The sequence below is a fragment of the Strix aluco genome, chromosome 4 (genome assembly GCF_031877795.1).
Source record: "Strix aluco isolate bStrAlu1 chromosome 4, bStrAlu1.hap1, whole genome shotgun sequence".
Classification (NCBI taxonomy): Eukaryota; Metazoa; Chordata; class Aves; order Strigiformes; family Strigidae; genus Strix; species Strix aluco.
This window is the reverse complement of record NC_133934.1, coordinates 61,410,001-61,554,179: the sequence shown is the minus strand read 5'-3', so window position 1 is coordinate 61,554,179 and position 144,179 is coordinate 61,410,001. Positions and strand designations below refer to the sequence as shown.

General features: G+C 40.8%; 1 protein-coding gene and 1 long non-coding RNA gene across 7 annotated transcripts; one reads left to right on the top strand and one right to left on the bottom strand.

Annotated features, from left to right (window-relative positions):
* Positions 1–40,475: 40,475 nt before the first annotated feature.
* On the bottom strand, positions 40,476–115,688 carry TECRL (trans-2,3-enoyl-CoA reductase like). 6 transcript variants are annotated; one of them, XM_074823317.1, is made up of 14 exons: positions 115,377–115,444; positions 100,803–100,854; positions 84,511–84,645; positions 78,962–79,006; positions 77,600–77,703; positions 65,389–65,504; positions 62,656–62,761; positions 60,863–60,935; positions 58,787–58,830; positions 54,274–54,331; positions 52,888–52,973; positions 52,458–52,503; positions 50,806–50,894; positions 40,476–50,127 (listed from the first exon to the last, which is right to left on the bottom strand). In XM_074823317.1, the coding sequence occupies exons 3-14, from the start codon at positions 84,560–84,562 to the stop codon at positions 49,852–49,854; spliced, it is 1,095 nt and encodes a 364-aa protein (XP_074679418.1). In that variant the 5' UTR covers positions 84,563–84,645; positions 100,803–100,854; positions 115,377–115,444; the 3' UTR covers positions 40,476–49,851. The 6 variants fall into 6 exon arrangements, with proteins under 6 accessions (XP_074679418.1, XP_074679415.1, XP_074679417.1 ...); XM_074823314.1 differs by lacking the exon at positions 84,511–84,645 and having other exon boundaries at positions 115,377–115,686; XM_074823316.1 differs by lacking the exons at positions 50,806–50,894; positions 84,511–84,645 and having other exon boundaries at positions 40,476–40,702; positions 115,377–115,688.
* Positions 115,298–127,962, top strand: LOC141923026 (uncharacterized). The gene is made up of 3 exons (XR_012623164.1): positions 115,298–115,433; positions 124,830–125,604; positions 127,508–127,962. It is a non-coding gene; the product is annotated as an uncharacterized LOC141923026 (long non-coding RNA).
* The last annotated feature ends 16,217 nt before the right edge of the window (positions 127,963–144,179 follow it).

Below are 144,179 nucleotides of genomic sequence, written 5' to 3'. Positions count from 1 at the left end.
ATGTGTGCATGTGTATTTCTCTTGGGTATTTCTTTAAGGTTTACATTTTCAAGCTTTCCTCTGCCAGCTGAAAGGCAAGTCACTTAGGAATAAAAGAAAAGCTGAGAATTTCCTTCATGTTTCAGGGCTTCAGGAGCCATAACTTGAGCATGAAATGTCACTGGATTTGTAATGAAATTGTAGGAGCTGGCAGGACTGCCAACTTCCTGTCGTTTGCCTACTCCTTAAAAACCAAAAAAATTGGACTAATGTTCCTGGAAAATGAAATATTACTGTCCTTTAATACATTTCTCCTGTTCTGTGGATTTGTGTTTAATTATTGTTCACTAAATGTATGATTAGCAACAGAATAGAGGTGTTTAATAATGATAAATAGTTGAGTATTTAATGTATATTATAGTCCCATTGATGTGAGTCCACCTCTTCTTTTGTTATTGTTTTTTAACTGCTGTTACACATCTGGTATAAAACTGTAGTAAATACTTTGAGGAAACTTTTACATTATTCCTTCTAAAAAGATTTTTCTCCACATTCCAAACTTTTGTAATTTAAAACTAAAAATACGCATTGTCCATACATTTCAAGAGGCAGCTGGATTAAAACCTTTTGGATGAGATTTTAATGAATGACTGTGTTCCCTCATTGAATCAGTGCAGGGAGTAAATTTTTAATGACTCATTAACAAAGTTAATAGTTTTGAAAATCATTACAGTACAATTCCATTATTTTGTTTCTTTTTGCAGTGCGACTAATGCTCCATGCATCATAGTAATGTTTTTCTTTTGGCGCTTCCAGCAGAAGTTGTTTTGACTCAGAGCTTCCTCTAGGAAATGCATTATGAAAATGCCAATTTAGAAATACTCTGAGATGTTCAGGAGTCCTTAATGGATTTAGGAGCACTATAGACCTACTTGAGGGCCAGACGCTGCAGCCCATATGGGTCCCTTGAGAAGCAGATATAATCCTAATCTGATTTTCAAAAGGATTTTAGTGGCCTAATATCTTGATTTCAGTATGAATTAGAGGTCAATTCTCTGTAGTCACTCTATATAACCCTATAAGCTGCCTAGCTTAGTTTTCCTTCCTTCGCTGTTTGAAATGTTTCACATGGTCCTGGGTCTGTGTTCATATAGCTGCTGACCAGCAGCCATTTGCCTGGCATAACAAGAGCCTTATACAATACTATGTATTCCCTTCTGTCTACAGGTAGCACTTTCTATTAACTATTTTTTATGTACAGACATATCTTTTATGGGAGCCTTTTTGCTACAGCTGTCACCATGAAAATCACTCTGTTGCATTCAATTCAGATTGACTACTTCTACTGGATAAAAAAATACCTAAAATTATTTGCTGCAATTTATCTCTTAGTCAAATGTCTGTATAGTCCATTGCCCGCTGAGTGAAGAGTATTTATAATAAATGTTAGCTAACAAGCTTCTTCCTTGTTAACTAGAGCATTAAATTCGTCGACAAATGTTGTTCTGAGTTGGTTTGTGAGCAAATAAATGAAGTTCACTGGTAAGGAGGAGAAATATGAGACCACAGAAATATATATACACCTGAAGAAATTTGAAATCTTAGCACTTGTAAGCCTTAGAGAAGACTTTTATCCTGATAAAAACATACAGGACAAAGTTTTAGAAAGTAATTAACAGAGGAGGTATTATGGTCCCCCAACCCATACTGAAAGGTATATAGGTGTTCGGAGACACCTAAAGAGGTGAATTTAAAACTAAAACAATTATTTCCATTGATCTGAGAGCAATTTATGGTACTAAATTAGATAAATACAACTGGTCTTATTTTTTATGAAGGTTGCCTCCCATGTGGGCTCATGGCCAGACTACTCAGGAAGTCTGTGAGTATCAGGAGCAGGTGTTTACTATTTTGCAGACACCACAAGTATTTAAGCCTGCGCCCAGGACACCTTACAGCTTGCGCCTAAATGTGAAATAACCATAAGCAACTGGCTTCTCCTCTTGGCCTACCTACCCCCTGTGAAGTATTGTGTAATTTTGCCTCTTTAGATTACAGGATCTTTGGGGTCAAGGAACCTCTTAGCTTGCAGCACATACCTCTGCTGGGACCTTGAGGTGCTGCTATGGTGTCATTATATTTCTGAAAGATGCTAAATTGTAATTTCTTGGCAAAGCACTTTGTCTCTGTTTTACATATTTCTTGCTGTTTGTAATAGTCTTACGGCAGTATTTCTCCTTGAACTGCATCATCATCTTCATATTCATCTGTGTCATGATGGGGACTGTCATCCAGGAGATCTTCATGGATGAGATTTCCTTTGTCTGCAGGAGAAAGACTCTGAAATAGTCTCAGTCTTGCTGTTTTGCAGGGACTAAAGCCTGCTGTCATAATAGTGAATTGGGTTACTCGCAGAAATGAATTTGAAGTGCTTTCATGGACAGGACTACAGGGAATCAAGGTTTTATGAAATGTGTAAATAGGAATTTGTAAGAAACACTCCATCCACTTGCTTTTACCTACTGATAATAAAAATGTGTTTCTTTTGCTGCAGGCATATTATCTTGCTTGTCAGTTATACGTGATACTCTATTAACCACTGTATTTAGGATTACCATTCATTCAGTACTTTTGTTCTCCTTTCAACAGAGGTATGGGGGCAGAGTATTTTCTCAGTGTGTATATGCATGTAAAGCTCTTTTGCACTAATGGAAGATACACATGGCTGCATTCATGCAAAAAGGAGCCAGCACCTGATGCTCTTTTATCTCTCTCCTCCTCACAGAAAAGGAGACCCCATTTATTTAACGAGGTGAGTCCACTTAGAATCTTTGTTTATGAACTGGGGGGAGGGAGTCTTGCAGTTTAATGCTGAGCAGGGCTCAGAGAGCCTGGTCCCAAGCCTGATCTGGACTGCAGACTGGGCTGGTCTCTGGGTATATGTTGTGCTTGCCCTGTCAGCCCCATGAGCTTCAGTGTGGTGGGAAGCTGCATCAGCAGCATTGCACCACAGCCTTGCTTTTGGCAGCCCCTTCCACTGCTCTTCATGCTTTTGGTTAGGCTTTTGGGGAGTGGATGATGTACAAAAATACAGAGCAATTGTTTAGAAGGCAGCTTTCAATGCATCAGGCTTGCATCAGAGAAGTTAGATGTGGACTTTGTAAAGGGTATGTAGTTTTCTCCAGACCTTCCTGAGCAGGGTCTGAGCACCATGATTCCTACCTACCCAAAAAGCACTTGCAGATCCCACAATTTCAGTCATAACTGGGGAGGTACTTATGTGTCATTTATCCAATGTCACTCCCACTCCTGATGCTCCCCAGGTTTGGTTCATTTTGACAGGGCACCAATTTCCGCATCAATTTGTTGGTGACAATACCTAAAACTCAGAGCTGGCCCTGCCTATGTCAGGAGCTGGGTGGTGCTTAGCACGACTGAATAGGTCTTCAGGTAGTTTAGTTTGAAAGGAACAAATTTATTTTTTACACTGGAAGTGTCCCCTGATGTTAAGAACTATAAACAGATCCATGGAAAGGGGGTAACCATCTTGAGGAGTTAGACATTGCTGGAGAACCTGGACAGAGAAGAAAGGGAACCCGTATTTTTGGGCACCAGCCTGCAACCATCAGGCCTGGCTGCTTCTGCAAGTGCATTGTAGTTTCTTAACAGGTTATTGCTGTATTATTGTAGTTGCTGATACAGGTTATGCTCAACATATGCAAACAATCCTAAAATTTGGACTCATGTGCATGCATGTTTAGGTCAATACAGAGTGAGAGCAAGAAGCGTTTGGAAGGGAGGTTATTTAGTATGTGCAGCCTGTTACCGGACATTTAATTCAAGGGGAAAGTCAGTGTGCTTTGTCCTCATAAGAAATCAGTGAACTATGCTGTATACTAAAAATTCTACGTAGAGCTTATAGAAATGGCACTGCTTGAAAAATGAAATGAACTGATAGTATTGGCACATTCAGCATTGTAGTATTTTTTAGAATACTTATTGCTAATATATATATTCTAATTGGTAGTTTCCACTTTTAATTATCTTACATTTAGTTACAGCAAATGGTACCCTTGTTCTTTAAATGTAAATAAATTTGTGTGAGCATGTGTTTAATGACCTCTTTCATATTTTCCTTTTCACCAACACTGGAGTTTATTCTACTCGAGCTGAGCATTTCCATATTTTGTGGCTGTTTATTTATCTGTCCTTCTTCTGAAAGTATCACAGTCAAGATATATGGATTGGCACCAATTTGGTACTTGGGTGATTAATGTGAACGCTATTTCTAAACCATTAGTTTGTTGTACGTGGCATTTTATCTTTGTTCAGGAAAAAAATGCATGAAGTGCAAATGCTAACTATAGATTAAGCAAACTTGATTTATTTTGAAATGTAATAAACTTTGGAGAGGGGATTGCTTCCAAAGGTAATACCCTCACTCATAAGTGATCAATATGTCAAATATCTTTATTTTAAACCCACTTTTACTTATTAGTTTGAGGTCTTTGTCTGTCCAAATAATAATGCACTCCAGAAACACTGATTTGTGTTTTGTTTTTTAAAAAAACCACCACCATCACTACTCAAAACACATCTTTCTGAAGTGTGCATTGTTACTCCTGCACATCCCCAGCAGCTGAGGGCACTGAATAATATGATATTCAAATTCCAGTATAAGATTTTGTATATGTCGCTTCTGAATAAAGATGTTTCATCCCCAGCAGTTTTTGTTAGTGCTTTCCATCTAACAAAAGCTGAAGGCTGTCCTTTCTTTTTTCACTGAATTAAGTTACATATGTGATTTTATGACTGTATACAGCCAGGGTAAAGACGTGAATTAGGGTCCCATAGGGCCTTCAGTTTTACCAGCTGCAATTCCTACTGAAAGCAGCAAAATTTCCAGCCAGTTCATGAGGAACAAACTTCAGTCCTGAGCGCGTAACTGATCAGTGGATGTCACAGTGCCCAGATAAGAACATCACACATTGGAAAACTTTTTGTAAGGAGTGATTCTGGGCGATAAATACTATAATACAGATACACAGTCACTATCTGCAGAATGTCACCTGAACTTGCAGAGTAATAAAGTAGGGAAATGGCTCTATGAATTACCGTGGACAGGGAAAGATGGTCAATAGTGTGATATTAATGAGATTCATGGTATAGATTTCCATTTGCAGCCACAGTGCTACTCATAGAGAAGTAACAACAGTGATATCTCTAATGAAGGTTATATCTCAGGTGCTGTCTATTTAAACCCTATTTTTGTACCACAAATCAGTTTTTGGTAGCTACAAAGTTATCCAACAGCCTGAAGAGAAAGTGGTGACTAGTCCTTGAGTAGATGGGAAATTGAATGTACTGAGATAGTTGCTTTGAGCAATGTTTATGGCAAACCAAGGCCATGGTTTGGGATAGCACAATGTATTCTGGATTCTATCCTTAACTATTACTTTTTTCCTTCATATTATGTCTACAAAATATTTTAAAACTTCCTCTATTTAAAGAAAATTCAAAATATTTTGTGCTTCTATAGGTACATTGGTGATAAAAGGAAGACTAGGGAAAATCTGGGCCCTCTGGAAGGAAAGAGGAGACCTGGTTACCTGGGATATGGAGAAGGCTGAGGTATTCAACAACTCAAATGGAGAGCAGTGACGAGTGGTGTTCCTCAGGGGTCGGTGTTGGGGCCGGCGCTGTTTAACATCTTTGTTGGTGACATGGACAGTGGGATTGAGTGCACCCTCAGCAAGTTTGCCAACGACACCAAGTTGTGTGGTGCGGTCAACACGCTGGAGGGCAGGGATGCCATCCAGAGGGACCTCAGTCTTGAGAGGTGGGCCCATGCAAACCTCATGAAGTTTAACAAGGACAATTGCAAGGTCCTGTGCATGGGTTGTGGCAATCCCAAGCACAAATACAGGCTGGGCGATGAGTGGATTGAGAGCAGCCGGCAATGTCCGCTCACAGCTCAGAAAGCCAACTGTATCTTAGGCTGCATCAAGAAAAGGTGATTTTTTTCCCCTCTACTCTGCTCTTGTGAGAGCCCACCCACAGTACTGTGTCCAGTTCTGGGGCCCCCAGCATCAGAAGGACATGGACCTACTCAAGTGGGTCCAGATGAGGCCATGAAAATGATCAAGGGGATGGAGCACCTTCCCTATGAGGACAGACTGAGAGAGTTGGGGTTGTTCAGCCTGGAGAAGAGAAGTCTCCGGGGAGACCTTATGGTGGCCTTTCAGTACTTCAAGGGGGCCTACAGGAGAGATGGGCAAGGATTTTTTTACAGCAACATGTAGTGACAGGACAAGAAGCAATGGTTTTAAACTGAAAGAGGGTAGATTTAGATTAGATAGAAGGAAGAAATTCTTTACTGTGAAGGTAGTGAGGCACTGGAACAGGTTGCCCAGAGAAGTTGTGGATGCCCCCTCCCTGGAAGTGTTCAAGGCCAGGTTGGACAGGGCTTTGAGGAACCTGATCTAGTGGAATGTGCCCCTGCTGATGGCAGGGGGGTTGGAACTAGATGATTTTTAAGGTCCCTTCCAACCCAAATCATTATATGATTCTATGATTCACTCTTTGGGCATTAATGTGGCCTGATTCTTGAAAGTGTACATCTAGCAACAGCCAGGGTGATGGGAGAAGCGTGCCACATAACTGAAGATATATCACTAGCACTGTCAAGAACATTTCCCCAAGGACGGCCTCTTTAAAAGCCCTGATTTTCAGGAATCCCAATGAAGATCAACTTGAATGTCCCAAACATCTTTGCAAATCATGCTGCATAGATGTTGTCAGTGAGGTACGCTGGTGCAAATTTTAAATGTTCATAGTCATGTATATCAGGTTTCTGTAGAGTTTACATATACTGACCTCCTGGGGACCTTGGCCATTCAAAGAATGCACTGACTACAGAAATATTTCAGTGTGTCCTATGGTCTGTGTGTCATATGGCATCTCATGTCTTAGTAACCAATGAGATAATTCTTCGACTGAATAGAAAATAGTTTTGCAAAATGAGAGCTAGTGAGAATAAAAACACAGGAAGATAGAAAACAGCATGATAGAATTAATAGATTAATCTGTTCATCAGTTACTCTTTAAAGTATATGCCAAGTTCTTTTCTTTTGATTTGTATCATATGGATCAGGATTACTTCCAGGAATAAAGTCATCGTCTTTTTGTTCCTTTTGCTTTCTTTCCTTTCCTGCCTAGGACACATAATCAATATCTATAAATTTCTTCATTTTTATTGCTACAATGTAAAATCTTTTTTAAAAATACTTTTAGCTAAGGCTTAATAAGCAATTTTTTTGTGTGTGATGACTGCTTGAAGGCACGTTCTTCATTCCTGCTCAACCCTTGCAGTGAAAACTTCATCTGATAAGAAAGGAAAGAGGGATCAGTGACTAAGGCATACCTTTATATTATACCTCTACACAGGAGCCTCTTTATTCCTGAGTAGGAAATGCTGCAGGTTTGTTAACCACACAGGTATAGTATTCTGAAAATACCACAGTAGTTCAGATTTTGGTTCTGTCAAGAACTCATGCGCAAGTGTAGGGGGGAGCCTTTTCCTCTTCTTGTGTCTGGGTAGAAGTGATCTCATTCTTCCAGACTTTAGCTTTCTTTTCCTTACAAACTATAAGTCTTACATAGCTGGGATCACCTTTCTGCCTCTTTTGATGTGATATTAGCTAATGCTTGGAAATTTGCAAGTGGTTTCTAAGGGATGGAGAAACTGCTGATAGGTTTGACTCTGTATTGCAGGAGCAGCAAGACTGGCTGACCTTTCCATCTGATCCTTCCACTGTGACAGTGAAGGAGGAACAGTCACTGGGTTAAAATGTACAAGGAAAATAGTAGAGGTGAACAGCGAATGTGCATGGTGATGTGGGCCTATTATTTATTCCTAGATTCAAGATTTCAAAACCAAATAAGATGGTTCTTTTCTGACCTTCAGTATTACTCATAGATTAAAGCTCATAAATCCTTCATGGAGCCTGTAGTTTTGCCAGAGATACTGCCTCTGCTAAACAGAGACTCTGGATCCTCATTTAAATGCTTCAAATGGCAAAGAATCCCATGTCATCCCTTAATTAGGTTGTGATTGTTAATTATATTCTTTGCTAAATAATAGCATTCAGTTCTCTCCAGCTCACCTTTCAGCCAAGTAATCCCACTGTAATGCTGCTGGCTACATGGAGTAAACCCCAGCAATCAGCTATTTTCTCTATTGGTATGTGATTAGGGACAGCAGGGTAACTTGTTTCACTGAGCCTGAGATGAATTTTGCTGTTTCCATTATTCAGTAGTGGTTGGTGTCTACCTCAGCATATCAGTGTGGGATCTGAGGCAGGGGGACAGCACATGGTGTGGGCAAACCCCCTGGTGTGTGTTCAAGGAGTAAACTTGAGCAACAGTAGGCAGAGGTGGGCTCTTTCAGTGCTGTGATGTCTGGGCTGTGACTGAAGGATGGGAAATCCTTTGGTGAGAGGGGAAGACGCTTGAAAAAGTGACAACCAGTGGGCTGGACATCGTTCATTGGCATTAAACACTATGATAAAATAGGTCTTGAAATGCTACGGCAGATTGTATGTCCTAGGAAAGCATTTTAATAGTTGTCTGTTTAAATTAGTCTTTTCAATCTGACCTTACTGTCATATGGATGCAGTTAGAGTTGAAAAGATGGCTGGTCCAGAAGATTTATGCTTCTTGTGCCAGGCATTTAGTGACATCAGTGTTACTGGATTTTGCAGGTTCTAGATTAGTCATTTAGGTGAAGAATTGTTCTGTAAAAATTTTCCCAGAGAAAAAAAGAAAAGAAAAATAGCAGGAGGAGCTGCAACAAAGATTGGTGGTTGTGAGGAGCCTTGGTTGTAGGCAGAGCTGTCAGTTTGACTGTATTCAGTAAATAACACAAGTGTGTTCCTTTTTGGACCATTTTTTTTCCATCTTTAATACAGACTGCAGGAGTAATATACCAAGGCATAGACTTGTGATCATCTGCTACCTACTGGCAGAAAACTGAAGATGGCATCACCTGTTTCCTGTGGTATCAGAACTTTATTAACAGGTCACAGTGTTAGTAAACAGAAAACACATTTCTGAAGGATGTTTTCTTGTTTATTGAACTAATTTATTTTCTCTCTCTCTTTTTTTTTTTCTTTAGAGCTGTTTGTGAAGCCACATTCTCCTGTGCAGGAGAAGGAAAGGAGCTGTCAGACTCACGAAATCAGTTCTGTCTTGTAGTGAAAAGGAACATGCTTCACATACTAGTGACAGCGTGAAGGACTAAAAGGCCCGGTGAGTCGATGACTACATAGCAAGCAGTGCAATGGCAGGTCATCCACAGCATTTAAAGCACAGCTGTGGATAGTCAGATGCTTTCTTACAAACGCTATCAAGTAGATATGGAAATATTTTTTTGAATTAACATCTGGATTAGTAGAGGATATGTTACTAGTCATAAATATTGAAGTCTCTGTGTGAAAGAGCTGGAAATGTTTGCAGATCTTGAAAGTACAGCATATTTTAGCATGAATGGAATTACCTGCATCTTCAGTGTCCACTTGCTCCTTACTGTTTTTCTTTAAAATTGGGAGATTACTGCTCAAAGTGCTGAGCAGATACTTGTGAAAAGACAGACTGCATTCTGAAGGGCATAAGCTACGGAAAAAGAAACAAAGATGCCATGATCAGTATCAGGGAAGATCAGCAACAAAGCTAAGTATACAGCCAAGGTTTCTCTTCAGTATATCAAAAGGCATCTCCCAACAAGACCTTGTAAAGTGTCTTCATTGTTATATCCTGTTTAAAATGTGATAGTCACATAGTCTGTCACTAGCAATGCCCAGTAGTTTAGATAATCAACCACATGGACAGGCAGCAGCAAATATCTGATGGGAAATGCTAAGGATCAACGATTATAATAATGAAAACATTTCACATAATTTTTCAGAAACAAGAAAATGAGCAGAGGGATATCAGGTTTGCTAACCAACAGAGACAATATTTGTACTGATTAATATTTGTAATAAAGTTCCAGTAGTTATAATGGTAGATAACACTGGATAAGAACAGGCACTTTCAACATCCCAAACACCTTTTTTTACCTTTCTATATGGCTATATTTACTGAAATGACTGTGTGTCTCCAAAATATTTGAGTCACTTATCCCTCCAATGGTTGTGTAGGACAGGAAACTGTGTTACATGCTGTCTGGTGCACATGGGAGAGAAGCTCCAGTAACAAATCCACACATGAACATCAGCAGGAGAAAGGCTTCTTGGCTACCGTTTATGTGTTTTGGGCATGACGTTCTGTGTGTAGGCATGGAAAGAGGAATCTTATAGGAGATGTTTTATTATCATGTGCCACAAAGCACCCTTCTGACTTGGTTTTGATTTCTAGTATCATGGTTCTTTTGGCAGCTTACAATGGTTGAATCATGCTCGGGCATTCTGAGTCTGCTTTCATAGTATGTGATTTCAGTGCCTTCAGCTGAACTATGTTCTCCATGGTAGCTGAAATGTTATTGATTAACAACACGTTTACCCAAATTGTATATTCCACATCTATTGCAGGTCTTTTTTGACAGTGTTTTAAAGAGAAGTTGAATTTTTTTCTACATGATGGCAGATGTTACAGAAAAAAGATTATTACAGTAGATGTCTTCTCTTAGGCATGCTTCCTTTCTGAGATTATTTTGAAAGCTATGATTGTACTGATAGTTACTCCTATAAGCATATCTATTGACTTCAGGGCTTGAATTCTTCCTGCTAAGAGTGATGTTCATTACCTTTGGATTGGTATAGTTTTAACATTTTTATCAGAGGTGGTTAAGAAATTCAGTTCTCAAAATAATTTCCATTTTCGCCGATTTGTTTTTCTGTTAAACTTTAGTGTTTTCACTGACAAACTGACAACCAAAACACATTTGCCTCCCTGTATGTATTCCTGCATTTGGTAGGAATCATAAAATCATAGAAGGGTTTGGGTTGGAAGGGACCTTCCAAGTCCAACCCCCGTGGGCAGAGACATCTTTCACTAGATCAGGTTGCTCAAAGCCCTGTCCAACTTGACTTTGAACACTTCCAAAGATGGGGCATCTACAGTTCCTCTGGGCAACCTGTTCCAGTGTCTCTCCACCCTCATCATAAAAAATGTCTTCTTTATATCCAGTCTAAACCTACCGTCTTTCAGACCTGGAAGTTTTGAATCTTTGTATTAGTGTTGCAAACTTGGACACATTTAATTAAAATAAGAGCAAAACCATATTAGTATTTGCAGTTACTTGAGTGTCATTTCTTTCAATTTGGATTAATTTTCTTTGAGCAGCTCTAATTTCCATGAGATGTTATTGAACAGTGGTTGTCTGGACTGTTGCGCCTAACTAGGTAGCTGCTGCAGGAATGTGGTAGATGTGATTGGAGCACGGATGACTGTTTGGCTCAGTGAACAAAACCCGAGTCAAATGCTTGCCGTGTCTTGTCTGGCCAGCTTGTTGCCCTGTTGTTATTCCTCTCTTCAATTAGCACAAGGACAGGTACTTATGCAATTATCTCTCCTACCCAATGTCTCAAGAGCCCAATATAAACTCATTTCAGACACTTACATGATTAAAGTAATAAGAAGCAGTATGCATAGTTTGCTATGTCCCCAGGGGATAATCAACTGGCTAGCAACCTCCCACTTTACACATGTCCATTCCCAGGAAAAATATGTAAGACCAACTCCTGAAGAAGAGACTGATAAACACACTGTAGCTGAACCACATCTGGGCAGTGATTTTACGCACATATGCGAGCACTTTCCTAAATGAGTTAGAGCCTTAATGGATAAATCTGATCACTAACCAAGAGAAACTCTGCAGGTGGTTACTTGTAGCAAAATGGAGGGGATGGCACCATTGACGTAGGCTCCTGTTGGGGAGAGGAAATCAAATTGAAGAGCGTGCATTTATTGCATGGTGAAATAAAAAAGGGAAAATAAGAAATGAGAGAGCATGAGTATGTGCATGTGTGCATGTCTGCATGTGTACACTGACCCCTAACTCTAGAACTACTGCACTCTTTGTGGTTAGGGTTCGGGCATTCAGGGGATCTAGGAAACATCATCCCTGTCCCAGCTGTGAGTCAGCCTATGCTAATTGTCTCCCAACAGAACTCTTGACCTACCAACTTTTAAACTGAGTTGCTTTTTCCCTCATCCCTTTGATTGCATCTGTTCCACTTTGAATGCATCATATTGCTTGGAACAGAGGGAGCATGTTGCTCTCTAGCACATCAGGTCATTTCTAATTCATCTCACAAAAACAGCTGGGGAGAGTTTGCCTGAAAAGGGACTGCAAGCACATGAGAATTCTCTAGCCACGTTATTGTGTGATTCTTTGGTTTGCTGTCTTGTGTTGCATCATATTTGAAGTTTTCATTGGGCTCAGTTTCGGCTCAGTATTTTCCTCAGTATAAAAGAAACAGAAACTACTGCAAAGTTGTATCACTTCTGGTTGACATCTTGGAGGGGCAGTAGCTTAGGTGTGAATTACTTGGAAAAAATCAAGATTGTGTATGTATGCTCAGGGGTTGACTATCAGACTGGAGCGAATGAGTGCACATATGCATTTGCTGTGTGAAACACTGTAGGCCTAAAGTATATGCTTATAAGTTTGTACAAGATATACAGCAGGCTTGCCTAGATAAGGAATTTCTGAGATTTTGTACAGGGAGCTCTTACATGCACTGATAGCTGGCTCTGGAGGTGTACTGTGATCTCCTGACTTGCTCTCTGCAAGAAATTCCACATACTTCTTTATCCTGCATCAGACCTGTGATACCACTGAAGTTATAAATGCAAACATAAATGAAAGGAGGAGGTGGAGCAGCTCTGCACTGTCACTTGTTAGTCTGTTTGCTGTGATGACTGGTGTCAGGTCAGCGTGAGGGTAATTCTTTTCTCTTTCCACTACATATGTCCAAAGGCAGTCCTCATCAGTGGCCACATGATAGCCCTTCTTTTGTGGAAAATGAGTTCATTGTTATCAGTCCCACTACATGGGCTCTGAACGTGGCATTTCCTGGCAGTATCTTCTGGGATCTGTGGGGAGGTCAGATGCCACATATTAGAATATATCAAATTATCAAAGGCAGCCAATGGGTTTTTTTCTTTATTTTTATTTCATAATGTAACACTTAACTGCAAATACAGTACAGACTCTGCCAGTTAGGTTTGGGTCTGGAATATGGGCAGGCTCCTTTATGTGTCTGTGTGTATGTGCCTCTTACGGAGTCAGGCCAGCTGCATCTCAGGTAGAGTTGGTTTGGTTCCAGCTCTTGTTCCAGCAATCTTCAAAACAGACTCATATGCAGTTCTAGGTCAAGAAAAATGTGAGACTTGAACAGTTTTCATTTCAAATTTGATCTGACTTTTTGGTGCATGTGGGTATATGACATCATTTATATAATTCTGTGGGGGGGCTGGTCATAGAAGTGATACATCTCTTACTGTCTTTCATGGAGCACCATTTCAGGATGCAACACAAGATGTGATGGCTACTGGGAGTGAAGGTGGGTCTCTGCAGCAGATGGGAATCAAGCTGTCATTTTGATTTCCCCATCCTGTGGCATCACCCCAAAGAGAGAAGGGAGCTGATGCAGGCAAAGGCTGCAAAGCCATGTGGCTGCTGAAGTAAGAAGGGTTGTAAGAGGGATCAGCTGGGACAGAGTGACTCTGCATTACACCTCCACACACTTTTTGAGGGGATTGAGTAATTCTCTATGTGTGACTGAGGCCAGTATATAACCTTTTTCAGTTTTCAACTGTGATGTAGAGTATTTGCAGTGGATCCTGAGAAATATATTTTGGGGCCATATTATAAGAAATATGGTTTGGAAATCCATATAAATTGGCTGCAGTTCTAATATTCTACCAGAACACAGGTGCTCACAAGACACTTGTGCAAAGCGAAAAGATAAAAATATGGAACCTTTTTAGAAATACATGTTTTTGCTCAAGGAGAGTCTGAAATATACATTTAACAATGTTTTCTTTCTCAATTTGCAAAGGCTCATGAGATCATTTCAGTGTGAATGGCTTTCAAATAGGCAACAAAATGAAAACAAAAGTCAGGTTTACAAGAGATTTATGATTTCAGAGGTAATTATAAGGAGTGATAGTAAGACAGAGCACCTGAGATAATTCAGTTGCATTGCTTTAACAGATATGTATAGCAAATCCTGTCAAGAGTAATTAAGGTTACTAAACAGCTTATATTGAAAGATCTCACACAGGGTATAAAATAGGAAGGTTCTTTAGTCAATCCAATTTTAAAACTGAAATATCTTATAAAAATAAACCAAACGTGAGAGGAGGACAGAAAGAACAGGAATGAGTTACCCATAAGGCATAAAAGTTACAACATGGAGTTTGAAGTCTTCGGTTTGGGATCACTTTCATGATGGTCAGAATGAACCTTTTCTACTCTTAACACAGCAACAAACTCTTTACAAGAACTGAAAATTCAGATATTATTAGTGTCTTTAAAAAACCACCACTTTTGTGGGTGGAAATTCAGTGTAAAAAACCCTCTGAAAATAGTGATCAGTATTGGTAATCATGTTTATCTGCTGTCTTGACTGTCCTTTGCTCTCCTGGAGTCAGTCCATGTTAGCACCATGGGCTGTAGCATCCCCTCTCTCCTATCTCTTCTCCGTAAAACATGCCTGGAGATGTGGAAGCTCCTTTCTGCCATTCGGGTCAGAGCTGCATGTTGGCTAAGAGCTTGTGTCTCAGAAGGGGCAGCTGCCAGGATTGGTGAGTCAAGTTCCCAGCATCACGAGATTCCGAATCATCTTGGGCAAGCATGTGGCAGCAATTCCCCCGTACGCTTTGTTTTATTTCTTCTGTAAAATGAAAGTCATGCTATTTGCCATCTCCTGCGTGTAGGGTGTATACTCAAGTAGTGCACCATGTAGGTGCCAAATATCTTCACTCAGTTGCTTGGCTATAAATATTAATAGGCCAGAATACTTGACTCAGTGACCTAATATGGGCATTAACTCAACAAGTTCACTAGTGATAGCATTAAAATGTGCACTCCTTTAAAAGCTTGACCTTTTAATCACACAACATTTTGCAGGTTAAATAATAACCTTTAGATGAGCAGAACAGACTTGGGATGATCTAGGTTTTAAAATTCCAAGCGGTGTCTTCAATGGCAGTTTTTCTTTGCATTCATCTTAGCAGATCCTCACCTGCCTTAGCTGACGAAGAAATCCTTCTGCCAAATGAGAGGATGCTCTCATTTTGTGTGTCAAAGTAGCCGGAAGCTCTGTAGGAAAAAGCAGCCTGAGAACATCAGTGAGATACTTGAATTTATCAGTGGAGTGTCACTGGATAGCTGTAAAAAGCCTCACCTGAGTTGACAAGTTGGAAAAGGAAGAAGAAGGTTGTAAAAGAGCATTATAGTAGGCTGTGTTGTGCTTAATGATGTTATGTTTTGAATTTGGGAAGGTCACAATCTGATACAGACTTTTAGTGATATTTACTAGCTTTGCTGCTACTAAATCCCCATCAACATATCTGAGTCTGGTCCCATTAAACATGCTGTAGCTCTCAAAATTCAACTAAACAGAAATTTCCCAGGCATGATCTGAAGATTTCATGGAAAGCATTTATACTCTGAGCTAAACGGGACACCGTTTGCAAAAGAACTCACCATCTACTAGCTTCCACTGCTCAGGTAAGAGTTCCAAAATAAAGGGGCTCTTACTATCATAGCCAGTTTGCTTAACTGTGAACAGCGTAGTGGAGCCTTTTTTGCAGCAGACTCCATATTTTATATGTAGAAATAAGAGCAAAGAAAAATGTACCAAAATGAGGTTTTTCCACTGGAATAGTGCAGTCTCAGCAAAGCAGAAATTTCAAGGCCACATTTACATTTTGGTGCCATTTTCAATGGGGAGGGATGGAAGCAAATATCTTGCTCACATCATTTAAGTAATGCTGAATGGCTTGTCTCAGTGAATTAAAACATTTAATTTTCATGCTATTTCATTTAATTCCATTGAGACTTTTGTGCTAGAACAATAACTCTATGCTAAAACATTCTTTATTTTCTTTTATATTGTTTCAATGTTGATTTAAAACATCCTCTTCCCTTTTTAAACAAAAAGATTCAACATTATCAAAACACAGTCTTTTGGTATTTCCCAATTTTTAAGTTTCACAAGAAATCTCAACTCTTGTGCTATTTTACAATACAAATGCATTTCAAAATGTCAGAAGATCCTACTGAACAGAAGTATTTTCTTCCCAGTTCTAGTCAATAAATTGCTTTTGGACTGTTACAAGTACTGACAGGATGTATTATTACTTCTGCTGGGTGGTATTTCTTCATTATGTCTTCAGTCTGAGTCCTGCCTAGAATGTGTTTAAGTAGTCATCATATTGGTCTTATATCACAGGCTCTTTCTTTACATTTAAAGAAAAGAGGTGGTATGCATTATTCAGTGTTTCAGTGATCGTGACCTCACACCATATATGAAGGAGATGGTAGATGACTTTCCAAAAAGGTGATTTGTGCAATTCCCATTCAGGTTATCCTAGCATTGCTCTTTGGGGGTTTTTTTGTTTGTTTGTTGCTTTTTGGTTTTTTTTTCCTCTGGGTGGCATGTTATTTTTTCTAACCACAAACCAAACTGCTATTCCCATTAATCAGTCAGCTGAGCTTTCCATTTGTTTCTTATTGCTAAGGTTAGTCCCTTTCCTTGGAAAGTGCTTGGTTTTGTCATTCATCTGAATGATACCTTAGATAGGTAGATACGGTGAATGGCTAATTCAAAGCAACTTTAGGCAGCATAGCCAACACCTATGGAGCTCAGACTGAGCTAACATCCAGAAAATCTGGATGTGTCACTTTTTGGATGTGTGCCCTCTTTGAGCATGTTCTCCAGCCTACAGTCAGCTAGAAGCCTTCACAGACACACTGTTATCAGCAACACAAGTAGCTTCAGTACAGTGAGCTTGATAAGACTTACCCACAAAGTAATGGGTCATTTCAACATCAAAATGAACTATCGTTGATGCTGATCATAATTTTATTGTTTCTGGTCTGTAATTTATCTTACATGTATTTTTTGGAGTGGCACATGGCCTTTATTTGCAGGTGATGTTTGCCCTGTCCCTGAGGACATGACTCTTAATTCTAGTTTGGCTCTACTGCAAAACTCTTGCCTTTGTGAATCACACTTTTTTCTTGGATAAACCTAATCAAATGTCTTCAGTTTCTCACTATGAGGCAGGTGACCTACATCCTGACCAGTACTAGTAACTCTTTTGCAGTCTCTCAGATCAAAGATAATCAGAAAAACATTGAGACAGAGTGGAGATGCAGCGTTTTACTTGATGCAGCTGTACAAAAGCAACTGTAGGAGGCAGATGTGCACTGAGTCTGAGTTGGTAGGCTGTAAGGACTGGCATGACCAAGGCTAGAGCCATAAAAATAAAATTCATTGGGACTGCTTGTACACGACTTCCTGAGGGTGAGGACTATGTACTAACAGCTACAAAACAGCTTGATGTTAGTATTGCATTTTGAAGTGTAGCCTTCGCAGTATTTCTGACTGAAGATTTCTGGATTGATTTGGATTTGTGGTAAACAAGAACATAGACTTCCCCCTCCCGCCACCGCCCCAGTGGTTGGTGAGAACCAAACCTACATGATGTGTGCTACAAGTGTACTTTCTACCCTTGTTTTTACAATCTTTGTAATCCATAAACACATTTTGACTTTAGGTTAGGTACAGTACCACAGTTATCAAGAAAGGATGGATCTGCCCTCCTTTATGATTCCCAGAATGGGAAGAAATGTTACAGGTTTGTTTCCTCTAAAACTTACTCAGAGCTGTACAACCAACTAGGCTTTTCGTGAAATGTCTAGCTAAATGTCTAAGCTTCTTTAGATAGCCCTTCCCTGTATTCCTGTTGTGAACTCATCCCTAAGCCTGCACTGTTGAATGGTAGGACATGGAATAGGGAAGAAGAGTGACTGCAAGTGCAACTGTTATCCCTGCAAACAGAGAATTTGCAACCCCTCTCTCTGCTGTCAAAAAACAAGTACCAGGGATGTTACACTCCATGGTTATTGGGAAATTGTCTTCCCATTTATTTAATGCCCTAAGAGGTCTTAGGACTGTATCAGTCGTCTGCATTAACAAGGAAGACTAAATAAAGAAATAGTGTTTTCCTTGACTTGTCTCCCCTGCTGACAAAACAAGCAAACGAGAGGGCATAGCTTCTGTAAAGTCCATGGAATGTCATGTCTCTTACTCCTGACGTTCTGCATAGGAGCAAACCAAGTGTAAAAAAAAAAAAACCACAAACCTGGAATGATAAAATAAGCATTTCTAATGATGGTGTTAAGGAATCATTTGCTGTCACAATGACACTCCATCAGCAGGTCTGAAAAAGGTGAAGGATTCCTTGGCCATGCTGGTCCATATCTTTCATGGCACATTTTCCATTGCAGATGGTCATGTCAGAGCTGGGGACAGCCAGGACAAAGAAAAAAAATGTGCTATCCCCAAATTATAATTTCCAAGGCTACAAAACTGAGAAATAAAATCAAAGGCATGACTGTCACTTGGTGACACTGAAAATGTTTTGCTAAGTGTTCCAGTAAAGATGATACAGTAATGGTATCACATTGTACATTTATATGTCACAATACTTTTTACAGTAGCTATAGACTTGCAGATGCACTCCTTGATAATCCTGCAATTTTATCATCAGGGAGTGATAAGCTCTCAGATATGAAAGCTGATGTCAGCGTCTTCTGCCACTTTGATCTGCGTGAGCTGATGCCTTGAAAATTAATGAGAATGCTACATGTGAAATCAAAATCAATCTACTGTGGATTTTTTCCTCTCTCCTCCTTTCCAGGAGAGCTGGCAGGGGGCAGGGGTGGGTGGGAGACATGCGTTATCAAATCTGAAGCATGGCAGAGTATAAAGGCTGTAATCTCATCTCAGGATTCTTATGGCTTTAATAAACTCTTCATGCTTCATTCTTGCAGTTTACTGCATCATAGGGACCCCTCTGCAAAATTGCAGCCATAAATTTTCCCTTCTGCCAGGCAGATTTTACTCCCTTGCTTTGGTATATATGTCATCCTGCTTTCAACAGAGTCGAGACATGACAAAACTGATTAAATATTTGTATTACCTTTTCAAAATATAGAGAGAACTACAATTTTGTAGATGGAAGGAAAGAAGGCGAAAGTGTTGTTGAGTACAGTTCATGGGTACTTCTTAGTGCTTACAAACACACAAAGAAAAGTAAAATTCAACTCCTGTCACCTCTTGGGATGAAAATTTCTTGTCGCTTGATCTAAGATGGGCAAAACATCTTTATTACCACTGGCATTTGGCAAAAGGTAGTAGTCAATCATCCAAAAAAGCATTATTGTCCTGCCATCTGCTCCCACATCTGCTTAAGTCCTGATGGCCCCCAAGAAACTGTCTGCCATTAGCAATGATCCCTAAAAATAAAGTCCTTTTACTATGGGTAAGTGAGCTAAGTAGACCACATTGTCCCTTAAGATGGTCGTCTGGCTGCGATTGCACATTAATTATGTTTGGGGCTGGCAGCTGTAAATTGCAGTAATTGTTTGCCAGCTTCTGCTGGAGGAATCTGTGGGATGGAGCCTATTTCATCTCTATGTTTCCAAGGACCAGGCATGGTCTCAGCTCACTCTGCTCCTAGCAAAGCTTTCTCATGTGCTGTGTGTACAGCTCGCTTTGGCCAGCTTATATGGCACAAGGCTGGTGGTAGCAATTGCTGTTGAAATAAGCACAGTGATGGAGCTACCTGCAAAGTGTGACACCTTTGTGTCCCTGCTGCTGTCACCCACGCTAATCCAGTGATGTCACCACTGTTTGTAGGGCCTGTTCCCAGGAGGAGGCGAGCACCGAGGGCTGCAGTTTCCTCAGCCAGGAGTGCCAGAGCAGGGATGGTTTCTGTGTTCTGCAAGGATGAGATGTCTGTGCTGGGGAGAGAACTGTTTTGCAGCAGAGAAGGCATCCCCAGAGCTACCAAGGGAGGGAAACTGCAGAATGCAATTAGAGTCAATACAGTTGGCAAATATATCTATGCCATGACAGCAGTTTGGTACACACAAGTGAGCTAGCATCAAATTAACAGTCAGAACTGGAAGAGAGTATCTCTGGGCACTCTGCACATGCATTGGGGTCATGGTTTACACTACATGGAAACTGTACTTACAGCTAGAAGTAAAGTTTTATGTGTTTGGTCTTCATTGCAAACTGTTTTGAGCAAAGTGTCATAGCAGCATTGAAATGGGGTGACAGTGTGACATTAATAAAACCTTTGCTTTGTAACATTTTGATCACTAGGAAGCAAACTAATCAGAACCTAGCCTTTTGGTGATTGAGATGATCAGAGAAGCTTTTAAATGGACAAGGACATTAAGAGCTAAAATTCTCAAGCTGTAAAAAGGGAGGATATTTCCATTACAAAAAACTGCTTAGTAGTAAAACTGAGTTAGAAGCATTCTCCTTGCTTTTCTTTTGTTTCAGGGACTTGTGTTCAAATTAATCGTGACATAATATACTGAAGGCTCTTTTACCGATAATGAAAAATAAATTCTAATTACCCTGGTGCCTTCGTATAAATGTCACGAAGTTTGAAAATGCAAGTCTAGAGTATCAAAACTCAAAGGTCTTCAAATTAAGAACCAATTTTAAATTTGCAGCTATCATGCTGCTTTCAGCAGGGAGCAAGTCTAAAAGGATGCAGTGCATGAATTGAAAAAGCAGTTAAGATTTATGTGTCTGCATTACCATTGCCAAAAGAATATTTTGCTTGCTTTTTTTTTTTAAAAAAAGGGTCATATTAAGTTTGTAGATTCCTAAGGAAGGGAAGAAAAGGTACTAAGCCTTAAATATGAAAACAAGCATGGGACACAAACATTTCATAGTTAAGGAGGATTGTAAAATGGATGAGAAGGAAGATGGATAGACAATTACTGGCAGTTTCTTCTGGCCTTATTTCCTGTTGTCCTACAAATCTGAGAACTCATTCTGATCATCCACATCCGTGGTGGGACCCAGTGGTGTGTGGCAGTGGAGGTGCTTCTGTAGATTCCTGACCGGGTCTAGTTGTATTTGTGGATGGACATGACTTGAGTATTGCTGTCTTCTCTACTGTAAATGAAGACCAGTGATTAAGCCCTTCTGTTTTAGCGAAGTTGTTAAACCTAGTTGTGGGCTACCACATTGGAATAGGCATCTCAGCAGTTAGCTTTATATATTCATATGTATTCACAGTCTTCCTAGAACCTCTGTCCTTCCATAAAGAAAAGTGAATATTTCAATTGAGTTCTTTTTTTTTTTTTTTAAATTACTTTCCCAGTTCATTATTTTCTTGCCATTAGCCTGTAGGAGAGTTTGAGATGTACAATTTTCTACAATTACCCTGCTCAGCTCTTTACATATATACCTACGAGGAGCACTTCTTCAGTGTGTTGCACCTCTGGTCTGTAGAACTCTGCTTCTTGTAATCCAGAGTGCTGAACATGGATCATAAAGCCCTCCCACAGCTTGTGTGCTAGCTGTATTAAAGGCCCTGAGTTGTATACGCTGAAAAGACTTTGAGGACCTTTATAGTGTCTCACTGATGTTTTGCCTAACAGGTTATAGCAAAAAAGGTGATTGAAATGTGGAAAACCAGATTTTCATTCTCAGTGGGTAGGAAAAAAAAAAAAAAAAAAAAAACAAACAACAAAATGAGGCTTTCCAAAATAGTTATGGGATTTAGAAAGACTGGTTTCTTAGGAATTCATTAGGAATTCAAGAGTTGACCAGGAAATTGATATCCAAAAGATATTTCAGCAGAAAATATGATTCCTGCTAGATTGTTAAAGGCATTTTATTTCCAGTGGAAAAGCTGAAAAGTCCATTTCAGGTCACTTTCAATATTTGAAATTGTAGAGATTTATAGAGTTTCATTCCAAGCTAATTCAATAAGAGGTTAAGGTGTGAATTCTTCTGGTAATCTGTATTTCCAGCCCTTTTAATCTCATCTGTACAGGGTCTGCTGAAATACTGGTATTTCCAAAGAGATACTATGCTAAAATATATGTAGTCAAACTGTACAGCACAGCCTGCCACCAACATAGCTGCAGTGCTTTGGGGAAGATGTAGTTCATCGTAGGAGCATGGGCCACAAGCCGTCTTGGGGATCTCAAAGGAAGAAGCAGCCACTGTAACGTTTTTCTGCCAGTTTTAGCCAGACAAGGACTAGGCTCGTTAACCTTCACACCGCATTGCAAGATCTATTTGCTCAAGACATTCCTTGAAGGAGAGAGGTTATATGCTGAGCTGATTTGACAATAAAAGCATCAATGTCAGTTCTGCATTCCTTTATGAACTCATAACGTTTTAAACTGAAATACATTTGTTCAGAGACTGCCATGGGTATATATCCATCAGAGGGGAAAATAAAGTATCACACTATTTCTGATCCACGCGCAGCTGTACAGAGCATCAGAGGCTGCTGTTTAATGTCAAATGTGCTACTTAATCAGGTGGAACAGGGGAAACAAAAGTTTTCACAGCCGTATCCTCCTTCCATTGTTCTGCTGTGTTTGTTGCTGCATTTCCAAGGCACTGGATTACTAGACAAAACTTGCCTGAGCATTGGAAATTTTCAAAGACATCCAGAACAGCTCCAACACCAAACCCTACCACTTTCAGGATCCAGCTATGAGTCTACCCAGTCAGATAAGACGTTGTTTCTTGTAGGTTTATTCAGCCCCTGCAGTTGGACATACTGGAAGGTGGAGCAAAAGCAGAGCAGGGTGCCAGAAGGGTCAGTGTTAGGGCTAAGGGAGAAATGGACAGACATCTGCTAAGCAAGAGGATGTCCAAGGGAATGTATTGGCCCAGTTACTCCCCTGTTCTGGGATCAGACCTGTTTTAGTGAGATTTGTGACCTGTGCTGTGTCCTAGAGCCTCAGAGTATTCAGTCAGTGTAAAGCAATTTCTTGTTCACAGGAAAAATTGCAGTGGAGTTGCAACTTGGCTGTGCTCTTGAGCTGGATACCTCAAGAGCCAAAGGCAGACTAAAGGTTTGGTAGCAGTGTTTGGACTGTTTTCTTTCATTGTCACATCACGTGTTATCTCTGTCACTTGACATTTGCTAGTTTTCTGCCCATTATGGCTGCTCAGCTACTTAATCTGTTCTCATAACAAAGCTACAAGAAACAGGTTAAGCTACATATTAATGTTTCAGTGCAACACTGCAATTTGATAACAATAAACAGAAGCTTTTATGAGGCTGTAAATGTCTCCTCCATTTATAAATATTGTACTATAACTGCAAGCTCTGGGGTTATCAGGCAGTCAAACCTTTCATCAAAGCCAAATAGTTCCTAAAGTACCACTCTTAAAAATCTTTTGCAGGCATTAATGTTTCATTAGTTCTCTCAAACGAGTCTCCTTGGAAATCTGTATAGCAAGTAAAATCTAGCTTTAACCCATGGAAAAATTAACTGCATTTTTAATTCATTTTTTCAGAATTTACTCCACATGGCTTGTGGTGGTACATAGCTGATATTCCAAATGTACTCAACTTTAAAGGGTAGCAGTAAAATTAATAACATGTGTACAAACGCGCACTCACCCTCCAGACAAGTTTCTTTTTGTGTGCCCAACCAGCTCTCCACCTATCCCTTGCTCTTCCATGAAGGTGGACTGTGTCTACCTCAAGTATGTGAGTACTCAACAGAGCATATTGCAAAGCCTGCTGAAGCTCCAAGTATGCTTATACTACCATGCAGCTCCCTGCAGGGACAGTCTATTTCATCTTGAAAAGTGTGTCATTCAGCTAGTGCGATACAGCCCTGAAGTTTGAAAATCATAGTATCTATGCAGGATATAACTCTGCTGCTGCTAGTTCCAGATCGGTCTCAGTTTGCCCGAACTGGGGAATCTGCCTTGCATGGGGTCAGCATGTGCGCAGGCATGCGGGTCTGTATGCGCATCTCTCCAGACCTGGTGCTTCCTGTCTCTGCTTAGCCAAGCCAAATTTCCAGAAATTATACAGAAGTTGCACCCACAGTGCAACAACTAAAGAAGCACTGTCCAGGTATTTGTTCACTGATTCACAGATTTTCAGGTCAGCAGGGACCACTGTGACTGCCATAAATACCCATGTTACCTATCTAATGTACTACTTGAAACTAATTGTGCCAGCAATACACATAGCCTGTGTATTCACCATTCCTTTTTTTTTTTTTTTTTATCTCTAGCCTGGTAAAATACATATCCTCAGTTCCTGCTCAATGTTTAGACATGAATAATTGGCAACCTGTTGTTACTGCACATTGGCATGGAGCTTTATAATTGGTGTGAAAGAAACTGATTTTGGCATCTGTAGTGGCTTTATTTTTTCCAGTTCATATGTGGTCTTCCAAGCTCATCCAGTAGATATTTAACATAATCCAAGCTCATCCAGTAGATAGTTAATATAAAGTACAGCCAGAGTGCAAGTGGGTAAGATTCATTTCACAAGTGACTGACAGCTTATCCTTTCTGGGCAGGTTTTTTTTGGACAGTCAAGGCCTGAACTGATCAGTAGATGTGCTTTGTGAGCATTTGTGGTCTTGTAAGACCTCTTAGAGGTAGTAAAAAAAGGAAATTCTTGCATGCTGCCGATGTTGGGAGTTGGGATGACAGGCACTGGAGGGAGGAGAGAGGTAGGGGAAGACAGGAGCACACCAGGGAAGCGTGTCTCTGGGTGCCTGGGGGGCCGCAGGTGTGGAAGTGGGCATGAGCATGTGAAGTCGCATGGTTTACACTGCTGTTCACACTTTTTGTTTGAACAGGATTGTAGTTCATAGCACAGTGAGCTGAGCTGTTCCTTGCTTGGTCACATCCAGCTCGGTGTGACCTTGGCTCTCCCAGTTCAGAGAACTTTGGATTTGGGGCTGAAATGACATTGGGAAAAAGTGTGAGTCTGTCCTTGACAGTGAGCTTGAACATGGTTATACCTGATGTCAGCATGTGTGTAGATTCCTGAAAAATGCTGACTTTCATCTTATTCATCTCACATCTCTGTTATTGAACCAATTGCAAGTGTGTTCACTGATAGTTACCCAAAAGCATTAGCAACCAGGGAGTCAGCACAAAATGGTCGCATATCTGATGGGTCCCCCAGGAACCTGCTTGGACTGATTAGTCTACATTATTCTGTTCCTGTGGTCTGGAAGAAACTGTCCAGCCTTTGCTGGAAAAAAAAATGAAAATTATAGAATTGTTATAGTGAAAAATATCAATTAGGACAACCAAGTTGTATGGGGCAGTGGAATTGTATGGTGTCATTGCTTGATTTTAGCTCTTTAGCATAGTCAACACAAGATTATGCATCCAAGAATGCACACTATAGTTGCCACTGACTAGATGATTTGGAGTATCTCAGAAAATGGTGTCTGAGGAAAGGAGTTGAGCATTGCAAGAGAAGTCAACAGAATGTGAGTTGAGAAGTCCTCAAAACCTGCAAAAACTTACCTGTGCCAAATCTTTATAATAGGCCCACTGGGATGCTTTCCTGAGCCACATGCTGAAAGCATTTGTCCTGCAATATCACATGGTCATTTGCAGTGAGTACAGAAGCCCTATTTGTGAATTCACTCCCCAAGTTTTCCCTCTTTCTTTCTCTCACACTTTATAAAATTGCTGTCTGTGGCAGTAACAAGGGAACATGTAAATACCTTGCAGAAGAGTTATTCATCATTAATGCAGACAGTTTGAAGGCATAAGCAAACAGCATTTGGCAGAAAAAACTTTTTAATGAGAATGGCATTAAGGAATCAAATTTAAAAACTGTGAAGGGATTCTTTGCACATGCCTCCAGCTTCTCAGCCTTCCAGTTCTTTTCTTGTCCACTAAAGATTAAAAAAGAAAATTTTAAAAAAGGCAATTTGGGGTTAATTTTCTCAAATTCTGGGCTTCATTGATTTCACATGATGTCTTTGCCACTCAGCTTCTCACAAACAGGAACTGCAAAAAGACTAGAGTTAGGGGAAATTACAGCAGGGATTTTTGATACTAGAAATCTCTAGAAAAAAGGCATCATGAAAATAATTGGCTGGAAAATGAAGCTGGCCAAAATGAGTCTATAAATAAAGTGGAAACATTTAACAGGGAAGGAACGACTAACCTCAAGTTGGGGTGAATGATCCATCTTTTCCTGTGACATCTCTCTAAAGCAACTGCTAGTGCTCAGTCAGGAATTACAGGGTCGATGCAGAGATTATTTGGTATTGATCTTTGGCCTGGCTTTATGCAGAACATAAGTCTGTAAAATTACAATGGTTCTTGCAAATTTATTAAAATGGCTTAAATTTATTAATCACTTTGGAAATGCAGGTCATGGACTCTGAACTAGAATAATAAAGCTTTAAGCCACTACCAATTATCTAAGAAGTTTGTACAACGGGGTGGTTCAATTACCCTGTGTGCAGGTTTCCCAGCCAAACTGCAGCGAAGCCACACTTGCCATCTGTCCTTTTCCAAGCAAATGGGGTTGCCAGCACTCCCCAAATTAACACCATGTCCCACCATCAACAATTAATTCTCATTAGTGAGGTATGTCTGCAAATTAATTCAAAGATACTCAAATAAAATATTAATATCAGAACCAAAATATGCCAGACATAAGAAATGGGAGATATTAGAGAAAGCTATGGGCATGCATCACTGTTCAGGGGAGCGGTGGGGGGATGCTTTCTTATCTACACAGAAATAATGGCTGTGCTGTTGTATCCCATTGTTCCAGATAAAGGAAGAGGTCATCGTTGTACATATTTTCTGACAGAATGAGGTCGTTGACGTTATCCCTGATTAGTTGAATAATGTCTGTGACAGATTCTTCATTGTCTTACCTTAGAAATGACAGCCTGGTTTTCTATCCTGGCTGACCTTTTCTTCTTAAAGGGAACAATACTTGCAAAACAGCAGCAGAATCTAAGATCTGTGGGGGTTGGGTTTTTTTTCTCTCTCCTTGTGAAAGGATGGTGGGAAGAAAAGGAGAAGAAACTTTAGTGGGTACTGCAGCAATAAGCATGTCTGTTTATCTTGCAGTGCATGTGAAGGATATCGTCTCTGTGACAGTAGACACGGTAGAAGAAAGTCCTTCACCTCAGCCGTGGCAGATTGTTGCCCCTCAGATCAGGCAGGAATGTTCCTTGCAGCATTATTCTGTAAAAAGGGTCATGGAAACTGTCTGAGTTAAGAGCAGTGCCTTTTGGATGGAGGAGTGGGTGTTGGCGGAAAGGGGAAGGCATTTGTACCATCAGCCCTGCCATCAGAAGTGGATCTGTCCCCTCCACCCTGCAGAGTCTCACAGGCTCATGGTGGCTTGGGATGCTGCTCCTCCCACCTCTGCCAGAGATAATGTCCTTGTAACAAGGATTGCCACTTATCATCCCAGGGGAAGCGGGAAGGTAGTGGCAAAACCTCAGGGATTGTGACAACTCACAGGATTGTGGCAAGAAGCACCTCAGCTCATCTGACAAAATGCTCAGGTGGTTAAACTGGGTCTCATATAGCTGGGGCAGGTCCCTGCTGAAGACACCCTGAACAGCAAAGGGCTACTCTTTAAAGGAAAGATTTATCTGGTTTGCATGTGTGAGAAATTTCTTAAGTTTGTCTCAGTAAGATATGGTTAAAACATTGCAGAGCTGAAATTGGGGCCTTCTTATTTCAGATAAGTTTAGCAATATTTCCACACAACTTGACTCAAACTGGAGAAGGCACTTTTAAACCAAAATGAGAGTTTAAGTTCAGGCTTTATTCAATTTCATAAATTTTAAGGCCAGGAGGACACATTAGATCATTCGCTTTGCCCTCCATAGCATCTCAGCCCTATGCCCCAGTACCGAGCACAATAACGTGACTAAAGCTCCTCTTAACATTTAACGGCCCCATTAATTTTCCACTGATGCACCACTCAGGCTAAGGGATTTGCACCCTTGACCTTGGCCATCTAACACATAAACTATCAGATTATGTTTTTGCAACTCTCTGGTACGCATTCAGTCTTCCAGTGCTGAGTGCACAGACAGTTATAACCAGCTCAGTCAGCCAACATAAAAAACACTTAAACTTTTCTGGCATAGACAAGGCTAGAGATGCAGGAGAAATTCAATGTCCTTGTCTTCTTTAATAAGTCTGCAAGCTTGAAAGTATTATTAAACATTCAGAAAACAGAACATGACACACTTAGAGAAAGTTTGTAGGAATTACATTTTCTTTTTTTAAAATTGCTGTTGAAGTCTCCTTGAAAAATGAGAACTGAGAACAGAAATCTCTTTTTTTGTGCCTTACAGTAATTTGGATTGAATGTTGTCGTGGTTTAACCCCGGCCAGCGACTAAGAACCACTCAGCTGCTCTCTCACTCCTCCCCTCTCCTGGTGGGATGGGGGAGAAGAATCAAAAAAAAAGTAAAACTCATGAGTTGAGATAAGAACAGTTTAATATCTAAAATAAAATACAATAATAACAATAATAAAATAGTAATAATAAGAAGAATTGTAATGAAAAGGAATATAACAAAGAGAGATAAATAAAACCCAAGAAAAGACAAGTGATGCACAATGTAAACCAACTGATGCCTGAGCAGCCATCCGCCCCTCCCAGCCAATTCCCCCCCAGTTTATATAGTGAGCATGATGTTCTATGGTATGGAATAGCCCTCTGGCTAGGTCAGGTCAGCTCTCCTGGCCATGCTCCCTCCCAGCTTCTTGTGTACCTGCTCCATGGCAGAGCATGGGAAACTGAAAAATCCTTAACTTAGGATAAACGCTACTTAGCAACAACTAAACCATCAGGGTGTTATCAACATTGTTCTCACACTAAATCCAAAACACAGCACTGTACCAGGTACTAGGAAGAAAATTAACTCTATCGCAGCTGAAACCAGGACAAATGTGAACAGGTTTCTTTTCCTCTCCATTCATTTAGCCAGCAAATGGAAAATATATTTTGCTTGAAAAACCTTTAGGGAGTGCATGGGGATGAAGTTATTCTAACCAACCACTGCATTAGAGAAGTAATATAAAGGAGGTTCGGTTTTTCTGTGGAACTTCTCTTGAATTCGACCTGAAATGCAATGAACTAGATCAGAGACACACACTTACAGGAACGATTAAATCATAGGGAATAGGAAGGAATGTGAAAGTTAGAGCTAGAGCTGACCTGTGCCTGTTCTCTGGATCACCCTCCCTCCCTGCCTGCCAGACTTGGATAAATTTGGAGTTTGTAGTGGATGTTGTTAATTATTCACTTAAGCAGTTCATGGGAACTAGTAAAACACTAAGACTTCATGAGGACAAACTTCAGTGAGTTAAGCGGCTGCCTTCCTGGAAAACTCCTTCAGACACTTCTTACTCTGCAGCAGGAAGAAGGGCAAGATGTAGGTACAGGGTGGCTGTAAAGCATGAATAAGCTCTCAGGTGAAGCACGGTGCTGTATTTCTGAGACTGGTGTGCCACGTGCGGTGCATCTAGAGATTTGGCAGGCAAGCAGGGAGACTCTGAGACCCTCTGCAGTGTCTGTGCTGGGTGATGTTTATCCTAGCCACCTATGGGACACTTAGGGCTTTCTAGGTGCTGTGAACTTTCAAATGCAACTTTCAGTGCAGCAGCCTTGGCAGTGTACAGTGTATTCACATCACTTACAAAGCTATTGGAAACATGTTAATTTGAAAGAGGACTAAAGACAGTGAAATGTCTTCTTTAGGAGCAGGTTTGTTATCGACCTTTGAGGCAGAGTCAGGACTCATCTTTGGTGTGAGACACAGAGCACTGAGATTATAGGACTTGTGTGGAGGCCCCTGAGATGGAGATGCCATTAGTCACCCAGCAGGAGCACGCAGGCATTCTCTAGATTGTAGAGAACATTTCCTGGGGTGGCACCAGCCAGTGTCTTCTCTCCTGCAGCAGGGCTCAGTTTGCTAGCCCAGCCACTGGCCAGTCCAGGCCAAGCTCCTCTGGTACCCAAGGGGTGGAGTCCTGGAGAGGGAAGATGCTCCTGCTGTGCCATGGGCGCAGGGTGGACTCTGAGACAGCAGGTCTCACACTGCAGGTTTTTTGAGGCATGTTCTAAGCAACAACAATTCTGTTTCTCTGGATTAAATGACTTGTCTTTTTTGAAACCTGTTAGGAGGCTAACTCAAAGAGCTATAGTTCATGATCCAGTATCATCCACTACTTACAAAGAAAATAATGACCAAGGCTTTTGTAGAAAAACAGAGGGGCAGTCTGAGATGGAGCAAAATATAAACTGACAATCTAAAATTATAAACACACAGAAATACAAAATAATAATTTCCAAGGTTGTTATCAGGGAAAGTTAATAGAGCTCTAATGAATATTAATTTATATCCATATAGATTGCTAACTTCTGTGCTTTTGCTGACATGGCGAGCAATCAGTATTTAAATGTCTAGTATTTCTTTTGATTTGCCACAATTAATGTTTCATGGCATGTATGTGAGTTTATAAATTAAAAAATTTAATTAGAAGTTGTCGTTCTTGGTTTTTTGTAAAGACTGAATGGCAAACAGAGCCATAAAGCCATGTCATAGTCAGAATCAGGATGCTGATGTAAATATGGGTAGATGATGCTAACGACTCTGAGTTATTTCTTTTTAATCGCCTCATATTTTGAATGGAAACACAGTTTTAAATGAAAATGCTCATTATACAAATTAGATGGATGTTATTACTAAGCACATTAATCATTTTTTTCTCTGAATGTTCACTTTATAAATGTAATTATTTTTAATCACACTGGTTCCACTAAATTAGAGATTTGGCTTCCTTTTTATATTCAAATTCAAGGTCTTTGTATTTAAAAGCACATTATTTTTTATAGATTATTTCCTGCCATTTTACTTCAAAAGCCCCTAATAAAATTTCAGTAAATGTGATTAAATAGCACAGAAAAGTTACCATGATATTTTCCTTCCTTTCAGAATCATAAAATAGCTGGGTTTTCTGTTGCAGGTTTGTAGCTTCACAAGGGTGTGGGTGTGTAATTAATCTGATTCCTTAATGTGTGTATTGAAAATATATTTTCTTGCAGTTCAGTGACTGATAGTAAGCCAACCTAGCAGAAGATCAGGACATGGCCTCTATGGCATTCAAATACCACCTATAGCTTATTTTGAAGTCTCACAAGGTGCTTAGTAGACCTTATTGTCACCTCAAAAGCAAGCATGAATTCTATCCCATGCTTAAAAAAATCCCAAATCCTCAAATCTATGGGAGATTTTGCGGCCTGCTTTTCCCCTGGCAGTTTGCAGCAGAAAAAGCAGCACAACATGTTGTGTTATCAACTGCCATCTGGCAAAATTTCTTTGTCTGAGCTTTTCACCTGCTTTACGAGGAACAACAATTAAACTCCACACTGAAGACTGTTCAGCCTCACAACCAGATCCAGCCATTTTCAGTACTGCCCCTCTGTTAGTGTGTATAATTAATATGGACTTTGAGACATTAAGCAACAAATTCTGTAATTGGAAGATATTTCATGTGCAGATTAGGAAGCAACCATCTGCCACCTTCTTTGTGCATTACTGTGGTTTATTTTAGAAAGAGAAGAAAAGCCCTAACATATTCTCTGCTTTGCAAAGACCAACATGCTCCCAAGAGAACCTGGCTTTGCCTTTTCTGGAAAGGTAGTTCAGCTACAAGTGTAAATTCACATTCTCTGTGCACATTTTCTACAGCAATTTTGCTAATGTGTTAAGGAATAGTACTTCTGTGAGATTCTGCTTAACAAATTGTTTGGCAGAAGTTAAAAAAAAATTAAATCTGCCTTTTATGTTAATTCACACAGCAATCCATGACTAGCATATTATTTGTCTGTGATACAATGTTACTTAAATTGGCATCCCATTCTCTAATCACAGTGTTGCATTCAGAGCTGCCACACTCCATGTCTCATCTTGCATGTTACAGTGATTCTGTGGGTTAACTCCCAAACTGCACCTCAGTGATGCCTCCCCATCCAGCTGGTACAATCTTCATCTTTTTTAGAAAATAAAAAGCCACCTAGCTTCTATTGTCCTTGACTTTGCTGTTGGTTATATGACCAATCTACCTCTCCACAATTTGTCTACAAAAGGGATCGTACAAAAATGCAGATAAAGGAAAGAGATTAATTGATGGGATTTTGTAATTTGGGATGAAGCAGAGAAGTGCTGTGAATATTTGTGATAGTTAAAGGGAGCATAAACATTCATAAACATGTAAAAGAGAACAACCATTAAAAAACTATTCCATGAGAAAACACTGCTCATCTCATTGCATTAGCAATTTAATGCACTTTGGAAAGCAGTGTGAAAGATTGTTCTTTTTTCATCCATTGTACAGCAGGTTGCTGTTATAGCTGTGATGATTTGTTGTTTCAAAGGCATTTTTTAAAACTGACAAAGATCTATACCATTTTTGTAAAAGTGCACAAGCATTGGTCAAAAACAAGGATCGGAGGAGAAAGGCATTAAAGATGTTGACGGGAGAGAGGCCCACTGGTCGCTATCACGTGCAGTGGCCCACTCGCGACCTGTCGGATGCAAGTCTCTACACTGCAAGAAGGTGGGAGAGAGTCCCAGAGGAATAGGTACTCTGCCTATGTCCTCCTCTGTACTCTTCTGCAAGGGCCTCTTCTGTCGAGCTCAGAGGTAGAAACTCACTCTGTGGACATTTGAATTGATCCACAAGGGCTACGTATGTAATTACTGTGTTGCATTTTATAGTTTTTACTGACATGATTGTCTTGGATTTTCACATAAAGTTCAAAGAGGCAAGGATCTATGTTTTGCTGAGTTGTGCTTGTCTCAGTCCCACAGGGTTTTGTAAGATCCCAATTGAAATATTTCTCTTCTGCACTTCTCTTTACAGTGGAAAGCTCATTTTTTATTTCCGCTCCATAGCAGGCACGATGGACTCATCCCCTCCTTGCAGCTCTAAATATAAAATCCCTCAGGTGAATGACCATAGAAATCCAGTGCCATAGACAGGGCAGTAATTATTTTGCCAGTGTTATTGCACCTCACTGGCATGTTAAAGACCTGGCAGCTCCATCAGTGGTGGGATGAATTTAGCTTGCTTTCCTATGACTTTTTGTGCCAGTGTTGGCTTCTCAGAGGCTGATGTGGGTGATTCGTCCCCATCTGTTCCTTCAGTCAGAGGCTGCTAGTCTCTTTATTAGCTTTCACGGTTCTGTGAAAGTTTTTAGGAATTTACTGTCTTTAAGATCTCTGTCTTTTTGTCAAATTTGATGGTAATCTTTGCATTTACTGGGGAGGATGAAGGTGTAGATGTACGCATACATACAGCATGATTACCTAGCCTTTGTTTCCTTAGGGAAACTAGGTAAAAAGCATCCACTGCATCCCCAGTCCCCATCAGTGTGCAATGGTGAAGCTGTCTTTCTTAAAAGGCATTTAATTATGGCACAATTTTAAAAGAACGAGTGATGTGAGTTCTATCTAGTTTGTAGTAAATGGGCTGGGATTTTTTTTTCACCCCTCAGACTCCTTGACATATAACCTTTTGCTTATATAAACCACTTCAGCTGTTCATTCATAGGTTTAACTATGCTGAAGACTATCCAGTGGAAAGAAATCTTATTATCTCCAGCTTAATGTTTCATTATCTGGCACAATATGAGGATATTAGACTTTGATTGCTGGTTCTCTTCAGAGATTATAGCATTTAAGTCCTTATTCCCATCTTCATCTTAAATTTTATCTTTTTTTTTAAACTGGTCACATTTACAATACACTTAAATTTTGTCTTTCAAGTTTTCAGGGTAAAAAGTTTAGGCGAGAAATATTCTAATTAGGTTTGCCTTAAATTACCCAGATTACTCTGCTGTTCATCCACTCATTTTATATCCTAACAATATGTAGACATCAAGCGATTGCAATGGCCATTAGCTACACACCAACATCACACATCTAACCAAAAAAATTCCTTCAAGAACAATATGATGACGTGATGCACCTATGCATTTTACAAAAGCATTAATCCGTGACAATGTCACCCAAAGTTATAGTAAATAAGTTATCGAAGTAGTTTTACGGGTCACAGTAGCGTATCTGTTCGGAATCCGTTGTACTCAGAAAGGCGTATACATTTGCTGTAAATGGATCTTCAATCCCTGTGAATCATTTTATTTTTTACACACTATAAAATTGCCATTTTTATGGTCAGGCTTGATGTACGATATGGCTGAAGAATTGTATGAGTTAATTAAAGAATAAAGGACTGTCCCTTCTGCTGTATATTTCTGTTCATGACATTAACATCTTAGGACCACTGGTTTGTGCTGTGCAGAGATTTCACTTTAAGTGAATCATATAGGTTGTGGTAGGCGTACTCTCATACTGTGCAGGAGCATGTTGATTTGGTCCAAAATCTAGAGGCTTTGTATCACCAAGGCAAGTATCTGCACTCCTAGGATGTCTTTGCATTTCTTTGAAAGCATCAGTAACATCCCAGACTGAAAAGCGGAGAAGTTTCTGTAAATGGTAATCCCACCAAGAAAATTAACATGGAAAAATAGGACAGGAAAGGATCACTTAAATTCTGTCTGCTGCTATCACAGATGGCCATGCTGTCTCACCCCAGTCAGGCATGCATCAGCCTCTACCTTAAATCTCCTTGATATTTGCTTTCTGTTGCTTTTTTTATTTTTGCTTTTTCTATCCCCCCTGGAAGACTCTTCCAGGAAATCACTCCTCAAATAGCTAGAAATCACCCTCAGCTTTCCAGCCAAAATTTATTCATGCCAATTAATGCTCATTTGTTCTCGTGCCAACATTGTTCTTTAACTTAAATTGCTCTTCTGGCTCCCTGGTGCTTACCCCAGTGTATTTATAGAGCTCAATCAAATCTCTCTCAGTCTCCACTTTGCTAAGCTAAGTAAGACAAACACTTTTAGTTCACTCTCAAGAGACAAACTCCTTGTTGCTTTGATCGTGCTGCACCTATGCCCTGTTGGGTTTATAATTTTGCACAGAGCTGGCAAGAACTGTCCCCTGAACTTCAGTCAAGGTCTCCCCAGGTTGTTTTATGTGAGAGATTATACTCTTCTTTCCTGGGAGGAGGGAATCGGGGTCACTGAAGTGGCCTATTTTGCATCAGCCTTCAGAAGTGAATGTGTCTACCCAAACACCTGAGTCTGAACTTCACATTAGCCATGTATTTCCCAGTCAGTAGCTCTCGTCTCATACCAGACCAGAGATGAGCAAAAATTGTATAGCCAGGGAGTGCCTTCAGTGTCAATATTTCCCTTTGAATCCTGGCTGCTGTGCATTAAATAAGATTTTTTTTTTGTCTGTAACTATGTAATGGGAGTTCCCATGAGCACTTCCATTTTCATCAAGAGAATATTTTTTAGACCGCCAAAAGGAAGGCAATTGTAGCATAGGATGATCATCAGAAAGAGAAGAGAACGCCTCCTTATATTTACATTTTAGAAAGCATGAAATGCTGTTTAGCTTGCTCATCATTATTCAGTATGAGCTAAGACATTTTCAGAATGTATGCTCTTCAAAACAATTTTAAAAGATAAAATATTCTAATTGCTCTGAAGTATAGAACATTTTTTTTCCTCCATATTAGTCTCATAGAAAAAATAGCACAAAAATGTCAGGAACTGTAACTCATTTCTGGTTTTCCACATAGCTTAATCATATGCCTTAATTTCAAAGCCTACATCCAATAATGCAAGTTCACTTTTAACTGCATCTTTAATAAATCGTCCTTCTTCTGCACAGCCTTTATTATTGCTGGGCCCTTTCTCTCATATTTTTTCTTCATGCAAATGCTATTATATATGCAGATTCTTAATATCACATGAATACCTACGTTTTCTTCTTGAGATCATTTTTTTCTAATAAAATAAGTATAGTCTTTAGTTTCAGTTACATACAGGTATAGTATCACATTTCCATGTGGCACTGGTTTGTTGCAAACAGGCTAGAAAAGCTAGAAGCACAGTTAGAGAAACGAAGAGTAGAGATGGCAAAACACAAGAAAGGTTTCTAAGGCCATGCAGGTTCTAGGGCTTTAAAAGGTACATGGTGCTGTCATATTCCTTCCTAGAACCCAATTTTGTCTTCACAAATATACCATACAAGTATCATTCCTCTCACACACTAGGCTTATCGTGTCCTTGACCTTTATAGCCTTCCTCATGTCCTCTGTTAGCTCTAATACAAGTTAATCCACAAGAATAGGCTCAAAAGACCAAGCTGACCAAGCTCAATTAGTTCTTTGATTAACTTTTTAATTGAGCAATAAGCCACAGAGCCAGACCTTCCTCAGCCGAAAGGGATGACACTCGCAGTGGCAAGGTAGGCCTGCTCAATGTGCATTTCAGCACAGTTGTATTTATATCACAGTCTTTTATATCCTAAAGCATTTGTTCTTACTACCTGAGTCTTCATGCATTTTATCTCACCCTGTCTGTAAGCCAACTGGAAGGGCACTCTCATAGCCTCTCTGTATCTCATCACAGGTGGACTTCAGTAAATGAGGATGCCAGCACTGTCTACTTAGCAGGAACTGCTTAGGACCTGTAAGTATAACTTAGCATGAGGGCAAACCATTTGGGAAAGAAACCTGGAGTTCCTCTTCTCACATTTCAGCATATTAGAAGGAGGAAGGCTTTGCATTCTAATGAATGCATACAATGGTTAGGCATATACATCTTGGTTAACATCAGGTGTAAGATCCCAGATAAGACCACAGTTTGTTTCTCTTGTTGTGCTCTGAATTGGACAGATGTATGCCAACTGTAGCCTGCAAGATGCAGATCTTTTAAGCAGGGTATGTTTGCCTGGGCATATGTGCTATTGCTGTTACATGTATTCTGCCTCTGAACTATTTTGGCTTTGGCTCTTTGGATCGTACACTGAGCCTGTCTGCTTCTGCCCACACAGATGCACCTGCTGAGTCACAGTGCTGAGACATATGCAATTGCTTTGTCATTGTGTTCCTCCTCTGTCATCCTTTCTGGATGCTTTTGAAGACAAGATGCCAGGTCAGATGGGCCTTTCATTGTGATGCAGTGTGGCCATAGCCTTGTGCTCTGCTCTGGACCATGCTGCCCAGAGCTGTGCCCCAAACCTTTCATGTGCTCATGAGCCTTTCCCTGACATCATCACACTTCCATTTATAAGGTTTAACAGGGAGGTAGTCTGGGTATAACATAGGTTTTTGTTAGGAACACCAAAAGGTGAGTAGCCAGAACAAGACATTAATTTTAAAACCTTTTTTTCTGTGGTAAGAAAGTCCCCCTGCAGTGTACTGCAGAAATGTCAACTTTTTGAGGCAGCAGTGTTCAGAAACATTGTATTAAAGAGGGTGGGAAACACAAGGATTTGGGCTGGGAAGCAGGAGGGAGGCAGTAGAGGAGAAAACAGAAGGGTCCAGGAAGGGTGCCTGTGATACACCAGTATTTGGGAGCAAAACTCAGGTGTCTGTCCATGCAGGGGGAAACCTATCTGTCCTTCTTGGCATAGTGTGCAGTAGGTGGGGTTTCCTATCTGTGTTTCTGTACTGAGATAGCCATATGTACAAGATACTAGAGGTGTTTGGAGGAGAAGAGACAGAGGAATACATTTTTTAAGGACTCTGCAAACAACTCAGATTGGTTTTCAGAAATTTCCTCCTGCAATTGAATATTCGAAAAATGCTCTCACAATAAACATATACCCATCTGTGGTATTCACTAGCAGCTTGTTTTAACTTTATGATGCCAGAGACAGACCTCTAATCTCAGCGGGTGCATTCTCACAGAAGAAATAGCCCTATAAAAGCTAATGGGTAATTAATATAATCAAAAATTCTTCAGTAATGGCTGGGGATATCAGAATTTGGTTCATATTTCCTTTTGGGACCATGGAAATTAAGTTTTATACTTTCTGGTAAAAAGGCTGATCTTTCTATTCTGAGTACTTTTATCTCAAAGTGTACATGCAACAGCAAATAATACACTTCCACAGTTTTGTACCATTCTTATTGGAATTTGTTTTCTTCCTTTACTAGTTAGGGATGGAAGATCTGAAACATCCTCAAAGTCTAATGAGATGCTAATGTGCTGGAAAGAGCCTTTGAATGAGCTTGTTTTAGTCAAAATATTGCAAGTGTGTTAATTCTGAGGCCTTCAATGACACTAAAAACACTCATTGACAAATGCCTCATTTTCTCTTAATAACACTTGCTTTAATGTTGCTGTAAATGACATCAACTTTGCCGTAATGATACAGCATTAGCAGTTAAAATCTACCTTCAATGGTTATTTGTATTTCAAATTTTGCATTTTTATTTGATCCCATATGCTTTTGACAACCCTCGATTGATTTAAACCCAGGTGATTACAGAACATTGAATTAAAGCAGAATCCTGGGTACATTACAAAGGTGAGGGAGCTGCTAGATTCTAGGCAACACCTGAGCTAATATCTCTTTTCTAATTGAGTGATAGTCAGGCAGTTTGCAGTGCCAGCAAGTATGGTTAAATCAAATTGACTTTTAGTGTTAGACCAATGGTGCTAATAGGCTGGGTTCACCGTCTATGAATGGATATGGAAAGACAAATACATTAAAAGCAAAGGTCATTCCTATCTTTTGCTTTTGGCAGCACAGACTTAACTGTACGAAGTTCATTTCCCCTCCAAGAAATTATTGTTCTTCCAGTTTATCTCAAATGTGTTTGGTAATGAAAATCTAGAGGGATTTTTTCTTTCCACATCATCCTCCATAACTCAAGACTTATTGCCCTCATACCTTGTTGTATTTGTTGCTTCTTCTCATGCTCAGATGAGAGTAGGGATTGTTTTCTTTTTTATTTTTGCTTACAGCACTAGAACAATGTCTTGATCTTTGCTTCAGGTGTTAATGTAGCAACTAAGCAACAACGGATCCAAGTATGGGAAACAGGTGGAGTCTGTGAGCTGTCCAGAGGAATGGAGCACAGGGTAGGAAATATGGATCATTGCTTCAGCAGCCAACAGAAAGAGAAATAGGCACCCTGGTGAACTTGCAATACTATTCCCTGCTGAGTTCATGAACTTTTTGCCAATGCTAAAAGAATGGCCTTTTCACATAGCTGAATACTGTGGTCAGGGGAAGAGTTTTAACACCACTTTCAGTGTTAAATGTCAGGAACTGAGGGCTGCAGAAGTCTTGGCCCATTGATTGTGTGGAGCTTGCAGTCTACTTGGGGTTAAGTATGTGCCTGTGTCTTGGCTCAGGATAGCGACCAGAGAGCTGTGAACGCTCATGTAATGCAGATTAGTAATAATGCTGGTAGCAGTTATTCAGGGTACAGAATAACTACATTCAGCACAGTGGTAGCAATGTCAGCACAGTAAAAATGCTGCATGTTTACAGCTGAAGGTTTGTGTCTGATGATGAGGCAGGATGATAGGCGTTGCATTTCAGGAAGGACTTAGCAAAAGACAGCAGCATCTTCTTATGCTAAGAAATAATTAAAATGTTTTGTCGGTAAATAGCAGGATCCTCTACCTACTGATCATGTCGGAGAGTCCTGCCAGCATTTTGGCAATGTCTGATTTGTGGTGTTACGTATCTAGGGCTTCCTGTCCCATAATAGGCCGCTGGGCAGTTCCATCCCCCACATCGAGTCACACGTGCAGGAGGGGAAATTCTCCTGAGAACCTGATCTGGTCAGGGGATCCATAGGGGATGTGCTTGAAATCCTGCCAGCACCCACAGGGTGGGACAGGAGAGAGAGCTCTTACTTCTGGGTTGGAGCCATCTGATACACTGAACGTGATGGCCATGATTCACAATGCATCGCTTGCTCCCTAAACTGCTGACTTACCAAGGTGCTTCTTTTCCAGTCTTGAACTTCATGGTTTATGTTCCTGGAGGGTGCACATGGAGGGAGCAACTTCTGCATCCTTGGATTTAATGAGCTGAGAACTGACAGTGCTCAGCAAACTGCTGCTGCAGCCAGGAGAGGCTGTGTCATGCTGCCTGTTGCTGTGTCTTTGGAGAGTATGGAAGTATCAGGACTGGGGAAAACAGATGCAAGAGGTCCAATGCTTGAGAGTGGGTAGGGGCAGAGACTCATGGGTTTTGTACCTTCAGTTATCGGCACATTCTTTGGAACTGGCCGAAGCCATTTTCTGGAATGATTTTTGTTGGAAAATGCTCTTTTGTTGACATCTGAAAATTCTGTAGGAAGATATCCAACACCTGAATTCAGACAGAGCACTTTTTTCTTAATAGTTTCATATTACCTATCAGTAGTACTGCCTGTTTGTATTAGTTTGGATAATAAGTCATTTTTAAATGCAACTGTCATACTCTACACTGTGAATTGCAGTGATTCTACCATGTTGCAAGGAAATATTTTGACACCATGGAAACTAAACTTTTTATTCAAACATTTTTGACATCCAGAAAGGTAAAATTTGGTATGGTCATTTCATGGTTTCACTATAGATCAGGTTCGAAATTCTGTTCCACAATATATTTTGAGTGTGCAACATATTTTTCTTACTTGATTTAGGGAGGGCAGAATAACAAGCGAACTGAATACCAAAAAGCTGGAGCTTCTTGCAAGTTGAAAATTCCATGGTTTGTTTCCCTCTAATACCAAGAGAGAAAAGGTTAATCTGAAAGTACACAGAAATTCACATTTACAAAATCTGGTCTCCACAAGGCCGTGAAATCCTTAATTTGTTTATTTCTCCCAGAAGAATATAAATCACTGTTGCATCCCCCAAATGTTTGTGAGTTTATCAAAAGGAGCATTTATTCAGCATTCATTCCACTCTGTCATTAAATCCTCTGGATTATATGGCTGTTGTTGTCTTTTAAATTCCTGGTAAATATGTTGCTGACAACCAGCTGTTCTTTTCAATGCATCATAACCAAGCGTCCTATAGTAGTAGATCATTAGTCTGCTTGCATCCATCTATTTTATTTATGTCACTCAGGGAGATTACAATGGCCATCTGCAACTGTGGGCAGCTTTTGTTTTGGAGGAATGTGCTATGGCACCATCGAGGACAGGGCAGAGCTTCAAGGATATTAGCTCGCTCAGAGCAATAAGGCTTGCTAAGAGCCCAGTAAATGGACACTTTGGTGTCTCTGGGGACTTTGGCCCTTCTTGCCCTGAGGTTGCTTTGCAGCCTTGCAGACTGGTGATGCTGTGAGAAGCCTCTTGGGCCTGGAGACCCAAGCAAGGCATGGGGAAACGTGCGACCCATCACACCACCTGGTAATGCCTGGGAGCCAGTGGGTCTCAGAGACCCTCTGCTCCATCAGACCCTCTGCTTCCTCCTGGACCCTGGACAATGAGCCCATGCTAGTGGCAAACTCCATCAGGTCAGCTGGGGGTAAGGACAAAGGCATCCTGTTTTTCACCCATTTCTCTCCTACATCCATCCTGTGGATGGAACAATCTGGACACTGGCCCCGTGTCTACACTCCCATTTCAAATATAAGGGTAGCCCATTTTCAGAGCAAAAATTTGGGTGTACAATAAGTCTTTTTCCCCTCATACTCTTACCCCATGTTACATTTGTTAAAGAAAAGGTCAGAGCTTTCCAGCTACATTTGTTTCCCCCTTGGCAGCATGCTGAATCTTCCTGCTGCTGCTTTTGACTTTTCAGTGGTCTGAAGCATCAGGTTTGGTTCACTCACAGTTCAAGCTATGTCAGCCTCCCATGTACGGAGTGGTCAGAGGATGTTTCTGCTGGGGAAATCAAACTCTGTGTTTTCCAGTTTCCAGCATTCAGCCCAGCTGGTTCTTTCTCTGAAAATAAGGGAGTGCTGTCCCTTGCACTTGTAATTTACAGTAATTAGCAATGAAGTGATGCTTGGTTTGAGGGAAATAAACACTGTGAGCAACTCATTCCTAAAAAGGAGATTTGGAGGGGGGGGGGTCCCCAGTGGGAAGTAGGACATTTTGATTCCTGGTATAAACATAAATATTCAACACTTTCTGTAAATCAAAAATTGGAAGGAAAAAAACCCAGTGATGTTGGATTGATTGAACTTTTTCTCTCCTAGCTTATGCTGAAATGCTTAGTATTTAAGCTGTGTGTGGAATGCAAGCAAGCTGATAGATTAGTTGTATTAATTAGGAAAAAAGGAGAAAGAAAAAAAAATTTAAAAATCCTAGCTGAGACACTTTACTTTCAAAGAACAGATGGCTTCCATTCCTTGTGGCTGTAGAATATTTTGCTGTAACATAAAGGCATATAGTATATCCTCTGGGGATGAAGGAAAATGAAATGGAGAGGAAAAGTTGCAGGGAAATTTATTAGAAGCTCTAGAAGTAATAGAAATACCAGGCATGATTTTTGGTGCCACTAACCTTCGTTGCCTTCAACTCGCCAGTCCTACAGGGCTTGCCTGAGATCCATCAGTATCAGTACTTGCCCTGAGTTTTCCATCCTTCTCCCCATCAGGACAGCAGCAGGAAAAGCCCCATCTGCAGACGTTTGTTGTGGCAGAGGACGTTTTTTATGTTTTCTCTACCAGCCTGCCTGGCTTAACCTTTTGACCATCCTTCTGCCTGCCTCTTAATGTGACCATTTTATTGACAATTACAGTTAAAATGGCAGTCAGTTTAGCCAGTCCTGTCTGCTGCTGCTGCTTGAAATTTTATGTATCATGACCTTGTTTGTGCCCTTAATTTCTGCTAGAGATGCTCATCTCCTTGCACTGTAACCAATGAATCAATTTTATTTTCTTTGCTGAAGGGGGGGCAAACAAAGTTTCTCCCCCCACTCCTTATCTCCAATAAGAAGACTCCTGCAGTTTTTCTCTCTTTGTAACTGCCTATTGATTGTGTATGTCAACCGTATATTTGTGGGCACTAAAGGATTTGATTTTATTTCTGTTTGCTCAAATGATATCTGAAAAGTGACTGCTCGAAGGGCTGCTGAGAAGTGGGGATCCTGTTAACATGTTTTATAATGCATTATTCGCATATAATTACAACACGACAATGTGATTATATGAGGTATTTCCTTTTGCTCGCTTAGATATTCCTTTTGGATGATATATGCATTTGCAGTCCTGAGGCCCCAGAACTGCAATAGGCAAGATTGCCCCACATTGCCTGTTGTGCATGCCCAGACATAGTGTTCTTACACAAACTGTTTCCCAGTAAAGAAAAGTAGACATTTTTCTAAGTGTTTGATGGCAACGGCTGCTGTGCTCGCTTCTGTTGGTCTGGGCAGTCCTCTGCCACTGAAAGCGAGTCAGATATATGCCTTAATGAAGCATGGGCTGGGAAAGACCACAAGAGTTGCCTAAGGGATGAGAAGTAAATATTAGTGACTTGCTCAAGGATGAAAAATGGTTTGGCGGGCTGCTTATTTAGACGGCTTGCATCTGCATCTGGCTTCAGCATCCTGGCCTTGCACCTGCAGCACATCTCCGAGCACAGCTGTGGCCAGCTTGTGACACTTCAGCTCTTGAGCAGTTCAAAGAGGACTTGTGCACTGAAACTGCTGTCTGGGGCCATGGCCCATGGGCAAAGGGACTCTGAGAGGGAGAAGCAGTGGCTGAGATGGGCTTTGGTCCATTGTGGGCTCAGGCTTATCAACACTGAAGCAGGGCAGTCTGTGGAGACTGTTATCGCCTATCTGTGAATGACTCCTGAACTCCCTCTGTGAAGCTCACGCACTTTGACACATTCAGTCAAAGTCTTCTGTCTGCCCTAAGGATTTGATATTGCAGTTCGTAAAGGCAGGAAAATTTGTCACCACTTCTCCGGTAGGAAAATCACTTAATTTCCCTGAGAAAAAAATGAAGACAAGTAACTGGATAAAATAACAGGGCATGCAGTAACTGTGTAACTTGCATTATTCTGTGCAAGTCCATCATGTGCTTATAGTGTGTGAGTGAGAATGATTCTGAAATTGGTATTTCCAAACCAAGTGCAAAAATGTTTGAGGTACAGCTTTCAGCAAACATTTGCATGTGATCGAAATAGATTACCTGTTTATTTAATTTCAGATCCATAATCAAGATCAGCATTGACTTTATTAGATTGCAGTAAATATTGCACATCCCTCTCCTGGGATAGGTGCCCAAGGTACTGAGCCCCTGAGTAGATGCCAGTTCTCAGATTACTACAGCCCTGTACACTTTGTCCCTGTAATCCATATAAGCACAATATCCATCTTCCTTTTACCTGCTAGGGCCTCTGAATAAGAAAACACATCAAACATGTATGTGAGAGTGTTGCAGCTTCCATTGTTACAGATTTATGGTTTAATAGTAAGATACTGTTGCAAACCTGGAAGAATTACACCTGTATTTTTGCAGAGGGAAGTCCCTGAATAGCTTCAACCCTGCAGAAGTTAGGAGCAAAGGAAGCAAGGAGAGTGGTTTTGAAGTTAGAACTCAGGGAGTGCAGAGTATTGCAATTCTCTGCTTCGAGATTTAGCTCTGTGCTCTGCAACTGAATTAAGGTGGGATGTTTGGAAAGTCTCTGATCATGGCATCATGCTTCACATGGCTGTTGGAAGGACATCTAAATATGGCAGCAAAAGAATCATGTATGTGTGGGGCAACCAGGCTGAAACTGGTTAACAGTGTATAAATAGATTCTTCATCCTTAGTGTTTTGAAAACAACAGCTGGTTTTCCTGTGACATCACTGCATATGTCAAAACTATAATAGGTAAATAATTAAGAGTTACAATGAAAGGCATACAAGCCCAAATGCAAAGCAACTTCTGCAAAGAGATGATGTAAACCAGAGGGTGAAAGAATACAGTGTTTGTATATGTGACAAATATTCCCTGTTGGTTTAAGAATAGGTACTTTGTTTTTCATTAGATACAATATTGGAGATGTGTCATCTTTAATCCATTTCTGTCAAGCTCAGTTGTCAGAAAGAGTGAAATTTCTTCCCAAAAAGACATAGCTGCTAATCCCTAAAAGCACACTGCGATCACATTCTGGTCCTTCCAGCTCTCCAATCAATGTTTCCTTCTGCAAGGATGCCCTTGAACCTGGGAAATGGCCTCATATTATTAATAGAAAACATAAAATGTACCTTCTTTTTCTACTCTTGTGTTGAGGAGAGAGACACCTTTTAAATATTTGCTTGTTTTGTAACTTAGTGTCTCAGTGTTTCACCAGTCAACTGAAAACTCATCAACGTTTCAATATGAATTAGAGGAAAAGAATGTTTGACATAGTCTGTTTTCTTTGGAGCCTGTCCTGTGGTGCTTTAAAAGAGCCCCAAATGGTAAAACCTATAATCTTAAAACAAAAGCCTTCCTTATTGAGTATGGCCGGGTACTCAGAACAATAAAAGGGATCACTGGTAGAGCTGTATTACTTTTTCACAGGAATAATACTGTGTATTAGGGGGAAGCTGGCTAATAATCAGATTTCTTTGACAAAAGATGTAAAGTTTGCTTTTTTAAATAAGGAATTCATTAGGATTATTGAATAGTTTTATATTTCTTTTAACTATAAATGATTTCCTCTTACTCAGTTCCTCAGTCTTCAAAGGCTTTAGAAGTTAGATAAAAGCAGATATAAGTTAAGAAGCCCGGTTACTGTGGAGGTGCTAATATGTGGTAGATTTTTTTAAATCTAAGCGCACATATTTCAGGACTTGTTAACTTGTCTTTTCCTTTGGTAAAGAGGTTTTAGGTTGACTATTAATTGCAAGGAAATTCGTGTGGATTGTTTCAGTCACATGATGACTGATGCTCCTCACCTGAACAACTGCTTGTCCAGTCAGACAAGATGGACAAGGAAATGTTTTCTCAGATGTCCTCACAGGGCCGAGCCAGGTGAGAGCCATTCTCTGGTGTGCTAGACAAATAAATAACCAAACACCAGGACCATGATAAAGGCCTGGGACAGCTTGGCTCTTGGTTCTAATACCTGCAGAAAGAGTTGTATGTTTAAGTCGCATACGGCTGAAGATGTGCAGAGACCATTAAAATAAACATTCTTCCGTGAAGCTGAACGTGTGTGGTGTGAAAACTGCCTATAATCGTAGCTACGCAGCAGCCTTTATACACTCACCTATGATAAACCAGGCTTTTCATAATAAAATATTATTCATGTAGATACTAATCTGTGTGCAATGACAGCACAACACTTCATTTACATTTATCTGTGGAAAACTGGAACAGGCATACACTGCATTTCTCTAAAAGCTTTCATGAATGTTAATGACAGGGAATATCGCTTGAAGACAAAACTTGTGCCTAGGAAAATGTAGAAAAGGGAAGCCAATAAAGCATCATGTGGAAAATATTAGCTTGCTGGAAAACTCTTTATGGTTTGAATTAATTTTTAGTTCAGCAGCACTTGTTAAAACTATAAATAGATAAATAGTCTCTTGCTTTCCTATAGCCTTCTTCCTCTTATAGTGTGCTTTAGAAGTCTTCACATTCAGTGATTTTTATTTTATTATATTTAGCTATCACTGCAGGCTCTCTTTCAGAGAACTACTTTGATATCAGGCTGCTTTATCTCAGTTCCTATTGTGATAAAAGCCAATTTAGAGTCACTTTCTTTATACAAAACAATGGAAAGTACAAGATAAGATATTTTGATGATAATAGCATCTTTAAAAAGGGATGACCATCTGCCTTTATCACTTCTGCTTCCACTGTCCTTTTGAGCTCTACTTTCCCTATAGAAAGATGAAATCACTGAGATCATTTTCAGTCCTGTCAGCTGCAAAGATGTGGTAACCGTCTTATAAGACAAGCATATGGCTGGGTCTTAAGGGCTTTTTCAAGCTGGGGATCCAAATATAGGCTGCCAAGTTGTGTGCAGGAGCATCTGTCACTTAGATTCCCCATCACAACACCTCCCTGCACCACCAGGAAGCCAGAGTTGGTGCCTGCTCTTTTCCAGGTTGGCATTTTATGGCAAAAGCAGGTCACAAAAATGCAGAGCTGCGTATCTGAACGCTTAACTTTAGGCTCCTGAATTTTAAAGTCTTGGGAACACTTTGGGAAAGATGAAACTTGCTCATCTGGAGGATCCCAGCAAAAACCCAGTTGCAAGCTGCAGGGTGAACATGGAGGGACCTGGATGTTGAGCAGTCTCTCCAGGTGGACCAGGAAGCGATTGTTTTGCGATACACTTTGAGTCCACAGGCTGAGGAATGCTGTTCGCACAGTCCTTGTTGGACAGGCCAGGAAGGACCAATTAGTATTTAATCTGATTTATTTTTACACAGTTCCTGCCAAAACTGTTGTCTATTAGGCCTGATGTCTTCGTATTTGTGGTCTCTTGGCTTAGATGGCTTAGCTTCTGAGGCATGTTGAGCAGGAATTGCCCCTATACATGGGAGCCTAATTGTGCCAGTGACTGCATCGGCTCCTCATACCTAACCAGAATGTGTCTCCAACTTCAGACACTCAATTTTTCTGCTGTACGGTACTGCTACCTCCTGCCTTTTGCGAGAAATGCTGTAATTTGCCTCTACGAGCTGTTAGGAAATCTTTGGGGCTGACAGAAACCACAGGACAGCTCAGGCTGGCCCTGGGAGCAAAGGCAAGGACATGGCACCACAGGGAGTGGATTCACTACCCTGCAGTCTGTCACCTTTCTAGATGCAAAAACTGAGGAAAACGGCATCAGAAAGGGATTTAGCTCAAAGGGACAAATTGGGTTTTGTTGTAAGTGGTAGATTTCATGGCCCTCATGGAAAAGCAGGATTGCAAAATGTAATTCACATTGTCCTGATTATTTTCCCTTTTCCATGGACACCAGTGCATCCAGTGCACTGGAATGGTGACATCCTTAGCAATGCCTGTGAAGTGGCTCCGTATTAAGAGTGGCCAAAGTGGGAAGCAACTCCCCAAGCTGCATCTGATGGCTCATATTGGAGGTTGACTCCTTCCCTTTGACCTTGAAACATGATGACATTCTGGTAGTGGTGTGGCCTTGCCCGTGCCTTCCTTCTACTGATGACTCTGAAAATGTTAGGTCTGTGCTTAAGAGAAAATATTGCCAAAGGAATTTGCAGTTAACGATTTACTTTCTCATCAGCCTCTAATACAAGAAATACCAGTATATTGAGAGCTCAATAAGGTATTTTTTTCCCCAGGTAATTAGCACAGTCATGACAAACTTTCCCATGAAAATGTTTGGGTGCAGACAATCATTTTGGTTCAAAAGGTGCACAGCATTCGTGGCTAAAATCACTATTGATCACAACTTTTTCATATACTTTTTTCCTGGGTTTTTTTTTGTTTACATGGGGGTTTTTTGAAGGTTTTCTTTTGGTTGGTTGGTTGGGTTTTTTTTGTCAAAAGCAAGGCCCCCAAAACATTTATCAAAACAAAGACTGACCATTTTTATATACTTTTTGTTTTAAAGCAAAACATGTCCCCCATGCCAGGAAGTTAACTTAGCTGTTCTAATCACATAGAACTTGCCCTGAAAATCAGAGAGGTCAGAGTAATACAGAAAATCTGTGAAGGTGCAGGAAGTTGGATTTATTACTATTTGTGAAGCCCTTTAAAACTGTTCAGAGCAATTTTAGCTGGTCAACACCCCATTGGTGAATCTCAAAATACCTGTCACGTTTATCTGAGACAGCCTTCTGTAACGTATCTTCATTTGTTCTTACCTAGTGTTCACTCCTACCCCCATTTTAAAACTTTGGTCATTTACTACAGGAACCCTTCTCCCCGTCACCCCGTGTACTGAATGGCCAACTAAAAAGCAGGGAGGTAAAAAATTCCTGACGTACTTTGCCTAAGCTAACTGTTGAATGGGAAACTGCTCCTAGCAATTGGAATCACTGTGGAAACATGCCTTGAACAGACTTAAAGCTGCAGCCATTGTAATCAAGAGATTAACAGATAAGTAAGTAATTTTTGCAAGTTACCCTCCCACATGATCTATTTAAACTTGAAGACTGCTAAAATGAGACATTTAATAAACTGAAATGAAAACAATCTCAATAGCTGGATTAAAAAAACAGACAACAGTCTTGAATCATACATCTAACACTGAAAAAAATAGGTTAGAAAAATATTGTTGTTAGGTATAAATGACTAAAGAGTATAGAAAATATTTTTTTTAAAATAGATCTTTATTAGCAGTCTGGGTTAGAGACCTGGATGTTCACTGTGACTTGAGTTTTCCATTGAGAGGAATAAAAAATTCTAGGTGTTCACAGGTTACAAGTTTAAAAAAGTGATTTATTTACATTACCAAGATGAAATTGAGTTACAGTGGCTAATAGGATAAGTGTTGCTAGTTAGACATTAGAAGAGGGATATGAACCCAATTTACTGGGCAAATTAACTTTGTTAGAACCCTTGAGTTGGCACAAAGATAATAGCGCCTTTAGGAGACAAACTGCCTGCCTTGCTTATGTACTCCAGTGTTTCTCTAATGATTAAAGTTCTTTAGGCAAGCTTTTTCACCAGCCTAAGGGAGCCAAAAGACATTGATAAATGCGCAACAGAAATAGAATGAAAACTGGACTTAATGCCCTAACTCTCCATATCTTAATACTTGTTGAAGCAGTTCTGGTTCTTTTGTTCTCTATAACTAAAATTGCACTTCTGTATGACATGGATGCCACTGACGTGCAAATGAAGCTAGAGTTTTCAGGACTTGAATAACAAGCCCAGAGAATCCTTTAAAAAATAACGTCCTGGAAAGCAAAGTAGCACATAGAGACTGACCAAATTGAAGGGGAGCTGAAGCCTTTCAGCAATGTCCGAGGCAGTTCACATATGGACTGAAATGAATTTGGCAGGATCCCTTTCCTTTTCAATAACAAGCTGTACTCTGGTTCACCTTGTGCCCAAGGATCTCAGTGCTTGATACAAGTAAGCTGAATGGTGTCTGGATGCAGTCGGTCACTGAACAAGGGGATCTTAACATGCTTGTTAGTCCAGAAAGTCTTCTGTTATTCCCAGAACTGTTCAGTGTGAGAAAGGGGATAGACTTAAATGATGTACCCAAGGTCATGCTGCAAATTAGTAGCAAGATGGGAAGCACCTCACAAACAGTTCCCTCCTGGGATTGTGGGGCTGATCTGCCTACCTGAAAATAAAAGAAAGCCAGACCTCTATGCAGTGATCCGTTTAAGCTAATTTGTATTGAACAATTTGCTATGAGATTCAATTAAAAAAAAAAAAAAAGAAAGAAAGAAAAACCTTGCAAAGCTAGACTAAACTGTTAACAGCATAGCGGTCATTCTTTGATGTGATGCCTTAGAGGAGCTGAGGCAGAACGTGCTCCTTCTGTGCAGTTTAATAAAAGCCTGTGAAACATATTCCGATGCAAAAATCCAAGACTTGTCAATATCTAACACTGAACCTTAAAATCACCAGACCTGAATGCATGCATATGAGCTGTATTCATTAATTTTAACAGCATCTGTGCCCATTTACACCAGCTAAATATCTAGCCCAGTATTCAATATAAGCAATTTTCTTGTCCCTTCCCAATTAGCTCCATTACAGAAAATCTAATTAAATCATATCTTTTAGCATGAACCAAGAATTCAACAGCTACATTTTTTTCACTTAATTAAAAGCTCTTCGTCTTGAACTGTTAATTTTCTGAAAAAGATATCCAGTAGTTATTCTTCTGATCCACTTTGGTTACTGAATGAAATGGCTCATTTACTCTGAGTTAGCTCTTGAGCTGTACACTTAGGCTCCAACTCTTGTGAAGAGCTTAGAAGATGATAGGAATCATAGCTGCCTTTCTCCGCACCTCTGGATAAAATCTCTTCAGGTACAGCTTGTGTTTCTTTTGGGCCCAGAGAGACATCTGGATGACCATCAGGAAAGCAAAAATGCCAACTACCAAGGAAAAAGAGGAAAAATAAGAGGATCGTGTCTTTTTTCAGTGTCTTTTCTGTGAATACAAGAGGGTTTGTGGAAAAGTCTGCAGTCTCTTCTGTGGGCAGAGACAAGTTAACTCTGTCCTTGCTCTCAGCCTTGTGGTTGCTGATGTGCCATAGCCTGAAGCTCAGCCTCCACACCAGAATTCACACAGATGATGTTCACATCAATTAGACACACCCTGCATCACCTATGACTTCACCATAAATCACAAGGCCTCCTTGGACATGGTGCCATCTCAGCACAGAATTACTCATGGCCTCTCTCAACTATTCTTCTGGTTTGATTTTGGCCTATAACACTTCTTTGTTTTTACCTCTGGCTCCCAACCATAACAGGGAGCTGTGCTGTAACGTCCTGTTGCATGGAGGGAGAGCTCAGCCACAGACCATGTAGGCAGTAGGTACATGAATAGATTTAGCTGCCTGGCAGTGAGATCTCACAAAGCCTAACAACTATAGATGCCCAGGCCTCTGCTTTAGTTGTCAGGAGCCAGTAAGTGGTCTCTCAGATACCTCTCTTCTTCGGACTGAGTGGCACCGAATGGGGAGTACTTTTACAGGTGCTTTTTGCAAATTCATTACCCTTTCTTCCTTAAAATGAGCTGGTGGATCAGAGACATTCATCTGGAATCTGGTCAAGTTATGTTTGGGACAGTCACAGCAAGGATGAGTGTGCTGCATATATTGCTGCTCCCTGCCCTCATAAATGCAGCCCTGCAATGTCCCCAAACTTTCAGATCATTTCCATACCAGAGCCTAAAGCACAAAAATGTTGTATCTTTTCAAACAAAATTAAAAGTTTCATTTTTGCATGATGCAGTTTAATCCATTTTTGAAATTCCTTTTCTCTTTCATTTGTAAACCATGTGGGGCTACTTTTTGCAAGTAGCTTTTATAGGTTTCTATTTTGGAATGGAAAAATAATTAAAAAGTGAATGTTTTGGAAAGATCAGTCCCAGGCACCATATTTATATGGGTATTTAGGTCTCTAAGGATGCAGGAACGTACTGAGAAAGAGTTGCAAATGCTACTAAGCAGGCTGCTGTTACGAGCTGGCTGCCTGATATAAGCAAATGGGGAGATGCTACCAGGAACGTGTGTGTCTTTTCTCTTTTGAAATACTAAGTACATCTGTTTTCCTCTCCCTATTAGAAGCATTATTCCAGGTTTATGATGCAAAGAAATTTTCCTATATCAAAATGATTGACTATAAATGAAGAATACTGACTTTTTTTTTTTCTAAATTTCAAAGTCTGTTTTCACTACGGAAACAGAGGAAATAACAATATCTCACAAAAAGCAGAGAGCTGGTTCTGATCAAAAGAAGGTGCTACAGTAGCGTTTGAGCTCTCCACAGCTTTCTGAGGGTAGCACTTTGAAGGTTTATACAGCCATGTCACAAGGGAGTTTTGATGGCAATATTTTACACGCCATAAATTTTTTTGCAAATTTTAGATTTCCAAAATTCACTTCTGCAAACAACAGTTTAGCAGCTATCTTCATTCCGTATCAAACTTACCTGGCAGGGTTTGTGTCATCACTGTGAAGCTAATCCAAGACCCAACCTGTTGCAAAGAAAAAGGCACTGTTAATTGTAAAGCAAAAGGGCAAGTTTCCAAAAGCTCCCCCTGGAAGAAGACAGGAGAGGAAAAATAGCTAGAAAGGAACCCTCCAGTGTGCTGGATGGGGCAAAGAGATGGGTGGTAAATCCTTGGATCAGTGGGGAGTCTGTACTGGAGGGGAATATACACAAGAGTTATGATATTGATGTGAGGGAAGAGAGGGTCTAGTGGAGAAACGTTTGTGGGAGCAAGGAGACTCTGACATACAGAACATAATAATAGATGTACAGAGGGAACTGCATGGAGGAGTTGCAGATTCTCTGCAGGTAAAGGCTGAAACACAGTAACCACCTACTCTTTGCATATAAGCAGAAGAAAGTCATGTACCTCATACGTATAGTTGGGACAGGATACCAGCAAGAAGAGCCATGTGAAGGGGTTGTAGGTTGGACTTGGAAAACAGGCTTTACTTCCTTTATGAAAAAAAAAAAAAAAACAACAAAAAAACAGAGAAAACTAATTTCAATACAGGGAGGGGAACTGAGCCTTATCACAACTTGCCTATGTAACAGCCATCCCCTTGGACAATGCTCCCAGAGTACAACTTGTTAGAAAAGTTTCAGTGAAATCTTTTGAGACAGCAAAAACTGTATTTATCCTAGTGAGAATGCTGCTTGGCGAGCCATGTATCAGTTTTTACAGAAAGGTCTGTCATGTCCAAAGGATGCAACCTTTGTTCAGAGGAAGAGAGACACAAGTAGTTTAATGCAGACTAGCCAGCAGGCAAGGGCTAAGGGCACTCTTCTGGGATATAAAGGATGCAGCTGTACCTTATTTACCCTGACTCAAGAATGTGAACCTGTCTCCTCTGGCATCCTCATTCTCCATCCCAGATTAGAATGGGAAAACAACTCCAGACCTAAGAGGACAACTATTTACAGCTACTGATAATGTTCACACAATATGCTACAGATGCAACACTTCATTTTTAAGTTCTGGCAACAATGCTGTCTTTAATAGTTGAGGCACTGAGAACGTAGATGAATTATTTGGCTCTTGCTGCTTTTAAACTGAATTAGGTCCCTTGCAACAAACAGCATAAAGACTTGCCTAACCACAGCACATCAAAAGCTTTCTAGAATAGACACTGAATTCAGTGTGTGAAGTTGATCATACTGTGGTGAAGTATTTTCTTGAATAGGGTGATATAGTGGGAAATTATACTATTATTATCTGAAAATACATTTTACTTTCTAGTATATATAGTACAACTTTTATTCTCACAGTACAAAAGATCCTGAAAACCTATGCCTGGAGCAGCCTTTGAAGAGCATACATATACATTGATGCCTGTGTAGGTATTCATGAGTCTATCTTTGTATACTTGTATATATGTGTGTGTACCTTTGCATGAGATGCATGTATCTAAAAACTTTTCAATCTAGTTTGAAAGTTTTTGAAACTTTATTAAAATGGAATCCTCTGTTGTCAGTCAACAGGACGCTTTAGAGAACTTTTATGTTTAAATTCATATTTAAATTGCAGTTGTGTCTAATTAAGATAAATTTGCTATAAGCTTTGGAACAACAATGGTGTTGCTAATGTTTCCTTGACACCACATTTATTTTGAAGATGTTATACCAATGGCATGATACCTACTTAATCTTTCTTTATTCTGTGGATGTAGATACATAAATTACTGTATAACAGCAGAAGATGGATAGGTTAAGCACACTTCAGTCTTAAATAGACAAACAGGAAACAAAGACAGACCTGAATGATTTTGGTGAGCTAAAGCTACGTTGATAAAGTGATTTCCAGCTTCACACATCTGCAAGGCATTAAAAACATATTTTCAGTTGTATGCCTAAAATGCTGCAGTAGCTGCGTTGCAGTGCATAACCAGAATCCCCCCGTTACAGCTCAGTCTCTGTATCCAGAAAATATGTACTCTGAACTGACTGTCGCATGGGAAATACATTTTGTGATCTTTGTCAAATGCTCAAGTGTCTAGTGAGCACCATGGGCACAGCCTGAGGTGAAAGCCCACGTTTCAGCTCTGTATTGCTCAGTGCCAGCAAGCCTTCAGTGTGGTTCCCATGCCCAGCATGTGCAACATGCTTTGGTCTGGGGAGATCAGAGAGGGTCCCTGGGATCTACGGAATTTAGCAAGATACTTTTCTGAACTGAATGTCCTTGTCAGGATTTGGATTTAATCAAGGCTGCAAAGAAGCAGGTGAAAACTTGACCACTGGTTTTGTAAGGATGTTATGAGTTAATGCGCCTACCCTCTTCCTACACACACTTTGAAAGGTGTTCAGCGCAACAGCTTTGTTATGCCGGTTGCAGAGCATAGTAACCAGTTCTCTAGGTAAGTCATATAGAGGAAGGAAAAATAAGGTGAATAAAAAGGCAGCGGTTCTCTGAAGTGCAGAGTGGTCGAATGCATAGTAGTCTGGAATTGATAAATGAAGGAAGCCAGTATTATTCCTGGTTCTGCTACTCTCTGGTTATGCCATTTCCAGCCCTAAACAACCTCTCAAACTTGGTCTTTAATATTTAGATGGTTTTTAAATCTTTGGAAGAGGTACCCTGTCCCCCCACTTGGTTATACAGCGTGTAATAGAAAGTGATTTCAGATTTGCAGGTGGCTTTCAGTACTTCATCAATTACAACTACTGTAGAATCAAAATCAATTACTACCCATATTTAAAGTGGGAACTGGTAGGAAAACCACTTTCAATTCCTGAAAAAGAAAGCTTGTCAGTACAACAATCTAATTTTATGTTTTTCATCTTTTCCCCTGCTTTAAGAGGAAAACAGAAATGTTGTCTACATTTCAATCTTGGACTGCATTGAACTTTTTACTCATTTCCTGATTTGAAGACTGATTTCTCCTCTCAAATTGAAAAAATGCAGTGTTAAAAAAAGTTCTTATATCATTTGTCATCCTAAATTTTGCAAGGCTGGAAAAAATTAAGAAATTAAAGAGTGCTAGAACCTAGAGACATTGAAAGTGTAAAGTCACAAAATTAATACAGAAAAAAAGAAATACGATTATAATTTTTTTAAGCCAATTCTGAAAGTCATCCATAATAAACTTCAGTTAAAACTAATTGAAAGGAATATGTAACTTCATTTTATATTGAAATGTGCAATTATCTGAAAGAACATTGTAGATAGCATTGCTGAAGAATTTTCCCCTTTCTGGCAGAGAGATTTCTGTGGGTTTTGTTAGGAACGTTTAAATCAGTTCTATTAGCAAAGCTGTTATTCTGCATGTAGTCATGGGTCAAATCCTGTAGTCCTTTTATGTTTTTTAATTACAACTAACTGGCTGTCATTTATCATAAACAACAGATGTAAAACACTAAATAGCCAGAAAAGGAAATTCTATTATAGAAAAGCATATCAGAAGCTATAATTCTAGCCATAGCAATAGAAGTAATTTTAATTTACGTACTTCCAATTATGAGCTAGGAACATGATTTTTTCTGATTACTATTATTTTAAAGAAAAAAGTTTTAAAGTTGAACGTGTTTTTGTGAAACACTATACATACTGAAATGTGCAATGCCCATACTATTGTGGAGCAAGAGATGTTCACACACTATAGTTAACACCTACTAATTCTCTAACCGATTCTAAGTAAAAGAAGCAAAGGGCATTTCTGCAGGGATTTTTCACAGAATCATAGAATGGTTTGGGTTGGAAAGGACCTTAAAGACCATCTAGTTCCAACCCCCCTGCCATGGGCAGGGACACCTTCCACTAGACCAGGTTGCTCAAAGCCCCGTCCAACCTGGCCTGGAACACTTCCAGGGAGGGGGCAGCCACAGCTGCTCTGGGCAACCTGTTCCAGTGTCTCATCACCTTCACAGTAAAGGATTTCTTCCTTCTATCGAATCTAAATCTACCTTTTTCAGTTTAAAACTGTTACCCCTCATCCTATCCCTACACTCCCTGATATAGAGTCCCTCCCCATCTTTCCTGCAGGCCCCCTTTAAGTACTGGAAGGCCACTATAAGGTCTCCTCGGAGCCTTCTCTTCTCCAGGCTGAACACCCCCAACTGTCTCAGCCTGTCCTCACAGGGGAGGTGCTCCAGCCCCCTGATCACCTTCGTGGCCTCCTCTGGACTGGCTTGAGCAGGTCCGTGTCCTTCTTATGTTGGGGGCCCCAGAGCTGGACACAGGACTGCAGGTGGGGTCTCACCAGAGCAGAGAAGAGGGGGAGAATCCCTTCCCTCGACCTGCTGGCCACACTTCTCTTGACGCAGCCCAGGATATCATTGGCTTTCTGGGCTGTGAGCACACATTGCTGACTCACAGTCAGTCTTCCATCCACTAATACCCCCAAGTCCTTCTCCGCAGGGCTGCTCTCAATCCACTCATTGCAATTTTTATTGGCTTACTTTTGACTCTGCAGCTGAATTCTGCTGTAATTACTTCTTATGTCCATCTTTACAAATGTGGCTCCTAATACTCTATTGAGACATACTGATAAATGTAAGCTAGTCCTTAGTCAGTGTCTTAGATATAAAATATGGGGTAGTGGGGAACAGCAGAAAAAAGGCTTACCATATTTATGATGATAAAATATTGAAGTCTACATACTGTTCCCCCTGTTTATATTCTGTGTGTACCCTATGAGAAAAATGTCTCTGCAAAGCTTAGAGCAATTTCTCTAAATATGAGAATCTTTCAGAAGGGCCTACTGACACTCTTCAAATTACTCAGTACTGTTGTTTACAGCAGCTGCAGATGTATACACTTAAATCAGGATATGTAATAAAGACAAGCCTTAAAAGAGGGGGAAAAAAAGAAATTTCCAAATATTTTATTCACATGTTTTAGAAACCTGTGAAAACAGCTTCAGATGATTTTATTTTATATGTTGCTATTTTAAATTCATTGTCTGGAGACCTGCCAGAGCAAGGTCTGAAAGGGAAAGGTTTTGAGTTTCCATGGGTAGGAAGTTCTCAAAAGAGCTGCAAGAATTCAGACCACAGATCAGGTGCTGATGCAGATCTGAAGGGAATGGCCGTATTTTATAGCAAATACCCCCAACAGGACTCATCTCTGCTTGATAGCAGCATTTCCCATAAAAGCTATAGCAGGGCATGTTACACTGAGGCAAGGAAGGATGTTTCATTAGAAAAGGAGGCTTTTTCTATGCAGATATTTTGATGAGGAGTAGTTTTACTGGTAGTGCTGAATATTCAGGCAAGCAGTTTGCTTGGTTTCAAGTAACCCCTGCGCTTGGGAAGTGCATGGACAGTAAGGCTCTGGGTGCACCACTGCCTACTGCTGCTGCAGCCTCCTGTCTCTGCAGTACAGGATTATTGCTTTCAGCTGTAGAGCCTCATTGAGTGTGTGAACTTCTTCATACAAGTATTTTGCTTGCCTTTGCTATGCCTTAATTAGAGCAGGAAAAGCTGAGACAGCATGGCCAACCCCAGAGACGAACGCTGCCAAAACCGTGATCTTTAAGGATCCCAATTTACAAAAGCATTTAAATATTGCTAAGGAGTAGTTTGAATGGTGTTTGCCTTTTCTGAATAGGGTTTCCCTGAAGGAGCCTAGTCACATTACTGTCCCATCTTCCTGTTACATTTCTGGAAACTGATCTGTATCTGATTTTCAATGAGGCTGACTGTTTTGGCTACTGACCCATGCTTGCTTGGGTAACATTCAGCATTTCCAACAGTGCCCACAGAAGATGGAAGAGAATATACATTTCCATGTGAGAATTTCTTCCTGAGCCTCTGTCTCACTATATGGTTTTGTTCATTCAAACATCAGGTTCAGTAGTCTCAGCCATCCTTCACCACCTGCAATTTCCCTTGGCCTAACCGACTTTAGCAGGGATTGTTTTTATTGTTTTTAATAGCTATTGAGGTTAAGTTATTCAGGGTACACAGTACTATTGCAAAGTCTGCTTAGGATGTAATTCTTCAGTGTTTTAAAAATGGCAAGTTACAGTCTGTCTAAATATTAGTGTTTTTACACAATTATGAGTAGTAATAATGCTGATGATGTTCTCATGGCTCTCAGATACAGTATTTCACATTAAGCTCTGCATAGATAAATAGTACTAGGAGAATTCCTGGCCTAGAAACCTTAATAGCTTATCACTAAATCCAGTCAAAGGACACAGGGCTGTGGGCGTGGACGTATATATATATATATATATATACACAAATGTGTAGCAGCATTACTGCGTTGGGCTAAATCGTGAGTTACTCCTATTCCACAATCATTAATAAAACTTTATTTTTGTACATACCAGAAAAGCAAGAGCAGCAAAAGAAACTTGTCTGTGGCCAAATGCTAGAAAATAGAATGAAATTATAAATTGCATTTTACAGTATGCACATGATTTGCTATGGGTGAAATTAATCTAGTGCTGAGGAGGAGAAATACTTATTTCCTGAGAGGCTCTGCAGAAAGAATGGGTATTGTCATGCACAATATGAAGACAATGCAAATAGTAACCACTCTAGAAATGCCAGTCTCTTCACTACTGATCTCAAGGCAGTCTTCACCTAACTTTTTCTAGTGTCTGCCAGTTTCATATATGCAAGTGCTTGTCAAAGCAGCTGGTGGCGTTAAATTCCCTGGAAAGGCAAAGGGAGGGATGACGTGAAGGTCAGTGCCAGAACCACTCTGGGAGTTACAGCCTTATCCATAGGCCCTTCTACCTCCATGAGCAGAGAATCCAAGACATAACCTATCCATTACTTTTTTTTTTTTTTTAGTAATGAGGCTTTACTATATAGCCACTATCTGCTTCACAGTCTCACCATGCAAGAAGTATATCTAGCCTTTGCAATTTTTACCTGCCCTTTGCCTGCCCTCTCCTTTTTGCTGTTGTCCACAGACCACTGGAGTGCTGTATCATGTTCATCTCCAAAGGTTTACAGTTCTCAGTTGGTCATGAGTGAGGGGCACAAACCACATGTATGTACCTCACTTTCCTGACCAAGTCTCATCAAGCCTTTACTTTTGAGAACCCTTTTTCTCTGGCTGGCACACAACCCCTCTGTGGTGCCAAGGGCATGTGCTAAAACTCCTCCTCAGAACAGCCACACACGTCAACATGTGAGTATGTAGCTGCTAAGCAGATGTTCTTCATGGGCCTTTTATTGGCCTGGTTTAATTTACCACTCCTGTGTAGCATTCTGCAACTACCTGCTTGCCTTTCCTTACCTGTACCCAAACCAGCCATCTCTGGATATGGCTGTGGAGGTCACCTGTTCCTGCATCCAGAATAAACCATCAGTGTTTTACTGATCCAGCTAACTATGCTACAGGGCTGGTGACCTCCAGCATTAGATCTATGTACCTATAATTGTCATTTTAAGGCAGTGGCAAGTAACCAGAAGTACTTCTGAATGCTCTCTCTGTTGGAAAGCTGTGTCTTGAACAAATGGTTTCCTCTGTAAGGAAGCTGCACCTACTGATTTGATGGCCCAGACTGCTGAAAACTGTGTCTAGGGAGTTGTCAACATTGTTTGCAGCATTACTGTTAAAGCCACACCAAATTCAACTGTCTTTCAATGAGCCACACCATTTTGAAACAGAACTTTTGTGTTATTTTGAAAGGAAAGCAAGTGCCAGGTAGGATAAATTTTTGATTGAAAAAAATCAGTAATTTAACTGAGTGTAAATAAAAATGGCAAAGCAAACCTTTGTTCCCAAAGCTCATAGATAAGATGCAGAGGAAAAGAAAGACTAAGGCATAGCAAGGAAAGTAAAATAGCAGGAAACAAAACTTACGCCAATTATGCTCAAATGAAGCAAAAGTTCAGAGTAAACAAAAGAAAAAGATCATGATGAAACAGCAGTGCAACAATAAAATATAATGAGAGGGAACAAAATGATGAATGAAATCCAGAAGCAAAAAACATAGCATTTCTTTCACTAGTATCACTATGACTTTTACTGGCTTCCCACAAAAAAAATATAATTTTAACTTTCATGAAAAGGATGTATCTTTACAAATAAATATCTCCTCCAAGAAAATGCAGCCAGCTCTAGTTCTCTCCTGCCTTTTTAATACAAATATTGTGAAGATGAGCAAAATATATAGATCTTTGTGTTTTCTCCACTTGGCCAATATTTCTAGTTCATAAAACTGGACAGCAATTGACCATTGCTGAACAGGAACAAACATTCAGCAGCACAGCAGGAGTGCCTCCTGCACAACAGTCTTCCTTCTGACAGGGAGTAAAGTTTAATCTCTGACTAGGTTAGTCATATGATCTCACATGGGGGCCATCTATTGATTTTGGAGGACTTAAGGTTGCATACCAAAAACTTTTTAAAACCTAGGTCAGTTTTGTGCTCTACTTATACATACATGGTGGCGTATACCGTGGATGGTTGATGTAGTATGCAATCCAGGAAGTGAATCCCCAGTAAAAGGCACAGCCCTGGAACAGACAAAAGATACTTTTTTGTTGTTTGAAAGGGCAATAAGCAAGTACAAACCATAACTTTATAAATATAAATTCTGGTAAGTGTAAAACCCAGATGACCACTGAAAGACTTTACAGTGGCTTCTTGAATCACAGAATATAGATCTTTTTAAAATGCTATGAAGCCAAGGACACACACTCTAGATTTTTTGGATTGTGTTGAATGTATTTTATGTCTGTTGTAGGAACTAGCATTTATTTTCTCCTTATTTGATTCTACTGCTGAAGGACACATTTCTCTGAGTTGTACTATTAAAAGTCTAGGGCTGGTTAACACAGCTGAGCTGTTACTATTCCTTGAACTCAGCATTTCCAAGCAAGATAGAGCTAGCCAAACAGAATGCTAAACCAGCCAAGAAAATAAAGAGTAAAACTGGTTTAACGCTGGCAAAAAAAAAAGGCGCACAGTTCCTATAAAGATATTTGAACTACACACTGCATCTGTGCCCATGGCTTCAGCCCCACTTCATCCTCTTGTTTAAGAGAGGCACCCCAGCTGCCTTTGCTTGGTGACTGAAGCCATGGGCTTGGGAAAGCCCAAGCAGAGATAATGTGATCATGTTCTTGCCATGTGCAGGGGTCACTGCTCCCATGCTTTGTACAAGGGAAAAACAAAACCCACCAGCCAAACAACCAAAGACACCCTGGAGACTGGATAAAGCCTTTCTACGTGTCTAGGTTAAGGGTCCCATGCTCAGTACCTTCTCGGGAAGAGCAGTGTGCTGGGACTGGCTACAGCTCTATCCCATAAGTAGGGCTGCTAATCAGGCTTTCTCTTTTTAATCTTTTTGTGCAATTCCACTGTGGTACATGTACCCAAACATAAGGGGACAACAGTAACTGTGCCTCTTTAACTCCCACATGCATGAATCACTTTGGAAGTGGCACTCTGGTTCCAAAGTTTATATTCCTTTTTTTTTTTTTTAACGACTGCATATTGTAAAGCAACATCTCTGGCTGTGCATCTCATTACCTCCTTTCTCACTGGAATCCAGTCGAGCCCACTGTCATGGTTATACCTTTATCTCCTTCACTAAAACCTTAAATGTCTTGCAAAACTTTTAAAGGCAGGGTCTTTATACTGAATGGGATGGTGTATGGGGTGATACAAAATAACAGAGACAGAGTACATGAAATAAAACAAAGGAGAGCCTATGAGTAATGACACACACTTGAAATTCAGGAGGCTTTTGGGGACAGAATACTTTAGGCCAGCTCAGTATCTTTCTTCCTGAGGCCTCCACCTATAGAAGGAGAATGGGGTTTTTTTCTACTTGTAATTTGATTTTAGCTTCTTAATGCAAGGTCTTTCTCTTGCTTTATATTTATATTGCACTGAGGATAAGTAGTGTGATTTCTGTCAGCATTGCTAGATGTTGCTGCAGCATATCTCATAATAAAATAGCATTCAGTCTGAAAAATATCCTGGACATGACAATCAGCCCTTTGGGTGGATGAGTTAAAGTGGACATTGACATGCAGGAGCTAAAATGGACATTGGTTTCAGTTCATGGCCTTGGGGAGATGGCCCTGAAATTCTTCCTATATTTGTATTTTGACTAATCATAACTCCTGGAGCAGAAAATAAATTATTTTTTATTTTCCTATCTTCTTCCAAGGACTGCTTTGATATGGGGATATTCTCTCTTCCATAAAATGATAAACATATTGTCACCTTTATCATATTTTTCAGAGGAGTGTGCCCTCCTGAAAACTTGTGAACAAATAATGTCTCCAGAAGATGTCTGATGTAGTGTAAGCAATGGCAGAAGCAGGCCAAGCTGGAAGGAAAAAAAAAAGGGAAATTAAGGTAAGTGAAAGATTGCTTTTTATTACTACACATTTTAATGTCACAAAAGGAATAAGGACTAATATTCCAAAACTGCAGAGTCACACTGAAATCGTGGGATTTAAGATATTGTCTTAATTGAAGCATCTGGAACCAAAGATTAATGGAATCATTTTCAGTGTTATACGAAGATGCTTTCATCTTGCAGGGAAGCAACTTATTTTTACTAGCCTTGAATTAAAAAGAGTTCCTCACGCTCTGAATGTGATACATAGCCCTGCCAAGACATTAAAACAGGACAGCTGTGTATACAAGCAAGCGTCTGCTGTGCTTTTCCAAAAGATGTCTCCCACGTTTCAAGGCCACCTTAATGCTCCTGTAGGATGTGTCTGATATTTAAAAACATTTGGAATATCTTCTGAATGGTTTCCTTGTCCTTTGCCAACTCAAGTAGCTGCATGGAGGTAGTTTGTATTTCATTTCCTTGTGGACGCGAAATGAGATTTTGTTGCAAAGTTAATCCATTCTGATGGCTTTTTTGTTGCCCGCTACAAAGAAATGAGGTAATTGTTGTAGAAATTATTATACTGATTCTCTTTTGAGGAAGATTATGAAACAATAACAGGCGTTGCTGATTTGCTTCCGAGAATGAGCTGCAGCTCATAGAGATTGAGTTTCAAAAACAAATGTCAAGAGTGATTCCTGGTGGCATTTTATCTTGGTTACATTTACCGTACTACCAGAGCCTGTCTCACTGCAAACCAATTATAAGACATAAATGAAAAGTGGTTTTCAGCATGTGAAATCTCAAATACTTTTATTATGCATCTTGTATGGTAGCCAGAGTCAAAGATTAAACAATTTCAAAGTAATTAAACCAGAGAAGGTTGAGCTAAGAAAATTTCAAACAATTAATGACTTATCCAAAGTCTGGAGCAAACTTTCAGCATTGCTGGGAATTTTAAAATTAATTTGGCTTAGGATGGGGACCTCAGACGAACGTGTTAAGGAGTGGTCACTGGAAGAATTCTGCACACCCCTTGTCCACTTAAAAGAAGGTAAAGGTATTGCTGGCTCTTCCATGCTACCAGAAATTCTCTCCTTTTAAGTGTATGAGAAAGAGAAGGAAGGCAAGCATCTTCCAGCTCTGGACTTGAATTCAACTATCCTGTGTTCTCATTCCCAGGTCCACTAACCCCCTTAATGTCTCTCCAAGTCTCTGTTCCTCCATCTGTAAATGGTACTGTTACTCACTGTGTTTCTCTGCTGTATACCAGCTTCCTTGGTTCTGCAATCATAGTGTGGAAAAAGTGCTGTGGGAAAGCTGTACAGTTCCTTGGGGCTCTTAGTTCCCTGTGTGCCCTTCCACTTCCAGTGCTCCAACTTACGTAGCCGACAGGCTTTCCTTGATCACATTCCACCCCTTTGCCAGGCACTAATCCCCCAGAACAGGGACAATCACACTGAAGAGAAGTAAGTTCCTTAAGTGTGAAAGTTCCCAGCCTGCCTGGTGCATTAACTGCCATCCAGTGGAGGGGTATGGTTGGTGGCAGTTAACGTGTATAGCTGCTTGCCACTTTTTTGTCTATAACAGTTCTTAATCCCTCCCATTGATCAGGTCTGTTTTGTTTCTTTCAGAGTCCTTCAAAATGGCTTGAGAACAGCAGGGGCTGTCGAAGGTTGTAAAAAGCTATCTTGGTTGGTTGTCCTCTCTTCATTGCTTTTTGGCATGCTCTTGAGTTCTAGCAGACTAAGCAGGTAGCATTTCCCTGTGGTCAGCTGCTATGTATTATATCGGAGCTGTTTAATTTTCCTTGTTAGCATTATTGGTCCAGTAATGGAGAAAAACAAAGCTATCTGGTTCATGTTTATATATGAGCTCCTCTGATTTGTTTCTGTACAGCTAGATACAGCCTCTGCTCTTCATTGTTCTACAACAGTAGCTGAGCTCTTATTTTTGTGTTTTATTTCTTAAAAGTCTTTCATAACTCAAATATGTTGCATATGGCTCTGGGGAACAATCACAATTTGAAGACATTTATTTCAAAAATCAGATTACCAGTTCTGAGTTCCTACGGTGCTTCTTCTGAGTTTCTCAGTTGTTCTTGACCAGAGTCATGACATGCAGACCTCTTGAAATTCCTCTTTGCTGTGCCTAGGTGAAAGCCAATGTGGGAGTAGTTATCTTCTGTGCTGGATGCTCATCTTATGAGTGGGAATGCACTGTAAAGAGACTGGGAGTAGGACACCTGAAGTCTTGTCCTCTCTTCTCTGTCTTCTTTGTCAGGCATGATTTTGGATTACTACCCACTGTGTTTACTATTTCACCTTCTGTTCAGGCTGTGTGTCTAGAGTGCAGATGATTTGGGGAAAATACTACATCTCCCATTGTGACCAGGTACAGTGACCATTGCAACTGGTATCCCACTTTTGGTCGGGCTTATGAGTGCTGCTAAAATGCCAAACCGCTATTGATAAGAACAGCCTGAAACTCCCACTGACTCTGAGACCAGGCATGCAGTCTCACACCTCCTGTAACCTCCTCAGTCCTGGAAATGCAGTCTCCATCCCTCTTGCTCCCTGTCCTCCAGGAAAATAGTTCACACAAGTGTCACTTACTGAACCACTGGGTGACGGAAGTTCTTCATACTTTCCACTTGATCATAAATAGTTGAGAGGCGAATGTAAAAGAGTAGATATATTAGAAGAGGCCCAGTGTATTCTGTTAGAAAAAACTAGAAATGAAAAAGAAAATAGCTGTATCAGAGTAGGAAATTGTACCAATAAAGGCATGAGAAAAAGAATACCCCTATCCACAAAACCTATTCAACCTTCAAATGTCATTTTGGTTTCATTTTAAGGACTTAAATGACACATAGTTTTTTTTCTGCTGTCTCTTTAGCAAAGGAGTAAAATCCATCTAAGAAATGAGAGAGAGGTTTCTGTGCAGAACATTAACCCAGTCAGGAATGCTTCATGGAAAGTGGTCAAAATCACAGTTATCTCCTCTTTATACTTTTGGCTGTGCCACCAGATGCCTATTTGGAATCTAAATAGCACTGAAAATCAAGGCCCAAAAGCTGAAGGCAGCTTGCTTTCTGCCAGTGTTTTTTGCAATTAAGTGATACATCAGTCAAAACCCAACCAGGCATGACAGAAACAAACATAGCTTTGAATCCTGTAAGCTTTGAATCATCTGGAAGGGAGGGATCATTGCTTGAAATTTGGTGGTGAGTGGAAGAGCAGGGACCTGCCTGCCTGCCTGGTGTATGGTGCTTTGAGCCTTTGTTCAGTGACTGAATGGGACTTCTCCCCATGCAAGCAGCAGCAGAAGTAGCCTGTGGTGGGCAGACTGGACCAGTAAGTTACCCTGTAAAGCAGAAAGAAATAATTTCATCTCCTCACTGTCACCCCTACTAGCCACAGACAGGACGTATGGGGCCAAGGAGAGAAGGCAGAGTTTTATGAGCCACCCTCAGTTTTACATTCTGGCTTTGGTTTGGTACAGCCTGTATCACCTTTTGTAAGGGCACACTCTTAAGCTGCAAACAGCTGGAGGAAGTCAAATGTGATTAGAGTGATGTGAGGTCTGGATTTGATCATCTGTCCCCACTGGAATGAATCTCAGAAATGGGGCAGTCCTATATGTTTACAAGGACCAGCAACTAGCAAATCATAACTCAAGTGCATGGTATTGCTTAAGGGATAAAGATTCATAACTAATGGGCAGTTTAGCTTTTAAGGTGGCATTTGCACTGCTGTAGGATTGTAATGGATATACCTGTGGCTTAAGGAAGCAACAATGAATTTAGACTACCTCTCTCAAAAGTAATATTTGTCAGGCAGTCTGACCCCCAGCAGGCTGTTCTTCTAATTGCCCTTCAGAAGAGCTTTGAAACAGAAAAGTTTTCCTGCAGAAATATTCTGCAATTAGGTTTCCTTCATTTGGGACCCCAATACCATTTCTTTTCCTCTATTACAGGGGGAAACTTTTTGAAACTTCAGCCGTTCATAGCAGGACTGTCTCCAAAAGTAACAGACTTAACTGTTCTCTACCAGGGAAATGTCAAATTCTGTTTTGTTCCACGTGGCACCATGATTTCTGTGCTCCATTTAGACTCTGCATGATCCCAAGAGTGGCTCTGTGTGTGTGTATGAGAACATTTAATCAAGGACTGTCTAAGAGCCCACATTGTTGTGGAACACACCACAGCCAAGGGCTTATTAGAGTTTTGTCCTGATAGCAGTTGTATGGGTCTATTCCTAACTGTGAGCCTACTGTGTTAGGTACTCTAGAAACTCTATAAGAGATGGCCTCTGCTATTAAAGCCTAATACACTAAATATAGACAATGGTGGTGTAGGAGACAGAGGGGCAGATAATACAGTCTGGGCAGGTCAGTGTAAGAGCTTGGAATGACCTGCTTTCTTCAGTGCAGCTTTTCCTCTCATCCATGAGTTGCACCACAAAATACACCCATAACTGCCAGCTTTTATCATTTGTTTGGCATGAGCATAGTACAAAGCTGCCAAGAAAAGTCTGGCAGGACTTAGCACCAAGTTGTGGTTACTTATTACTGCACCAAGTGTGCTCCCCTTACCCCCTGGCTGATTTCAGATGCTGAAAGGAGAAGGAAAGCTTCAGAATTTAGTGAAAAAATCCAGTCTCTATTTAACAGTCAAAGCTACCATCCATGTGATACCTGAAGTCCTGTGATTGTGTGAGGAAGTGTTTTTGATGTAGGAGGTGAGATGCAGAGCCTCCCATCAGAGCAATTCAGAGAAGCAGCTGAGAGCACCAACAGCAGCTCTTGGGTTTGTGAAGGTGAGTAGCATCAGCGGCCTCAGGGTGCTTTGCAGGCTGGGGACAAGGTCCCATCTTATCTGTGTGTCAGTCACACCCAACACAAAGTGTTAATCGCCCATGCGGAGGCAGGCTGTCCATGGTCAGCTGTAAGATTTGCAATCAAAGTAGGTATTGTCTGGCAGGCAGGACTGTATTTGCCTTTGTCACACTGCATCACACTGCTGGAACATAGTTAAGATCAGCAGCATTCTGTTTTAGAGAATGAAGTTCAATTTGCTGTAGTGTTTTGGGGTTTTTTTTTACATTTTGGGCAAGTTTCAGTCTGTTTCCCTCAGTTGCATCTCCCATGCTGCAACCTCTGCTCTCCTTCTCTGGCCCACTGATTTTAAATTAATCAGAAATGAAAAGTGAGTTCCAGAAAGGCAGGCAGAGAAACTCTGCTAGAAATCCCACGAGTTCAAGCAGGTAGAAGGGAAAGTCTTAAATTAACACAAAATTACAATCAGTTCTAACCATTGGCAATCAAAGGCAATCACCATTCTTTTACTATTGATTCTCAATAAATATATGCAATTAAGCCTACCTAGTAACTTCATACTCATCCTCTAGCTGACTAATTGCTGGGCTTGGGGAATTATTAGTTGTGTTACGGATCAGTTCAACCTATCATTTTTACAGATACTCAAAAAACCTACAAAATTACTAAGATGCTAGTGCCTGCTGACATATCCTGCAAAAATAATAATCAAATTTTAAACAAAACCCTGAAAATAACAACATCGTAGCTTGCAGTTTCTGGACAAAAGAAATACCATTTTGTAAAAAACAAAAAAATTATCATTTAAAACACAGAGCATTTTTCTTCTGTAGAAATGTAAAAAACATCTGGTATTTAGAAGGTAATTACTTTTTCTTTACCATCTTGTGAGCCCGCCTAGATTATTTTGATGTATTTGGTGCATCCAAGTATGGTGGTCCATAGTAAACACAAAAATCTTTTCCTGGAGGAGCATTACATCTCTATTACAATGTGCATAGTTCAACAGAATTTAACTGTTGAGCTCATCATTAACTCCCTGAAGAATGAAAACAGGAGAATGCCCCTTTTTTCCACATCTGTACACTCTATTTCATCTCTTGCACAGTGTCCAGTTCTCTTACATTCCTTCTTCCCTCTCCAGTGTCTGGCATTATATACTCTATATATCTCTTATTCTCAGTGGCATAGAGAAAGTCCTGTTCTTGAATCAAACCTCTCCCAGGCATGAGCTCCATACAGGGCGCTAAACTCAAGCTTCTATAACAGTTTCAATTATCAGGTCCTTGGGGACTTGATTCAGTAATACCTAAACTAGAAACATCTAATACATAAACAACAGAATGGAGATCTGAAATACCTCTGAAAAAGAGAGCTAAGGTAGGAGTCTCCATCATTCAAGAGATGATGAGACAAATGAAAAAACGATACAGGACAGCTAACTCACAAACCAGCAAGGCATCTCATCTTGCATGCGCCAGATTGTACCTGCTTTTTTTTATCTCTGTTCAGATGATCATGCCAGTAACACCTTGCTGAACTGAGTGACAACCAGGTCAGGAATTATATTGCTAGATTTTATGAGGCAGAGGGTATATTTAGGGAGATATGAATGCACCAGAGGTGAAAGGAACTCTTCAAAGTTATTTGAGGGAATGTGAGGTGAATTTTCTGGCTGGTAGAGGCAGATGGCATAGTGCCTGACACCATCCCAACAGGTCTACTACAGGGAATGGAAAGGTTTTTGACATGAGTTAATAGTACCATGTGTACTGGTTGGGAAAAGGAAGCTATAAACAGAGGGGGTGGAGTGGAAGGAGTCTGAAAAAGTTCAACAGAATCTTTATAAACGAACAGCCCATGGATTAGCAATCTTCATATGAGGGCATCAGCTGATTCCTCTCTGTAATGTTTATGACATGCCCTTTCTGTAATACTGCACAACACAACCTATCTCGTATCATGTTGCCTTTTGGCATAATCTCACATTATCTCACTTACAACAAGCTGCAGAGCAGAGCTGAGGAAAGGCCGTACAGCCTTTTCCATACTGATCCCTTCCTGCAGCTCTTTCCATGCCATGTAGGGGCAGTTTCCCAGTTCATCGGTGCTGGTCATGATGTTTTCTCTGTCACTGCCAACGGGATGTCAGGGTTCAAGCAGGGAAAGTAGAGGGCATGGTATGAGGATAATACCTGCAGCCAGGACAATGACTTTGGGTCATTGCCTGAAGCTCTCAGCACAGCAGGAGATACAAAATAGCTCAAGCACGTCCTGGGTAACTTTGATGGAAAAGCAGCTGCAGTATATAAATTATCTAACGGACAGAGCTCGGTTTCTCTGATAAATGGGAGACAAAGGCACTAGCTGCAGGTCTGAGCCAGGGTCAGGCTGAGGCAGTACGTACTGCACAAAGAGGAGGATCTATTCATAACAGACAGACCATTACCATGAGTGTACAGAGTACAGCTGGGATTTCTGAGAAACCCAAGAGAAACAGGTGGTTGAACCCCACTCAATTCCCCATATGACGTTAAACTTAGCATCTAACTACCTTAGACTCCTTTTACAATTCCAGCCCTAAGTACTCTTGAGCTAATGATCATTAAGAAACATTATTAATTTCTGGACTAATTTCTACTTCATATGCTTTGCTACCTCATTAAAGGCCATATAGTTATCTGGGGATGATAATGGCATAATTTTAGCAGCATCTCTAAATCTTCACCTTTTAAAAATTTCTGTATTTTGATGTTTGCAAAAATCCACAGCAGCAGCAGTTTTGCATCAGGTAGTACAATTCTTAAGGATTGCTTGAATATTCAATAATTTGAGTTCCAGTTCTCATGGAACTGGCTAATCCCTCCTACAAAACTTAAATAGCACATACAGAGGCACCTGAAACTTCCCTTGTCTGGGCAGATTTTGCAGTGACTCGTGTCTAAGAGTATTTCAGGCTGCAGCTCAATATTTACTGTAAATATCCAAGATAGGGATGGATTTGCTGTAGGATTTTACAGGCAAATTGCAGCTGACTCAGGCCAGCTTCAGGAACTCTGAGGTAAACAGTGATGGATGCTGTTAGTCCCCGAGCCAGGCCTGTGCTCTCTCTGAAAGAAAAGGGAGTTGAAATCCCAGCTCCCTCCTGTCTCTTCTCCTAGTAGTGAGCTGTCTGAACCCACTGGTTTGGCATTAGACTACTTCATACTCTGGTCAAGATTCTTCCCTGAGAGCACAAACCTTTGCATGTTTCTTACTCAAAATAGAAAATTACTGCAAATTAACAAATGCTCTTATACACACACGTCTATGCGTGTTCTATATGTTTGTACCTATACATATTCAGCAAAGCACTCAAGTTCTGTTTGTAACCAAACATCAATGTGAGTTCAGATTTGCTGCCAAATCTTTACAGGGCTTTGACAGTATAATTTTAAAATGTATATTTATCATCTGCTATGTAGATACCTAAATAAAATAGTGCTTTTTAAACATCTGGCTATTACTAATAACCTCAACTGGCTTTTCCATAGTGCTTTTCATCTAGAAGTCTCAAAGCACTTTGCAAAGAGGAAAACACTGTTATTTTCTTGCTGTAGATCTGGAAACTGAGATACAGAGAAATTCAGTAACTTGTCAAGGTCACCAGACAAGGTGGGCAAAGAATGACAAAGGGGCACTTGGTCTTCTCAAATACTGCTTCACTCTCTGGTTCACTCTCCTCTTTGTGCTCTTCTTACCCCCAGTATGGGGTTGAGCAAAACTTCCCCATGCAAAATATTTTTGCCAGGCTTACTCATTTTAGAGGGACTAAAACTTCTCAAATTTGCATAGATTGACAAATTGTCAACGTCCCTAGTTACTCTGCATACAAATAGAAAAGTGTCTACATTTATCAGCAGCATACATCAAATAGCTTTTTGTTCCTTAAGTAGCAGGAAGGGTTTAAGCATAAAGTTTTGTATAACTGAAAGAAACAGCTTGTTCTGTTTATGCTTACTGAATTCCTTCTACCTTCTTTTTGCATTTGAAGCAGTAAAAACTCAAGGGTGTTACTATAAACACTTATGCACAGGTTCTTCAGCCTGTATTGTGCTCAACAGCAACTAAATGTTCATCCCTCAGAATTAATTTTCCTTCTAGCTCCCTAGCTCCCAATCTGAAAAATTGACACGCTGGCATGGTTCATTGTGAGCTTGTGGCATTTGTTGCTGAGACCAAGAGAAATTATTGCAGCACTGTTTGCCCTATTAGAAGCAGCATTTGAGGAATCCCAATCAGCCAGCTGGGCAGTTTCAGAGGTCTCCTCTTCCCTTATCAGTTGACTTCATGCTGCCACTGGACAGGAACAAAAAGCCAAAAGTATATGTGGCCCAAGGAAAGGCACAAATAATATAAAACCATGGCAAGAAAACAAGCAAATGCAAGCTGTTCTCTTCTGATAACCCTGGAGGTTGAAAATTATTAGACTTAATTAAATGAAAAATAAGACCAATCTTGTGTGTGTAATTTGCCTTTGTAAAAGGTTACAATGTTTTTAAAGTTCGTAGCATTTGACTGGCATCAGCTTGACTTGGCCAGCTGTACCAAGGTAGAGCAACACTTACTGTGTGTTCAAGCGGAAACTTCTGCCAAGTACAAACTATTAGCTGTAAAATAGAGCTGCTTTGCATTACAAATAATTGTAGTTGGAAAAGGTGCTATAGAGGAAATAGTGACTTCTTTTTTTTCCTAGACATCATCTTCCATGATCAAATTATCTATTGATCCAAGAGGTTTAGCAATGAAAAACCATTTGGGAATTTCTCTCTCTTTGGCACTTTGCTCTAGCCGTTCTTAAGCCATGAACAGACTTACACAGAATCACACATTCTGTTTATTTGGAACTGCTGCCAGGTTTTCCAGGTACCCACAATCCTCTGAAAGCGTTATTCAGTTTGTAGGGTCCTGTCCCACAACTAACTGTGTTTGAATTGGCCACAAAATATATAAGCTCTGATATGTATCTGCTGAGAAATATATTCAGTGACATTCTCCACTGATACATCCTACAGATCCTCAGCTCTCTCTCTTACCTTGATCTCAAATTCTTTCCTTAGAAATGATCATATGAATTTTCTTACATTTATCTTCTTCACACTGGCCCACTAGTTTGCTAGGATTCCCAGACTTCCCACTCCTTCAGATTCACAGAATCACACAGAATCACAGAATCAACTAGGTTGGAAAGGACCTTGAAGATCATCTAGTCCAACCATTAACCTAGCACTGCCAGTTCCCATCTACACCATATCACCCAGCGCTATATCGACCCTACTCTTAAACACCTCCAGGGATGGGGATTCCACCACCTCCCTGGGCAATCTATTCCACTGCCTAATAACCCGTTCTGTAAAGAAATACTTCCTGACATCTAGTCTAAACCTTCCCTGGCGCAACTTGAGGCCATGCCCTCTTGTCCTATCGCTTGTTACTTGGTTAAAGAGACTCATCCCCAGCTCTCTGCAACCTCCTTTCAGGTAGTTGTAGAGGGCGATGAGGTCTCCCCTCAGCCTCCTCTTCTCCAGACTAAACAACCCCAGTTCCCTCAGCCGCTCCTCGTACGACATGTGCTCCAGACCCTTCACCAGCTTCGTTGCCCTTCTCTGGACACGCTCGAGTAATTCAATGTCCTTTTTGTAGTGAGGGGCCCAAAACTGAACACAGGAATCGAGGTGCGGCCTCACCAGTGCCGAGTACAGGGGTAAGATCACTTCCCTGTCTCTGCTGGCCACGCTATTTCTGATGCAAGCCAGGATGCCATTGGCCTTCTTGGCCACCTGGGCACACTGCTGGCTCATGTTCAGCCGGCTGTCAATCAACACCCCCAGGTCCCTCTCTGACTGGCAGCTCTCCAGCCACTCCTCCCCAAGCCTGTAGCGCTGCTGGGATCCTCAGATCCTGTCTTTTTTCTTCTATTATAATTGTTTGTACTTTTGCATCCTATTGAGAGGTTATAAACCTTTATTGAATTGCTTTCTTCCATTCCCAGATTAGGGAAAACATCTTAAATTGTTCCCTACGGGAAACCCAAAGCTGACCTCAGTATAGAGAAGGTGGAGAAAATGAGTCTGCAGCAGTGTGACTGCCTCTTTTTCAAACCCATCAATGCTCATAAATTGCTCTGTATCACATTAATCCCACAGAATTCATGGGCCTGTTCCATATTTACAGGACTGAGTGAGCTCTGCCAGTGACAGTCAGAGCAAACTGCTTCTCCCCTATTCGCCACCAACCCACACCCACAGGACAGAAAAACTTCAGTATATATGCACTGTGCGAGTAAGAGGAGAGAACCACGCTGACCGAAACACTGCCTTCCCCCCCGAGAGAACGGGTGCACCTCCTTATTCAGCACAGCATGTGCTTCCCCACTGTGTACACCTGCTATACATAAGCACAAAGCTTCAAACACAGATCTCTTGGCTTCTTGTTAATTTTCCACAATGTCTAACTCTGTGATAATTTTGCTTGCCAGCCAGAAGGGAACAGACCAATTAGTGAAAGCACGGCTTTTCAGATTTCAAATATGTTCTCGAGCTTAAATAAGTATTAGTCTCTACATTTCTAAATTGAGCAGAATCTTTTTTTCATTGGAAAATTTGAAATGGAGCAGTTCTGCTGCCAGCCTCAGTATTTTAAGGTTCTCAGAAGTCAAAGTATTCAAGCAATCCCTAATTTTAAATCACAGTTACAAAAAATATTTACTGAAGTACTGTGTTTCAGGGTTAATCTTATGAAATTCACAGATTTAGAGGTAAAATATATTTTTCACAGTTCTGTGCTGTTTTCTCAGTTCTATTTTGATCCTTCTGGTAGCCTGCCCGGGTAGCAAGTAGACAACAGAAGTTGATAAATCAGGAATTGCAATCACTGCTCAAATGAGGAAAGCTTTAATGGAAGTCTGAATCTGAGCAGGAAGAATGGTTTTCTGCTTTGACTACAGTAGCAGTACATTCTTAGCAGTAGAATGCCAGCCATGTTTCAAAAAGTCACATGCCGCATTGCAGTATGTAAAAAGAGGTCTCTGTCAAACATGCTTAGGCCCAAAATTGAACAGAGATTAAAAATAAAACCCATCACTCCAGTGGTGGGAATTTAAAACACCCCTGGGGGTACAATCTTTGCAGGAGGCATATAGAAAAGATCTGTAAACTCAGCTTCCATTAGTATCTCTGCAGCATCAGTCAGCAAACCTCAACTATCCCCTCCAGGTAGGGTAAAGGAATTGGTAAATCTTGTGCAGAAGTAAATTATGTGCTTCAGATAATATTTGTTTTATAAAAAGAAGGCAGAGTGAAGAGTGAGTTCTAAAAAAATCCATGATACTAAGAAACAGGTTTTGTTTTCTCCCTGAATTGCTGTCTGGAAATGAGCCTTGAGGGCGTCCTTTCTTCTAAAAGAGCCAGCTGAGGTTGTATTTCTACCCACATTATCCCAGGAAAGGGCCTCACTCTCAAAAGAGATTAGCAAGTAATTGCTCCAGTGGAGAACTGCAAATCCCTCACTCCAGTTTGTCCTCCCTCAGAGCAACCCAGCCTCTAGAACTTGTTGAAATCTGGTCAGACAATCTCAGAGCTATGGTAACCTGAGCCCAGGGGATGTCTGGCCTTTCACAGCCAAAACACCAAAAATATTTCGGTCATTGTGCAACCATGTTTTAAGAAGGCTGAGGATAAGAAGGAAACATCCTTCCTACAAAGTGGCAGCCTCTGACAGAGGGACTGAGTAGACAACAGGAGGCAACAAACTCTTGAGCCACCAAGGTGGAGTGCGACAAGGGCTGGAAATCAGAGAATGTGCATGCTCCAAAAGGGAAGCTGAAGTTTCTTAATTAAGAAATATGCTCCTAGAGACCCAAATTCTTTGACTGGGAACAGACAATAGCATCATCTTTTATTTTACAACATGCCTGGTGAGGGTATTGCTCCCAGGAGGTGGAGGTGGGTACCACTTTCCCCTTTTAAAAAACACAAGTCATTGTCTTGGTGTAAATCCCCACCATTGGGGGTCTTAGTGTTCTTGATCCTCAAGTGGACATCTCAAGTGTGATCTCCAATGAGGTGACAAAGCCCCAGAAGACTCACCTCTGTGTTTAGTTTTCCCCTAGACAGATCCATACCCAATGCATTGACCTCTGGAGCACCAACATATTTCCATGTGCTTCTATGTCTGTTTTTGGAGTCCAGTCCTGAATGTGGCTCTTTGTACCTCAGCTATCATTTTGCTGATGAGATAAGAATATTTATATTCTGTCCCTTGTTTATTTAAATGTCAACCCTTTAAATCAGAAGCATCCCTCACTGTGTGCATAAATCTGATAGAGCATCAAGGGGGATGGAAGAATGGGAGTTCTAAGCGCAGTAAAAATGGCAGTAAAACTATACATCCTGTGTACAAATTAATTCTTAATTGCTACTGTTAGAATACAATCTTCTGTGAATTTCTCTATAGTTATGGACTACCTATAATATAAAAATCTCTTGACTGTTTAAATGACATGGCTAGGAAGAAGGTTTCTCCCACTGAGAACGGAGACAATTTAGAGTATGGAACAGAATGAGATAAGATGAATATTCAGAAACTCATGGAGTCGACTTTCTGCATACGCAGATTAAATCATAAAAAAAATGCCACTGCCTGCAGTATCAATGCCTAGTCATAACTGCACTATTTATAATGGGATATTAAGCTTTAGTTATGTTACTGTCTTAGGCTACATAAACCACCAGGAATGGAGAGAATAAATAAGGTTCTTGCAGATTACTTAGTTGTAGCAAACAGGAGGCTGCACTACTCAATTTTGCTTTGCAAGTAAATTCCACGGTGATGAGATGGGTTGGGGGGGAAGCAGGACCCCAACTAGCATTAATCAGTATAGCCTTAATAGGCCATTAATCAGTATGGGAATCAGTGGGGTAAATCTTCAGCTTTCAGAAACTGTAGTTCTGTCTTACTTGTGTCTTACTCATATTTCTCACTGCAGAAATGGAGAATCTCATTACCGAAGATACAGATGTGGTCTGTGTGTTACTCCAGCTAACGCAGCACATGCAAACTACAGCAAAAGCTAGGTCAGTCTAGTAGTGAGAGTACTTTCAGCTCCACCAACTATGCCTGCTGCAGGATGTTGGAAAGGTCTCTTCATCTCCCATTCCTTCACTGTCCTTTCAAAAGTTTCTGTCTTCTGACTTTGAGCTGTGAAGTAATTGAATCTTTCACTTCCTCCTTGCACAGATGAGCCTGTAAGGCTGTTCCCCACAACCCCATTTGGGTGGAACAAGTTGCCTCTCTCCCACCACCCTGACCTTCCAACAGCCGCTCACAGGAAAATAACTGAAGTCAAACTGACACCAAAAGTAAAAACAGACCATGGTTCTACCTGCAGCATAATACAGGTATTGTTGCTCGTGGTGCATGCTTTTGTTTTACAGATTCAAGTTTTGTGACTCCTGAGCCTGGATCAGCATCTTCTGCCTGGAATCCTTGGCCTCACCACTCTCTCAGAACTGTTCTTCAGGCAAACAAAGAGTAAGACATACCAATCCAATAATTTTCCTGCATTAGTAACAGGATTACCAGAAATTCATTTTTTTCTTTTTAATATCCTTCCACTTTCAGAGCTGAGGAGCCTTGCAGCAAATGAATATATTTGGCTACAGGTCCTGCACAGGCATATAAACCCTGATTAGCTAAAACTGGTTTTTAAAATTGATTTTTTTTCCTCAGGCAATATTGTTATGTCCACCTTCTAATCTTTAATTGGATGTCAGAGTTAGCACATTGATAACTTGGCTTACTATCCATTTAATTCTGTTTTGACTGCTGATAATGTAATTACACCATTTGACATAGGGAAGGACAGGCTGAGGAAGTTGGAGTAATTTGATGCTAAAACACATTGTACATTAAGATGTGTCATGTCGATTGTTACAAGGACATACTTACTGTGGTCCAACCGACCTGCTGACCCAGGTCTGTAAAATACAGTGTAATGATGGAGGAAACGGCAAGGCTTTGAATGTTAATGGAATCCTTCAAATAGGGCCCATCTGTAATGACAAAAACAAAAGAGGAGATGGCATGAACAACAGGTGTCCTCTCAGAGGCTCAGCATAACATGTAGGCTGCCCTGCTAATGGTCAAGGTGTAGGCCCAACTTGCATTCTGATTTATTTTGCTGATTTAGCACTTATTCTCCAGGTTAGCAACTCAGAGCATTTCTAAGAGAATTATTCTCCTCTCATTTTAACAAAAGCACTAGGCTGACGTGACACTGGGCGGCAATGCATAACAACTGTTACGATGCTACCTCTGTTAATCTAGACCATTAGAGACATGTCATGCAATCACACAGACAATTTCATAGAGCACTTTTTGTTCTGTCTTGCAAGACTAATGGGAAAGTCGATGTTATGCAGTGTCTCCATCACTGATATCTGCTGCTGAAGCATTTGCATTCCCAGGCTATTTTACAATAGGTGGCACCATCACAATGAACACAACTTCTTGGGCAAAAGCCCACCGACCAAGATTTCTTTGTAAGCTGACCTATGCAGACCAGGTATATCTGAGCATTACATTACTTTTCACAGTATTCTGAGGTATCTGTTTCCAGTCCTGATGGATCTAGAGTATACAAGCAGAGACATAAAATGGCAATATCTGGTTCTCTTTTTTTAATAGAGGCAGTGAGCTGGATATTAGGAAACCCCAACAGCCACTGGCATGGCATGTTGCCATGGCTGCAACACTTCTTTTCTCTTTTCCACTTTATGTATTGTGTCTCCTTTTCAATATATGTTTGTTGACTGTTTAAGTCAGTGAGGGTGCTAAACCCTACCAGGTGCTGAGCCCTCATTTTCTAGGGCTCTGCAATGCTACGTGTCCACAGACCAAATGCCACACAGCCCATGGCAGCTTCCTCTCCCACTGCCATGTCCACCAAGAACTGATATACTGGCACAAAAAAAAGAGGCTGCCTTCTGCAGCCAGTTGCATCTTCTGATAAGGCTGTAGCAAGTGTTAAAGCAGTGCAGTCAGTGAGAGAAGTGAGTGAATGGTTTTAAAACTGCCTTGTCTTTCAGCCATGTACTCTATTCTGAAACATTTTTACTCAGTGGTTATGAAAACCATTAGATTCCTTTACTAATGAGGAAGCTAATAAGTTAATCACTGATATCAATTAATGAAAAAGTGCTAACAGTTCGCCAAATAATATATATAGAGAAAGCAGTACTGTTAGGAGGAGAACTTGCCAGAGGATTAATAATACATAAGGTGGCTGTATTCAACCATATGAATACTTACTGCGTTCTAGTTGCAGGCCAACACGGGAAGGGTACCACTGGGGACCTGTTCAAATCACAAAGCACAGCCATTAATTTCATGGTGGAGGATCTAAATTTCTCTTTCTGTTAGTATTCTTTTTAGCTGATAGCTACAAATGTGTGATTAAAAAAAAATTCCTCTCTTTTGGTCTCACCTATACAAGGAGAATAGGAGAGAGCTAGGAGGAGCACACAATACACACATTAGAGCAGAAATCCCTTCTCCTCACCTGCGTGTTTGGAGGGCCAATCTCAATCCTGAATGCTCCATCAGCACACAAAAAATAGGTGTGTGCATGCACCACTGGGAACTATAAAGAGGACCCTGTTTATTACTATATTTTCCAAAACTGTACTAAATGTGTCAGTCTTGCCTCTCCCTCCAAATGATGCTTGTTCTAGAGTCTGGTCCAAAGGGGTTAGTTTTTCCCATTTAGGAATATAAAACCTGACTAGAGATGTGCAGCTAGCCCTAGTTCTTAATCACAGATTAATCAGGCAAATAGAGACACAAAAAGCAGAGGCACCTGAGTAACTAATACTGGGGTATGTATGACTTCCATGATATCCATCAACTTAAGGATGTTCCCTAGAAGCAGATTTTTAAATGTTGTAGTTTAGACGTTGCTCCTAAATGCATAATAGCAGTTGGCAGTTGTTATTAGGTGCCCTTTGATGATTTTGGACAGAGACCCCTCAGTTTGTTCAAACAGGTACAGGTCTCCAGCTGCATTTGTTTCTCTCAGTGTTAGGGCAAGTGGATGGTTGCCACAGAAAGACTGCAGAAGGGATCATGGCTGTTCAAATTGTTAACTTGTCCAGCTCCTTGTAGTGGCTGTATGCAGAAGGCTCTGCCCCTACAGCTGTGCTGGCTGAATGGACAATATAAGCACTCCTCCTTTGAATCACAAAGACACACTACTTTGCTTAACTCTCACATACACTTCTGTTTATTGTTGAAGGATTTAGGGCTGACCTGGAACAGCCTGGGGAGACCTTACACACGGTATGGTGTTGACCGAGATTTGGGGGCAGCAAAGTCTGACAGACAAAAGCAAGGGAACAGCTGCACTATCACCACCTCCAGCCATTTCTACCGCATTTGTTTTTATTTCCTTTGACACACCTTAGGACAGTCAATAGCCTGAAAGAGATCTGTTTTGTCTTTTTGATTCAAAGTCTGGGTGAAACTGGTCAAATATAGCCATGGATTTCCTTAGATCTATATTACAATTGTTACTATTCCTGTATTTAAGATACCAGTATTCCCACACCTTAAACAAATGGAAAAAAATTCCTCACAATGACTGTGATCAAATGTGGGAACATTTATCCTGAGAAGCTGTGGGGTCTACTTCCCTGGAGATAATCAGGCCTCAGCTGGGGAAGACCCTGAGCAATCTTATAGGACTTGAAAGTTGGCCCTGCTCTGAGCAGGAGCCTGGACCAGATGAGCTCTGACGATTGCTTCTACCTTAACTGTATTTCGGGATGATGAGGAGAAGAGCTTGTTCACCCCATCAGCTGCCAGCTGGAGGGGGAGCTGTACACAGTGTGCACTGCACTCACTGTGCAGTGGCAGCCAGCACACTCTCATTTCAAAAGCACTTGGTCTGAGTTTTGTAGGCAAGAACGGGCATTAGATGAACCCATGAACCAGGGCTAATAGCAGGAGGTGAGACATCCATCAAGTAAGTCACAAACATTTTTTTCATGGTACCACAACAATCCATGGCTATTAAAGATAACAAAAAGAAGATAGAGAAAGAGCAGCTGTCTGACTTGTCAAGGAAGATATGATTTGCTCCAGGACAGCAGATATCAATAGTTATTTGGGAGCCTGAAATGCAATGTACTTGTGTTAAATTGGAATCTTCCCCGTAGCACCCCCTGCCTCATATTACAGTATGTTTCAATAAAAGCCAATTTACCTGATCCTGTGGCAATGCACTTTTAGGTATGGCTCATAATCTTCACAAGGGCAAACAGAGGTTGTGCGTTTAAGCATGTCATCCCACATTTCCAGTCCTTTAACCTCAGTACACCATTATGTTCAAACATACTCAAAGATTTAGACAGATGGAAGTGTGCTTTTGCCACTGCTTGTCTGCAGTGACCTTGTTATCAGACCACTGTGTTCTAGACCATCCTTGGGGTGCTGTCTGTATTTTGTTGGAGGGACCTGGAATTAGCTATTGGGATGTTCCTTCCCAGCTCTTACTATTGGTGGGGGGTCACTAGCTAATGTCAAGTGAAAATACTATGCAAATTGAGTGGTGGGCAAAGTCCAAACACATCTCTATTTGTAAGTATGTTGGTTTTAGTCTGAACATGAAAGTTTCCACTTTCAATCTTTACTGGCAGCAGACTTTATCAAGGCTGTTCCCAAATCTTAGCTGCCCAGGGTCCTGCAAAAAACAGGATTGCTTTCTGGAGAGAAGCGTGACCCCACTTTGTTCCTCAGTTGGTCTCAGAAGTCTGGCTGGTCAGCTCTCCCAGCCTGATGAGACTCCTTTCAGAGAGAGGAAACCCCACACATTCCTAGATATCAGAGATTTGCCTGTTCACCACTTGGTAGTGGATGGCCAAGGGGACCTTGGCCCCACTTGTCACCATTTACTTGTCTGCTTCCTGTGGCTGTTTTCCATGGGAATCCTCCAGAGCTCTCACTAGGACAGCTCTGGATTTCTATCTGGAAATGCAGGAAGCAATTCCAATCCAGCCTGGCTCTGGCAAACACATTATTCATGTCATTCCTATAGAAAAAAAGCTCTCCTTTCTTTTAATAGTGAAAAGAAGGCAAATGCAGGGACTAATTATCATCTGTATTAATTCTTGTTACTGCCTGTCAGAATAAGGGGTTGATGGCTCTCTTGGATACCTAGAGGCTGTACTATCTGGCAGATTAGCTTCACCTGCTATCAGCAGGAGTTCAGAAGTGCATGTGGAGAGTGCATGCTCCCAGACAGCGTAAACAAGTACTCACTACAGACAGAGACAGAGCTGCAGCTGTGTGCAGCACTCGAAGGCCTCTCTGCACTCCCACATCTGGCAAAGCTCTCCTTGCTTCCAGTCTAAAGCTTGAGGGTTTTTCCAGAGTTGTTTTTTCAGTAGGGTTTACTTCACAGTTTATTTTTCCTAACCCTTTCCATTGGCACCTCCTGCAGAGATTAATAGCAATTCAAGAACATGGGTGTCTGAAGTTTATCTTGTAACTGGTGTTGCATCTAAGATCAGCCATGAATGATTATTTGCTTTCTGATATTGTGATGGTGCATCAAAGCTCAGCCACATGGTACTCTATAGGTCACAGTCCCTCTGTATTCCTTGTGATCAGCAGAGCTGCTCAGCTCCCTTATGCAGGGTTATGGTTTTGGCTAGGTATTTCACACTTGGAACAAAGTTGTAAAATAACATTTCAACCCACTTATATCCCAGACAGGTTTTGACTTGAAAAAGCACATATAGACTGACCAGAAAATAAGAATGGCCATCATGGTTCAAACCACAGGTCTGTTTAGCCAATGTTATATCCTCTGATATTTAGTCAATATTGTGGTTCTTCCATCACATTTCTTACATTTCTAGCATTTGTGTAGAACAGCTTTCGTTCCTTTCTTTGCAGTGTGTTTGGACAGCTATTGAAACGCCTTACTGGTTTTCCGTCTCCTATTTGATTATTTCTACCCTCCTGACTTATCCTTCTCTTGAAGGATGTTTACCTCAGTCTTTAATACAGTCACCCTCCAACCATGTGCACATGGGCACCTAAAAGCTTTGTCTGTTCCTCAGCTGAAAGGTCATTCATAAACTCCTTGATTTTAAGTGACATCAACACCATTCTTCTTCACTAAGCAACCTGATCTAGTGAAAGATGTCCCTGCCCATGGAAGGGTGGCTGGACTAGATGATCTCTGAACATCCCTTCCAACCCAAACTGTTCTACAATTCTACGATTCATTCTGCTATGATTCAGACAATGTTCCTTCTATGTGTACAGGCTTCCTTTGGTCTGGAAGTGTAAGCAATTCATGATGAGTCTTAAGCCTCTTACCTTATTCCATCTTCTCTGTCAGGAATCTGTTCAAATTTTGTGGAAAAAATCCACATATTTATTTAAAAACAGTTAAAATATTTTAGTGCTATTACCTTTAAAGCATTATAATTTTTCAACGCAGGATGGTATTTTCTTGGAAAGTGACTCAATGTTTCCTTTTAATAATCCATTTTAAAAAATGGGCATGAGGAAAAAATATTTAATTTTGGATGGGTTATTTGTTGTACCTGACAGTATTTAAAACAAAAATTAAAACATAAGGAAACTGACAGGATATATAAAAACTGACAGCCACCTTTAATTTGACCATACCTAACTATGAAACCACTTATTAGTACCGGATATAAAAAGGAGATATAGTGCTATTAAACAGCCATACAAATGCTTGCTAAAATGACAGCTTCAGTGCCAGGCCCAGCTGCCAATACTGCTATGCAAAGATGCACAGAAAACCAAGTTCTACTGGTCCCACTGCTCACACACTTTGTTTTTTCACTGCACTTATATACTAGCATTTCAGTAAATAAATCAGCTGACAATCACTGGAACAGAGAACAGTTTTTAAAGTGTCCAAAGTTACTCTTTATCCACATGATTCAAAGTGACCTTAATGTGTGCTCCACCACATAAATATCACAAGAGGTTTTGAAAATTTAACAACTAAGAAATCTACATACTGGGTACTTTCCATTAGTTACAAAATTGAAGGGATCAGTCTAATTTTTACTAAATTTTGTAAAGAACCTTCCATTAAAATTCTTTAGTGTGCTTTGTGTTCTGTAGTAAATTACAAAATCAAATGCCTATTTGTCACAAAGTATTTATGAAGTTACGTGAACCTGTATGAGAGCAAAGGTGTAACATGATGAAGACCTCTCTTGCTGGGAAATTTGGTGTATTAGAATGCAGCCCTGCAAAAGCTACTCTGCTGGGGAGTGAGGAGACTAAGAAATGCAAAACAAAGCTGACGGACAGAGTCTGGAGATAATTAGCAGATTGACTTTCCATGATCAGCTAATTTTATTATCAGTTAAATTGTTTGCTTGTCATTGTATTTCACCACCCATGCATCTCTAATAACAAATAGCCTTAATAATTACAAGCAATACCTGCTGTGATATGAATAGGATGATATGAACAACAAAATTACTATAATCAATCATCAGCATCATGTTGTTTAAATTTGCAGAAATACAGGAAATTCTGGGGACCACTGCAGCACCAATACCCCTTACATGATCACGAAATGTTACACATTAGCTGCAAAATATAACAGCACTTGCTCATGTGAACTGAGCACAGCTGAAATGCATTCCACCACCTTAACCAGACAGTAGTTTTGATATCTATGTAGCAATAAGATGAGATTGCTAGGCAAGATTCACTTGTTAGTATGTGTGGGGATGGTGGTTTTGTGCATAATATATGAACACAGACAGACATACTGACACACATATTATCTGAAAACTTGCCGATGTCTTTCCTTGACAAGAAAATGCTGAACAAATAATACAGTTGCTCCATATCCGCGACCTTAAACAACAATGGTCATAAGTGTTGTTTCTCCTGGTTGCAGCAGGGGTGTTTGAGCGTTCTCAGGAACACTTCTGAGAAAACAGGAATAGATGGAGATATCACCACACTGACAGTTGCAGCCTTTGCTGGACTGAAGTTTGCATACCCTTGCTTCACTGAGCTGGCAGCAGGAAAGTGGGATGCTGAAATGACTTGCAGGCTGTTGCTTTTTGCTTTTATTTGGAAGAAAAGACTGTGGGATTTATTGTGCTAACACTGCACTTGAGTGATTCCTGGGCATGATGGTGGTAAAAAAAGCACACCTAAGAAACCACACTAAAACTAAGCTGGGCCACAAGACCAAGAGAGAAAGTATCTGAAGCTATTACTTACTGTGCTTCCCTTCACTGTAATAAATGACAGTTGCTGAGTACTGCAATCTGAATGACCAGCTCACTTGAAGAATTGCAGCTCTCAGCAGCAAGCCTGGGGCAAGCAAGGTCCCAGCATCTCTTCACATGGTCCCACTCAAAAGGCCCTGTTTGGCTGCAGACCAAAAGATGTTTTGCTGCTTTGACCAGCTAAATGCCAGCACAATCACCTGGGTCTTTTTTTTCAGGGCTTCTGCAGAGACCAGCTCTAGCCAGGCCCTCTTCAGGTACCACCCAGCTGGTCTGGCACTGTACTGAGCTCTTGAGCCCAGCTGGGCTCATAGGGGCCAGGCTACCAACTGTATGCTGCTTCCACCTCTCGCTAAGTCTTTAGGGCTGGCCTTGGGAAGGCACTTGCTGGATCCAGGATTGTTCAGTTAGACTGTTTTTCTTGTAGAAGTACCTTTGATATGGTGTAACAGAATATTTAAAGAGCGGGAGTGAGGTCTTGAACTAGATCCATGTTTTTATGGGAAGTCAGTGGAAAGAGCAGATCCGGTGTGTCCTGTTCAGTAAAATCTCAACAAGGTACTGAAATGGATGTTATTTTTAATGGCTCCATACCCAGGGATAAATCCCTTTTCTTTGTCAGCTTTTTTCTCTATTTTCTCTGATTTGTTTAATTTGTAAGCTTTCCAGGGAAGATCTCTGGCTATGTGTTTTACAGAGGCACCTTGACCTCTAGTTGCTGTGGGGACACAAATAACCACTTTCTTAATGACATGTAGAATTTGGAAAAGGAGCTATTTGATCATAAGCATCCATTTCTTTCTTCTGGTTTTTGTAATACATGAATGCATCTAGCTACAACCATACTGCTTGCACAGGGAGAGCAAGCAGTAAGCTGGCTGAATTGATGTCTCCAGGCATTGGTTAAGACCAACAGTCCTAAGGACAGGATCTGGCTAAGTAGCAGAGCAGCACATACTTTCCACAGACTACTAAGCAAGTAAGCCCCAGTGTGACAAAGTGTCTGGCTAAATGCTTCCTTTTTAGCTGTATATTTGATTGTTCCCATTGGCCTTAAAGGCTTAAAATCTGTGAACATCCATTTTTCCTACATAAAGTCACGTAACTGTCATGCTGGCACCTCTACTGAAGCCCCACAGAGCCCGATCCAGAAGGTTTTTCAGAGCATATCTAACATCGCTGTAGCAAAGAGTATCATATTGCATACAATGCCTGCAGCCATTTCCCTTAAAAAGTGACAGAATTTTGCTTTTCTTGCCCAGGAGCTGGCAAACAGGATAGCCCTGTCCATACGTTGGTTACTGGAAGCAGTTCATTTGCTGTGACTGTGCCCAGGTGTGGAATTCCAGCCTGTGAGACTCTGCACTGCACCCTGGGTTACAAATTCACCTGACTGCATTTTTATTGAAAAAACTTATATAAATGCCTGAACTCCTTGAGGAACAAAACACTCCTCTCCCCCTGTCTTTTTTTTTTCCCTGAAAAAAAAATAAAATCTCAAGACTTTAGCTATATTTCTGATCAGGCAATAATGGACACATTTCTTAAGAGTCAGCATAGTTTTTCTTAATGAAGATCGATTGTTATTAGCGGTAAACAGAATATTATTTGTCATTTAGAGATCAATTTATGTCACTAGCAGGTTAAGCTTTCAATTTTCCTTCTGAAACAGCTTGACGCTGAAAACAACTGTGGAAATTCAGATGAGCAAAAAGCATCAGAAACTAAAAAGCAAGCAAGCATGCAACATTTAGATGCATATTTTAGTATTTTTGCTACATTGTTTCTCCTTTCCACTTTCAAAAAAGAAGAGATGAGGAAAAAAAAAAAAAGCCAGTCCTGTGCATTTCAATTTTCTGAAAAGAAAAGCCAGTCCTGTGCATTTCAATTTTCTAAAAAGAAGAGCCAGTCCTGTGCATTTCAATTTTCTATGTAGCCTGCTGCAGAAAGTATAATTAATTTTGATCTTTCTGTGTGGATTTGCATTTAAATTAATGTGCGTGGGCAAGGCAAGGCAAAGGGAATGATGCTCACCTTTTATTTCATTAATAACAACCTTAGCGCAGAATACAGAGAAACAAGAAAATAGATGCTCTGACAAGCCTGGAGCTTGAAGCAGCGTTCCCATAAGGGCCTGCCCTCAATCAGTGCAAGGAGGTGAGGAGGTGCTGAACGCATCGTGCTGCTGCAGGGCACCGCAGTCCGGCCACGAGTGCCCAGCTGCAGTGGCGTGACACACGCGCTCTGCCCGGCCCGCAGCAGCGTGCCTGCAGGGCTGGCTCCCCTCCCGTGGGCTTCGAGCTGCCGAGGCTGCCCGGGTGACACACAGTCACTGGACAGAGGCTGGCACTGTCCCTGCAGGGCGGTGGGGGGCAGCCAAGTCAGAGAAGCTGGACTCTGCATAACGGGTTGGGGGAGTCTTTTGACCAGGCACCCCCAGGGACGACTGCGTCCGGTGATCCACGCACTAAAATAGCACTGAGTTTGCTTCATATTTGCAGACAGTTGTGTTCTGGCTCTGAAATGCCAACCCCAATTAAAAGAGAGATGAGTAATTTATGCCGATTGAGGATCTGTATTCTGGCAGTTATCTTTGTATTTGATTCTCCTGTCTCCACAAGTTTGGAAAGAGTAACAAAGATAATTGTTGAGGTATCAGGGGGATGTGAGAACTCAAGCAGGATTTTCTTCCTAAATAAAAGCTCTATCAGTGAAGCCTTCGTACAAAGGGCGACCCAAACGTGAGAAAATGCACGTTAAGGAATCTACATTTGCCAAACTAAATATGTGTTTTAGGGACTAAACATATCCTTCCTCCTCTATCTGCTTGTCCATATTCTAGCATGGGATTTTTAAAAGTGCAGCTTAATGTTTGGTGGGTTATGAAATCAGTTGCTGTCCAGCTGAATCCTTAACTGCTCAAATACCATAACTGATGTGGCAGTAGCCAACCCAGCCAAGGGTTTCATAGGCAATAAAGCAGAGCATTTAAACACAGGTATCTGACCATCCTTGTGGTCTCAGAAAACACGAACAGTAAGATATAAAGACCTGTTTTAAAATGTTGTTTCATTTAAAACCTTTCTTACGTTCAGCCTCTGCCAGGTTCTGAGAGAACAAACAGTGCTGTGCCTCGCCTTGTTACAGATATGCTGTGTTTCAGGACACTGATAACACAGGTCATTGCCTCCTCACTTCAGAAAGCTCTAGTTTGGAACCTGCCACAACCAGCATGACTGTTAAGTACATTTAGGTAGCAGCTCTCCACAGAGCTGCACGAGGGGCAGAGAGCAAGAGACTGGCAAGGTCGCTGTTTTACCCTGCGCTGCTTGCAGGCTGTCTGACTGTGGTATGACACTGGCGTGTTACAGCAGTCTGGCACACTGCTGATTCACATTCCAGCATCAGAAAGTACCCAGTGGTCCAACAATCACAGCTGATACAGCAAAAGTAACTCACCAACCCCTAATAGCAATGCATTTTTTTGTATCTAATGTCCACACCAATGCCATCAACAATTAACTAAATACATTTGAACTGACATGATTTCTTCCTTAGTGCAAATTAGCTTCTCATACATACATTGGTAAATTCACCACACTGAAAATTGATCCCACTAATAACAGGGCTAAACTGTAGTTTCTCCACAAGAGGTGAGGAAAAGGCAGCACAGATCTGCCCTGCTTTGGCAGCAGATCAGACACCATAGCATGCAAGCCAGAGGCTCAGTCATGTTCCCTTGTCCTTCCTGGGAGAAGTTTATTTGGGCTGGTTTAATTCCCCATCCCACCACCTTAATTGGGTTGACCAGAGGCTTCAGTGCCTCAGAAGCACTGCCACAAGGATTGGGAAACTGCTCTTCCCATCTCGGCTCTACGACAGAGGACAAATAATTTTCCCTCTGCATACTGCAGTTCCCCTGCTGTGAAATGAGGCTATAGTACCTTTCCAGCAAATAGAGACATTGTGAGAATAAACAGCAAACATGGTTGATTCCAGGTCACCTCCTCTGCGTGCTGTGCGTGATGGTCTAGCTCACATGGCGAGCACAGGACTCACCACCCCAAGTTCTCCCAGCAGGACATGAGCCCAGGCAGGCTGTCTGCCTGTCAACCATGAGGCAGTCATGTAGAAAGAAGTGTAACATGCTTAAAACTGAGCAGCAAACTGCATGAGGCAGTCATGTAGAAAGAAGTGTAACATGCTTAAAACTGAGCAGCAAACTGCTTTTCCACAGTTATACAGATACGGCCCATGAGGGACTTGATTATGGTGATATTGCTTGGTAAGTATGTTCATTCTCATACTTGAGGGATGACATTTCATCCCCATCTATATGGGAAACACTTAACAGCCTTTGAACACCTCTGCTGATTTTCCTCTGTAAATGTTATAGTCACAACTCATCTAGACTGTTTGTGAACTCTGAACTTGCACTCTAATGCAGAATATAAAAATTACTGCCTTCCCGTTAGTATGTGTTTAAACCAGAGCAACATACGTTGTTCAAAGCAAATAAACCACTGGCATAACCTTCTGTTTGGTCTATTTCTGTGCCATGCAGGAACAATTTTTGGAGCTGGCCTTTTTATTTGCAGGCAGAATTAGTTGAAAGTTTTCAAAAATATTTTTGATGCTGTAGAAACACACCTTTTGTTTCAGAATTCAGAGTTGTTTATGGAGAAAGTGAGGTTGTGTATTTCAAACCCAGAAAAAAAATCCTAGTCTTATGTTTGGTGACTGGTTTACTGGTTCTTTTTCATCCTCTGATTTTCCATGTACAGTTCTTTTTATCTTTTCTACCTCCATATGTTCTTTCTAGCCACATTTATGGAATAATTTAGACTATAAACTTTCTTTTCTTTGTCTGAAGTTTTGGTAACTTCTGGTTGGGAGGCTATGAAGTTAGGTTTGCCTGCATTAAGAAGAAAATCCAGTCTCGTTAACTGATGCTAGGCATGACTTAGCTTTCTGAGCTGGAAATCTTGATTGCAAAACATAGTGCCTCCTATATTCATTTTGATGGGAAATCGAAAGTATGAGCCATATTACCCAAAAAGTCAAAATGTAAGTGTGCATTGAAAACAGGCTAGTGTCTAGATTGCAGCCTTAGACCCACATCCAGTACATGTCATCACAACAGGAACAACAAAAGAGGTGAAGAAAAAGTTAAGACTTTCCAAGGTATATGCTAAATAATTAAAAAGTTTATCTAAAACCAAAATGGAGCAAAGTATATACAGGAACACCCACCTTTCCCCTGGGCTCAATGCCTGTACTTTTATGTGATAAATCTTGGTTGGATCACACAGGAAATGTGGCTACACTTTGCCACATTCAAAGCTTGCCTCATATCAAGGCATCAGGCCAGTAATGACTCCAGTGTGTTTGGACTCACACAGCTACTTTGTTCAAAATGGAAAGTTTATGACAGATCTTCAAAGCCTCAAGAACAGTGTCATTTTTTTTAGGGATTGGAAATGTTCCTCCAACAAAGGTGCTGCCACACAGTCATCTCAGTGTAAATTAAGACAGTCCTTAGCAATGGTCAAGTTAAATGATGTGTTGTCAGCTTTCTACATGGGAATACAGCAACCACTGCTCTTACCTAACGGATACCAGGGTTATCTCCAGGAAGAACTGTATTGCTTTCCTAAAGATGAGCATATTCCAGAGAAGTCCCCATCCGCTCTTAGCTAGACACTGCTAAGCTTTCCACACTTTCAGAGGACCCATCTATTTGTGTATGTGTTTGCTTGTTTTCAAATGTTCAAAGAAGAGATTAAAATAACGAGAAAGGGAAGGTAGTAGGTGAAACACCAGGTGGCCTCAGAGACTGGCTTCTCTTTCCAGAGTCTTGTGAGGGATCGAGAGGTGCCTATGTCCCTGTTTCCCCAGATATGAGATGAGGTGTTTGGGTCCTTCATTGAAAACTTTGAGACTAATTGGTGGGGATAGGAATTAGTTTCAATATAATGTCAGTTAGTAGAGCATGGTCGAGGGACTGGAAAAAATGAAATGCTAGACTGGAATAGAGAGGTAGATGCACAATGGCACCTGGCATCCATTAGTAGCAATGAGAGCCAGACGGTGGGCAAGGTCAGCCCACATTTTACATCAGCACAGCTTGTGAATGAGCTGCAGATCCAGTATGGTGAATCATTTCCAACAGCAAATCTATTCAATAACATTGCAATTTGGGGACAATTTAGAAAGAGGCAAAACTCCCCTCTTCTACATTATTTTTATTGTGAACCATTTGTTCAGCTTCTTGTCTTTGATGCATTGCTTTCATTAACTTGAAACAGTGGCAAAAATCAAGTTTTATTTGAAAGATTTCTTGTTTTGTTTGTTCTTTGGGTTTCTTTCCCCCCATGCCCAAACAGGAAAATAAATAAACAGGCTACAAATATGAGAGAGAGAGCATGTAAACAAATGCAAAACAAGTCACCATCACAGGGTGACATCCTTCACATTCAGGTCTGAATGGCCTCACTTGCTCTTGTCCTGCTCACCTGACCCTACCCCCAGAATTGCAGCTACTTGTTATGGCACACCTTCTCTTGGCCCTGCGAAAGCTGGGGGCAGCAGAAGCATAGCCAGAGAAGCCATGACACAGAGAAGACCTGGGGGAAAGTCTGAACTTAGCGGCTGAAGCTGCTGTCTCTTCTCTAACTTGTCTAGCAGAGGTGACACCATGGGCCTTGTCATTTTTTTCTCATGCTTTCCCAGAGTGTTCCAAGAAGGAGGTAGCTTCCTTCCTCTTCTGTTATCCAGTGCCTGTTGGCTCTCTTTCACAAGCAGTCCCTGGGACATTTCATGCAGACCCATTCCATGCAGCTCCTCATAAGAGAAACTGTTGGAACTTTCTGTAAAGCCGTCTGCCCAACACTGGCGTCCAAAAGCACAGGGACCCCTATGAAAAACCTGATATAGATGCAGAGCATATTTAAAGGCGTGAAGTAATCTTGACCCTGCTGTAATCTTCAGGCATCTGGACATGAGACTATTTTCACAGTCATTAAGACCCACTGGGGCTTTTAGTATCTTGAGTTCCTTGAATGAACATTGAGCCCACATGAATCTGGTGGCGAACCCCAGGTTCACACTGGAAGTCCATCTGTTATTCAGACAAAAACTGTAATACCTGAGTTTAAATTGATGTAGGAGCTGTTTAAAAACCAAAACTACTTTGGCATCTTCTAATAACAGTTCAGTAAGCTTTAATTCTTCATTTTACCTGAGAGCAGACATTCTGCAGGGCCTGGATTACTTCCAAAGGGCCTGGCACTGTCCTTTTCTCAGTTGAGCCATAGGCACTGATATAAGACACATTGTAACTAATAATAGGCAATACTGGTAAACAAATTTTGTTGTTTCTCATCTAGATCTGTCAATTAAATCTACTGCAAAGGCAAGAAAAGCAAAGACTCTAGCTATGAAATTTCCTTTTCTTAATGAGGCATTTAAATACCATCTCACATTTGTTCTCGGATTGTTTACATAGGATGTCATTTGTGATGCATTGTTAGAGCCCTGTAAATCTCAGCTGGGAACAATATCCCAGAGAGCAGAGAAGGCCAGTTCTGCTTCAAGCTACATCTCGGTAGATTAGCTGCCTTTTCTTTTATTATGTTAGTCATCTGAAATGGTATCTGTAATCCTGCTAATGAAATGCAATAACATCAGATGCAACAGCTGCCAAAAAAAGAGAAATAATGTGAATTTTTGTTAAATTTTTTGAGTTGATCTTCACTTTTTCCATTGCTGGTTTAAATATTGCTGGTTTCTCTGAAGGTCATCTTACTTCTATAAGCATTTAATGGATAGCCTGGCTTTTGTGTTTTAGACACCTTACTTCATCTGGTTCAATAGGTCATTAGGCATATATTTAAGTCATTCTTTGTCCCAAATGTTTCTTACGGGATCACAGCCAAAACAGACAAAAGATTCCAAGGTGGATGAAAGGCAGGTTAATTATTCTTATTTTATAGATGAGAAAATGAAGCTTGAGAGAAAGTATCTAGCACACAACTCACCCCAGTCAATAGCATGACTCCCATTGGTTTTGAATCCAGTCTTAAAGACCTAAGTCTTAAACATCATATTCATTTCCATGTAAATCAGGAGACTAAAAAAATCCCAGCTGGCACTCTGGCTTTTATTGCTATCTTTAGAAGACCAAAATCCTTTAAAAATCTGACCCTAAAAGTCTTGATTAAGATTCTATGCTACTAAGTGCACTGCTTCTAAACCAGCTGGGTGAGCCAAACCTCAACCACAGTTTCTTAATTCAGTACATAAGGAAAATATTCTTTGTAACCACATGTACATTTCAGAAAGCAAAATTCCAGGGATATCAGATCAGATGCTTTTCAGGCTGATTTAATATCTTTTAATGACATTCAAGTGCTCAGCAAAAGTGAACTGCAGGTGCCTAGTCTGATGCTTGCTCTCATTATTAAGTCGGGAGCAAGAAGTCAAACATCAGCACCCCAGCTAGAAATGTGCAAATGCAAGTTCTGGGCTTTAGCAGTGTCAAGAAAAGACACACAAGTCAGGGCTCAAATGGGAGGGTTATGACCACAGCTCAGGATGCAAAATAGTGTCTGCAAAGTGCACAGCACCTTCTGGAGCACTACCCGATGGCTACACCACTGCGATTTCAGCTGGAGCACTCCATGCGTTGTCTGTCCCTTTCGAAAACTGGCCAGAATTGGTTTTCTGTAATTCCAACACAGAATGTGGGGGGAAAGAAAGAGAGATTTTGGAGTTTAAGGTAAATTTTTAGTCACTCTGAAGATGAAAATCAAGAGGCTAACTCAGTTTGGCTGCTTCTTTCTTTTAACTGCTAGGTCAATGACGCCATTCTCATTTCCTGACTGGCTATTACAAAAGAAGATAAAGTATTCCCAGCTTTCACAGGTGTGCGTCAATTATTTTGACAGCTAAGTCATAAACTTAAGTTACACAAATCTGTGCCAGCAGATAGACTCTTGTATTTTGTATGAGAGATTTGCACAGATATGCCACAAATAAACTGAGAGAAGGTCATACTTCTGATACTTCTTCCTGTGCAGATCAGAAATGAAGCCTACCAGACAGGCTGGCCTCGTGGCTAAAGCAGCATGCCAAGGCAAGAATTTAGGTCTCTGTTCTGACATGCACGCGCCACAGAGGCAGGAAGCAATTTACTGAGGGATTAGATCTCTGATTGTGAGCTGCGGAGGAAGATGGTAGCAACTGGTTTGAATTTTGTGGCAGGAGCTGTTGCTTACTTTGTGCTTAGCCTTGCAAAACAAAAAGTAAAGAATTTAAGTATATACAAGCCTCTCTGTGGCAGTAACAAGAAATTCAAGGAGTTTCTAATAAACTGAGTTGTGCTGACAGGCATAGAGAAGTAAAAAGAGCTTAGAATTGTGTCATTTGAGGGATACTGAAATTTATCATAAACTAGTCTTCTACTGCTATCTGCATTGTGACTAAGACAAATGAAAAATAAATTATAAATATAAGAAGAAATAAATATCATATTTCCTCCTAATCTAGTCATTTTCATTTACAAAGTCAACACAGATGAATGAGCAATTTACCCAGATGAAATCACTGTACTTCTTAGTGCCCATTTGCAATAACTGCCCGTCCCTAGTGATTCGCCTTCATTGTTAATTTCCAATTGAGTTGTTATGAATGCAGAGAGGGGAAAATTTATTGAAAACAATAGTTGGATGTGACTGCCAACCCGATGCACTCTGCAAGTCTGTGCTGGGGACATAACGCTGGGCCTATGAGCTCTGCAGTCAAGACAGCCTGCACAGCAGGATGTTGCCCGTCCCTTTGCAAACCCAGTCATATATGGATTCGAGTTGTTACTCTGGGCTAGCTTGAACTACTTAGAATAAAAATGGGGAGGAAGGAGTTTAGGATTTGTTAAAAGCCAGAGACTTTGTAGCTGCCTTTCTGTCCGGTGAATGCATCCAGCTCAAGGAGACTCATGGCAGGATCAGATTATGGCCCTCTCAAAAATTTTGGCATTTTCAAAGCCTGATCTCCTAATATAGGACAGAAGAAAGATTCCACTCTATGCCCTAGATACTACTTATTTGGGTCTCTTCAGTGTGTGAGACACATGAAGGGCTCCTGGTTGATTGACAGGCCAAGACTATGAAGTCAGCTTGGGAGAGCCATAAATAGCATAATTCAGCTTCTCTCAGTCCCCAGCAGGTGTATTCATTGGGCACATGAGTCTCTCAGGCATCAAAATTGACAGATTTCATTAACTTTCTTTAACCTAAGAATCCAGCTGTAATAGACAGTGTGGAGAAATCAGAGGAACTGCAGGTTCTCAGCAAGACTGTGTTATCAGACAGCCCTGATTATACAGAGCCGGTAGGCAAGTCACTGGCTTAGCAGTCACCATTCTCCCTGGTACTGCTCTTAATGACTAATCCCCACAGCATCCTTTCTCACATCTCTGAGCCTTGCAGTTTAACATCGCAGCCAGCCTCTAGAAGGGAATTACGTGATGCAGTAAGAACAGTCATCCTTCCAGCAACAGCTCTGTATCCAACTCTTGTGTTTTAACAGGCCTGGCAAAATATGGAGTTATTCCTTAAGCCCTTGCTCTTAGAAACATGCTACTAGTTCTCAGATGTCATTAGAAACAGGAAAGTTGCAGATTGAGAGCGTTGTTAGCAGACATTTTGCAAAGGAGAAAACAAAGAGGACCTCCTCCACTAAAGGATTAGTTTTAGTACCTGGTGTCTTAAGCTCCTCTCACAAGGCTTGCCTTGTGATTTCTAAGCAATGTGAGATTCTTCTTTTTGCTCTTCACCAGGCCAACATGGCTTCCACTGTTCTGTGTTTTGAAGATCTGCTTCAGGGTTTTGGGCAAACAAGAACCTGTTGGTTTCAAAATGCTGCTCTCCTTCCAGCTGCTCAGCACTGGATGAACTGAGCACTGCTGACAGGCAACTGGGGAGAGAAGCGAGCTGGAGGCAGTAACAGGTCATTCTGAAAAGGGAAGTAGGTAGAATATGCAAAGGCCTTCCATGCAGCTGAAAGAGAATTGTGTGATATGGTACTTCTGCTTATGTTTGTCTTCTGAGATGGTAAGGTATCCCCTTGCATTAGGCGATAAAGATCTTATTCAAGGCACTTGGAAGTCAGTGGGAGCTTTTGACTAGGCGAAATGGTGTGTTGGAAGGGCCTGCACAGGAGCCCCTGGTCTTGCTTTTGTACAGGGAGTCAGATGGGGTACTCTGTGACCAGGTGGTCTGCAGGGTGATGAATCGAAGGGGTTGCCTGTTCTGCTATGGCTTATGGGGAACATGCAGGATGAGAGCAGTAGGTAAAACCTGGCAGATGAATGCATCCTAACACACTGCCCTACAGCCTGTAAGGAGGAGGCTAAAAGAAAAATCGGTCCCCACCATGAAGAAGAAATTGCACTGTCTTTCTCCTCGTCCTTTCTCTAGAGGAAAGCAATAGAAAATATCTCAGTGATTTTCCAGGGAACATAGCTCTTAGGGTCGCCATAGAAATACCTGTAAGAAGGAGTTGTAAGATCGTATAGCAGACTTCTAGACTTTCATAGTGTCCAGAAATGATGCTGTTTATTCTTGAGTGCCATCTACTGACAATTTCTTTCTTAATGATTTACTTTCATTGACATTGCTTATTTCAAATGCCTTAGGTAACATCTGTTAGCTTAGATGGAGGGGCCTGCAATTTTGGAGCTGAAGGATTAGGAGTTAGTATTTTATTGGGACAGCTGGCAGCTTATAATGTTCCTAAGCACCTCATTCCCCTCTGCAGACCTGGACACTTTACACATGGTATTTTCTGTTCTCTCTTCAACTTCCCTTTTCCTTTCACTCATCTCCAGGCTTCCTCCCATCTGCCCTTCCCTTCCCTGTCTGCTCCTTCTGCCTAGAGGGCAATTGCTGGCCTCCCCAAGCTCACTCTTCTGACTTCAAAGAGTAGCTCTAGTTGTGCTACCTCCTTGTGCAAGAGGTTGCATCCATGAGTTTGTTACAGTATTGCTGAGATCTTATTTCCCCCTCTCCTTTCTATTCTTCCTCTTCTCTCAAGAGCTTTTTCAGCAACTTTTGTGCACTAACCTTGAAAATATTTAACGATCACTGACTCCACTATATTACCTGTTCTAGAGGTATTTTATTTTAGTTATGTGATACTTGAATTAGCATCATTATTACAGTTTTTCATTTTCTATCTGTAAGATTTCCTCCCCCATCAGTCCAATACATTTTGCAAAGATAAAAATAAATTAAAGGTGAAGAGTTATTGCCAAGGACAAGAGCTTGTGAAGTTTAGCCTACAAGGTATTTCTTTCTCCACTGAAAACATAATCTTTATAGATAAAGAAAACGCCAGGTACCTAACTCATTATGAGCAATTGAGAAAATGGGACAAGAGGCTTCTGTCTTATACACTTAGGTTTTGGCTTGGTTACACCTCTGCCAGCTAGCCAAAGGAATGAAGAAAATAGTAGTAAAGCCACCTAGTGCATAGCACCAATTTGATTGAGACTTCTTTGACCATACCTTAGATAATACAGTGTGATGGTCAGTAACACCCAGGCACTCAGCTGCCAGTCAATTTCAGGCAGAAAATATCAAGCAGTAGAAGTGTAGACATTTGTCCACAACGTACTGATATTGTGGAACTCCTTCCCAGAGGATTTTGCTGAGGTCAAAACTGTAAGTAGGTTTAAAAAGGATTAGACAGATTCATGGTGGGCAGGTGTGATGTTTGCTGTTAAGCATGACAGCCTGGATCTAACATCTGTTACAGAAAGCCCCTGTAGAGCCGATGGCTGTAAAGCTGCAGCAGGGAAACTGCTGTTCAGTACTGACCCTGGTTGGTGCTGCCAGTCCCTGCCAGGGGTAGTGGCTACAGCAACCAGGTCTGGAGAAAGCCTTTGAATTCCCATGGAAGTGGCAATTTGTCTTAAATGATTATTCTCCACTAAGAGCTCACACATCCCCAAATCTCCAGTGATAAAACTGCGATTGCCCAGCTGAACTCAGCACCGCAGAAAGCATAGGGTTAGGCTTTGCTGGGGTTACTTCAGTAGAGACAGTTTTGCTGAAGTGAGGGCTGAGGAGTATTTCCATATTTGTTCCTGGACTTCTAAGTCCATACATTCTGCCTTTTCTATACGCACAAATCCAAACTAATGTTTGACTGACTTAGAAACTACTTAGCAGTAACATGTTATGTGTCACTTGCATCCCATTTCTTTTATTTTAATGATTAATAGCCTCCTGTGCTGCAATTTAGAATTCACTCTTTTTCCTCCTTTCTTGAATCAGGCAGTGAAAACTGATCAGTGACAGAGATGATGCTTGTGAAATTGCTGCACAGGGGTTCCTCTCACTGAAGGGCTGACAAGATACCAGCTGGGGAGAAAGCTTAATTGCATGGGTGATCAAAGGAGAATGTATGAAGACAGGGAGACTGTAAGGGGGTGTGCGTAGGAGTGTGTTTTAGCAAGAGATTATAGGGGAACATGTGAGTCTGGCACACATGAAATGACAGAAATGAATGCATGAGCTAGTACAAAATAGCACGCTAACCAAAGGCATCCGCGGATCAGCTTCAACTGCTTCTCAGCTCTTGCCTAAAAGAACTGTATTCTATTAGCTGTCATCCTCCAAACTATATGAACAAAAAAAAAAAAAAAGTGAAGATTTGTTCTTTGCAAGTGGCAAAGGAGGAGGAAGGGGGAACCTCATGAGACAACAAAATCCAGGCCAAACTGGAAAAGAGATCAAAGCAATGAGCTGGAATGGGAAGAAAGGACACAGGACATTGATATGGTGTGCTCCTGGGAGTGGGAGGAATTGATGTAAAAAACTGAGAACTGAAAAAGCATTGAAGCCACATGTCAGGCCTTCCATGTGCTGTAGAATGCTGTACTGTCAGTGTTTCGGTTCACAATTTGTATCATGCTTTTTTTTATTGCTTACTGTCTTCTTTTACACTTAGCTTCACTTACATCACTGGGAGTATTTGAGGAGTAAGATACCTCTAAATATGAAAACAGGCACCATTAAAATGGCTTATACACAGACTTGCATCATTTTTGCCCAAATCCATTATAAACCTTATTAAACTGGCATAAAACCTCTATGCCAGTGATCTTCAACTGATTTAAGCTGCATCAATATAAATCCAGTTTCAACTGATTTAAGAGAGTCTAGGCAGAAATGCACTGCATTTCACAAACTGATGGGATACTGATTGAAATATTAAAAATTATGCACTCCATCTTTTCATATTTAGCTGCAGGGTTTTTGAACTTCTACCATTTTGCATTCTACAAGCCCTTACAGGGAGTGAAAACAAGTAGTTTTAGAGCAGTCAGGTCAACATCTTTTTGCTTCATCAATTGAATGTTAGTGCAACTGCAGAAACCTTCAGCTTTAGTGTTTTATAAAATTCTAAGGACAGAGGAGAAGCATAATATTTCTTCTACTTACCCTACTCTGAACTCAGAGTATTAGTGTCTGACTAAACTTTTGTTCTGCAAAAGGCATCTAGCCTTTAGTTGAATACACCCTTTTTTCTAAAAGTAATGAAAGCCCATCACCTAAGATGCTTATTCCAATAGTAAAACATTCTCTTGGAACCAAACACCTCATTCCTAATCTGAGTTTTTCTGGCCTTCACTTCCAACTATCAATTCTCGTTGCACCTTTTTCTGTTCAGCTAAATACCTCTGCAGTTCTAAGAAATCCAGTTTAAGTTAACATGCCTTGCATAGACCTACACATCTCAAATGTGGGTGACACTCAAGGTTAGAAGTCCTCATCACAAGTAGCACCTTACTTCCCACAGGCAGGAGTGGGAGAAACGTTTCTCAGTCTAGAAGCAAGGGTGGCACTGTTAGGACCTCTACAAACACAGATACAGCAGTATTTTAGCATTTCAGAACTCAAGGAACACTTTACACACATATACATCCTGTAGGTTTCAGGTACATTTGGCCCCACTCCTCAAAATCCTGACCAGCAATTCAGTGGATAAAGGTAAATGCCATCAAACTTTGGTGCTTGGCTACTTTCTTTGCTCTTTCTCCCACCTTTCCAACCACCTCCCTCTAGTAAGGGCTGGAGGCATGTGGCTAGGAGGAGGAAGAAGGGAAGCATCTAGCAAAACTGCTCTGTTCTCTGGCAGGAAGAAAAGAGGGATTTTAGAGTATGATTGCTCTCATGTCTTCTCATGTACAAGGTCCATATCCGCAGACTGTACGTGCAAAAAATACCCTCTGCCCCACTATTTTCTCCCCTCCTCATGGATATGAAAAAGTGCTACTAGAAGAAAGGAAGGTTGCCCTGACCATTAAGGAACTGGACATGGTTGAGTCAATTGAGAAGTCTGTCAGATTGCCTGCATGATCCCAGATAGGTCATTTAATCACTCTGTGCTCAAGTTCCTCACTACAGTAGTTGTTTGGCCTACACAGTCTGTTTATGGCCAGCTTGAAGCAGTCTAATGTTTTCAAAGTTTATCTAATATAACACTGGGAGGGCAAATGCAGTTGTGGTCTTGAATTGATACTGTGTAATGTTAAAAAGAGGACAGAAAAGTATTGACTCTCATGGGCTGGCAATGATAAATTATGCAGTCCCCTCCTTCCAGCCTCTCACACGTGTGATAGCTACAGTAGAAACTTAATCCAAACACTGCTCTTACTTAGCACTGGAGCTGTCAAGCCAGTCTCAGGTTTTGTGCAAGATTTCATGAAAAATAAATTTAACAATTTCTCCAAGCTGAAAGGCCTCTAACCATGCCTCTAGACTGCTAGCCATAGTACTTACATGCTTTATGAAATTTGTGTTTCACATCAAGAAGGGTAGATGATGGAGGTACCTGGAAAAGAATACAAAATGTATGCAGATTAATTTTTCTGTCTTGTTCACTCTGGGATCTCTTCTCCCCACCCTCTAATGAAGAGATGATTCAATTTGTCTGCAAGTTCCTTAGGCAATAACGAAGCAAATCAGCAAATTTGCTCTCACATGTTGATACACTATTAAAGATTGTCCACATTTGGTTTACACTTGCCTGGACCACTTTTGCTTGGCTAATGGAAGGGTAAGATTACAAGGGTCAAGAGGGAAAGCTGCTGGTCCTGCCTGAGGCAGTAAGTGCCCCCAAGATCAAACCAGTGGGACAACATGAAGCATTAGCTTTAAAGTTAGGTTCAAGCATACTGGGGCATGTCCCTTAGAGACATGAAAGGGTTTTCCTGAGGGGCCTGTAGCAAAGGTGGCAGGTTCTGTCCTTTCTGCCTGAAATGAGTTTGCTTCTGCATGTTATTGTTCATGTGCACTGAAGCAATTCAGGAGTCACAGTGTTAGATGGCAGCCTGGAGGCCTTTTAGGCTCTATTTTGTTATGTATATTGATTTCTTCATACACTTTGTACAAAGTATCTGAGAAACACAGAATTTACTAGAGGGAAAGACTTAGAAGTTCCTTGCATTTACAAGGAAAGGCAATGGAACAGTTCAGGAAGTAGTATGTTGAGACTGAGATTGAGGTGGCAAGAGGTAAGGATCTGGTCTTAACAAGACCATCCGTTTGCAGTTGACACTGATTTAATATTCTATATTGTTCATTTAAGTACAGAGACTGAGAAGTAAATTGAACTACGTCTTAGCTATGGGGATCTGCTTTGGAGACCTCATCGCTGCAGTCAGACAGCAGAAGTGCAGAAAACCACCTTCCCTGGAGACTTTGGGCACCTGCACAGCATTGGCTAATACCAGTATGAAGTGGTGGTGACATACAGCAAAAGCTTTAGGAGCAGCAGAATTTCTTTGGGTTGAGGTAGACAAACAGCCATGGCACCATTTTCCCTGTCTGGGCACTCATCCCCTGGTTCACCCCATCTCTCTAGCTTCCCTCAGTCTAACCAGAATGCAGCAGTTTCCTGACAGTCTCCTTGGCAGACACAGGAATCCAACACTTTTGCTCTGCAGCAACTTGTCTGTCTCTTCTCACCTAAGGATTTCTATGGGGCTTGCTGGGCAATCCGATACCTATTTCATTGCATTAGTTAGAACTCATACACTTCAGCATTAATGAACTTACTGAAGCTTGCTTGGATCTTGGCATCATCTTTAGACTGTAGTCGCACTTCTTCCAAATATGGTTAGTGATATTTATATCTTATTTATTAGCGATATTAGTGAATTGTGACAATATCCATGCAAAAAAATAGAGAAGAACATAAATTCTGCTAGTAGAGACCAGTCAGCACCTTAACATAGGTTGTTTTGCTGAAAAGACTGAGTTTGGAGAAATACTGATGTAAGAAAATAAAATTGCTGACTCAAGCAACAAATCAGTACAGAAAGAAAAGTTTTGCTCTTATACAATTTGATGCCCTATGCAAATATACAATATACATGCCATTAGTGCTTAGGAGTAACCAACTTGTTTTCAGTCACAATATGAACAGGCAGAGAGCTCAATAGAGATTTCAATGATCTAAACCTGTAAAATGATACCTGCGCTAAATGGTATGCAAAGTTCAAAATTTTCCCTAGCTTTTTCTTTGAGTTTAGATGAGAATTCTTTCTCTTCCACAGTTACAGAGTGTTTTACCGGGCATTGGAAAAGTCCTTATTGCAGAAACTGCTTTAAGTGAACCTCTTCTTAAACCCTGATTTGTCTCTCTGTTGCACCTGCTAAGTGATGCCAACTCCACCGAAATCAAGGGCTGGGCTCCTTGAAACCAAGGCTGTTCCATTTCCCCCTTCCCAACATCACCAAGATCCGTGTTGCATCCAAGCTATGTTGAACAGTACTGGGCCAGAAAAGGGACATTGCTCTTGGAGTTCCTGATGACAGCTGGATCCCTTTTTTTCCTAGCGACAGGGAACAATAGAAGAGGCCATCTTATCTTTAAGAGTTTAGAAAGGAAAGAAAACTTTATCTGTATTCATTGCATTTAAGCCATTCCATGCAACAACCAGTAGAACAGCACATCTCCCATAGTCTACATGTGCCTTTTCTTGTAATGTGGACTTGAATATGGTAGATAGGGGCTTTTTATGTTTTCAAAACCCCTAAAAATATCTGAAATAGCTTTCTCACACCTGTGAGGTCTGGAGCCCCAAATCCATCAGATATGGATGCAAGTGCTGTTAGCTGGCAACAACCATACAGCACACAAGACTGCAACCAAAATCTGTCACGTGTCTTAGCACAGGGCAGGTGTGCAGGGTTTCAGAGCTGGCATTGGTAGCTCAAGGGCAGGGATGATCTTCTCCAATGTGATGGAGGATGATCTGGCTTTCTAAATACAGTATAAACTGCATTATTGCAGGGCCTGCATCCCTACAGGAGATCTGCATCTCACTATGCTGGATTCTGGGAGAGAATAGCCAGGGCGAACCCATGCTCTGAAGAGCTGATCATCTGATTGAGTCAAGCGAAGCTGAGAGACTGTTAAGCTTAGTATGCTTACAGAGTAGTGTTAGCTCAAAACAGAGCCCACAGTCTCCATCTCCTGCACTCCCGAATATGTGATGACTTCAGGGCAGCACTGCTTTCAATAAGTGCAAAATTTCTTGTCCAGCCCCTTTTAGCAACTCTGCCTTTAAATCCCTCTCCCATTTTTCAACCTGAGGCTTTCAGTGCTTTCTCCCCTCCAGATCCTGCTCTGCTAGCCACAGGATTCATATCACCTAACTTTAGCTATCAAAAAATTAGTATAAGCTCATGTTTTAGGTCTACCTGTAGACCCATTCACATGCCTTAGGTCTTTCAAAGTTACAAAGTGCCTGCCAGGATCTGTGCTTACAATGGCCTGATGCAGCAGAGGAGCCAGTGAGCATATGCATGTGGTGTGATGTGAACCATCACACACCACCTCCCCTACCTCCAAAGCTGGTGCTTGAACTGCATAGCTGCAGCTGGAGGGGACTGTGCTCTGCACGACACCTATGAGAGACGCAGAGCTCATTAGCAAGAGCGCTGCTGTGCCTGAGTACGTCCAAGCTGCTTTAGGCTAGAGCTGGTTTAAATCCTGCCAGCTCAGGTCCAGGCAGAGCATGTGCTTGGTTGGTTAGTCGCAGTCTGGCAGCTCTGCGTGGCACCACGCTGTACGGGCTGCAAGTGCCCAGGGAAGGCCTGGAGCACACACCCAGCCAGGAGGGGAGGAAGACATTTGTTTTATAGGCCAGCTGGCTTAGAGAAGGACTCTTCCACTTGAGACAAACTACACAGATCGCAAGTTGAAAAAAATCACAAATACCTTCCTCTTCAGAATGGGCTATGACATAGAGGAATTGCAGTGTCCTTTCCCAGGCAGAATAAAAAGGCTATATCCACAAAAGAATGAAAAACATTTTTTTATGATCTTGATAATTCTGTGTCCTTTTTTTTAAAGACCTCATAAAACAACTGGTGAAGTTATAGTTTCTAATATTGATCAATGTGAAGATGGATGCTGAGACACCAGCTTACTACTAAGAGTGTCCTCTTCGTAGACCATTAATTATCTTTTGTTCTTTTCATTGTACATCAATACGAGCTAAAGAATTGTAAGGACTGGAACAGCACCTGCTCTCATTACCCTTTGTGCTAACTGAATAAAGCACCCTGGAACATTTCACTGTAATTATTAGTCTTACTCTCCTTTTATTCTTTAAATTATTTCTGAAAGCATTATAAGCTTCTTTTTCCTCTATTTCAGCACTTTTCAAATACACAAAGGGAAAACAGAGTGAAAGACCACCCTTAGTTTATTTAAAATAAGACAGATCTCATTGTAAAAACACCCCTTACTTGGCACATATCTTCTGTGCCTGATGGTCAAGCCAGTTTTCCCTCCAACTTCATAACTTGTAGTCTAACACCAGATTTTAAATATAGTTAACTTCCCAGTAAGTTGCTGTCATGTGTAAGGTTCAAGACTACTTTTCTTCACAAAAAAATGTTATGAAGAAATGCAGATTTTACAGGTGTGGGTTGCATTCATTACACTTTTCATTCAGAAAAGGATGATTTTAGAACCTCAAACCCTCTTTTTCTTGTACCTTCAGAGCAAAAATAATTTTACTTTTCCATTTGAGGCAACTTTTCATTTTTTAGGAGTTCAAGAATGAAAGAACCTTCTGGGTCATCCATTCCAGTTCTATCCTTCCTTTATGGAGCTATGCACAAAGCATCACATTTCTTTTTAAGATTTAAAACGCTGTATTAGTAACTTAGGCTATGACTCAAGGAAGAGCAGTGAGTGGAAGATAATATGGGAACTTAATACTGCCTTTTGTGAGTGCAAGCTAATCAGATAGTTATCCACTTTCATACCTCTTTCACATTTATAAGTCAAGGAATTATAACAAATCTGGTGATCTGTATGTAATTGCATCACACAGTTCTTGCACTAAAGAATTATTTTAGGGGTTAGAGGTTAGAAGAATATCAATAAGAATTTGAATAATAGAATCTTAGCAAATAAGTGATCTTTCATTCAACATTTCCCTTTGAATATTTTTTCTCTTTGTGACATGTCAGTACGGCTGCCTTGCTGAGTCACCTACTTTCCAACAGTCATTTTCCATAATTGCAAAAATTCAGAAATTCTGCTGCTCCAGCTGCTCATTAACCAGAGAGGGCCCCATCTTCAGCCAGGGTAAATTTGTTCAAAAGGGTGACATCAGCTTATTGTAGCTGAAGATTTGACCCCGTAACAGATGAACAACTAATGGGAAAGCCAGGTAATTTCCAAATTCAGCACTCAATAAATACTTCATCATTACTGCTTTTGCACCCTGTCCTGACTTTGGGACCACACTGTATTATTAGAAATCAGCAGCATTTCACAGAAGGTTAATCAGGAAAACACCTGTTCTAATTGATCTCCATGTTTTGTGAATTTGGCTTCTAGATCACTTTTTCTTATCATTAATTTTCAAAGACAGCATTAAAAATTGGGTACTGTTTTACTGTAACCTCCCTCAGTGTGTCCAACACTGCTCTCTTGTTAGCTCAGTGAACCAATGTGCTGGTCATGTCCAAAGAGATATAAATAGATGAGCTCTCCGTGAAAATGACATAGAAGTAACTACATATAGACAAGTGTTGTCAGCAACTACACAAAAGCTTTATATATAGAATCGAATATTTTACTGGGTAGACTGCAGTGAACTGCCTACCAAACAGCTAGCTCTGATGTCAGGCCATTATTCTGAGAAACTGGAGATATCCAGAACTATGGTTTTAGCCCATCAGTTCCCATATACCTGAGTAGAGGACTGTATCACTTAGCAATCTCCTAGATTGTTATGTGGTCCCATGAATTTTGGCATATGAAATAATCCAATTGAATAATATTTCCAGTGACTATGGGTCAAATTATCTAAGAATATACATAACCACATGCTTGCCAGGTGCAGTCATGTCAATTTACACTAGCCAGGTTTGTCTCTAAATATGTTATGGTTTTGTACTGCTAGCAGGGTATTTATTAAAAAAAAAAATCCTCTCCCTTTGCATGAAATTTTCTGAAAAAGTGTCAAACACCAGAAAGAACTTTTTCTCCCTCTGCTAAAGATGAGTGAAAGTAAAGAGAATGCAATCCATTAGCAGACAGAAGGCATGCAGGCCATCCCTCAGTTTACAGAATTCACCACATCCACCTGTTTGTGAGCAGATCTGACTAGAATTGGTATGCCTCCATGCATTCTGACCTTTTGTTGAAGGGAACTGAGTAAGGTTGATGTATTCACCTTGAGAGCTTAACAGCAGAACCAGTCAGGAACGCTCTGTCACAACACTTTTCTACCAGGGAAATAGAATTGTTCTGGCAAAACTCTGGATGTGTAAATTTGTATTGACTTCAAATTTTAAAAATGAAATAGAAAATTTTTTTTAGAAAATCCTGCTTCAGGAACATGCTGAAAATTCATTTTATTGTGTTATTTTAATATCTTTTTATTTCTCGCTGGTATGGAACTTTCATTACTTTTGCATTATTTTATGACACATCAATCATGATAGTGTAAAATAATATAACACATGGCTCTCATGACATGGAGAATAACCCAATAGGAAATAATATTCAAATAAATGCACTATTGAATTGTAAAATAAACTGCACTCAAAGTGAAATATTTATTGTGTTAGAACAGATTGAAATATTCCAAAATTAATTTGTAATATAATCTTTCCCAAGTTCTACCTCATCAAACATTCAAGACTCATTTTTTTTTTTTCACTGTAATTTCCAAAGAAAACATTTGGGATATGCACTAAAAAAAACCCAAACAAACCCAAAACATCAAAAACCTCCTAATTTTGACCAATTCTTCTCAGGAAGAAAGTGATGTTTATGGTTTTGTTTGGAATTTGGTAGCAGGTCCTAGCACAGATTAAGCATATAGCTTAGTTGTGAAATCTCTCTGAATTTGTCTTCCTTTTTCTATCAAATGGCTGTAGAGGTTTATGCCTATGCAGACTGCTAACATTTAAAATCAAGCAGTGCACCCAAGAAACTCAACCAATACTTAGCACAGGATGGTCACAAACCATCTGGGGGACTGTACGAAAACAAAATTAAGAGTGGGATCAACCAACTCAAAAGAAAATTCACAGGAGAACATGTATTGGCAAAACAAGTGGTTCTATGAGTAGCAGGGCTGATAAAACCTTACTTTCTAATAAAGGATCTCAAAGCCTTTTCCAGCTGCCCCATAACCCTTCCCTGTCTCCTATGACATTTCTACTGGGCAAGAAGCTGGGGCTGTTTGCCTGCCATGCACTTGTTGATTGCCCCCTCAGAATGCGAATGTTGAGCTGAGAGCTGGCTTGTGGCACAGCAGGGGTGAAGGCTGCGCTCTGCCTGTGCTCCCTGCTCTGAAGCACTATGCTACCTAGCCACCAGCTTCCATTAGACAAGCAGGACCTGAGTAATTTTCTGAGCCTTTTTTTTTTTCCTCTCTCTCTCTTTCAGATGTATTTAAATTTTGCCAGTAGGTCCAAAGGTATGCTGGAGAGCAGGCAGGGAAAGATGGAGAGACAGCAAGCCCCCTTTGGTCCATGAAGGCAAGTATGAAGGTGAGAAGCAGAAAGGAATGGGAAAAGAGGGTGATACATGAGAACAATTAGACATCATCAGGTCAGTCAGAAATCTGAGTACTTATCACAATACCAAGCGCAATGAAGAAATGCTTGCTGTATTTCTGGTACAGATTCTCTGACTGCCACAATTTGTCCTCTTGTAACACAAGAGCTGTACATATTAAAAAAGGAAAGCTTGCATTTTAAGGACTTTGAAAATCCAAAATTGTTTAAACATAGGCAGATATGTTATAAAGATAGCATTAATATATACTGATATTTATAAATCCATTACTACATGGCTCAGGTATTTTATACAGAATCACAGGTCTGATTTCAGAAAGAACCTGAAGCACACTCTGATGGATCAATAAATCATGGGCAGAAGTATTTTAATGCTACAATAATGCCTGTATGAGATGCCATTATACACCTAAATTTCCATCATGGGTTGTGCTGATTAACTATTAGACTAATAAAACACCTACAGCTCCCTATGGTCTTATATTGCTCCAGTACATTCATAATTTGCAATAAACTGTGCATTATCTTTGATGCAATAAGGCAAATGTGCAGCTGGGGTAAAATGTCATAACTTTGTTGGGAAAGAGGACATTTTCACACTGGCTGGGAATCTGTCTCTACAGACACACTTCTGGCAGTATTCACTGCTCTGGTAGCATAGCTGGTTTTTACTGTTGGCCAGAATGGCATATGTTCATGAAGAGCTGGAGCACCACTGGTGTCTCAAGAATTCATTCTCTTAGTTTTCACTGAACTTTGAATTAAGCTTTAAGTTTTTGGATCATTTATTACATTTCAGTCTTTCTTCCTTTCCCCCAGGCTTTGACTTTTCTATCTAAAATAAGAGATGTATAAAACCTGTCATTTAAAGGCACTTCCAAGCTTTGAAAAGTAGCATCATCTGAAGCATTAGTCTTCTGTAGTAGCTTCTGTAATTCTTTAAATTATCCCTTTACAAATGCTAAATGCCCTAAAGTTACCAGCTTCTCCCCTCCCCCATCTTCCGCTTCTAGATAAATCAAAGGCCATTTCTCCAGGTATTCCATTTAAAAAGCCATATTGAAACAAGAATGGTGACAGCAAAGAGCAAGCAGAAATTAATATGTCTAGTTGCCTCTTTTAATCTGAAACTATCTGTAGCTATATTGACATTAAAATGATGTGAATTTCTAGTAAAGCAGGAAGAAATGAGTGTAATGCGTTGCTTCAACAGAATTTGAATATGTTTACTTACTTTACCAAGTGTAACTAATAACTGAGGAAGAAAATACTACTGTCATCACCTCCAGCACTGGGGGGTAGGCATAAGATTCAATTCTTACAGGCAAGAAAACACAGATTTTATAAAATGTTTGTAAACGTAATGTATTTTCTTGCAGTGCCTCCCAGCAGGGACCAGATCCCTGTTGTGCTGGATGCTGTGAAAACATACAGTAAAAGACACAAAACAGACTTCCAAAAGGAAGGAAAAAAGAGGACTTGCACAGCAATGAGCGTACATCCAAGCTAGTTTTGTGTCCTGTTCCTTCACCCATATTGCTGTGGGAATCCCCAATTTGTGGGACTCAGCATCCATGTGTGGTCTTAACCATGGAAGCCCCCTCCTTTGACATAGCTGGTTATTCAACCCCTTTGGGCATCTTTGGCATCAGAGGCAGGACATCTCTGATGATAGATTGTTTGAATGACAAAGATGATGATCCTAAAAGTCCTATGCATGAAATGAGGCCGCTGTGGAAGTGCACAGGTTCTGCTCATTCTCCACAAGGAAGAATGTAGAGTCCTGTGAAGTGCAATGTTATAATTGCAAGTTTAAGGGGAAAAAACCTATACAAGGCAATGAAAATATTAACCTCTTTCCTGGGAGAAGACTTCTTTACTATACTTCCCTAGAATGAGACAACTGAGGAGAGTCTGATGTAAAAAGCAATGTCCTGGCACTGCAGAGAGTTCCTTTACACAGTTTCATTGCCTACTTTACCGATTGCATTTGCTTACCTAAAATGAATGCAGTATGTCTAACCTCCAAGTCCTGATGTGAGAAGTTATTTTTATTTGCTGGAGATGACTATGCAAAAGAGAGCTGGTGATGACTGTTCTTCTTGGCTGCTCACTTTCTGTGACAGAGCAGCAACACACAGGTGAGAGTAATAGATTTCTGATACTGGAGATACCATTTCTGCATGTATCTGATTTTGCTGTCATGTCAGTATAAATCCAATATACAGTGTTAAGCCATAGTGTGCAGATACAAGGACACCATTGGTTTAGGTGCTTTACAAACAAAAATGCTTGTGAACTCCTTCAGAGACAGACAAGCCTTTCAGAACAATCAGAGCAAGTCCTAATTCATCTTTGGCAAAAGAGGCAGTAATACATGTACTGTGTAATATTTAACGTAAGTGACTGGATTGATGCATAGACTTGTGTTGTGCTGGCCACGACAAAAACATGTAACAAGAGGACAGGCCCTACAAAAGGATCCTTTAAGAAAAATAACAATGTTCACATGACTTTCATTGTAGGCATTGCACAGTATGTGTACACTCACAAACATAGTTAAATGTTTCTGCAATATATATTGTGAACCACAAACATTTAACTATCAGTAACTGGGATGTCCAAAGAGATTTCAGTGGGAGAGGGCACTGGGTACATGGAGGGCTGGTTTAAGGAACAGTAGAAAAGTAGCTTCCATCATCTTTGCAGCACACCAAGAAAAGAGGCGCTTCCCTGCACACCTTAGGAAGCAAGCTTTCTTCTGTAGGCCTTAAAAAGCTTTCTGGAAAGGAGGGCCACTGCATAGCAGCCAAAACCTGAGCTCACACCTCTGCTTATAGCTTAACTTGCAAAATATAGCATGAAACTACTGAGCTCTGAGGCTTTTGATGGGAAAAAGCTTTCTCTGGTGGTTTCCCCAAAGGTGATTTATTCTGTAAAAACTATATTGAGTAACACTTTCTGCCTTAAAAGCAACTCATGCAAAATTAATTACATTGCACTATGTTTGGGGGAAAATACATTTTACTACAAGTTAATTTGAAGAAAAAATATTATACAATGAATGCTACAACAGAAACAGTTATGAGTTGCCTTAACGGCATTTATAAATCAAATCACTGCACATCGATAACTTTAAAACTAACCTACATCAGGCTTTTGGAATAATGTACAAGTAAAACAGTTTTTGAATAGCTATGTATTTTTTATAAGTTGTGGCTGACGATGACAAATGTGGATTATTCGTAAAAAAATACAAAAAGGAATTATTTTCTTTTGTTTTTAAGACTTGATGAATTTTGCATGTTCTGTTTTCTATAGGTTTTTGGAAGTAATATGGGAGCCAAAATCCTTAGACATTTTGGGACTCTTCATTGAAAATATTTCTAACAAGAAATCACTAACTACATGCCCTCTCCTCTTTACAGATAGACGGGAATTTCATTCATAGAAATAAATTAATAAATTGTGAGGCAAAAAGGGACTTGTGATCATCTAGGCTCACCTGCTGCTTTACACTGTCCAAAGAAGTGATTTATTTCTTGATGAATACTTTTTTCACTCCTTGAGCAAGAAGCCTGTATGACTCATGTTTCAACTACAGAACATCTTAAAAAAAATGCAGTATTGATTTGCATATTGAAGAGACTGAAGGTTCACCCACAAGATACCCAACTGTTACTTATCACCCTTTGATCACCCCAAAATATGGGACAATTTTCTTGACTATATTTCCCTAATTGTGGCTTTCAACCACCAGCTCTTTTAAGGCCTTTGCCTGCTTGGGTAAACACCTTTCTGTTCTGAGAAATCCTCTCCTAGGCCATAGAGGAATCTGAGGTCAGGCAAGATGCTCTGTGTACAGCCGAGCCATGCTGTGCGTGAGGACACAGGCTTGCCTCCCCTGGGGAGCAGGGAAGGAAGACAGACCCAGGACTCCATCATTCAGACTGACCCTCACATCTGGACTCTTGCCCTCTCATGGGCAGCACACAAGAGCAGGAGGCTGCTTGTACATCTCCTCAAAACTTCGGTGCCTTTTGTCCCCTTCCTGCCATCACTTCAGAGTATGGATACCTCTGCTCACAGGGTACCTCCTCCGAGCATTTAGATACTGCTTTTAAGGCCAGGTTTAAATTAGCTTTCCCTACTAACTCCTTTTTGAAGCCTTTTTCCAACTGTCAAAGGTAGCCTTCTTTTGTCTATAAATCACTGGTGCCTGCTGTCCTGACAGAATTAGTTTGGGGACATTTTATAGAATAAGTGGAAAAAAAATTTAGAGACAAGTTTGTGTTTCCTCCCTTCTTTCCCCATCCCCAAAATCTGAAGCCTCTTCTCCATGACATCTCACCTCAGAAATAATTTCTGTACCAAGAGCAAATCTGGGGAAAAAGATCTCACACTTATTATTTCTCTTTTAAATTCTTTAAGTAACTCGCTGGAAAAGCTCGTGTGCACCAAACCACTTGCATAATGTCATATCCACAGCAGCGAAACTCCCCAGAGCAGGTTGGCAATACTAAATAAAAGAAATTATACTCCTATAAAGAATTTTGCACTCGAAGTATGCATGTGCAAAATGAACTGCCAGTGTTGCTGACTCTTGTGAGTTTACTTCAAGTTTTGCAAGATTAGGTATTCTTCTTCAAGACCCAGCTCCTCGAGGGGACGACTACAGGACAAAATGTCTGGGGTTTTCCTCTTCTACTACTGTCTTTCAATATTTTTTTTCCTGCCTTTCCTTCCTGACTGTGGAAAAGCCTGCAGTACAATGTGAATGTATCTGACAGGCTTAAAAAGCAGGCAAATAATATATTTATTCTGTTCCTTTAAACCAATTACCTTATAGTGACCACACGGTTCACTTAATATAAGTGACTGATCCTTCCCCAAAGTATAAGATGGATAAGAAAAGCAAAGGAAATAATATTATTTTCATTTTACAGATGGAGAATTAATTCACAGTTACTTATTCTGGATCCAAAGCCTATTGATGTCAATTGATTGCTCAGGATAACACAGCCGAACACACCTCTTCTAAATCCCTGACACTACATTCAGCACAAGACATCTTCTCTTTCTAAATACCAAAACTAGTTAGATGTATCATCATTTTGCAGACTTTACAGAGCTCCCACTAATCTGAATAGTATTCATATGCATATGCAAGAGTCTCATAGAAACTAACCCTCTGGAAGCAGTGACTGGTATTTAACCACATAGCATTAATTATCTAATCACTCTGCCTGAGTTTCTATTACGTAGATAAAGAAAGAGGTCTTCTCTCTGCCATTATAATATAGTTTGTCCCTTTAGATTTATTAATCTGAGAATATTACAAATGTATCTGATAAATCATAATAGTCTGAACTACTAACAATATGCAGCAAGAGTATCAATACATACATTTTAAAATCTATGGTTCCTATTCTCTCCTATTATAAATCCTGACAAGTAATAATTACATGCAACCTCGAGAAATGAAGCTAATCATAATTATCTTACAAACAGAAAACAGGCATTAGAAGTGTCGTGTTGGGTCTATATCAATGTAATATTTAATTAAGCAGAAGACGATGCATAATCCAGTAAAATAGTCTCTTGTTTGCTCTAATAACAAACTGAAATGAAGTTCACCAGTACTAACACGGAAGTAAGGAACTCAACTTCTGACTTTCAGGGTTGCCTTAGGAAGGGTTTATCACAGCAAATTAAGAGACTTAGCCAGGTGAACGTGCATTCAAAAGCCAAATTCTTTAGGCAGCCTTGGAAATTCAGCCTTGCACTATACTTACACCAATCCATTGGTTCTGTGCCAAAAAAAAGTCCATACTGCTGGTCATGGCTGTGTAAATTGAACATAGATTTTTGAGCAGACGCTTCCAGTTTACAGTCGTTATTACTCCTCTGTGTGTATTTTACCTCTATATAGAGAGTACTTTGCAATCACCACTCATAACTCTCTTTCCACCACTACAGGGGCAGAGTCCATGATTTGGAGAAAGCGCAGAAAATGTTCAGGGTCATCAAAATTCAAAATAAAGATTAACACACGAGTCTGCCATTATCCTAGCAGACTACAGTTCTTCCATGCATTGTGGAAGGATTCCTGAAATACGGCTCTTCACCTAATTCTGTTTCTGTTAATATATTTCTTTTAATGACATTATAGGAAAGCTTAAGATGACAAACAGACTCAAGTCTTTTTTGGATCAAAACCTTACTCAGTATAGTATTTAGATAACTTTTTAATAACTGTGTAAATATCACTCAGTAAATTAAATAATACAAGTTCTAATGATAATGCTTGTATTAATAGTCATCATATTTGACCATTTTGTACATGTTTCCCCTTTTATTTTGCCCCATTAAGAATGAACAAATGAGACATTTACCTTTAGGCATATAAATTGAAAAAACACCCTTTAAATGATCAAGAACACTAGAAATCTGGTAGTATTCCACCCTGCATATTTCAAAGGCATTAAATTAAAACATTTGAAGCAAACTTATCCACCAGTTCCAGCTGTTACCAGTGAGGATAAGGGAATTTTTTTTTTCTTCTATCAAAACAGTAAGTCTCAAAACTCTACTATGCTACTGAAAAATCCTATGGTCTAAATAGATTAGGATTCCCATTTCCATGGCACTCAAGAGACCAGCTCTTCTGCTGAGGGACAATGAATCACAAAAACTGTGATGAAAATATTTATGAAGCATGTTTTCAGCTGTTGTTTACTGTGTTGTAAACTTCCTTTCTACCCAGTCCTCTCATACTACTTATACAATTTGACTGTATTTTATATTTTTAATTCACATTATAAAGCAAAAAAAAAGCCTCTTTTAGCTAAGACCCTTTGTTTAAAAATTAAAAATTTTAAAAATTGCCAGGTTCCTGCCCAATCTGCTAAGTAAGGGCACAGCTGAGTACATTTAGATACCAGCAAGAACCCCCAGCATTGCAGAGATGCTAAGCTTTGCAATTGTATTAAAACTGAATATCCATTCTGAAGCAGACATTTAACTATCATATTCTGAAATAAACACTTGTAATCTAAGTGTCAAGAGACAGCCTGACATATCTTGAGTCCACAGAGCAGCCAGGAGTTCTAAAAGAAACCAGTGTTGGAAAACAGCCAAGGATTGTCACTAACAAAGAGTTCTGAGTATCTCCCAGAGAAAAGGAAAGTATTTCTATTACAGAGTAAGTCCACAACAGAGTGAAAACAGAGTCCCTGAACTGGCACCGTGTGAACCAGGCACATCCCCAGCATGCTGGAAAAATACACTCACCTTGTCCACAATGCAGATCTGCTTCTTGCTTTGTACATCAAGAATTTCCACTTCAAAGTAAGTGATTTTTGAATGTTTGAGTACTGGTGGTGATTTGAGATGGCCAGCAGAGAGCACAAGCTGAGAGAAGTTGAAAAAAGAGCGTGTGTCATTGTGGGACATGGACAGAGCTCCTCCATGAGCTGCAAGATCCCTCTTGTGTTCTGGAGCACTGGGTTTCTGCCTCCTGTGCATGGTGTGACCCAGCAGTAGCAACTGTCATATCAACAGGGGACAGATCCAGGGGGAAAATGTTTCCTCCCTGCATCAGTTAAATACAATCACAGACTGACGAGACATGAAAGGTCAAGTGGCATTCCATTTTAAGACTACTGTCTTATTTAGCAGGAGTGAAAACAATGGCTCTGTAATCCATGTCTATATTTAACCCGCTATTGTGATGTGCTGTATTGCTGCTGCTTTTATTTTCTTTTTCTTTAAACTAGCATTTGAAACAACAGAACTAGAGTTTCCTCTATTAGAAGGCAGCAGATCCTGAAATTCCAGAGCCCCAAAGGATTCAAATGAATGCAGCAGATTCCACTGTTATCTACTGAGACAGATGTTTAAAAGTGTCCACATATACTCATATGTGTAGGTGTGTGTATATACATACAGGTGTGTGTTTATGTATGCACCCTTAGCATGTATGTACAAGATTATGTCAGATGTCATCTATTCTAGAAATATTTGCTAACAAAATGCCAGGAGTTCATCACCAAAGTTTAGGGGTTACTTGCAAATATAGAGATGATCTCATACGTGCTTGTATTTAGTACTATGAACTCTGTTATTTAATGGGGTAGAGCTTTCCTTGCAGCTCTGCCAGGGGAACTCAACTGAAGTAAAGGAAATTATAACCATAAAGGCAGTAATTCAGGGCTTGGATCATTTTACTATTTTCTTATTCTTTCCTGACCATTAATTTTCACAATGAAAGTCTGCAGCAAAACAAAACTAGCCTTAATGATAAAAATAAGGATTACTTAAAACAACATTTTTTCTCTAAAACTGCTTCCCCAAGCCTTGTTTAAACTTCACTTTTCCTTGTATGACTTTTGATTTAATAGAACTAGCAGCACTTTTCCACCCTGAGATTCTCCCTAGATTTCCCTGGACTGCCTAGGATTAGTGTGTTAGAAGGGCACCACAGATTTCTGCAGACAGCTCTTTCCAGGAGAAACACAGAGTAAGTTCTGAATACATTTCTACATGGTAGAACCTCAGGGCAACCACAATAACTATTACAAAAATTATATAGGTTTGTTACACTAAGGAAATTTAAGTGAAAAAAACCTTCCACAAGGGACCACAACTAATACACCCTCTGGGAGGCAGGGTGGAAACAGAACAGGTCTCTTTTCTTTGATTCTGCTATAACTTACAGAAAATTTAGTGGTCACCAGATCTTGTCTAGTAACACATGTCAAGAAGCTCTGTGAAATAATGGAAAAACTCATTGATTAGTTGTTGCAAGAATTAAGAGTGAGGGGGACCCCCAAAGGAAGTCAATTTCCAAACTAAAGCTCCTCTCCTGACAATATTCACAGATATGGTCATCTTCATGAGTTATCTAGTTGCTGTTGAAGGAATAATCCATGCTACATCAAGTTGTATATGTGCTTAAGTTCTGGAGAATCAAGCCTGCATGCATAAAATGCGTTCTGTTTATAGACATGGAAAAGACATAAGAGAAGGAAACAGCAAATTAGCAGGGGCTGAACTCATGGACAGGTCTGAGCTCAGTGGTAACAGGACTGGGCATTTGAAATTACAAAATACTTGCAATGCCAAGAGCTGGTCTAATTTATATATGATTCTTTAGCCAGTTGTTCTGACTAAAGAGGCTAACCCCACCTCATAACTATGATGCTTTATGTCCATATGACATGTCAAACTTCTTTGTAGCTAAGGTCTGAGAGAGAAGTCCCTGTTACTTGTTGATAGTCATGAAGCCTTTGAATGCCTTCACTGGATTTGTTATAGGAAAGCTCGCTCTGACTGTTATGCAGATGTATAACAATAGTGGTCACCTAATCAAATAACGATTTAATTTTGGCTATTCTGAAATCAGTTAGTGTTTTGCCATTGATGCAAAACAAGTCAGCATCTAAAGAAAAAAATTGTTAGACATGAACAAGATGATACTGTGATCAAAGAAGTACATCTGTCTCTGAGTTTAGATGAAAGGTATGCAAGGAACTGACACCTTGGTGGAGTCAATACAGCAAGCAGAAATTCTGGTATGAGCTAGTCAGAACACAGAGAAACAAATCATTGGCTAACTGTAAGGAGCTTGCTAAAAACAGCCAGGTAAAGACCACAGAACACACAGGTCCTAAATTCCAAGTGTGAGATACACTTATCTGAACAGACTACTGTAAGGAAACTGTATAAACTGCTGTGCAAAAGATGAGACAAACTGATATATCCCCTTTCAGCTGTAAAATCTATGAATCAGTGAGCTGTAATAGCATATATATTAATAAATTTCTAAATTTATTTCAATTCAAAAGCAATAAAGAATAATATTGATCATCATGGCTAATTTCTGTGTATATAAGGAACTGGTGTTACAGTCATTACTGTGGGTATAATGTTATTTAAAATGCTAACATCTGAGCTGCTGCTTCTGAAAAAAAGCTTTTGATTTAATGCAGACATTTACATTTTCAGAATTTTATTACTGACCAAGGAATACTTGAATTCTGAACCAATTCCAGGAAAATGCTTACAAAAATATTTTTATACTTTTTCAGTCTAAACTAATCGTATGCAATTTCAAGATTTATACACACAACAATCTTTATAGAGCCAAATACTTTGCTGGCATAAACTAGCAGGGCTTCCCTGAAGGTGACCGGCCCCTTCCTCACTGTATTAAATTAAATTAGGATTAGACTGCAGCACCATGTTTACAGCAACCATATTACTTGCATATAAGGTGGGTGAGAGCTACTCCACCAAAAATAATCATGGATAGAGTTAGCACTGATAACCTAAGCTCTGAAAGGGAGATGCATAAAAGCAGTGAAGATTTTGCCATTAATGTGACAAGTGCTGCACTTGCTTAAAATGACATCAACAGGTTTGGATGTTCTGGCTCAATATGAAGTAATTCAGCCCGTTGTATGTAGAAGTGCATACAGAAGAGAAACATTAATTACTGGACAAAAGGCACATCTTCCCTTTCAATGCAGTTATATGTACCTCATCTCAATCCCTAACACTGGAGATGGAGATTCTCAGCACATGGGCACAAGCGATCAGTCCTATGGTGAGATTTATTGATCCATATTACATGGGTACAAGCTGCTGTTCCCGGAGCTGTGTCAGGGCTAGTAGCCAGCAGTCACCAAGTCCCTGACCTCAGCTTCATTCTGGGACTCAGAGGAGTCAAAGAGCACTCAGCAAGAATTAAATCATCTCTGACAGCTTCAACTCACACTGAATTTCCTGCCATATAAGGGGCCAATATTTTTGAGGGGCCACAAGAATGGGCATAACTCTTCTCAAACTGTGGCTCTACCTCCTCTCCTCACTTGGCTGACATGAGCCGTTTTGCAGACAGGCAGGCATTTTGTTAAGCCATCCTTCTGAAAGACACTTTTTCCAGGAGGGAGGGAATGCCTGCCCCTAAAGCATGCAGCACGGCCATTATTCCTGGTTAACTGAACTGCTGGTATTTTCACAACAAAAGCAACACCTGTAGTGGACTTTTTGCACTCTTCTAATACAGTATCCTGAAACAAGCATCAACCTGTGCAGGTCATGACAAAACAGGTAACAAAGCACTGGGCAGGGACTACAACTTAGCATTCAGTTTCTGCTCATGACACTGATTTCCTGTGAGGTGTTAAGGAACTGCTGTTTTTCAGGCTTTTCCCTTCCCCTTCCACATGCCTTCTCTGCATGAGGCTCTCTTGCACTGTGCATTTTGCAGACAGCCTCACACAAAGGGATTTCTCAAGATCTCAGCTGGGGCTTTAAGGTGCTTCTGAAGTTCCTTTTAATCTTTGGTCATGTTTTCTACTCATCCTTCCCCGAAGAACTGTTCACCTCCTTTCAGTCTGCAGAATGTCAACTGTTAAGTCAGCAGCAGAGGGTCACTTCTGTCAGTCCAGATGCTTGTCAGCAGCCCCTCACACATCACTTTTTATCCCACGCACTTTGAATGCTTGGTGGAAGCAGGGTTATTCCTTTCTCACCAGCTTAGTGATGCCAAAAAACTGAACAATGTCCCCAGGACACAAGACTCCAGAGCCCAAAGTATGTAGAATTTGGTACCACAGGCTATGCAGCCTAAAGCAAAGCAGATATCCCAAGGTCACACATACTCATTTCAGTGTCCCATTTTTGGAGATTCTGCCATTCTTTTTCCTGAGGAAAGAGACGCTGAGACCAAGTGCTCAACTGTGTTACAAACAAGCAGTGAGATCCCCTTGCTAAAGGAGGTCTGAACCAATATGTTCAGGTGGTACGTACCACGCCCCATGGCCTCACCACCCTTGTTCAGTATCTGTGCAGCCCATACGCCTGGTACTGTGCTTGATCTAATCAGCGCTCCTCCACATCTCCCCATTTCAATCTTGGATTTAATGTTTTCCAGAGACAGGCAGGAGTGTAGCTGTGCTTTCAGTCTCTTTTTACTGAGCTGTCCAAGGAAGGATTTAAGAACCTAATATCGTGTACTCATTTGGAAAAACACTGACAATATTTGTTTGTCTGGCTCCTGGCTTCATCTGGCTGAGAGTTTAGGAACAGGTTTACCAGTTTATTTTGGGGGCTAATGCTGTCAAATATTTGGTTTGATTCTGTTATCCATATAATATTAGTAACAACTAGAATGCATTTCTGAAGCATAGCAGAAATTGAAGCATGTGAGCCCAGCTGTTAGAAATGAAGAACATAGACCTAAGATTGCAGTGTATAGTATGTGAAATTTGATACTGTTATTCCCAAATACTGTTTATAAAGGCTGCATGGTAAAAAAAATAAAAGAAAAAATCTGCATAATAGACCTCTGGGATTTCTTTGCCTGCACATGCCTACCCTTAGCAGCCTCAAAATCAATTTAAAGCATTCTATCTACATGTGCATACACACAAAAAGCCACTTAGAATCTGGTCCACGGCATTACTACTAAAACTACTTGGGTACTTTAATTTTCTCTCTTGAAGCTAAATCTCTTAACAAATAAGTAATGGATAGGATAGAAAGGCACAGAAGGAGAGCGCACTGACTCTGTAACACAAAACAATCGTAAAGATATTTTAAATAATGCTGAAGTCAGAACTAGACCTCATCTGTGCTAAGGGACAGAGCAAGAGTGATATACATCCATGTTCCTCCCCTTCAGCTACACTGGCAGGGCTCCTCAGCAAAGGATGACAGCCTTTTTAACCCTGTGAGCTGCGCAGTGGAAAATTACACAGCCAAAAGCCACAAGCCTCAAACCACATCCTTCAGAGGGTATGAGAAGGGACAGTCCAGGGAACAGCTAGCAAGCAGGGTCCAGAGATCTCTAGTGCCCACCTTGTCCCTGAAGGAGAAGTTTTTACCACTGACTATCACTGCCAGCTGTTTAAAATCTCACTCTAATAGCCTAGCTTTATCCTTCTGGCTTTGAAAACTGAAATGTTGACTTTAAGCTTTGGTGTGGGTGGTGCAAATTAGAAGCAAACTCACAGTGCAAATCAAATCCAAAGCCGATGCTTATTTTATCCCCCACAGATATCCACAAGAGATATAAGAGAAATAAACAAAGCCAACAGACAGGCACAGTAATTCTATCTGCTAGAAGTAGAAAGTGAAACCTCCACCCCCAGCCCCTGTCGCACACAAACACACACCTACTTCTCTACCAAAATAAGTACAGCGTGATACAGAGCCCAAATCTGATGACAGTCAGGATATATTATAAAAGACAGCTGTTGAAATGCAACATAGAAGGAGCCTGAGGAGATGCTCCTGGTGATGAAGAGGCCCAAAGGAATCTTTGTAGGTGACCTGCTAAATCAATCTTTTAATGTTATTGAGAATAAATAACATATTTACAGATGTGCAGCTGAGAATTTTCAGTTCTTGTTTAAATTATAGAATCGTAGAATCATAGAATGGTTTGGGTTGGAAGGGACCTTAAAGACCATCTAGTTCCAACCTCCCCTGCCATGGGCAGGGACACCTTCCACTAGACCGGGTTGCTCAAAGCCCCGTCCAACCTGACCTTGAACACTTCCAGGGAGGGGGCAGCCTCAGCTTCTCTGGGCAACCTGTTCCAGCATCTCACCACCTTCACAGTAAAGGATTTCTTCCTTCTATCAAATCTAAATCTACCCTCTTTCAGTTTAAAACCATTACCCCTTGTCCTATCACTACACTCCCTGATATAGAGTCCCTCCCCATCTTTCCTGCAGGCCCCCTTTAAGTACTGGAAGGCTGCTATATGGTCTCCCCAGAGCCTTCTCTTCTTCAGACTGAACAACCCCAACTCTCTCAGCCTGTCCTCATAAGGGAGGTGCTCCAGCCCCCTGATCATCTTTGTGGCCTCCTCTGGACTGGCTTGAGCAGGTCCATGTCTTTCTTATGTTGGGGGCCTCAGAGCTGGACACAGGACTGCAGGTGGGGTCACACCAGAGCAGAGTAGAAGGGGAGAATCCCCTCCCTTGACCTGCTGCCCACACTTCTCTTGACACAGCCCAGGATACCGTTGGCTTTCTGGGCTGTGAGCGCCCATTGCTGGCTCATAGTCAGTCTTCCATCCACTAATACCCCAAGTCCTTCTCTGCAGGGCTGCTCTCAATCCACTCATGGCCCAGCCTGTATTTGTGCTTGGGATTGCCTCAACCCACATGCAGGACCTTGCACTTGGCCTTGCTGAACTTCATGAGGTTTGCACAAGCCCACCTCTCAAGCCTGTCCAGGTCCCTCTGGATGGTACATCCCTTCCCTCCAGCGTGTCGACCACACCACACAGCTTGGTGTTGTTGGCAAACTTGCTGAGGGTGCACTTGATCCCACTGTCCATGTCTCCAACAAAGATGTTAAATAAACAGCGCTGGTCCCAACACCAACCCCTGAGGAACACCACTTGTCACTGCTCTCCACTTGGACATCAAGCTGTTGATGGCAACTCTTTGAGTGTGACTCTCCAGCCAATTCCTTACCCACTGAGTGGTTCATCAATCAAATCCATGTCTCTCCCATTTACAGACAAGGATGTCATGCGTGACAGTGTCAAATGCTTCGCAAAAATTGTGCTATTCCTGATGTTATTAACTCATTATTTGAGGCCTGTGATGGTCTTTTCCACTAAATACATGGCATTTGGAAGTACGTGACTATGTGAAATGCTATGTGAAATGTCTTTTTTTTTAAAACTTACATATTTTCTTATTCATTTTCACTTAGGTAAATGTGTAGCCCTTAGAAACATAGAGGAATGTCTGAAAACTTGAACTCACAAGGTCTAGAAACAAAGATACTTTTCAAAACAGAGTCTGTGATTTTTAAGACAGTCTTGGCATTTTCCAGACAATCAGACAGGGAGATTAACACTTTTCATGTTTAAGTCCTTACACAGACAATATGCTTTGTACCCCATTGTTCCTTTGAGGCAAACAGTAGAAATCAGTATTAGAAAGCAGACCACCCAAACTTGTTCAAGAACTACTTTTAAGGAAAATTCCATTAACCTTTACCTGCAGAATTTTCCCTACAGCGTTACACTCACCCTCCTTTAGCATTTCCTTAAGCAGCCTTTGCCTTTCAATGACAAGAAGTGTTTCCATACATCGGCCTCAATATGCTGTGACATCCTGTTACTGCATCATCAATTCTGCCCAATAAAACAGCACCTCAATTAACAAAGGTTAGAAACTTGCTTCCAAATGTTTGGCTTCATTGCAGTGTTTCACAATAGGCTTTGTGCACTCTTATGCACCATTGCTTACTTGAGGAAAGCCACTGGGATGGGCTCCCTGTCAATCTCAGCACCCATACTCATGCTCAGCAGCAAAACAAGCAACAAGGCAACATCTAGGTGGATGAGAGTCCTCAAAGCATGGACAGGCAGAAAGTTTCCATGTATTTCGTTGTGGCTTTATGTTATCATGCCACTTCACAGTGTAAAGAGAGAGGACTGAGCAGATTAATGAAGGACAGGTGCTGATACCATGTACTTTGCAGCAGTGTAAGCTTACTTCATGTCCTCACTTAATTTCAACAGTGTATATGTATTACTGACAGCATTTTTTTAATCCCCCTCCAAGAACATATCCTGATGAGATAATGGATTGTAATTTCACAGGGTAAGATCAAGTAACCACATTATCGGAAGCTGATCAACCACTAAGTAAGGATGATGAAAAGAAATACAGTAAGGCAAAGCCAGTTTTCACAAATGGCAGCAGTACAGAACTGGCAAATTCATGCTCTTACAGCTGAGATTAAATGCATCTTTCTTTTGTGCAAAACTATTATGTGCAAGATGAAGTTGGAGTCACTTGGAATAGTTTCAGGAAAACAAAACATTGTTCAAATATACAGTTTTCATTGACACTGAAGCACTTAAAAAGATTTACCCATTCCGATGAAAAGATTTTGAGGTTCAGAACAATTTGATCTCTCTAATAATTTCTGACCAGTAGGAGGGAAGAACAACCTTGACTAGAACACCCACAGATTCCTAAAGGAGCTATTTCAACAGAAAAATATTCAAAAGGTTTTGTTTGCTAATGTAGAATGTATAAAAATCCTGAAACCTCAGTAATTGTCACAAAATATAATCATGGTCTTTCAGACAGTTCTACCCAGAGATATGTTAAAAAAGTTTACAATGACAAAAAGAAATCTAACTCCTGTTTTACAATCCTTCTTTTTTGTCTGAAGTTCTTGGGGTGATTGGTCTTTTATTACTTTTGAAATGTTATGTGTTATTTCTTCTCATGCAAGAAGCCAAATTGTTCTCAGTCTTTTTCATTTCAGGGCTTCATTAATTAGGTTCCTGAAACATCTGTCAGCATAACCTCCTTCTTTCACAAACTTCCAAGTCTTCAGAAAAGTTGCCATTTAGTATGACATTTTTAATATTCAGGCTCAGCCTGAAAATTATTCTTGAGCTAAAAGAAAAATGATTGGTCTTTTTTTACATTCTTTTTGTGACTAAAAAATATTCTTGTGACATCTTTCTCTCAAAGCAGAATGATTTTGAGAAACAGCAGAATTCCTGAAAACTTGGAATTAGACAAGTGAACAAAAGAAGATTTTATTTCATTAGAACTGTTGTTCAGTGCCAGGTTTTTTCAAGCTTGAAATGTTTGGAAATATGTTTCCATGGAGCAAAATTAAAAAACAAAGGCAAGTATGCTCAGACTGAAGTACTCTTATTTTTTTCTAATTCTTTCTCCTGTTTAGACTCTTCTGCCTATACAGCTAAATCATCTGCCCCAGACTACTACCACTGTCAGTAATGACCTTGATGAAGAAATGACCCTACCCCAATTTGGGTATTGTCCTGGGCTATTTAGTGCCTTCTGTTTCATGTTTTGACCATTATTTCTGCCAAGACTGCATCAGAGACCAGGGTCTCCTCACTAGTGTTGTTTAAAACAGTACAGGAAATCTATATTTAAGGCACAACAAGAAACCCAGTCTTTATTTGTACTTCAGAAGTAGAAAGAAGTTTCACCTGAGATCAGATCATTTTTCTGCTAGGGCTGGGGCCAGGTCCAGCATGAGCAGCAGTGCTCAGCCAGGCAGTTCTGCTTGCAGCAAGTTTAGGTGAAGATGTCACTGACTTGCTACCTCCAATTTAGCAGGATCATGTGCTCAAGATTACCACCTCATCAAACCTGCCATCCTCACAGCACTTGGAGCCACCACACACCCCAAAATAAAACCTGCTTTTTATCAGGAAATCCAGCCAGACTGGAGGATAGTGACAGAATCAAGGTAAATAGTAGCTCCATGGAGAGCCCAGTGGCACATCCATGTGTGCCGTGCTGAATCGTGAGAGCTGGCTGTCACAAGCTAGTTGAGCAACCCAGCCCTTTCACTCATGCCTAAACATCGTAAGGATCCAGAAACCAGGCACAGAAGGACCTGCCTCCTGACTACCTCTCTCTTCTTGGAGACCACCCAGCAGATCAGGCTCTTGAGTCCCTGTTTAACTTCAAAGGACAAGATCCAGGTAAGTACTCCATGCTGAGACACTTGTCTCCCCTACACAAGGTACAGGGTAACTCTGGTAGCTCAGCACTGGACTCTGAATACCTCTCCAGGTCCTGCACGCCTCAGAGCAGTGCTGCAGCACTTGGGTCCCTTTTAGGATCTGGCCTGTGCTCTCATGCTCCATGCCACAAGTTTGTACTTTGAGGAGAAGGAACTGACCCATAGAGGAAGTGAGCTGCCCGCAGACATAAAGTTGATGAATCTCAGTATGGTGTCAGAGCATCCTGCCACACACAAGAGGATGGAGCCTGTGCGAGCTCCAGGCCTCCCCTCACTTCCATTGTTAACCACCAAAAAGAAGTGCAGACACAAACAAACAAGTGTGCATTTCATCTATGTAATGGTAGTATATCACACAGAAACCTGGAACAGTTTGAGAAGAACAGGATTTTAAACTTGAGCTCCAAGAAAAATAGTAGTGTTTGCTCCAGACTTGCTTTTGTGGCTTCTTGTAAAACACTTGTATTTCCACCTGGCTGTCTGTTGCTGGCACATCCCAATTTATTCATGGTTTTTGTTTTATCACACCAACATTGGCACAGAAGCATTTTAAAGTAAAATTTGCTTCTGTGCAGCACAGTTGGCAGGGAAGAAAGCACTAATTTGTGTGAAGTTTGCAATGCACAGACTTCCCTTGTCCTGTAGGAAATCAGAAAGGAGAGAGGCTTGCTGCTTATATTAGGTAGCATGTGACAACTCAGCGGTAAGTAGTTTGGCTCCGAGGACAAGCAAAGCCAGAGCAGATGGTTACCATAGTAGACTGTAAAACCTTGACAGGAACCGATATGTAAGCTCAGGCTGCCAAAAGACAACACTTGTTGCTTGACATGTTAGGACAACAGCATATCACTCAACACCTCTGGAGTCTGAGTTCCAGTTTAACAGCTCCTAGTCAAGAATGACTGTGACCAGCCTGCAAACAATGTCAGGACAACTACTGTGTGGTTACATCCAGCTGTCAGAATTATCTTTGCTTTAAAAAAAACAAAACTGATGCTGCTTGTAGGCTGACAACTGTCTCGGTAAAGCATTCCTGAAATTTCCATAGCCATCCTGGGGGCAGGGTCATACAGATAGATGTGACAAGGAGAGCCATGACATTTAACAGTCTGGGAAGCAACGCTGGAGGATTACAGGTAAGATATCAGCATGCCTCACCAGGACTTCCCGTTGTAGAAGGCAACTCAGATCCACAGACAGCTTCAAAAGTGCTGTAAAATAAAGCTCCTGGGTAGAAACAATGTCCTCCCTCTATACCCAACTGTAGGAAGTACCCTAAAAGGCTGAAGGTGCTGCTCATTTATAAGGGTGAAATGAAGGAACATTCAGCATCACATCTGCAATCATCCAGGGCTAGAACTTTACCAGTGGAAAGGGAAAATCCACAGTTGTCTAACAGGACTTGATGCAGTTATTGCTAGTTCCACAAGCTGATGAGATACAGAAATTATTTTTTTTTCTTTTACAAATAGGGAAACTCTCCCAAGAACCCTGGCTTACCTTTGCTATCTTACATCATGAGACTTAAGTATGTCTGTATTCAAAGAGACCCATTCCCATCAGACAGGTTGCTAAACATCCTCTACAGCCTTAAATAATTGGTCCTGCGTCCTATCTGAAAAGCAATGAGGTATAGCTTTGCTTTTTCTTTCCAGACCATCAGCTATTTTTCCATGTGCCCAGGACCTCAAGCTGTCAGACATTTGGCAAACCATGTACTGCTGCAGATGTACTTAGACAGAGTCCTTGTGTACTGCTCTATCGTGCTGACTGGGAGGTGTGAGTTGATGAGGGTTACTCGCTATGCATGCGTGAGAGCCACACTGTACTTTCACAGTCTCTGTCTCTTTCTGTCTCTTCAGAGCTGCAGACAACTGTGGTCATCACTGCCATACAAAAGACCCCGCTCCAACTTGCCTTCTGCTGCGACTTTCCACCGAGAGCAAACCACATACAAGCACCACAGATGCTGTATCTGAGTCCATCCAGTTTAGCGGTCTTTGTGCCAGAGCTCTTGGCTTTAGGTCAGCCCCAGAGGAACTGGCTGTGCCTGCAAGTTTCTTTACAGATAAAGAACCTGCTTTGCTGTTGCTGCTTGTTAATACAGAGGAATTAGGAGTTTCATTCTGTTCTCAAAAAAACTGATTTTGCATGCAAAAGCACAACAGCCAAGAACAGACACAGAAGATAACTACTAAAGGGACTTGATCACTGTTGCAGTTTTTCTTTGTAGGTTTAGCTATTAGAGCACCCAGCTGCAATGTGAACTGTTGGTGCATACAATTTTAGTAATTAAAAAATATTGACATATTGCAAAGCCTCAGGTTTCTAATGAATATTTGAATTCACAGCTCTTCTCTGAATTCACAGTACTTAGAGCAAAGCAGACTGGCAACTGGTGTCAGCTTCCTGTAAGCTAAGCACAGCACTATCTACATAGAGGGAACCACAAACTCTACCTTGAAATATTTCTTTCAGAGCACTCCCTTAGCAGGCTAACACCCATTTAAACTTTTAAATACTGGGTTTTTCAGCCAGAATAAAAATACAGCTTTAACGAATATGGCCAGAAAAGAAGTTTCTCTTTAAGTTTCTCCCAGAAAACATTTCTGTTTTCAGCTGTAGCACTCAAAGGTAAAAAAGAATCTGTCAGAACAGGAACATAGCAACCATCTTGCTTTTGCATGGCTTACCAGAAGGTAAGGATGAAGTAACTTCTGCTTGTTCTGCTTTTATATTTTTTGTTATTGTATGTTAAGTACTGCAGCATACCTTTTCAAAACACTCCCAAACAAAGTGAGAGTTCTTTTACGCACAGCAGAGGCCCCAGGAACACCACACACAGAGCCCAGCAGGTCCCCTGTTGTAGCTGACACACAGGCTGAACTCATTGCCAGTCGTGCACTGTGCAGACCTGTGAACCTGTCGGATCAGGAGACAGGCTGAGCTCCTCAGGCCCATGCCTTAAGTTAGCACTGCTGAGATGCTGATAAAGAAGTAGTCAGACATCTTCACCAGCAAAATCCTTAAAGGTTATTTTAATAATGTTCTGTGTATTGCTAAAGGGCAACTTCTGAGCCAAAAGTTAATGGTTTCCTACTTGATGCTCACTGGACTTTGAGAGGAAAGCATTTCGGTATCAGTAGTTCCTCACATGGATATACTTTCCCAGCTCTCCCTCCCAAAATGCAGCACAAAAAGGGAAAATCTTCAGCAGCATGTGCCTCAATTGCAATAGCTCTGTCAGCCTTGTCTCAAAGAAGCTGAAGTACTGTTTACATCTTTCCCTCCTGAAATACAACAACTGATGGAAACAGTACAGGACAATATAAAAGTGCCAGTGAAACATCTGTAACTACTTCAAAACAACAGAACAAGCAAGAGTCATTAGTAAGACTACTGAAACCTACAAATTAAATTATATATTTCTTCCCTGAGGAAAATGGGAGATTGAGCATCACAAACTATTCCAGAGGAAAAGACCATCTGGGCAGAATTTTGAAAATCACAGCAAGTGCATTAGCATGGACTGGGCATTTGGCCAGAGGGAGCTTACCAAAAACTGAAGGCCTCAGGAGGCTCAGCGGACAGTGACCTGGAGGCTGAGCTCAGAAAAAACACAAACTGAAATGAAACTGCAGCAACCACAAGAAACTTGGTTTTGGTTGAACACTTACATGTTTATGTCCTTCATTAAAAGTATCTGAATGAAGAACTTAAAATTGAGTATTTTGAAACCTTAAAAAGATAGTAACATTTTATGGGATAAAAGGTTTAGAGAGATTTTGGTTTAGTTATCGTCTCATTCAGATTTTAGTCTCTTAGAAATGAATAAAATACAGCTATTCATACCATCCAGCACAGGAAACTGCTTTTTGTACCTTTCCTACACACATAGTGGACAGATGGTAAATCAAGGCACCTAAATCAGGCCCTTTTCTGTGGAGTTGCGTGCTTAAGGTTGGGTTCTCTGAATATCATTCTTTACGTCCACCATCAGAAACTTGCAAGGAATGAAAGCTCTGCTTTCTGATCCACTTTAGTCACTGCACGGCCTAAATTTTGGGATTAGCAGACTTTTCAGAAAAGGTAGGCAGGGATCCAGTCAAGCTGTAGGCAATCAGAAACTCTACCTTAGATTTCAGCTACAAAAAGCCTTCCAGTAGCACAGGATTCCCACTAGACTTAATACAAGTTACTACCCTGTTCTGCAAGCAGTGAACATGCATATCTGTCACCAGAGAGGGAAGCACAAGGCCACTATTCCAACGTTAACACTTGCAGACAAGCCTTTTATTATGAAAACATCTGCATAAATCTGTTAGCCCCAGCACATTTATTGTCATTCCTTAGTGGGTAACCAAGATCAAGATCTGGCCTTTCATTTTCAGCCCACAGTCCAATTAACAACAGATACATATATCAAATAAAAGCCTATTTTGAGAGATGATTTTTAAAGATGGGTATTTATAATTTTGTTCGCAGAGTGGTTTAATTCATGTTTATTAAACTCCATGAAAGTTGCTGTATAAGAGACAAATATAATTATCTTTACTATGGGAATAAATGTATAATGAAATCCTAGCTTTCCCTCTTTAAAATAACATACTTCACAATAAGTATAGATTTTGGCAAAGCAATGTTCCCCTGCCACACAGCACATGTTTAATGAAGTTACTCCTCAGCTGTTTGTTGCTGAACTGAACTGAGCCAAAATGAGATAAGCTGAGTTTGTAGGCACTCCTAGTCTATTAAAGTGGAAGCCTCCACCAAAGAAAAACCCTTCACAGTTTCAATCTAAAAAGTATGTCAGCTTATCAAAAAGACAATCATTCTGTCTTTTCACAAAGCAATTAGAGCAGAAAGCAATCACAGAAGGTAATTAAGAGGGATTTGTGGTCAGATCTCCCATCAGGATCACTCAGACCAGATGGATTCATACAACGTCAGATCTCTCCCTTTGCCTTGTCACATCCTGGCCAGCAACAGCTTTGGCATGGGTATACTGAAAGAATGCCAATAGCACTTGTATGCACTGCAATTAATAAGCAAGGTTTTAATTTACCTATTAAAAAAATTACATTCTAGGAAGCTAATGAAAAGCAATTTTATTAACAAAACAAAGTATTTTCTCTGGTCTGAATGAAAGACCCAAATATTACATAGCCCACTCAAACTCAGAAGGGAAGATTTTTGGTTTCAGAAAAAGATGAAGACTTTTTGCATGGAAAACCATGTCACTGGAACAGTATGCGCTGCAAAATGGAGCTTTAATAGTCAATAAGACAGAAAAAGGCAATGTTTGCTACCTCATAGCTAGCAGGTTTTCAAATTATGGAATTTATCTGTCACACCCCACTTGGCATATCTGCATCACTTCACCAAGTAATGCCACCATCAGATAGTTATTTTAATAGTGAACAGGTAAATGAATAGTGTAAAAGGGTAATAGAATGGGGAGGAAAAAAGAGACAAGACCATTAAATCAAGACTTTTTTTTCTTTGACACTGAAGAGTTAAGATTTCTCCTTAGCTTGCTTTAAATGGGGAAGAATGTAAAAAAAGGAGATGTATTTAACAAAGCAATTTACTTAATATAAGAGAAATCTTAGAGCTAATTTCAGGAGCAGATCTGTAGTCATGTTTGCACTTCTCAAGGGTAAATAGACACAAAGAACTTTACTGCATGGAAAAATGATTTACATAAAGCAAACTGTGGTCCAAACTTAAGAGCGACTTGCGACATGTCCCTAAAAATTCAAAGCTTCCACCTTTACAGTCTTTGTTCTCCACAGCAGCTGTTAAGCCATGGTCTTTTGGTCAAGTAGTTCTCAAGTTCTAGGCCACAAAGTCTGCAGCTCTCTTGAGCAGGGCAGCTGTACCCATACTGCCTCCCCAGTGGTCTCTACAGAGCAGCGATAGATACACTACAGTCCGTTGAGCCTCCACAGCAGAGGCAGTGGCTGAACATGAAAACTGCCAAGAACCTCAAGCAATTCTCCAAGTGTGCCTCCAACCATTCCATGCTTCTCCAAGTGCTTATATCAGGGCACTAAAAGGGAAAATCACCTTCCTTGAGGGGGAGGTACAGAAGTGAGGATTCAGCATGCAGGAAGATTCCTAGATAAATCTCCCGTTTTCCTGGTAGCTGGCTTGCAAGAGCAGCACATGAGATGGCCAGCCTGCTTTGCATTTTGAGAAGGCTCCTCATCTTCCCCATGTGCCAAACATGGAGCAAAATGCATAGGCCCACTCCACTCTGGGAACTCTGGCTGATCTTCATTCATCCCATCACTCACATTTGTTAGCACAGCTGAAGCTGTCGGGAGGTTTTAGTAGCCACTGAGTTTTGTTCTGAAAAGCTGTTTCCCTTGGTTCCTTCGGTTCTAGCACTAGCTTGGGCCAGAGAGGCAGCACAAGACACTACCACAGCCTGAAAGCTCGGAGCTGCACCATTTCATGTGTTGTTTTCAACCTGCCTTCAGTTGCTACTTTGGGTCACCACTCCCACACCATACAGAGCATGGAGACTGGGGGAGTGGGGGAACAAAGAAAGAAGAGCTTTTGCATGCAGGGCATGTTTTCTAGTGTAAAGCCCTAGCACCCTCTGATATGTGTAGCCCACACATAAAATCTGCCCCCTTATATATTGCTGCTGCATACATACTGCCACATTTATTAACCAGCCCACTAGAAAAGAGTCCTGTATCTTCTTCAAGTCTTCCCATTCCTTTTCATAAAATAAAGTGTACCTATTGCACAAGAGATTATCTGAATTTTGCAAAGATCTTTTGTTCATTATTTAATAGAAGATAGCATACATTCAGGGAATATAAAAATGTTTTATTCACCATCTTCAGCTGACTCTTATTTTTCCTCTACCCCAGTAATAGAGTCAATACATTTGTACACATTCTCAATGTAGTATTTCACGTTCCACCTGCAGATATATCTTTTTGTCTTTGAAATATCTATGACATGCATTAAATAATCACTGTAAGCCATCTTTTGTTGATAACTTTATCATTTTACTGCCCTGAATTATTCATACAAAGCCAACACCATATCACTATATTACAGGAAAGCAATTAAGGTAGACTGTATGATGTGGAGAAAATGGAAATCCCTCTATTCTGTTGCATAGAGCAGGTTGCTTCCATCCCCTATTTAGGTCAGTGTCAGAAAACATCAGAAGTTTGCAGAGCTAACTGCGTGTACGGGTGTGTGAAGGGGGTGGTTGTTACCAATTGCATAGGGGAATAAAGACAGACCATTTTCTTAGCCCTAGTGCCTGGCTCTAACAGAGCACTTGTCAAAGTACATATATAAGGAAGTGAGTGCAATTTTTTGTCTGGATTCAGTTGGTGAAAGAGACATGGCAGAGTCTGCCTTCAGTTGCACTCACAGCTACTGCCTGCTGCAAGGTGCCTGGGGTTCTCAAATGCCAGCTCAGTGCAAGAGCTAGACAGCCGTACAACCACACAAGCAGACAAAACCTGGACCTCACCCCTGCAGATGGAAGTAGCAGGTTTTAAAAAATGCGGCCACTGGTTTCAGGTGCCTTAACACCTGCGCATTGCTTTCATGTACCTGTGAATGCCACTGATCCCTCAACACCAGCCCGTAAATTGAAGTCTACATTGTGACTTACTTTATGGACAAATCTGAGCACCAATCTTCCTACATCTGTTTGAAATCTCATTTGGCAAAGACACACATTTCTTCCACAGGGCACTCCTTATATGAGATAAGAGTATCCAATGCTTGTCTATTTTTTCTTTTTAACAACTCACGGAACACTGAATAAAAGCACTCTCCAATCTAAAATATATATCAAAGTCATGGATATTGCTGATTTAATGAAATCAACTGGGAAATCTGCATAGACAGTCAGTACAGCTTTTGTGTTTAGACCAGATTTAATGCAAACATGCCAGAGAATAGGAAACAGGAATTGTCCCTACACAGTCTCATACAGCCAGCATTATGGCCTGGAACAGCCGGCCTGTGAAAAAAATCAATCCCATCAATGAATGGTGCTGACAGAAAATGGAAACACTTCACAGTGAAACATCTCACAAAAGCTCCCTGTTCATCATCAATGATGAGAAAGAATAAATACTGCTATACATACATATATATTTTACTAGTTCCAGTAATGAATGAAACATTAATGAAACATTTTCTCACTCTGTAGTGACCTATTTTAGGTAATAACTGTAAAACAGAAAAGGAAAAATACATTAAGTAAAAATAAGAAAATCTTGCCAAGAGGGTTCAAATTTGTGGGGGGGGGGGGGGGGAATCTAAAAACTAAAAAGGCCCTTTTCTCTGAAAAGTTGATTTGTTTAAAAAAAATTACAGCAATTCTTCCTGTTCTGCCACTCTCCCCCACAGCAGCAACTGTGCCTCTCACAAATCTAGATATGGTAAGGTGGGATCACAAAGCAAACTGGGACTTCATAGTCAATTAAAAAAACCAAACTAAACCCCCACATAGCTCTTACAGATGGAAACTGCAGTCTTTTCCCTATGCCCAATGTCGTGCAACAGCCAGATGAAACCACAGCCCCAAGTGAGGCAAGCCTGAGCCTGTGTCCAGCGTGTCTTTGAGGTCTACAAGACATCTCCAGCCTGTCTGAAATCCTGCCCACTGGGCAGTGGAAATTACCAGGCAGAGAGAAATCATCCTTGTAGGCACCAATTAGGAAAGAAAAATAGACCCTCCCGCCCTTAGGTAGCTCTGTCCTTCTGCTAATGTGTCCTTTCTTATCAACTGGAAACAGCCCTCATGGATGTAGAGCGCAGGAAATCACCTCTAGGTTTGCAAGAAACCACTTTAGTTCGATGGAAAGAAAAAATAGCTCTGTCAAGTCACTGTCTCTGTCATTCGCACAATGAAACAATAGTCAAATAGGCACTATTCGCTTATTCACATTCAGCAACCCAGAGCATAAAACAAACCAGGGAGCTGGCAGGTTAGCTGAACATAACATGCTGGGTAATTTATTATACACAGCTCCCTAATGAGCTGTGAAATAAATTCAGATGTGGCCATTTTAGCAAATTCAGAATAATCTTCATCTCTCACATATCTGAGCTAATGATTCACACTTTGTTCACGAATGGAAATGTCACTACCCTAGTCTGTTGCTACTGGTTTTAATGTCAAGGGAGCAGTAACAATTCTATACCTCTTCTTTCCATCATAGAGGTACTGAAATGCTCCAGACAAGCTCAAGTTTCTCTCCTGCCTGGGACTGCACAGGCAGTCCCTCTGCAAGGTAGACATTTTCTAAGAATTCTGAGTTCAGAAAACATCTTTTGATCCAAGAACTTTGGCAAAGGTTATCTGGCTACTCTCCCACATAGTTATCATCACTTTTCTCCATTTAACCATAAAAACCATTCTCTACTAAGCATGCCTTACCAGCTAGGGTTTCTTTTTTTTCCAGAAGTGAGAGGAGCAGATATACATTAAAGGGAGCAAAAAACCGTAGTGGGTATGTGCTTATGACTCTCAAACATACATGATGTCATACAACAGGTAAGAAGAACATATCATTTGGTGTGTCTGTTGGGAAGTATTAAATATGATGAGCCCAAGACTGCAAAGGCTCAGCTAGCTTAGCCCCATGGTAACTATAAATTCATATGCTATAAATACACAATCTTTCTCGACCTGCAAGACATTTGTATTCTGTCACACCCAGTTTTAAAAGTCTCTAGCGAAGGTGATTTTGCAGACTATTATATTTCATTAGCAAGAAGCTTTCTGGATACTCATTTATAATTTTCCCTTCCTTAATTAACTCCAACTACTTCTAGTTACACCTTTGTGTGCTTCATTAAATCATTTCACTTCCTCCTTGGTATTTAACAGCTTTCGGTTATTTGCAGACTGCTGAGCTCCATTCTCACCCTTTAGGTTGGCTAGTGGCCAAAACTAAACTAGCCAGCTCAGATCCTCAGCTGGCATAAATCACTTTAGTACTTTTAATCTTTCTCATAGTGTAGAAGTCGCTCATTCCAAGTCAATGATCTGCTCATGAATTTTTTCTTTCAGCTCTGACCTCTCCCTACTGATAACACAATGCCCAGTCTCAGCACGACATTCAAGAAATGAGTGCACCAGGGTAATTCCGCAAAGGCAGCCCAGATTGCCACGGGCTTCTTCTAAACAGGTTGCAAACCGATGTCTAATTCTGGTCTACTATCATAGTAGACTCCCTGTCTCCTTCAATATTTTCTTCCTGTGCTGTATACATGTGGATGTTCTCAAGAAAATCATACAATTTAACTAATTTCCATGTATAGTTTTGTAGTTTTTCCCTGCTCCAATGCATTTGTCTCTCGTTCAATCACAGAATCTCAGGTCCGTTTATCTCACTGAGTAAAACACAAACCCCAAACGAATCTATTTGGATTGTGCACCAGTTAAGTGTATGGGCTTACCTGCTTTTGAAATGCAGTGGCATACTACCTATTCAAACCTGCTCAGTAGGAGAGATGTGGGGCACACCTGTGGAGTTTACAGATGCCTACAGTACAGAACTGGAGGAAGTAGAAATGCTGTCCGCCAAACTGGATTACTATCTAGCAATGCTAGAGCTGTTATGCAAACAGTCCTCCTCTATGCTGTTTGCAGTGTGGGTACGTTCAAAGAATTGCAGGCATGCCTGTGAGTAACTTTTATTGCTTGCTACTAAAGGAACTATGCACACTGCATACTGCTGTCATGATGTGCAGAACTGATCTCTAATTAGATGTATTGTCCTCAGTAATTTCCCAATGACTTCAGTTGAATAACTGACAGAAGGAAATAGCTTCAGGCTTTTGTGCCTCTGAGGACTCAGCTTCCCTCCCAGCCCAAGGCAGGATGTTGCTGTTTCTGCTGAGCGAGGAACACTGCTTCTGAGTTTTGCTTCTAAGCGTAAATGTAGTTGCATAGTCCAGAGTGTTCAGAGGCCATTTTGTGCCATGCAGCTTCTCAGAAACAACCCCACTAACAGGCTGCGGACGTGAAGCATGACAAATGGACATGCTATGAACAGCAATGACTTCTCACAACAGAGAAGGCAGCGCCCAGTGCTGATAAAAGACATGAAAGGCATTTAACACCCAGGTTTTCAATGGCCTAAGTAGAGAGGTTATTTTCCTCAAAAAAGGAAACAATCATGGCTGGGGTATTGCAAAATAGTGTGAGCTGAACACAAATGCCAGGAAATAGTTTTCGACAGAACTGACACAGCTGAACTAGTGTTTAGCGAACAGGTCAGTAGCTGGGGCTATCCCAGAGGGCTGCAAATGTCAACATGGCCAAGTAGCTTCTCTGTGAGATGAAGGGAATTACATCCTACCCATTCTCTCAGAGCAGCAACATAAGGGACAGTGGCATGACTGCCAGTTTCCAGAAAGACGACTGCAGCTTGCTTCTCGCCCTTCCACCCTAAAATTGAACACCTTTTGCATCCCATAAGCTATATACATCTGTCCCTTAGAGGAACAATAGGATGGCTATGTGAGAATTACCTATGTGCAGGTTAACAAAATAAAAACTGTTTTCTCAGACACTGGAAAAAGCACTAGTAATAAATAGCCCTCCATGCTCACTGAAGAACTGACAAGGGATCAGATGTTCAGTATTGGACCATTTAAATGTATCAGACAATATTTGCTAATTAGACAATTCCTTGCTACGTCTTACTAAATAAATAAAATTAACCATGACTGCTTTGGAAAATCCTGTTCTTTACGTTCAAATACAGCAGACTGAATACTGCCAGCTTCTTGAGGCAGACTGATTAACATGTTAGAAAATGCAGACTATGAGAAAGCTGTTTCCAACACAGTTATTCTCAAGAACTGGCCATGTTATCACATGAAGCTGCTCTGGGGTTGCTCTAAACTCAACCATACAGATAGGATTTTGATGGAGACAGTACCAGTGCAGAAAACCAGCAGACCTCAGACAGGTAAAATCTGTACCTTTCTTCCATAGGGACTGCATATTTTTTCTGCATCATTATTAGATGCTAGTAATATTATAGTGGGTGCTAGTATTTGTCCCATCAGTGATCTCAACGGCCATTTCTGCTCTCAGCCACTAAACGGTTGGCCCTGATCTATGCCAAATATGGGTACAGCCACAGTGATCCAGAAATTCATGCTGTTATTAACTCTTAACATGAACATCTCCCATCCCCACGTAAACCTCTTTTTTCTCTATACGAGAAATGTACAAGACGGATGTCCTTTGGATGTCCTTCTAATCCAAGGATAATCTACATGGAAGTTGCGATTTGAATTCAGGCCCTTTGGGTAGCATAAAGGAGGCTGTATGTAGCTGAGTCCAGCCAAGTTCCTAGTATACATGAAAAATGAATGATACAAGAGGACAAGAACCAAGTCAATACAGGAAAAGTTGAAATTTGAGTAGTTTGTCCAGCAATTTACAGGAAGAGAAAGTTGCAAGTAAGGCTGAAAAGACAAACCTAGGCCTGAGTCAAGCTCTTGTCAGAAGTTCTGACAAGCTTGTGCACTTCACTGCAAATTATTCTGGACTTTAAAGGCTGCAGTTTGAAACTAGCCAGTTTTTAAACTAATGAAATACAGGGGAAATTAACAGGGGAAATTAAGTATATTTTCTGTAGAGAAGTCTTCCTTCCTAAGGGGCATCTTTCTTTTCTATCATTTAGCCTGCTTTAATTCTGCTGCTCACAGTAACAAGCACCATTATGGCTATATCATGGATGAAAGTATTAACACAGTAATGATTTAGCAGGTAATCTAGATTTATTAATAACTAACAGCAATTAATCATTACAAAATAATTCAGAAGTGTTGAAAGAAAGAAAGAAAAGCAACTTATTTACAGATTCTAAAATGACAAGATTCACACTAACTTAATGGTACCTTAATTTATACATATATACATGCACATACTCAAGACATACAAATACACACAGAGAAACAAAAGTATTTGGCTCCAGTAGAATGAAGTACATACCCACACACCAATAAGCAGGGAAAGAACAGGTGAAAGAGAAGCTAGCTCAAAGAAAAATTTCCCTTTTCTCAAGTTTAGAGTAAATACTCACAATGCCTTGGCATTCCTCAATAGGCAATAATTGAGACTTGAGCAGGTGGACTTCACCCTGGCCTCCCCTCAGCTCTGGCAGCAGATGACACCTTAAGGGCTTTGGTACCTGAGAGGCATCCCAGCTCAGAGGAGATGCTGGCCACAGGCCCACTACAATCCAGGAGAGCTCAAAAGGTCTCCCTTGTGGTCGCGATTTATAGGGTCCAAGATAATTGACTTTTGTGGGATACCTTCTGGTGCCTTCCAGCAGTTGCATAAGGACTTGATGAATGTGTAACTCTGTTATTGTTCCCACCTGACCACATCCCAGGCACAGGTGTGCCAGGCCATTAGGAGATGATCGGCCGTTTTAACTATTTCTGAGCAATCAGGAGGGGCGGGAGCGAGGCTTGTTAAAGCGGGTACCTTAGCTTTATCAGTCCTTATCTCTGCAGATTGCCGTATAGCTTGGGGGATGTGGGTAGAATCATACCTAGCACCAAGCAGCCCAACAAGGAAGGGCAGGGAGGGGTAAAAATTGCACCACCACAGGCTACAGGACTGATTTTTCTCCAAAATCATTCTATGCTGTAAATCAGATATGCAGAGATTTTTAAGCATGAAACTTGCAAGTTTTGAGGTTTCCTGGAAAAATCCACCTCTTAGAATAAAGTGGCTATGCTACAGTATCATTAACAAAAAGTTAGGCTTCTCATCTTTGATGCCCCATGCATGATGTTTTTAATGTCTGTGTTGGTAGGGCAGTGTCTGTCTTAGCAGAGAATGACCAGAGCCCTGATTCTAGAAAGGTGCTTCATTTTACATGTTATGATTAACTCCAAAGGGAATATGAAGATGAGAACTTTTGACCATACACAGAATTCTTGCCATCACTGGCAATCAAAGGTGCTGCAGAGGCTTGGCCTCACCCCAATTTGCTTCCCCTGACAGTCTGAATTTTAGTATTTTTATGTTTTTCTCTTTCCCTCTACACTCAGTCTACACACATACACATACTCACACTACTTCCTCACCATCTTTACCTCTGCAATCCTATAACTAATCCAAGAGTCAATAATGAAACTCTGAATTGCAAGCTTTTGAGGGCAGGATTGTGTTTTTTATAGTGTGACTCAGCTTTTGCCAATAACCAGCTTCTCACTCAGGTAATCCCTCTGAAAGCCTCAAGCAGCTACATGTGTGACAAAACCACAGTGATCCCAATACAACTTTTGACATATGTACCCTGCCTGGAATACTAGTGCTGCCTTCTGCCCCACTGTATCTAAGTGTCAGGGTAAGACAAACAGTGACATGCTCTTTGACTTCAGTTTTAGAGCAGTTTTACCTCAAGACCCCATCTAATTGGGATGCAGCCACTTCAGAAAGAAGAGAGTTGAGAGGGCATTATCAACAGTCTCCTGCAATGCCTGTTTTAATTAAGCTGTGTTGAGCCAACTGCACTTTGAGCTTCTTATGCCTTTGTTTGCTGGGTATGAATCATCTTCATCGTTTGTGCTTTCATTCTTTTGCTGATGGAAAAGATAGCAGGAAAGGATTCCTCAGGATTGATTAACTAAGCTCTCACCCCATTGCCCTTGGTAAGTTTAAAGAGGTTATAATCATCTTTATCACTGCACGTTGCATAGCCATGCAGATTTCCATCTTTCATTTTATCACATCATGACTTTGCACTTAAAGGAGCACATAGCTCTGCTAAAGCAACCATCCCCTCTCTCTCTAACCAGCAGTTGCCAAGAAAGTTCTGGATATCTACAGTATGCTGTGAAGCCCCCTTCAGGGAGCACAGCTTTATAAAAGTGCTTATTGTGGTCTAGAGAACATGACATATAATATGGTGGTTGAAATCTGTGCTTCATCCTATACTACCTGTGCGACCTTGGGCCATTCAGGTTGGGTTACAGACACAGCAGGACCATGCCTCTTCTCAATGCTTGAGAAATTCACCGACCTTGCTTTGTTCTTCAAGGGTAGTACTCATGGCAAGTGTATGAGCCTGGAAAAGGACTGCCGAGCCAGAAAGGTGTATGAGGGAAAAGCACAGTCTTTCAGGGCAAATTGGAAAAGAGAAATCACCCTTCTTGTGAGCTTAGAAGCACAAACCCAAGTGCAAGAGCCAATTTAGTTCAAACATTATAAACTTCATCTTAGATGAGGGATGAGTGCAGGAGTCTGCTTAAAACATTTGTAACAAGTAAAACTCTTTTACTTCTACCCTTCATGTGAACTGTGTTGTAGATAGGGTTTGGGTCTAGCCTTGTTCCCTGCTGAGTCTGACTTGCTTACCAGATTTCCTAGCTTGCCCTGGGACTTGCTTCATCCTCGCATGTTTGTCTGACGGTCCCTGGCCCGTTGCTGGGACTCATTATTGCCACCAGCCCTGCTCTGCTTGTGCTGCTTGGCAGTGTGCCCCACACTGGTGAAGCTGCTGTGGCACGGTAACCTGCGTTTGGTCTCCTCAACGGACCAGCCCTGTTCTTCCAGCACCCTGCTGCTGGCCTCCTCCCTCCAAGGTAGGTGCCCTGTGCAGTGGTGACTGCTCAGACTGGCTGAGCACCCCTTGGGGCAGCAGGTCTGCCTGTGCCCCAGCTACTAAGGCTCGTTCTGGTGTTGGTAACTTAATGCTTCTTGCAGGGCCTTGTGTGGTATGAGCCCAGAAAATGCAGCTGGGGAACGCATGGGGCAGAGCAACACGAAGGTGCAGGACCCTTCGTTTGTTTGCAGTAGAGAGACCTGGGTTGCTTTGCGAGAGCCCCTAGCCCAAACTTGGGGACCTGGTGTCCCTGGACTGTAAGGTGGTAGAGCAGGGGCTTTAAGAGAAGCCACTGATACCAAACAAGACTTGAACAGATACATTTTTGGGAGAACAGTATGAGGGTCTTGTGCAGTTTATGTGGTGCTACTTCTCTAGGGAAGGCAACTGATGAGAAAAAGGTTTATTTGAAAGGTTTAAGGACCTCTGGTCTTGTGTTCTTCCGTTGTTGAGTGTGCTTTAGTGACACTGATGAAATGGCCTGATGGATCTGATGGAGTATTGATTCCATCTCCTGGTCACCAAAAGAAAGTCTGAATTGGAGTAAGATTTCATTGCCACTGGGAAGCTTTGTAAGCCTCCTTCATCTAAGCAGTAAAGCAGAACAGAAAAGAATTATAAAGAACAAACACATGAACTGTGCTTTTTCCAGAGTTTAAAGGTGAAGTTGTACAAATATCAGAAACTAATTAAGCTGACTGTGTGATATTTAGTTATCTTAAATCCTCAGAGAAAAATTGATTTCTGTTGCACTGAATTAAATTACATTTTCATACTGATTGACACAAGCAGACTTTGCTTCTACTTGTCTTCTAAAAGTAACCATTATCTGACTTCAGTTCTTGAAACTAGGCTGCTGAACTTTTGCAGTGATGCTATTTTAGCACTGTATTGATGAACAAATACTTTGTCCAGGGGTAACATTGGTCTGAAAGATCTTATATACATATTACAACACTTTTTCAACTAATTGCAGTTTTCAAAAGGGCATTATTTTTCCCAAGTGAAACAGTATTTTTAACTCGTACAAATACACTGTGCTCTTACCAGCTTCCAGGTGAAGCTTTTTGTGTGAGGGGGTGAGTGCAAGTGACAAAAGCTTGTTCCCTTCCTTAACTGCAATCAGCTTCTAAAACAAAGTTGGTGCCTGGATACCAAGCACAAACACGTTTGAGTTGTGTGGCTCCTTGCACCTCCCCCAGCTGACACCACTCAGCCATCAGAAAGATGAGCCTCAAATCATGACTTCTCACCCAATAAACCCCAAGTTCAAGGATGTGACATCTGCTGCTGCTTGGCAGTGGTGCCACAGTGCAAGTATTTACTGTAGATCATTATTCACTGCCGTGCTTCAGAGGGAGGAAGAGCAGTGGTAGGTGTCCAGTCCTCCTCGCTGCCAAGTTGCGGTCAGCTCCTGGACGGGCTCTTCCTGCCCAGCAGCACAGCACATGCCAACTCCTCTGCTGTGAGGGGCTCGTGCAGCTACAGAGTTTGAGATGCTGCTGAAGAACAGGACCCTCGTTTCTGATCTCTCACTGTAAGGACAGTTGGGGTTCTCAGCCTCTGAAAGCCAGCTCCACCAACAGTCCGTATCCCTCCTCCAGCGCAAAGGGAGAGGATGCTTGTACCTGTGGATGAAGTTGCCAGTGTCAGGGAAAGACAAGGAGGATGTAGTGCCCTGCTCTTAAATGAACCAGCAAGGTGGTCCTAACTCAGTGGAAAAGTGCTAAAACATTTTTGGATGATACTAAAACTGTTTTCCTACAGTGAGAGAATTTATCACCTTTTTTGAGGGGAAAAAATACAGAAAGGTTAATCTGAAAATGTTATCTTGCTATCTTGATGCACTTTGTAATTAGTGATCTTCTCTTGATCTAGTAAGACAGTTTTGAGAATCCCCTTGATTCCTATGGCAACAGGCACACCTGGAACTGCCCAAGGTTTCTGGTCCAAATAATTTTCTGCATGTCTGACTCCTTCCGCTCATTCACCCTTCTCATGGATTCCTGGTGATCTCTGTAATGGAAACTGCATGTGGCATGTCTTTCACACCCATGGGCTTATCAAGTAGAGCTGATAAGTTCTCTCTTCTCAGCCCCTGACTCTGCATGACAGCCTGTAGTAAGTCTTGGCCACTTCCAGACAGACGACAACTTCTGTTTCCCACAAGACCAGAGATGCTTTGTTACACTGATAAAGGGCCTGTCACGGAGTGCTGGGGTTAAGTGCTGCTCAAAATACACCAGAAGCAATGGGGAACTGGCACAAGAAATGATGATGAAAGGGAGAAGGGAACTTCAGGCTAGACCCTGGTCTAGGTGAAGAGCTTGGTCACCTTATGGGGAGAACTACACAAATTGAATTCAGTGGACAAGCTTTGGATGGTAGACAAAGGTGAATACACCCGGTTTTCTTAGGTCACAGACATGTGCTGTGTCTACCTGCTTTCCAAAGTTTTAGTTTTTCTAAGCACTGTGAACAATATGGATACAGAAATCTGTATCCAGATACTTCACATAAGAACTGCACAGTAGTGAATAGGAATTGCGTGACCCAAGGGAGCAAGTGTAAGGTCATGTCCTCATCCCCCCTTTTGCACTGAGCAGCAGAGATGCATACATCCGTCCAGTTCTGTGCTTCATGGAAGGCCTGATGCGCATGAGTAGGGAAGAAATACTATCCCCTGACAAAAAAGCCGTTCGGATAAAAACTCCTGACTTGCCACTGGGGACAGCCTCTGTGCCAGGGGCAGGGACCCTTAAACAAGGTATGCCACAAGGAAGTGGAGGAGAGAAATTAGCCTCTTTTCCCCAGCAGCAGTTGGAGGCCATGTCCCCTCGAGACTGACCTAAATAAATTCTGTCTCCAGCATGCTGAGCAGACTCTTCAGAAGTCACTA

Coding starts and splice junctions, on each gene's coding strand:
- TECRL (XM_074823314.1), bottom strand. CDS start 115,610: ATGCACAGGAGGCAGAAACCCAGTGCTCCAGAACACAAGAGGGATCTT. Junction 62,762..65,388: donor TTCCGTCACCCAGTGGTTCA/GTAAGTGACACT, acceptor TTTTCCTTCCAG/CTTGGCCTGCTTCTGCCATT. Junction 60,936..62,655: donor CTCTGAAAAATATGATAAAG/GTGACAATATGT, acceptor TGTCTGTTCCAG/GGCTGTGCCTTTTACTGGGG.